The 144,179-nt window shown below is 37.9% G+C and overlaps 2 protein-coding genes and 1 pseudogene across 5 annotated transcripts in view; all 3 read right to left on the bottom strand.

Annotated features, from left to right (window-relative positions):
• Positions 1-51,625: 51,625 nt before the first annotated feature.
• On the bottom strand, positions 51,626-135,551 carry LOC149570813 (rhodanese-like domain-containing protein 15, chloroplastic). Of its 4 annotated transcripts, none has more exons than XM_089812388.1 (7): positions 135,281-135,551; positions 135,109-135,182; positions 110,019-110,123; positions 108,070-108,143; positions 107,821-107,891; positions 107,653-107,706; positions 51,626-52,006 (listed from the first exon to the last, which is right to left on the bottom strand). In XM_089812388.1, exons 3-7 carry the CDS (start codon positions 110,099-110,101, stop codon positions 51,923-51,925), a joined length of 366 nt encoding a protein of 121 aa, XP_089668514.1. In that variant the 5' UTR covers positions 110,102-110,123; positions 135,109-135,182; positions 135,281-135,551; the 3' UTR covers positions 51,626-51,922. The 4 variants fall into 4 exon arrangements, with proteins under 4 accessions (XP_089668514.1, XP_089668512.1, XP_089668513.1 ...); XM_089812387.1 differs by lacking the exon at positions 51,626-52,006 and adding an exon at positions 106,229-106,504; XM_089812386.1 differs by lacking the exon at positions 135,109-135,182.
• Positions 135,552-141,889: 6,338 nt separating this feature from the next.
• On the bottom strand, positions 141,890-143,196 carry LOC149570812 (putative pentatricopeptide repeat-containing protein At3g23330 pseudogene; annotated as a pseudogene).
• Positions 143,197-143,208: 12 nt separating this feature from the next.
• Positions 143,209-144,179, bottom strand: part of LOC149570811 (pentatricopeptide repeat-containing protein At2g39620-like) — a 1,491-nt gene continuing 520 nt past the window's right edge. The window contains exon 1 of the mRNA XM_089815633.1: positions 143,209-144,179. This exon is cut by the window's right edge and continues 520 nt beyond it. Coding sequence (XP_089671759.1) covers positions 143,209-144,179 — 971 coding nt within the window.

The raw sequence follows: 144,179 nt of genomic DNA, 5'->3' as shown, positions 1-144,179 counted from the left end.
CTATTTGAAAAGACTCTTGAGTAATATATAAGTAGGAGCAAGATTGTGGATAGAAGACATACAATACAATCTTAAGTGTTCTTTTCTAGCAATCTACTCCTTGTCTATTTAGTGCAGAAATAAAATATAATCTTCATAAATTATTGTAGACTTCCAGAACAATAGCATTTAGCCTAGAATTATAGTAGATTGATTTATAGTGAGGTAATAATACTACATCACTATTATATCTTCAGAATTTGTAGAAAACTTACAAGAAATCTCTTGGTCCTCTTGATTGAGACCTTTTTCCCTTTGATTTTCGTCTTAATATCTCATGATTTCTATAGTTATTTCCCATCTTAGTCGTTATGCCTCTGCTTTGTGCATTCAATGCACTTCCTGATGTAGACCCACTTGAGGTTTTCCTATGAGTTTCCTCACTCGTAATAATATCAATCACATCATCAAATTTGAGGGTATTAGATCCATAAATAGAATTACTCATAGTCATTACCAAGCCATTCTAGCTTTCAAAAAAAGAACACAAAATCAAGAGTCTTAATTTCTTCATCAAAGTTAACATTTATAGAGGAAAATTGATTGGTTACTGTATTAAACTTATTCAAACTTATTCGTAGCATAGTTGATACTTTATTATTTTGATACTCACGACTCAAGATCTCGAGACATTATCTGATGCTTTGAACATATTATATTATTTCATGTTGCATGATGTTTACTTTCATATATTTGAGTTTGTCATTTAATGCTTTATGAACATGTATGTTGATTAAGTAAGTAAATGCAGGATTAACACTTTGATTATGAAATTGTAATGATTAAAGAAGGTGAGTAGGATGAACGAAACATTGATTGATTGAAAGATGTATGTTTTAATTTATGTGATTCCCTGATATGTATATACATGTGTGCATGTGATTTTATGGGGCTATTGATGTGTGCAATGAGTATGCAAGATATTTTAGTTGAGAAACCTGAAAGAGGAACGAAACTGATCCCTATGTTCCACTCATGGAAACCTTGTTTTTTGTAACTTAATTGTACTATGAGATCTATGAATGTACCTTTTCGTGATCAGTAAATGTTAATGTTTGTAACTGTGTTCTTATAGTGTCACTTGACACTCATGAATTGCATATACATTCCAGCATGCTAGTTAGGGTTATCTGTGTAACCTTTGGACCTAAGTCAGACTAAGTAACCTTTTTCACTAATTTTTTTCTTAATCAAGTTTAGTCACCCCTAATCTAGATTAGTGCTTAATATGCATTTTGGAGTTGTTAGATGGTCATAATTATTCCTAGCATTTGTTTGGTTCCAAATCAATTCCTAATGCCTTAAATCATGAAATATTTATACCCAAGGGGTATGGGTATGGGTTGGGGGCATTTTCCACCCCCTAAGCCCCTTTTGTTGACTTCTGAGGTCACTCAAAAAGCCTATTTTTTTCTTTGTGCGAAAAGTGAAAGTTGTTACCATAAGTTGAATAATCTCAACTCCACTCAGTGGTTAACCTTAGGTTTGGTTGAGTTAGAAACTTCTATATTTTTAGGTGAGTGGAGAAAGTTATTGCTCTTTTTTGGTGGTTGAGTTTGGATCTTATTTAGAGGCTCTTTTTGGAGTAGTTTTGGTTGTTACCCAATCTCTACTTTTAGAGAGAAGTCTTGAAAGATTGAAGATAAGGAAGGAAAAGCTCTTCTCAATTTGTTCATTTTACCATAACCTCTTGTGAAGGTAGGAGTTCTTCATCTCCTTGTTCATGTTGTTCATGTTTTTCATGATGTTTCATGCTTGTTTCATGCTTATGCTATTGTGTTGTTTATTTGTATGCTTTTATGTATGTTGGGTATGCTTGGGAAGGATTGAAACCATGTTTTCTTGAATGCTTTTCTTCCATGTTTTTGTTTGAATTTTGAAGTTTTTTTGTATGGGTGTTTTGGCATTACTCATCCTTGGATACAGCAGAAGTGGTCAATTTTGGGAAAGGTCCTTTTAGTTGGACTCCAACAGTGTAGAGTCTCTTCTTAGGACAAGAAGAGGGAGAGAGGGTAGGGTGTTATGGGCTCCTACCTATCAGCACAAACCATGTATGAGTTTTGGTATGTAAGAATGGAAGAACGAAAGTTCTTGAGTTATAGCCCTGATTAGGCACCTGCTTTGGTGTTGTGTCTGACATCTCCCGTTGGAAAAATCCATCTTCCCCTAGGTTTTGATTTATTGTTGAGTCCTGTTGTGAAAACCTAATATGAATACAAATGTTTATTTTGTCTCTTTGTTATGCTTGTTTGTCACCTAGTCAAATTTTGTTCCCTCCACGATCTTAGCAATGTATTGCAGAAAATGATATGGATCCCTTGATAAGGGTCATGAAAGAAATTTATTTGATTGTTGTAATTTCAGAATTGGAATTCTATGTAAATTGTATTTAAAAACTTTGTTGTAATGGCAATGACACTGAGTTTTCTTCCTGGTTCTTTCCCGACGGAGCCTTTGAATCAGGTTGCCAATAAAATAGTGATTTGAGTATTATTGCTTCTCATGAATTTTTTTGTACTTTTTGGTTATAAGGATGCATATCAAAAATAAGATGAAATGATGATGTTCAATTAGGAAAAATTCAAGTTCATATATGTTGAAACGAAAATTAAGTTATGAATGTAGGTTCAGTTTCGTGATTATTGAAAACAAAAACAATTTTTGCATTGTTGTTAAAATGGATCATTCAAATTCTTGGTATATTTAGTTTGTAACAAGTCCTATTAAATTTATTTTGAAAAAAAAATATAACCCCTCTTGGCTAATAAATCAATTTCAAAATGTATACTTTAAAAAAATAAAGACTAAAAAAAATTGCTCGAAGAGAGAAAATACTCTCTAGTTTTTGTATGGGAAACAAATTAATTCCCCTTTTGGTAACAAAGAATCTTTAAAGATTCCCCTAAATATTCTTGTTGAATAATATAAATAAATTGACAAATGGATGAATAAATATAAAATAAATGCAATCAATCAAAACAAAATATTTAATATGTTAAAATAACAAATATCTTTTACCAACTTTGCTTTATGATTTAATCCATCTACTTGTTATAGGTGTCAGCTCATGAGATGGACTTGAGAGAGATCTTTTTTTTTTAAAGTCATTATAATATGACTCAGGGTGACATCACCCTGGCACCCCCTCCATGGGAATTCACAGCTTTATGTAAACCATTGATTGATTTCATTGTGAATGATGGTGATTAAAACTTCCTTTTTAAAGGCCTCCTTCCACCTTTTCATATTGGTCGCCACATCATACTTGAGGGTGGTCAGTGCTAGGTGGGGCTGGGCAGAGTGCCACACCTCCTTGGTAAGCACTTGAAGGCGCCCAATCTTGGAAATTGTGCATGGAGAAAATGGAGGGAGATGTGTAGGGAGTAGGATTAGTAGTTTTAGTGGTAGGTTTAGTTTATGTGTTAGTTGTTAGTGTGCATATTGGTTAGTTTCGAAATTACTTTTTATAATTAAATTTTTATGTTTTTTTTTAGATATTTGTATATGTTAGTTATTAGTGTTTTTGTTTATTTATTATCTTGTTTAGTTTGTTAATATATGTTTTAAGTTTTAGTTGTAGTTTCAATTATGGATTAGTTTTAATTTATTGGTAACTTAATTAATATGTTTAGGTTTTGGTATATTTAAATGTTAGTAATTTATTGCTTTTAATTGAAGTTAGCATATCAAGGTTATAGTTAGTTTCTCATTTTATATTTTAGTTTTAGTTAGTGTTAGTTTTACGAAATTTAATTATTATGTTTTTGTATATTAGTTATTACAGTAGATGTTTGTTAGAATAATTAATGTTGGACTATTGCTAGAAAAATTAGTTTCCATTATTAGTATAATATGTTTTTTTTAAAGTAATGTTGGTTGATTCGATTCGTAAAAATAAGTAATTTAGTATCATTGTGCTAGTAATTAGTAATTGTTAAGTTGAATCTCAGTTTGTATTAAAGTTAATTGTAGAGATTAATTACTTAGTTTTAAAGTTGTTAGAATTTTAATATGTATAATTTAATCATGAATTATTATTAGTTAGTTTTGGTTATTAATTTAGTTGAAGTTTAAATTTAATTAAGTTTTATTTTGATAGTAATTTTAATGTTATTTTAAAATAAAAAAATTATATTCTAAATTTAAATGTTTTATAAACATTGATTAACTAATTGTTTCAAATTATTTTTATAAGTCAGAAATGAAATAGTGAAACAAATGTCAATATCAAACTTATAACGAGAGTTCAAATTTAACGATTTATTTCTCCTCAAGATTATAAACTTAAGATGTAATGTAGAGAACCTATACTTTAACTATGAACTCAAACATATCAAACTTAAGAGTATTTTAATTTTTATCTTTCAAAAAAAAATTACGTGTGTTTTGTGCCCACGTATTTCGGGCATGACATTTTGGTATCAGAGCTCGTGTTTCAACACTAGGAACCTAAAACCATTATGCTTCTGAAGCTTAAAACTAAATATTAAATTATGTAGGATGCCTCCTATTACTCGAAGCAACCAATGAGGCAGAGGTCGCAGGGTGAGAGGTGGTAGAGTAAGACAGGAGGATGAACCACCTCCACCACCACCACCGAACCTGAACCAGGACATTTTGGATGCTCTTCAGACATTGATCAGTGTAGTCCAGTAGAGGGTAGTACCTGTAGTTCAACCAAGTCAACAAATTCTAGTAGTGGAAGCAGAGGGACCCGAAGGCAGTGAGAGGACTAGGAGTCCCCCATCGAGACAGTTAGAGGGGCAGGGTGAGCATGAGGGTGAGTCAATACACCAGAGAGGACTCCCACTTGACAAACCTCCTAGGCATATAGGAGATGATGTCAGGGAATTGATTCGACTCGAGCCACCATTATTTATCGGTTCCACTGAGGAGACAGTAGCAGAGGCCTGGTTGCAAAGCCTACAGTGGTGCTTTGGATTACATCCTTATGGGAGTAATCTAAAGGCTCATCTAGCAGTCCATCAGCTAAGAGGAGATGCCTCCAATTGGTGGCATGAGGAGGAGACTATAGGAGGATTGAGGATGGATACCCTCACATGGGAGTCATTCTTGGAGAGATTTTGAGAGAGGTACCTATCAGAGCATTTTAGACAGAAGCAGATAGAGGAGTTTCATTCTCTATATCAAAGGGGTCTTACAGTAGCTCAGTACGAGAGAAAGTTTCTCGAGCTCCTTCCTTATGTGGAATACATGAAGGACAAGAAACTGTGAGTGCATCACTTTATCATGGGTTTTAATTTCTCACTTCAGGGTCCCGTTCGGATGGCCTTCCCTACCACCTTCAAGAAGGTAGTGGAGATAGCACTAGTTGCTGAGGATACTCGAGGAAGATAGGAGTCACGGGATCTGTCTCAGAATCGAAACTCTACCTGGCAGAACTATACACCAAGATCCTCTAAGGGCCAATAGTCACAGCAACAGCAGCAGCAAGATCCCTCACAGGGTTATCAGGGCTCCAAGCCCAAATAGTGGTAGTCACAGTAGGATCAGAAAGTACATGCCCCATAGCCACAGTCAGAGAAGACTCAGCAGTATTCCAGGGGTGGATACAATGGGTCTAGTAGGTCAGGAGGCCCACAACAGTCTGGATCATAGGATGCAAGATCTTATACCCGAGGACCATGCTACACTTGTGGTGGCATGGGTCATATAGCAAGAGAGTGTCCACAAGGATAGTCATCTAGTGGTCAGAGAGGGGCTTTTTCAGAGCATATACATTCCAACATGCTAGTTAGGGTTATCTGTGTAACCTTTGGACCTAAGTCGAACTAAGTTAGTAACCTTTTTCACTAATTTGTTTCTTAATCGAGTTTAGTCACCCCTAATCCAGATTAGTGCTTAATCTGCATTTTGGAGTTGTTAGATGGTCCTAATTATTTCTAGCATTTGTTTGGTCCCAAATCAATTCCTAATGCCTTAAATCATGAAATCTTTATAACCAAGGGGTATCCGTATGGGTTGGGGGCATTTTCCACCCCCTAAGCCCCTTTTTTTGACTTCTGAGGTCACTGAAAAAGTTTGATTTTGCCTTTGTGCGAAAATTGAAAGTTGTTACCATGTGTTGAATAACCTCAACTCCACTTAGTGGTTAACCTTAGGTTTGGTTGAGTTAGAAACTTCTAGATTTTTAGGTGAGTGGGGAAAGTTATTGCCCTTTTTTGGTGGTTGAGTTTGGATCTTATTTAGAGGCTCTTTTTGGAGTAGTTTTGGTTGTTACGCAATCTCTACTTTTAGAGAGCAGTCTTGGAAGATTGAAGACAAGGAAGGAAAAGCTCTTCTCAATTTGTTCATTTTACCATAACCTCTTGTGAAGGTAGGAGTTCTTCATCTCCTTTTTCATGTTGTTAATGTTTTTCATGATGTTTCATGCTTGTTTCATGCTTATGCTATTGTGTTGTTTATTGGTATGCTTGTATGTATGTTGGGTATGTTTGGGAAGGATTGGAACCATGTTTTCTTGAATGCTTTTCTTCCATATTTTTGTTTGAATTTCAAAGTTTTCTTGTATGAGTGTTTTGGGATTACTCACCCTTGGATAGGGTAGAAGTGGCCAATTTTGGGAAAGGTCTTTTTAGTTGGACTCCAACATTGTAGAGTCTCTTCTCAGGATGAGAAGAGGGAGAGAGGGTGGGGTGTTATGGGCCCCTACCTATCAGCACAAATCACGTATGAGTTTTGGCATGTAAAAATAGAAGAACGGAAGTTCTTGAGTTATAGCCACGATTGGGCACCTGGTGTTGTGTCTGACATCTCTTGTTGGAAAAATCCACCTTTCCCTAGTTTTTGATTCAATTTTGAATCCTATTGTGAAAACCTAGTATGAATACAAATGTTTGATTTTGTCTCCTTGTTACGCTTGTTTGTCACCTGGTCAAATTTTGTTCCCTCCACGTCTTAGCAATGTATTGCAAAAAATGATATGGATCCCTTGATAAGGGTCATGAAAGAAATTTATTTGATTTTTGTAATTTCGAGATTGAAATCCTATGTAAATTGTATTTAAAAACTTTGTTGTAATGGCAACGACATTGGGTTTTCTTCCTGGTTCTTTCCCTGCAGAGCCTTTGAATCAGGTTGCCAATAAAATAGTGATTTGAGTATTATTGCTTCTCATGAATTTTTTTGTTCTTTTCAGTTATAAGGATGCATATCAAAAATAAGATGAAATGATGATGTTCAATAAGGCAAAATTCAAGTTCATATATGTTGAAACAAAAATTAAGTTATGAACATAGGTTTAGTTTCGTGATTATTGAAAACAAAAATAATTTTTGCATTGTTGTAAAAATGGATCATTCAAATTCTTGGTATATTTAGTTTGTAACAAGTCCTATTAGATTTATTTGGAAAAAAAAATATAACTCCTCTTGGCTAATAAATCAACTTCAAAATCTATACTTAAAAAAATAAAGACTAAAAACAATTGCCTCAAGAGAGCAAATACTTTCTAGTTTTTGTATGGGAAACAAATTAATTCCCCTTTTGGTAACAGAGAATCTTTAAAGATTCCCCTAAATATTCTTGTTGAATAATATAAATAAATTGACAAATGGATGAATAAATATAAAATAAATGCAATCAATCAAAACAAAATATTTAATATGTTAAACTAACAAATATCTTTTTACCAACTTTGCTTTATGATTTAATCCATCTACTTATTATAGGCGCCAGCTCATGAGATGGGCTTGAGAGAGTTTAAAAAAAAAAAAAAAAACAAAGTCATTATAATTTGACATGTTATCCTTTGATTGATTTCATTGTGAATGATGGTGATTAAAACTTCTTTGTTAAAGGCCTCCTTCCACCTTTTCATATTGGTTGCCACATCATACTTGAGGGTGGTCAGCGCTAGGTGGGGTTGGGTAGAGTGCCACACCTCCTTGGTAATTGCTTGAAAGTGCCCAGTCTTGGAAATCGTGCATGGGGAAAATGGAGGGAGATGTGTAGGGTATAGGATTAGTAGTTTTAGTGGTCGATTTAGTTTATGTGTTAGTTGTTAGTGTGCATATTGGATTGTTTTACATTTAGTTTAGGTTTAGTTAAACTAGTTTGGTATTAGTATATATAATTTAAAATTAAGTTTGAATTTTTTTAGTAGATTTAATTTAGATTAGTATTAGTGCTAGGTTAGTATTAATGTTAGGAAGGATAGTAATGTTGTTAGGAAAGCTTAATAAATGTTTTTTTTAAATTAAAGTTTTTAGTATAGATTAATTTAATTACTAGTTAGTTTCGAAATTAATTTTTATAATTAAATTGTTATGTTTTTTTTTAGATATTCTTATATGTTAGTTATTAGTGTTTTTGTTTATTTATTATCTTGTTTAGTTTGTTAATATATGTTTTAAGTTTTAGTTTTAGTTTTAATTATGGATTAGTTTTAATTTATTGGTAACTTAATTAATATGTTTAGGTTTTGATATATTTAAATGTTAGTAATTTATTGCTTTTAATTGAAGTTAGCATATCAAGGTTATAGTTAGTTTCTCATTTTATATTTTAGTTTTAGTTAGTGTTAGTTTTACGAAATTTAATTATTATGTTTTTGTATATTAGTTATTATAGTAGATGTTTGTTAGAATAATTAATGTTGGACTATTGCTAGAAAAATTAGTTTCCATTATTAGTATAATATGTTTTTTCTAAAGTAATGTTGGTTGATTCGATTCGTAAAAATAAGTAATTTAGTATCATTGTGCTAGTAATTAGTTATTGTTAAGTTGAATCTCAGTTTGTATTAAAGTTAATTGTAGAGATTAATTACTTAGTTTTAAAGTTGTTAGAATTTTAATATGTATAATTTAATCATGAATTATTATTAGTTAGTTTTGGTTATTAATTTAGTTGAAGTTTAAATTTAATTAAGTTTTATTTTGATAGTAATTTTAATGTTATTTAAAAATAAAAAAATTATATTCTAAATTTAAATGTTTTATAAACATTGATTAAATTATTGTTGCAAATTTTTTTATAAGTCAGAAATGAAATAGTGAGACAAATGTCAATATCAAACTTATAACGAGAGTTCAAATTTAACGATTTATTTCTCCTCAAGATTATAAACTTAAGATGTAATGTAGAGAACCTATACTTTAACTATGAACACAAACATATCAAACTTAGAGCATTTTAATTTTTATCTTTCAAAAAAAAATTAGGTGTGTTTTGTGCCCATGTATTTTGGGTATGACAAGTACATTCATTTTTTACTTTGGGGGCACTACCCCTAGAAAACCATTTGGGGGTGTTGCTCCTCGACCCTAGCTCGAGGGCAATGCCCCCAAACTACCATAATAAAATATGGGGAGAAATTATGTCTAATAAAGTGGGAAAAATTTAACATCTGAGTCTGATTAGGCTCCACATCACAACAAAGACAAGGTGCTTTCTACCACATCCATCATGGCAGTGTGTATCTCCTTCTCCTTCAACTAGGTTATGTTGCATTGACCAGCTAGTTCAACATATTTGACGTCAACATGGGTCCAATAAGAAACTCCAAAAATTTTTAGATGCAAACACATCTTTGTACACTATGACATGTAGTTTTCCCTACAAACATTTGGTGCATCTCTTTTAAAAATCTTGATCCTTTCCTCGGGCTTTTAAACTCTTACCTTCTGAGGACCTAGGCTTTGATATGAATTTTTGGTCCTACAACAAGTCAGTATACTAATAGGGGGGTGAATTAGTATACTCACTAGTTTCAAGTTTTTATTCTAAATCATGCTTCACACTTATCTATGGGTTTGTGTTGATTATAACTCAATCAATTGAAATTAAGAAAAAGTAAAGTACATGAAAATAGCAACACATAACATAGTGTTTATCTCATGAAAACCCAACTATGGTTAAAACCATAGTGTGTGAGTCAATCCTCACAAAACTTGTACTCTTCTAAAGTATTTCTAGTCAAGAGCTTATCTCTGTTAAAAGATTATAAAAACATTGTTAGGTGCCACCCGATTAAGGGATTTTGATAAGATCTATAAAAGTCTTTCCCTATTGAGAACAAGTCCGGTTAAAGGACTTTAGAACACAAGTTAATGTGTCACCCTATTAGGAAACTTATACAAAGAACCTATTGGGTCCACACTAAATAGAATTTACTATTGTAAAGGTAAGTAGATAGTAGGGAATGATCTAATAGATAGCTAACACACTTAGCTTGAAATAGATCCTTCTTTAGTTCTCTTGACCCATCTAGAACTATGCTCTGCCTTCTCTTAGCTCTATAACTTTATGTTGAGATAATGGGTGTTGCACACATTGCATAATATTGTTATATTTTATTATTTTATTTTATTATGTAATGTTGTGCCTAGATGGGCATGCAACATGTAAATATTCTCATAGAATATTCTTGATGGGTTGTATTGTAACATTGTGAAAATATTTTATGTAATTATTTAATATTGAGGAAAAGAATTAAATGCCCAATATTAAATGTGGGGTCAGTGGGTTAGGTAGCACATGGTTTTAGGACATAGTTTATGTAATACCACTTAGTGGTTTTGTGGGACTTGCTACTATATAAACAGCCACAAAGGTAGTTGTTGTAGAGTAAGAGTGAGAAAGGCAAGAGTCGAGCGAGACAAGGCTTGACAGGTTAGCCAACAGAGCATTTGTGAAGGTTGGAAGCATGGCATAGGATGTGTGGATTCATGCTTATTCACATAGTTTGCTCGGTTGTGGCTATGGCCATGAAGGCTTCTTTGATTGTATGACAATGATATTTTTGCTGAATAATACATGATGATGGATGCTTTTGGAGGCTAAGTTTTTTTCCTCAATGAGGGTTTCCCATGGTATATCTTGTGTCACAATTTTGTGGATATGTTGTCTATTCTCTTGCATGTGGATTTTAATTTCATGTTTAGTTCAAATCTATTATGGGTTATGTGAAAACAGTTATATTCTTTGTTGCCAAGTTTCCTTACAAGTGGTATCAGAGCTATGGTTTTATTATTGTAACCCTAGATTGAATCCATGGAAATGCATGAGAGGATTAAAAAAAAAGGGCAAGATATATGAGTTTGTATTGCAAATCTAAAGGTTTTGGGTTTGTTGTTATGATGGGATGTTAAAAGATTCGGGCATGTGAAAATTTTTTGGACAAAAGGATTTTTTGGATGTTTAATTTAAATGAGGGTTTTGGGAAGAGCTTGCGGAAATGACCTTCTGGGTAAAAACAGACCTCACCATTGGATTCGAGTCGACATTTTCATAAATTTTGATATATAATATGCCCTAGTTTGGCCATGTTCAGAGGAAATGAAAGAGTTTTTTTGTTTCAGCCCATCATGGCCGTCAAATTTAATTCTGTCAGAATTTTTGTCACAAAATAAAATAAAATAAAAAATCACAGTGAAAATGGTAAAAAGACCATCTTAGTAAAACGGCCATAACTTTCTCTTAGAATACGAATTTTAGAGTTTTTATAGGCATTGGAAAGCTAATTCAGAGCACTACAACATGGGTAGGTTTGGTCCTATGATTTTGATATTTTGTCAAGTTTTAAGAGCCCTAAAGACAGATGTTATTTATTTTGAGCACGGATTAAAGCATAACTTGGGCATACGGAGTCGGATTTTGGACTTCAAGTAGTCAACGAAAAGCTTTTAGAAAGCTCTACACATTGGTTCAGATTTGGTGCAAGTTTGGCATGACTTATTTGTTGATATATTTATCTGAATAGTTTATAGATATATTTTGACTATGGTAACATTGTGAGTTTATGGCATTAGAGATTTAAGATTTGATGTCATTGTATACTCAGTTCATATTTCATATTGGTCTCATGATGATATGGTTATTAGTGTTTGGGTTTTGATATGTATGATGACTTGTTAGATCTACAAGTTGGGCAGTGTTGTAAGCAGTCTATACTTACAGGTTGCATTTATGGTTTGGTTATGGGTTGTCTTTGCCCATTGATCTTTCATTATTAATGCATATTCAAATTGGTGGCTTGGATTTGGGTTGTTTATACCCTAAGTCACATGATTTTATGATTTTATGATTTTATCTTCATTTAGAAGGGATGAGATGTTACCAGGTATAGTGATGGTGGAGAATTGTGATTGACTATTTTATGCTAACAAGTTGGACATATTGAGAGCCAGATGCTCGGTTCATGGATGTGATCATGTTGTCATAGATTTTGGCATGACATGATTGGATATATAGGTACATCCTTGATGTTCATTAACTTGAATTTTTGATTCAGTTATGGTGGTATATCTTCTTGGTTGAGGATCATGGTTATTTGGTTTCTTTTGAAGAGCTCATGATGTGCACTTTGAATTCTTTGATGGTTTGATGCATTGGTTGATTCTCATGGTTAGAGGATGGTATTTTTATCATGATGTCATGGATAGCTTGGATACATGATTTAGTGGGAGCTTGTGACAGTGATGAGGTGACAGTGTAAGATTAGTTCTTAGTTTGGTTTGAATCTTCATGTAGGAGATGGATTTTATGATGCCATAGGTGACTTGGTACCATAGTTGAGTGGGAGTTGTTGGCATTGATATATTTATTGAGTATTTGCAGATGTTGGAAGTTTGTCTTAGATCCTATTCTTGAAGAAGCATCTTTGACATTTGCATAGTGTACTTGTTATCTTCATGGTGTGTGGAGATGGTTCTTCCTTGTATGTGGAGATGGTTTTCTTCATGGTGTGTGGAGATGGTTGCATCTTTAGGACTCATAGGGTTCTTGGCAAAGGTGTGGTTTATGCTTTCATTTGGCATGTTATCCTTGGTGTGAGGATGGTTTCATTATTATGTCATAGTATACTCTTGATACACGTTTAGAGTTGTGACATGTTATAGTATGTTCATGTGGAGCATTTTATCTCTTTGGTTGAGATGGTTAGATCATGTTGTCATATTTATGTTCCTGAGGCCATGGTTGGAACTTTGACATTGATCTTGGTTTAGTTTCTTGGTATTGAGTACACTGATCATAAGCTAGATACTTCATGATATTGTTATGTTGCATTTGGAGTTGGCATGGACTAATTGGTTATAGGTGCTCATGGATACTTAGAGATAGTGGTGATGCTGATTTCTCTTGGATTAGAGAAGTATTTCTTGGGACAGTTGATGGTTTCAACAGGAAGTCCGAGGGGCAGTCACCTGATATGGACTTGAGAGGAGATTGTTCTTAGATGAGACTTGGTTGGAGACTTGGGTATCTTAATGAGCATTCTCATTCCCCACTCTTGGTCTACTCGGTGGTTTGCTACTTCAGAGGTATAACCATTGTTTCTCTCAGTTGCATTATATTTATGCTTGTCTTTCATGGATATGGATTTTGTGATATGGTACATGAGTTAGTTCTGGAGGGTTCATTTGAGAGATGGTTTAGCATTGGTTATCTCCATGTGCATATGTTGTTATGCTGGTTGAATTTGGGAGATGGTTTTATATTGGGCATATTCCTTGGTTTAGGAATGGTTTTATGAGTTTGGTCTTCTTGTGGGAGGCTTACATCCATGATTAGTTATGTGGTATGGTTTGGGTGTTGTTGAGGCTTCTTGTTAGAGTTTTATGGAGGAGGTCATACTTGCACAATTTACATCTAGAGTTGTGTGTAGAATGATATGATACAGGTTATGATTTGCATGGTTTATGTAGTCTTGGTTATCTTCTTGGATGTTCAATTTTTCCTACATTGGATTTGATATTGGTTAGAGATTGTGATCACTAGTTTGTGCTCATGTATGTCATGTGAGAAATGACATGGTTATTCTTTTATCTCTTTCCTTTGTTGGTTGTGGAGAATTTGGGAGACTATTGGAGACTTGTTACAAGAGTTGTTCTTGCAGAATATTAATTTATGTATTATGGATGTCCTTGATACTACATGGACTCACTTCTTTGAGATGTTGTGAATGGATTAGTTATAGATTTGACATTATCTTTTGCAGTGGGAGCTTCTTGGTATATATGTGTTAGGTATTACTCTTGAGGCTTGTGATTATAGGTTATAGATTGGATATGTCGGTGATATGAGATTCACTTGTTATACCTTTGAGGTATGGTTAGTTGGATGGGTTTGGCACTTGTTGTTGGTGCTATTTCAACTATGGATATTTTGACAACTACAGATACATGTGATTACCTTTGGATCAGGTGTTTTTTTTTGTGCTTGGAATTTTAGTTGGTACAGGATTTTATGATCTTCTAATGCGACAGGTTGGGTGGCTTTCTCTTTGGATGGCTTCTATGTATGTCCAGTGGTAGTGGCTTAATAAGAGGTGAGATCATTCATGTTCGAGATGCTGTATACTTTGATTTTGTTGTAGGTACCAGGATGGAGCACTTGGTTTATTTTGATCCATGATGGTGGATGTGTTGGGAGGGATTGTTCCCTTGTTCATTTATGTGGCTACGGTTGACCCTATGCAATGTATACAACAAGTGGGAGATTGTTGAGATAATGGGTGTTGCACACATTGCATAATATTGTTATATTTTTTATTTTTATTTTTTTATGTAATATTTTTCTTAGATGGGCATGCAACATGTAAAGATTCCCATGAAATATTCTTGATGAGTTGTATTGTAACATTGTGAAAATATTTTATGTAATTATTTAATATTGAGGAAAAGAATTAAATGCCCAATATTAAATGTGGGGTCAGTGGGTTAGGTAGCACATGGTTTTGGCTCATAGTTTATTTAATACCACTTGGTGGTTTTATGAGACTTGATACTATATAAGCAACCACAAGGGTAGTTGTTGTAGAGTAAGAGTGAGAAAGACAAGAGACGAGCGGGACAAGGTTTGACAGGTTAGCCAAGGGAGCATTTGTGAAGGTTGGAAGCATGGCATGGGATGTGTGGATTCATGTTTGTTCACATAGTTTTCTCGTTTGTGGCTATGGTCATGAAGGCTTCCATGGTTGTATGGCAATGGTATTTTTGTTGAATAATACATGGTGATGGATGCTTTTGGAGGCTAGGTTTTTTCCCTCAATGAGGGTTTCCCAGGGTATATCTTGTGTCACAATTTTGTGGGTATGTTGTCTATTTTCTTGCATGTGGATTTTAATTCCATGTTTATTTCAAATCTATTATGGGTTATGTGGAAATAGTTATATTCTCTGTTGTCAAGTTTCCTTACACTTTAGACCTTGATCACTTGTGCACTTGGCTCTCCTTATTCTTGCATGTGACAACCTTGTGTTGTTTAGGCTTGCTAGCTTCTCCTTGACACGTAAACTCTCCAAAGATGATTTTTCTCTTATCACTCTCCCTCACTCCTTGATATTCCAATTAGCTTGGTTCTTCTAGCTCTTTGACTAATTACTTGGCAATTTAACATTTTCTCTTTCAACTCTACCTCCTTTTATACTTTCCTTCAGTTTCATTTGGAAGCCTTAATTCTATGAATCTAAATTTGGATTCTAACCTCTACAAGAAGCTAAGCTTCCCATTGTAGTAATGTGTTGCTCTTGTTAGATGTAGCATGTTCGTACAAGAGTTGTCATGAGTGGCACATGTCCTTGATGTATTGCTCTTGTAAGAAAGATTTCAAATTTGAATTTTTTTCAACTTTTCCTCAATCAATTCCCCCATCACCATTAAATGTGACGATGAGTGCACTCTAACCCTCTGCATGATTAGGAAGTCACGGGTTTCTCGCTTCAAATTTTTTACTCAATATTTTTTAACACACTATGTGATCCATCATCAAGACAAAGAAGCATAGTTAGAGAGCTCAAGAAGAAAAGTTTGATTGCCTTCTAAATATTATTTTATTGCTAATTGTGGTAAATAGACTAAAGGTAGGAACAAGCGATTAAAGAACTATGTTGTGTGGAGATTGAGAAGAATGACACTTTTTTTATAAAGAGAGTGATAAAGCATACAACAATGACTCTTCTCTGATAAAGAGAGTCATAATGCATACAATCAGGTTGATTGATACATGCCTTAAATTAGGTTCTCCAAACTATAAGGTTTAATTAGAAACTATACGAATGACACTTCAATTAACATAGTCACAAATAAAAATATAATTTGAGTTTCAACTTCAACTCTCTTTTCCTCTTTTCTTAGCACCATTAAGATCAATCTTTCTAATATTCTATGTAATTGGATCACTAACTTCTAAATCTCAAGCTCATTACCTAACTCTATAAAACAAGGATAATAAAGCCCAACGTAAAATAAAATCACATTTCTTTTAATCTTATCTAGGAGATATCTTTAGTTGGTTAATGATTGAGTAGTAATTTATTCATTTCCATTTGAGAGAGAGAATTCCAATCCTATGAGAATTGTATTTCTCTTCCATGCCACAAAAGTGTAGTGTTAATGTCACATGTCTATATGATTAGACTATAAATAAATTTTTAATTCATGTTATTGAGATGCTAAATATATGAAGCTTAGGAAAATTTGATTGCAAACCAATATGGAAGCATTTTAGTACTCAGCAAGAGTGGGTTCTTTTTAAATTTGTTGCCAATATTACAATCAAAATAACATGTTTTTTCTCTTCTATATCATCATTTTAGGGTTATCATAGAAGTTTTTCTTATGAGATTTTAATGAATTCTAGCAATGCCTATTTTAAAATATATATCACATCCCTATCCCTTTAATGACATGTGATTCTAAAAGTTATATATATTTATGCATTGAATTTTATCCCTCTAGAATATTGTCCCAGATATATCTTTTTTTGTCCATGTAACCATTACACCTTGTCTAAATGCAATTGCTGGTTATAAATAATAATATTTTTTTATCAATTTATTAATGCATAATTAATTAGCCAATAGACTTTCACTTGGGTGAGATCCCACTAGATTTTCCTCACCCTGCTAATTGTGATGACCTGCCTAATTTTTCTCAAGATCGCCTCCACATCTGTGTGCCATAGACCTCTTTACAAGGGGGCTGAGTGATTGAGCAACCATGTCAAACAATAGACACCGTGTTGAATTAGGCTATTCATTGTTGGTGTGAACGTGGTTTTATGTGAATGTGGTTTTATTCCTAAAAACTTATTTATGGGAACCCATTCACATGGCTTAAGTTTATTAGGTCCTAGATGGCATTTTAGATAACATGTTTACATTTTGACAGTGACCAAGGGCAATATGTTTACATCATATGTTATTCATGAAGATATTCATATTGCAAAATTTGTTATTAAATGACTTTGCATTGTCTTGAGTACTATTTTAGATTCTAGATTGTGTAGTATCCAAAGTCGTGATTCAATGCACACAAAGACAACCAAAACATAACAAGTCAACCCTAAACCTATTAGTTGTACACGTGCACCTACCCCAATGCAAGCAGTAGTATATTTTCCTTAGGAGATTAGGGTTGGAAAACATCTCTATGCTTTATTATGTAGCAAAATTAACATTTTAAAAGTTATATGTGGAGCTTGAAGTTGTGCACTGAAATTTGGAAATTTTGGGGTTTCCAAAGTTTTTTTATGGTCTTTCTAGAGTTTTTATTTTCTTTGTTATTGAAAATTGATGTTCAAAACATTAAAGGAAATTACCAGTTTGTCTAAATTTGAGTCCAAAAAGAAGTGCAAAAAAAATATTGGGTTTGATAGAATTTGATTTCTGATTATAGGAGATGAGTAGGGTTTGAAAAATCAGTGAAAAGGTGTTTGTCAATTAAATAGGTTTCTCTCTCTGATCTCCTAAAAGATTAGGATTTGTAAAAACTAGGGTTCAAATATATATTGTTTGAAGAAAAAATGAGTTTGGGGAATTTTCCATAAGCAATGTGTATTGAGTAGGATTTCATCTTTGTTCATCAAGAATTAGAATTCAAAGAACTGAGAAGAGACAAAGGCTACACCAATGGGAATTTTGAAAGTTGTAGTTGAGAATGATGGTAGTGAAGGTAAAATTGTTGGAAGTTGTTTCTTTCAACCACTTCATATAAGCAAAGAAAATAGTTGTTTTTATTAACATGTTTAATCTTATATAAAAAGAACATAACTTCATTTTTGTTTTAAATATCTTTATTAAACTTAATATGCTCACAATTTACAATTGTGTTGTAAGCTTTTGTCTACAATTAGATAAATTCTTATTTAAAATAATTTAAATAGATTTATTTTGTAATTGGTTATAAAAAGACAATGTATTAACTAGATAAATATATTTTTCTTACACATATGAGGTTGTTATTTTGTTAAGGGTCCAATAATTATAACTTATTTGTCTTGTTTACATCCAATTGCTACTATAAAAAGAGCCCCAAAAGTGAAAACACGTGTACTAATGGCGATCACACATCTACTAATAGTCAATCATTATTTAGTTCTTTTGGTTGGTGATTGGCCCATGTGTGCACCACTATTGAAGCATTTCATTAAAACTACTAGAACATTTAACCACAAGTCCTAGCATTTTCAAGTGAACAACTATATGTGCAAGAACAAAGCGAGTATTAAGCGACACCATTGAAATACCTCTTTTTGGTCACTTTAAGTTGATGATCTGTACAAAGAGATTTGTGAACACCCAAAAGCTGAAATCTTAGCTTTAAGCTCCTACCTCACCTAGCAAGATACATCGAAAGAATTGACAAAACTTGACTTATGGTTTAAGACTTCTACATGCGGGAAGTTAGCCTAGGAAGCTACTAAGCCATCTATACTAATTGATACCAAACTTCTTACATATGTTTAACACCCTTCTTGTGAAGTTCCTTTGTGAGACAAGAAGTTTTTATATTTTCTTTGTGAATGTAGGAAAATTGGCCAAATAACCCTTAGGGGGTCCAATACTCATGACCTTTTTGTCATGTTTATCCTCCATTATTAATATTAAAGCATACCCAAAAATGGTAACACATACTAATAGTTGATCACACCTGTACTAATAGTCAATTATTTTATAGCTTTTTTGGTTGGTAACTGACCATTTTCTACTCCACAAGTACTAAAATTTTCAAGTCAATGACTATTCTTAAAGAGCGTAGACTTTGAAAGGGTCGTTTATTACCACTAAGTGTCAAAGGGTTTCTATAACGAGATTCATGAGTACTCATACGCTAAAACCTTAGTTTTAAAGAGTTAACTCACATACGAAATTGCATTAAAAAATTTGTTAAAATCAAATTTCCAATTTAGGAATTTTAAATAGTTCTCATAGGCAAACTTGTACCCAAAAAAATCATTAAAATTGAACTTACAATTCACAATTTGTAGGCGCATTAAGTTATCTTGGTTGTTGGTTCACTTTCACTAACATCTTATTTCTTTATACTTGTAAATGTTATATTTAATAATTTCAATTAAAAATGATTTATTTTCAAAAATAATAATAAATATTTTTAAAATATATTTTTTTAACAAACCATTATTAGAAATGTAAAAAAATTGTGTTTCTATAAATTAAATTAGAACCTTCAATCTAACAAAAAAAGAGAGATAAAACATATTAAAATTGAATAATACATGATGACTTAATTATATTTAAGATAAGAATAAAGATTGACTCAATCTGATTTAGGAGTTTGTTACTTATAATCTTCAATCTAACAAAAATATGAGATAAAAAATATTAAAATATAATACATGATAACTTTTAATTATATTTAGGATTAGAATAAAGATTGACTCAATCTAATTTAGGAGTTGGTTAAACATAATGTTGGCGTTATTTTAAATATAAAAACATTCTCTCTTTTTAACATAATTATTTTATGTGATCTTTAAAATATATAATATGTCATGGTATTTTTTATAAATTGACACAGACTCAGTTTAAACCAATTAATATTAATTATAATTGTGTTGGTAAATGTTTTGTCACTTTACATTTTAAGTGCTAGGATAACTCTATAGGCCCATAAGAATAACATCACAATTGCAAAATTAGTTAGAAACATAACAATTTGAAATGTCGCCTACGTCTGTTTTGTCACCCACATCCGTGTCTACGGCCTTGTCCATGTCTAGGCTTGCTCTTGCTTTGGCTCCCTCTTTGATGGCCTTTGCTGTACAGGTTGGGGACGTTGTTGCTATTGGATCTGGCTCGGTTTCTCCCTTGGCTGCCCCTGTCTTTGACTTTTGAGGCTCTGCCCTAGCAGGGGTCCATTCCACCCTCCCTCACTCATCCACTGGGGTTGGGTTTCAACCAGTTGGTGGCCTCTCTATGGTGTTTCTTGTTGGAGTGGCTTCTTCGCCTCCTAGTGTTGAAGGTAGATCCGCAATGTCTTATGCTAATGTTGCCACTTATGAGGTCGGCATTGGAAGGTAGCCTATGCATTCAGGGCTCCAAGATGCTATGCCAGTTACAGTTAGTTACCTGATAATGATTGATTTACTACCCGATATTGTTGATGAGGTCTCTATTTATGTGGATGACCTCTCCTCCAATGTTACTATCTTTCATTTTAAGGGTTTTTGGCCCTCTTTGTCAGAGCTGCATGCCTAGATAACCTGTGTTTAGAAGCCTTTCATTTCAAGTACACCTTAGATATACCCTGTGACAAGGGATTTTTTCATTGTGAAATTTGAAACTATTGAGACAAAAATGCCATCGTGTGTCGTGGTTTCTCATGGGGGGAGAAGTTTCTGTTGATGGCTAAACCTTGGTATAAGGAGTCTGACCTGTAGATGGAATCTTTTAATAAGATTTCTTTGTGGGTCAGGTTGTCGAATCTCCCCCTTCACCTTTGGGTGGATTCTGTCTTAGAGGCGGTGGGGAATGCCCTCAAGGACTTCTTAATGGTAGATACTGCATCTTCCAATGTATTTAGGATGATGTATGCTCATATCTTAGTTGAGATTGACATCTCCAAGGGACTCCCTGAAATGATTAAGTTGAAATCTCCACATGGCCCTTAGATTCAACTTCTTGATTATGGGGCCATCCACTTTCGATGCAATATATGCCACAAGCCCAGCCACCTTGCTGCCTACTGTTCTTATAAATCTAGACCAAAGAAGTCTCCTTCTTGGTGGAAGGGGGTTTTGGATGATCACGATATTGTTCAGAAAACTTCCTCTGTTGGGAATGGTGACTCTTCTCAAGACACTTTGGTGGTGGACTCGACTATTGTTTCTAATGGCACGACTATCCCTACGGTCATGACCTCTTCTGATCACCCTCTTTCGAATTCTGTCTCTACCGATCAATTGTTGCCCCACCTATGGCTTCATCTCTGGATATTGTTACCCCATCTCTGGATGTTGTTGTTCCTTCTTCTGTTGCGGTCCGTTCCCCGGCTTTGGGGGTTTTGGGGGATGGTTGTGGTGTTGCTGACTATGCATGGCAGAAGGTAGTTTGTTTGGTGGAGGATGGATGGACCACAGTAAAAGGTAAAAAAGTCAAGTCTTCCACTCTTTTTGATATGGCATTACGTTCTTAAAAGTTGAGACTAAAAGGGAAAGCTTGAGTTGCAGTTGTCCCTTCTTTGGTTTTCATGGCTCTTTTGGCATGTTTTTCTTTGTTGTCTAACATGGTAAGGGACTTATTGTCCATTCCTCTTTTTTACCATGGGGTTTCAAGTGCCCGTTCAAAGCCTATTTGTGTGGCTGATGAGTACATTGTTATCTGCAATGCCACCCTTGTCACTGTGTCATGTTGGGTGACCTAATTCACCTTTGGGTTGTAGTTTTGTTTAATTTGGGCTTCATTGAAAATTTTATGATTTGTAAAGGGTTTCAAGCTACCTTCAAAACTTGTTTTCCTTAATCAAAAACATCACACTTGCAACAGACATATTACAAGTAAGATTATAATCAACTCATCTATTAATTTTGGAGGCACAACTCACTTGTGTGAAATATGCAATGAATGAATATCAATGTGTTTTTAGCTAGAAAGAGGAAGAAAGGGAGATAACATATACATATAGCTACAAAAACAAGTCGAGCCTAAACAAGATGATAAGTGCAAATGAAACAAAGTTCATATACATAAAAACTTTCCATTATGCAACCAAAATAGATAAGCCTTAAAACAATCACGTATTGTTATTCAAATATAGCATAACTCACAACTTCGAAAATTGTCTAGAAATGGAAGCAATTCACAGAAAAGAACAAAACAAAGGCTTAGAGAATGACAACAGAGTTCAGCTACAAAGATAAGTCAAGCCTAAATGAGATGATAAGTTCAAATGAAACAAAGTTCATTTCCATAAAAACTTTCCATTATGCAACCAAGATGGATAAGCCTTAAAACAAGCACGTATTGTTATTCAAATGTAACATAACTCACAACTTCGACAGTAGTATGCAAATGGAAGCAATTCACACAAAATAATGAAACAAAATTCTGATATTGCATTCATATGAAAACCCCAAAAAGATCAAAGTCTTCATTATTGTATCCCTTTAGAACAAGAAATCTCATCTCAAAAGAAGAGAATTTGCAGCTAGCGTAACTTGTAAGATGATTGCCAAATAGCAAGATGGCCACAGAATGGATTTAAGCCTCATTTATAACTGCTCCAATTAGTTATTAAAGTTGGTGGTGCATGAGAAGTTTAAATCTTGTATTTTGCACCTCATAACAAGACATGCTTTACACCAAATTCAAAAATACGTCCCATTACAAGGTTATGCAAGGATTGCCTCATTAAATGTAAAGTAACATCATGATGGCCATGCTTTGAGAAACCCACCATCAAATAGTTGCTTTGCAAATTTTTGGAACTTTAGTCAGAAGTTTCCAACTTCAAGAAAAGGGCGACCAATCGACAATGTCATAGGGTCATGGGAATATGAAAGGATTGCAGTCGTTGTTGCCACTTGCAGGCTCTGTAAAACTCGTGATAATGTGACAATGCAGGTTGTGGCTTTAGCAAAAGCAGCAATGGGTTGACTTACAAGAGATTTGGGTTGTAAAGTGGAAATTTTTTTAATGAGGGAAGGGTGCAATCCATAGCTAACAAACTGTAATTTTGTAATAATGATACTTGCATTTATATGGTATTACTTAACATTTTAGAAAAAATTAATTTTGTGCAATCCATTATTAACAAATGGTAATTCATTATATGGTGTAATCCATCACTAACACATGGTAATTTTGTTATAAAAATTGTAAATGACAGTATATAGTATAGTGAAATTGCCCTAATTACACATGTTTTGGTCATAGCATTAAATATGTCGATAACCTTTGCAAAATAATGGATCCAGTTGTCAGAGACTATTAGAAATAGATAATACTGAGAGGGGGGGATGAATCAGTATTTTCAATCTTTTTGCCCATAGCTGGATATTATTAATTACTTTACCACATGCATAAGAAAGTAAACCAATAATGTTGAACAGTATAAACACCCATACATAAAGAGAGCTCATAACACCATATTTTGTTAACTATGGAAACCTTAGCCAAGGGAAAACCTCGATGGCAATGAAACCCACAAGATGATTCACTATATAAAGAATTCGGTTAAGGATATTGACCCTATTAGGAGTCTAATGCAGGGGACTCCCTTTAATACCATAAACTCATAACAAAAGCAAAGAAACAACAACAAATTCGAGAATAAAAAATATGGACTTCTTATTATCACCGCAAATGCAGAATTACAGAACTCTCAATTACAATATGCTAACCAAATGGTCGCCTTCATTACAGTAATCTACAAGACAGTGCTGTGAAATATCACCCAAAGCTCTCCTAGACAATGTTCGGGCCTTTCTTAAATAGGTAGTTTTATGCCGCCTGAGAAGGTTCTAGATGCTCAAACTTAATACCTAGGGTCGCAAACCCTAACAATACACATAGAGTCGACCAAATACATCTTTGACAAATTATTTTAAAAATTTCAGTGGCCCAACTTTCGAAGGTTGTAACTCAGGAACCGTTGCTTTGATTGGCTATTATAACCACTTTTCAAAAATGCCAACTCCTAATCCACAGGCTCACAACTGCGCTAGCGCCCTTCCGTCGAGTTTTCGGACCTCATTTGGGCATTCTAAGGCCTCCAACGATGAGCCTAAAGATTTTTCTGCAAATTTTTCTACTGAAAATTCGCAATAACTTCTCTGATACTTAAGCTAGAGCAATGAGATTTTTATGATAGGCTTACAACTCTAGAATGAACCTTCACCCAGGATGCTCTTGCATCACACACCCAGGGTAGTTTGAGAAGTCACCTTATCACATCTCAGGTGTTTAGAGGAAAACCAAGATGGTTGACCTCCTCCTTTGCTAGCCATGATGAATCATCAACCGATCTTCCTTTCCATTTGACCAGATATTCCTCATAAGTTCTGTTTTTGGTACTTTTTCCAATACGACTATCTAGTATCTCCTCAATCTCCTTGGTAGTCAAACTAATTGCTGGAATGCTCCACTGTGCTTCTGCAACTTCATCTCCATCACCTCTTTCATAATACTTTGTCAAATATGAAATATTCAATTCAGTAGAAAATTCCACTTCATACGCATTTCCAGAATCATGCCTCTTCACTATCTTGCACAATCCAAACTTCTTCATCTTCAGCTTATTACATGTACCTACAAAAAAATGCTCCTTTCTCAAATGAACCATGACTTCATCTCCAATCTGAAATTCCTTATATGTCCCTTTCATATCTACCCTAGTCTTATATTGTGTATTCATCTTTATGATGTGCTTCCTCACCTCCTCATGGATGTTCTTCAAATGTTCAGCAAAATCTTCTGCTTCAGCACTACTTACCTCTCTTTTATCCAACTTTCTTAATTCATAAACATTTTTGGGACTACTCCCATATACAATCTAGAATGGTGATTTACCAGTACTCCTATTGACAAAATTATTATATGCAAACTCTACGTATGGTAAAATCATATGCCATCCTTTTGGTTTATCTCCAACCAAGCATCTCAGCAAGTTTCCCAAACTGCAATTCACAGCTTCTGTCTATCCATCAGTCTGTGGATGATGTGATAAACTGAACTTCAAATCTGTCTTCAACTTCTTCCACAACGTACGGCAGAAATATCCAACAAATTTGTTATCTCGATCTAAAACTATACTCTTCCACAGACCATGTAATCTCACCACTTCTCTGAAAAACAACTCTGCTACATAAATAGCATCACTAGTCTTATTGCAAGGAATAAAATGTGCCATCTTTGAAAACCTGTAAACCACCACAAAAATAGAATCATGCCCACATTGTGTCCTTGGTAATCCAAGAACAAAATCCATGCTAACATCCTCCTATGGCTTCTCTAGTACAGGTAATCGTTGATACAACCCTGTATTCTACTTCACTCCTTTCGCTATCTGACACACTCAGCAACTTTGTACAAACTTCGTCACATCTTGCTATAACTGTGGCTAGTAATAATTTTCAACAACCAAAGCTATAGTTTTATCTCTGCCAAAATGTCTAGCTAATCCTCCACTATGCTTCTCCTTGATGAGGTTCTCTCTCATTGGACTTCTTGAAATGCACAGTTGGCTTCCTTTGAACAACATATTATCTTAGATCATAAAATCCATCCACTTTGTCATATCAAGTGTAATAGGTTCTATACAAGCCTTCCATGCTTCACCAAAATCAGGATCATTTGGATACAATGTACTGAGTTCCTTGAACCCAACCACCTCTATCTTCATTTCTGTCAACAAAAGTTGTCTTGTGCTAAGAGCATCTACAACTTTGTTAGACTTCCCACTTCTATGTTTCAAAACCAAATGTATAACTCTGCAAAAACTCAACCCACTTTAAATATCTTTGGTTCAATTTTCCTTGACTATTCAAATATTGCAAAATTTGATGATCAATATACAAAACAAACTCCTTAAGAAGAAGATAATGTCTCCACTTCTTCAGTGCTTGAACTATAGCATAAAATTCCTAATCATAAACAAAATATTTTCATTTTGCATCATTCAACTTCTAACTGAAATAAGCAACTAATCTACCTTCCTGGCTCAAAACAGCTCCTATTGTAGTACCATTAGCACTACAGTCTACTTGAAACACCTTGTTAAAATCAGGAAGTGCTAAAACAGGTTGCTCAGTAACTTTCTGTTTTAACAAATTGGAACTCGTATCTGCTCCTACAGTACACTTACACTCTTTCCTATTTCCTCTCATTGTTTTAGTTAAGGGTCCACAAATACTGCTAAAAATTCTTATGAACTTTCTGTAAAATGTAGCCAGTACATGAAAAGATCTTACCTCTATCGTACTCCTTGGAGTAGGCCATTCAAGGATAGCCTTCACTTTCTCTGGGTCCATTTTTAGGCCTTCTCCTGATACTACAAATCCCAAGTACACCAACTCTTTTTTTTATAAAACTGCACTTTTTCAGGTTTATCAACAACTTTTCTTCTCTCAACTTTTCAAACACCTTGCGAATATGGATCAACTGCTCCTCCAATGTCTTACTAAAGATTAATATATCATCTAGGTAAACAATGAAAAATTTACCTAGAAACTCCTTCAGTACCTCATTCATGAGCCTCATGAAAGTGCTTGGTGCATTGGTTAGCCCGAAAGGCATGACTAACCACTCATATAGTCCTTCCCTTGTCTTGAAAGCAATCTTCCACTCATCAGCTTCTCTGATACGAATCTGATGGTACCCACTATTCATATCTATCTTTGTGAAATACTAAGCTCCACTCAAACAATCCATAATATCATCCATCCTCGGCAAAGGAAATCTATACTTGATGGTGATCTTGTTAATAGCACGAGAATCTATGCACATCCTCCATTCTCCATTCTTCTTTGGTGCTAATAATGCTAGTACAACACATGGACTCAAACTCTCTCGAATCAACCCCTTCTATAGCACCTCATGAACTTGTCTGTTAAACTCTTCACTTTTTGTTGGTGTCATTTTGTGCACTGCCTTGTTTGGGAAACTAGCTCCTCGAACCAAATCCATATGGTGATTGATCTTCCTCATTGGGGGCAATCCGTTAGGTACATTATCCAATACAATATCAGAAAACTCTTCCAACATATATGTAACTTCTACAGGTACATCCTCTACTTTTTCTTTACTATCTTTAGGAATTATAGCAAAACACATATGCTCATGTTTCATACCTTTAAGAAAGTCTTTTCCATCAACAAAACATATTCTGGCAACACTACATACCTTTTCTTCTTTATCCTTCAACAGCTTCAGCTTATATTTCACTCCATCCTTGGTCAGAGTGTAGGTATTTGTTTGCCCATCATGTACAACATGCCTGTCAAACTGCCACGGCCTACCCAACAACATATGACATATGTCCATAGGTATGATATCACAAAGTACCTCATCCTAGTAGCTCCAAATCTTAAACTTCACTAAGCATTGCTCATTAACCATAACCTTGTGGTCATCTTGCACCCAAGCAATACAGTACAGATGCGGGTGTTTCTGTCTCTTCAACTTCAACTTGGTGACGATCGTTTCTAACATCAGATTGTTAGTACTTCCACTATCAATGATCACATCACAACACTTATCTTCACATTTGCACCTTGTGCAAAACAAACTCCTTCTCTAATCAGGTTCATTCTCACCACTCATCAGGACTCATCTGTTAACTAGGACTTCTCTTTCAGTATATTCAGAATATGAGGATCTGGCATCTTCACCAACATGTGCAACTCTGGCCTAGCCTTCTATTCTTCGATCTGTTCTTCCTTGGTGCTAGGTACATTCAAATGATCTATGTCCTTCTTCTCCATAGTGAAAACATTTCCCATGGAACCTTCCTCTTCTAGATCCTTGTCCTTTGCCTCTTCCTCTCTGATCTCTATTATTTTGATCATGGAGACGATTGGAATTGTTTCCCCTTTGGTTCTGGTTGCTACTTCGAGCCTCATCCTTGTTCTTCTGATCATCATTACGACCTCCATAAGATCTTCCACCACGACCTCTTCCACTATTCTTATTGTCAAACTTCTTGCTCAGTTTCTCCTCAACTCTTAGAGAAAACTGGTATGCCTCCTCAATACTGTCCATTCAAACCAGACTCAACTCGTCTTGAATGTTGGACCTTGACCCATTAAGATAACAGGCAACTTTCTCCTTATCAGCTTCTACATGGCCGATTTTAATGAGAACTCGGTAGAACTCCTCGATATACTCTTGAACAGATTTTCCCGCTTGCTTCATTCCTTGCATCTTCTTTAACAAATCAAGCTCATAATCCATAGGAATGAATTGTCGCTTCATTGTAGCTATCATCCAATCCCATCTGATAATTTTGTCATTTTCCTTCTATTTCGCTCCAACTGAACCTCTTGCCACCAAATCTTTGCATGTCCCTTCAATTTTGCCTTCGCAAACTTGACCGTATCTGAATCCTCAATGTCTTCATACTCAAAGTACTCCTCTAGTTCATTGATCCAATCGATCAGCTCTTCTGGGTCAAGATTTCATGAAAATGTGGGTTAGGTCTTTTTCCAATCTTGAAGATGGCCCTAAAAGGCCTCTCTTCCTCTAGGTTTAGAATTGCCTCTACTTCGACATTTTCTTCTACTTCATCCTAATCCTCGTTTTCATCTCTTATGGGAAGATTCATTCCTCTACACATTTGTTCTTCCAATGCTTGCATTTGTCTTTGGATGGCTCGAAAACCCTCAAGTGTAACACCTGCAGCTCTTCCACCACTCTTCTTGTGGAGGCATTTTCGCACTTCTATTGAAACCCTAGTGCAAATTGTCTCACAATCGGTGATATGTCTACATGCTCAGCCCAAACCACGATCTTGGTGCAAATTGCCTCACAGTCAGCAATCTATCCACATGCTCAAGAACTCTAACTTTGATACCACTTGATGTAGGGGACTCCTCTTAATACCATTAACTCATAACAAAAACAAAGAAACAACAGCAAATGTGAGAAACAAAAATATGGACTTCTTATTATCACTGCAAATGTGGAATTACAGAACTCTCAATTACAATATGCTAACCCAAATGGGCACCTTCATTACAGTAATCTGCAAGACAGTGCTGCGAACTATCACCTAGAGCTCTCCTAGACAATGTTCGGGCATTTATTAAATAGGTAGTTTTATGCTGCCCAGGAAGGTTCTAGATGCTCAAACTTAATAGCTAAGGCCGATAGACCCTAAAAATACACAAAGTCTGCCAAATACATCTTTGACAAATTATTATATAAATTTTGGTAGCCCAACTTTCAAAGACCATAACTCACGAACCATTGCTCTGATTGGCTATTATAACCACTTTTCAAAAATGCCAACTCCTAATCTACAAACTCGAAACCACACTAGCACCCTTCCATCAAGTTTTCAAACCTCATCCAAGCACACTAAGGCCTCCAACAGTGAGCCTTAAGGTTTTTTTGCAAATTTTTCCACCAAAAATCCATAATAACTTCTTTGATACTTAAGCTGGAACAATGAGATTTTTGTGGTAAGCTTACAACTCTAAAATGAACCTTCACTCAGGATGCTCCTGCATCAGAGTCTATGAAGAATGTATAGTGTCTCAAGTCCCTATTAAGAGACTAGGCATTGTTAAAAGTCTCAACCCTATTAAGAGTTGGTTGATCATATACAAATGTGGGCAAGAAGAGCCCACTACTGTAACATGCAACTATACAATTAAGTTCTTCAAAGAGAATAGATATACATACAATACTGGATCACTTGTTGTACTTTGCTATTCCTCTAATTTTCAGTTCTTCATACAAGCCTTTAGTAGACTATAAACAATCTTTCCTCTAGTTCGCTCAATGTCATTAACAAGGAGTAACTGTGCATATATCAATTTGCATCATGTCTCGTATTACATATCACATAACATAACTTCGCATCACACTCTAACTTCACAAAATGAAGTTCTTTACTTATATCAATCATATTAATAAATCCTTCCTTAGTTGTCTCACATATCATCCTTAAGGTCAACTCATCAAGACTTAATAATCAAAACAATTATTTAAGTCATATAACTCAATTTGCTGACATCGATATTTCCTTCATAATTTGAACTTGGTTGTTCATACGAACATGCACACTGGTATACATTATTAGAATGACGTCATGCATCCGTGGTCAACTACGAAAGAGAATATTCATAAGGAATATTCTGCTATCAATAAATCTCATTGTGTTGTTGTAACATTGTCTAATACTTAGACAATTTTCTGTCACAAACAATCATAACTAAATTGTAAAACATATGTTGTCATAAATGACAACCACATATCTCATCTTATTTGACGGATTGGTCATATTGCCAACAATCTCCCCCTTTGGTAATGATGGCAACATTTCAGAAAAATTGGCTAAGTTCTCAAGAAAAAAAGGTTGTCATACCAATCAAAGTAAATAAACATACACATCACAACACAGTATATCTTAGATTATATCAAAAGAATTACATTCCTTATAACTCTGATTACAAAGCTTACTTGAAGAAAGGCTTACTACTATACTTCAAAATACAACTATATAACTTACAATTACAATTTTCCTTATTTCTCCCCCTTTGACATCAATGACAAAGGTCTCAATAAAGGAAAAATCCTATCAAAATCTTAAGGCTGCATTAAAATCTAGAGAAACAATCACTGAAGTCAGTCTTCAACTATGCAAGGTGTTTCTTCCAACTGTCTTTCAGTGCATCAAACACACTTATTAGCGCACATAGAGCATATGTGGCTAACTCTGCTACATTCAAGTCTGTAGCCACACACTTGTCATATGAAGTTTTAGCTGCCAAGCATTCCTCTAACTGATTCTGTAATAATGCAATCTATGGGGATAAATGGTCTCTCAAAAAAGCAAATCTTTTTAGGGCTTTCTCCTTTTCTGCTTGTATATCCTGGATGCTATCATGAATTGCTTCCATTGTATGCTCAAAGTTTTCTAACTCTTGATCTTGTTTTAGAAAGTTATTAGTGAGTGTTTGAAGCTCAATTATCTTTTCTTTGATCTGTTCATCAAAACTATGAAAGTGAAGGTATGCCAAGTTGCACTTAACATATATATGTTTCCCTTCTTCCATACTCTGCCTCAATACCTTAATGCATATATGTAATGTTTCTATATCATTCCTTATATTTGTAGACATAGTATTAAGAATATCAGCATCATGCTCAATTTGTGCTTGCATTGTAGCAACATTGGTAAGCATTGTAAACTCATAGTCAAAATTTTTGCACACAATTGTTGCTCTCTGTTGAATGTTTGCAGATGTATCCACATAACTTAATATCTTCTCTAATCTGTCCAAAATTGAAGTTAAAGTCTTCTCAATTGACTTAATTAATTTCTTCTTTTCAAGGAATTTACTCAAAGAAGATATAAGGTTCTATACTTCATCTTCATCATCTGATTGTACTAATGCGGTGACCATTGTTGCTTGTGTAGGTGGTGTAGAAGGTTTATTGTTACTGTGGCTATGGGTGCACTTGTAGTAGTTGCCTCAGTGCTAGTTGACATAGTTTCAAATTTTTTCTCAGAAGATACATCTTCTTTCTTTTGCTCCTGCTCTTCCTCTTCGTTAGAAGAGTTGTTGTAGTCAACAATATTGCCAACAATGTCAGAGCCAAAATCTTTGAATGGATCTTCAATTCTATCCACTATTACATTAGTGTTATCTACTTGCACGGATTCACTATCAATGGTAATGTGTGATGAATTACTTGGAATTGAAGCTTCATCTAGTTGCTCAGAACTGTGAGAAGGATTGACTGTTGCCACAGTATGGCTTGTCTCCCCTAATTGTGCACTCTTCTCAGTCTCCTTAGGCATAGCAGACATGTATGTGACTATTGCCTTTTGAGTTTCCCTATTAACTTCTTCATAATATCCTTCCATAAGAAGAATGGATCTCTTCTTATTCCTCAACAAGGGTGTTATACCTTTCAAATTTTCCTTTAACTCTTCCTCATTGTTTCCTATGCATAGATTTTTCACCATTTCATCCTTGTTTGTTTATCTTCCTCAATTACTCAAATCTTTTTGTTTCTTAGTCTATTACACAAATCTTCAGGGATTTGACCTTTTATGCTATCAAACCTTTTATCTTTTAGAATCATGTTTCTAACTACAACATTCTCTAATTGTCTCCTATCCATATTATTGTACAAGTTATTTAATTGCACAAAATTGTTGTCATTAATAATTTGCATATTAAGATTTTCTACCTTTGGCTTACATGCTTTCCTTCCAGCTGAAGTCTTTACTTCCTGGTTTGCAGGCTCTATTGGTCTGTCACCAACCTCTTTAGATTTTGAGGACCTGATCTGCAAGGTTGTCCTCCTCTTACTTGGTCCACTTCTTGTTTGCTTAACTCTCTTCTCAGGAGAGGGAATCTGCACAGGTTTTGTTTCCTCAAACCTTGTAGACTTTCTTGGTATTGATGCTTCCTCTGTTTTCTTTTGGTTCCTCAAGGGTTGTTGCTGCATATAGCACTACAGGTGCTTGTGCACTTGTCTGTGCAACTGTGACCTCTACAGTAGGTCCAGCGATTGCAATAGGTGTAGGAGTTAGTAGTTCAGTTTGACTACTAGCCTTCATCTCCAAGGCTATCCCTTTCACCTCTTCAAATTATTTTGTTTACATCCCTGATTCTTTTAAGATAGAATCAATTACTTTTTCTACTTTCTTCTTGATGTCCTTGTCCATTAGATTTGTTTGAACCTCTTTCATCTTTTCAATATATGTACCCCATCTATGGCATCCAGAATCTACTTCAAAGTGTAGAATTATCTGCACATAGCCTTCAATTAGTTCAGCGCTCATTTCATAACCCATAGGTTCAATGAACTTTACTCGAGGAACTACTGCCTCCATGCATGTGAAATCTATTTCTACCATGAAACACAGTTCATCCTTATATTTCTCTATCAACGCATGTGATATCCTATACCTTTGTTTCATTTCAGCTTGGAATGATTTCATCACTCTATCAATATCGTTGTCCCTGACTATTTCCGATTTTAGATCTATAAACTCGAGTGATAGTTTGCATTGCACACTCGCTTCCATCCCAATTTGAAATACCTGGAAACTTCTTTACTACGTCAAAGAATATATGAGTCAATAGGGATTCAAACCTAAAGACTACACTCTTAGACTTCTTGATCTTTGATATGTTATCCAACAACTGAGTTCAGATAATATCACATAGATTGACTTTTTCACCCTTTACTGCCATCACATAAACTGCGTGAAGAAATTCGACTGGGACTGAATCCATCCTAGATCCATGGTTGAACTTATAACCCAAAATTTTATTGAGTCTTAATCCATTATCTTGAATGGTGTTCATCTTCATGTTTCTACCATCAAATCTTGTGTTGAGATTTGTTTCAACTATTCTGCGCACATTCTTTATGTTCGCGGGATTGCATCCTTCATTGCTCAAACTAGTGACCTTATGAATTAGGTCATTATCAATGCATATAAGTGAATCTCCTAACCATAGAAGGTCATCATGAACTCTACTCAAAATGATTCTTGTCCATTTGTAGTTTTCAAAGTCTGTATAGAACATGTGCTTAACTAGGTTAAGTTGTTCTAGGTATGCATATTCTGGTTTCAATGATAAATCATTGTTGCACATTCTCTCCAATTCTTTATGGATCTTAGTATCTCCTATGCTTTCTATTTTACAGTGAATATAACTTCTTATGTCCTCGACATGAAGAACATTTTCTGGTACTTGCGAAAATGCTCCAATGGGGTCATGAAGCAGAGAAATAAATGGGTGTTTCTTGAAGTTGTATCTAGGTCTATCACTGATATCAAACACTTCTTGTGTTGCCATTACTAAAAATATGCTCAACAAATTCAAAAAATACCTCAATTTCTTGTTTTAGGGCTTTTAGCGATTGCGTGTACCTACGAGTTTCTTCAGCACTTCAAATAGCTATCAGATCATTCTTCAATATTGCACTTCAGATTTCACACAAGCGAATGATGCTCGTAAATCAATTTGCATCCTTTAAATCTTTTACAATCTGTACTGTGCATTAAATGTGTATCTACGACCAATTTAAAATATTGTCTCTATGTAACAAAGAGATTATTTTTTCTACATAACCTTATACTAATCATATCAAGAAATGTGCAATTTACTGTAGACTTCTCTCAGTGTCTAGTATATACTGCTAACTGCGCAACTTGTGGTATTCTCTCTAACATCAATTTTCATTAACTGACGCGTTGTTTTACTGAGAATGCTTAATTTAGGTAGGATGAGTCACAGACAAAATGTGACTTTATTGTCTTATTAGGTACATTAGGATGTACTTCTTCCATAACTGTATGAGAACTTCTAGGTTCTTTTTCCTTTACAAATGTTGCCTTGAATTCTTTTGTCTGCTCCCTCATTTCTTCCTTCAGACTCTCATCATTTCTTCTGTTGTTCCTTCTATAGTTATAATTCCTATTTAAGTTTCTTCTATCCATTCTGCAAAACTTTGCTGTGTGTCCAAAGTTATTACATAACTGGCATACAATTACATTCCTTCTTTGTTCATTATACTGGTTGTCAGGTGCTCTGCAATTCCTTGCAATGTGTTCAAGATTGTTACATCTTAACAAACAATTTGTCTTCTTTCTCCACTTTCATTGCTGTGAGATCTTCTTCTGTTACCTGCACAGTTAGTGTTCCTAAACATTCTATTATTTGCATTATCATTATCAAATTTATGTTTCTTACAATCCACTGCAAAATGTCCATATCCACGACAATTATGACAATAAAAATTTGAAATAGGTTTAAAAGACTTACCTTTGCAATCATCTCCAATATGTTCAAGTTCATCACATGTAGAGCTTTTAACATGGGATTCCTTTGTTTCTCTACTTTTCCCAACTTGATCAAATACCTTAGATTTCTCAGAGCAAAAGACATTCTCTTTTGAATTTGGATGTATCATCATATTTGCTCATGTTTAAATCTTTCTTGACATCAAGAGGATCAAGTTCTTTTCTCAATAGATTTCTTGGTGGATTGTCTAAGAAAGAATCCAAGTCCAATCTTATCATAACTAGATCTTTGTACTAACATTTGTTTTTCAATCTTTTCGCTGTTGGTATACAACTTCTCAAGTTGTTGTTTAGTTTGCACTAGTTCACCTTTCACAATAGTATTGTATTTTTCTAATTCCACATGTTCCAACTTCATAGATTCTAATTCAGATGTTACCTTGTTTAACTCGAACCTTAGATCTACATTTTTAGCTTTTATTTCAGAATCATTCTTTCCTCCATTTTTCTTAAGACTTAGCTTAAGTTCTACTATTTTTAATTCATGTTTCAAGATCTCATTTTCTTTCTTTAGATCTTCAATATCATCATCACTAGTCTACTCACTAGGTCCTTTTTGCTTTAGGTTATCTATCTTGTCCTTTAGTTTACTAATATAAGCTTTTGCATCTTCATATCTATCCCTTAGTCCATTTCTTTCATCAGTAGGGCGATCAATTTGCTCAAGATTCTTCTTCAATTGTTCCATATCCATATAGATTGTATTCAGGCTGTTAAACCTCTTTTGAATAACTAAGCTCTGATACCAATTATTAGAAATAGATAATACTGAGGGGGGTGAATCAGTATTTTCAATCTTTTTGCCCACAAATGGATATTATTAATTACTTTGCCACATGCATAAGAAAGTAAATCAATAATGTTGAACAGTATAAACAACCATACATAAAGAGAGCTCATAACACCATATCTTATTAACAAAGGAAACCCTGGCTAAGGGAAAACCCCGATTGGGATGAAACCAACAAGATGATTCAATATATAAAGAATCTGGTCAAGGATATTGACCTTGTTAGGAGTCTATGAAGAATGTATAGTCTCTTGAGTCCCTGTTAGGAGACTAGGCCTTGTTAGAAGCCTAAACCCTATTAGGAGTTGGTGGATCATATACAAATGTGTGCAAAAAGAGCCCACTGCCCTAACATGCAACTATACAATTAAGTTCTTCAAAGAGAATAGATATACATACAATATTGGATCATTTGTTGTACTTTGCAATTCCTTTGATTTTCAATTCTTCATAGAATCTTTAGTAGACTATAAAAAATCTTTCCTCTAGTTTGTTCAATGTCATTAAGGAGTAACTGTGCATACGTCAATTTGCATCATTTCTTGCATTATCATATCACATGACATAACTTCGCATCACACTCTAACTTCACAAAATGAAGTTATTTACTTATATCAATCATATTAATAAATCGTCCCTTAGTGGGCTCACATATCATCCTTAGAGTTAGCTCATCAAGACTTAATAATCAAAATAATTCTTCAAGTCATACAACTCAATTTGATAACTTGTTTTGTTCTGCACTGTGAAGTATCTATGTCAATATTTCCTTCATAACTTGAACTTGGTTATTCGTACGAATATGCGCACTGGTATACATCATTAGAATGATGTCATGCATCTGTAGTCAACTGCACAAGAGAATATTCATAAGGAATATTCCGTTATGAATAAATCTCATCGTGTTGCTGTAACATTGTCCAACACTTGACAATTTTCCATCACAAACAATCATAACTAATTTGTAAAATATATGTTGCCATAAATGACAACCACATATCTCATCTTATTTGATTGATTGGTCATATTGCCAACAAAGACATCATCGCAGCTGACTATACAATCATAACTGCATTTTTCTTTAATAACAGGAACATGGAATGGACTACTGGGATAAGAAATGGCAGTGGCAATCTCTCACCAACCATGGCTGACTACCTACTACAAATTTCACTCTAAGCCCTAACCATTAAAAAAAATGAGATACCCTAAAATTCTATACATAACATACCGACAATTGTAAGAATTTGCCTAAGGGAAAAATTCACCCAGGAACTAAGAACTCAAACACAAGCACACAGTAGACCAAAGTAGACAAAGTATGATCAGAATAACAATGTATTCAATAATTGGTTCATTAGAGTACACTAGGAGTGCCTAAATATAAAGGCCTTAGGAGAGCTTCTAGAATGCATAGAAGTTAGCATCATGGTGTGTCATACAACCAAGCACATGTCCACCAGATATGGGTTATCCTCCATTAAGCATGGAAGTAAGTGTGGTGATGAGAGGATAAGCCTACAAGGGTGTGACATGCAAATCAATTTTGTAGACACCATGTGCTAAAATAGAGTTGCGTACTTCTATGTTGTCAACATGACAACTCATAAAGGTGTGCAAATCCCTAAGTGTCTCACAAAATAAAATAGTAAAATAATTAAATAATGCATTAACCTAAGTAAACTTAAGTAAGTGTAATAAGTAAATACTTATTTACACCAACACCCCCCCTTAAGTGCAACTTAGGGGAATTCCCTTAAGCTTACAAACTAGGATGAAGATGCATAATGGGTCCTGGCTACAAGGCCATATTAGATACCCATGTACATAATGAAAATGCAATCTCTCATAAAGCGAGAAAAGAGGGAAAACCTCATGGGAAAAACCCTCCCCCAAAAAAAGAGATAAATAAGGATGCATCGATGGATGGAGTAATCAGGACCCCCCTATTACGACATACATAAAGTATATACATAAAAGAATGAAAGAAGGAAGAGAGACAAAATAGGCTCTCCCACCAAAAGAAGAATGCCAACAAGTGAAAGTTGCTTCGATGAAGAAGCTGGGCCATGAATGCAGAATGTTGTTCCTCCCCTTAGGAAGAAACAATGGCAAAGGTACACTCCTGAAGATGTATGGTGGCCCTGAAACATGCTTAAGTATCCTTGTATTGATATTGAAGTTCACCCCTTCCAACTGTTCTAAAAAGAATGAATGCAGATTTGGCAAGGATGTTTGTTGAACCTGTTCCACTGAACCATCTGTCTCCTCAACTGACAAAGAAACCTCCACTAATTGTTGTTCATAAAGATCCACAATCACGCCAACCTGTGAAGATTGATCATGTAGAGAATGGACATGAGGGTCAGAGTGAGCCCTCGCAATAACTGTAGAAGAATCATCATCAATGAGAAGATGTAAGTCCTCAAGTCTGTCTCCCAAGTCAACTAAAGTTGGAGCTGGAAGATGAGATGTACCATGTTGTGATGGACCTTTCACTGTGGTAATATAAGCATGTAGACTGGACTGAGGTGACCTCTCACTGCAACTGTCGAGAGAACCCCACATGTTTGAATATGTTGAACCACTATTGTTGGTGTCACTATCAATTTCCACTGTGTATGATGTGCGGATAAGAGTAAAGGACAAGCTGGGAGGACTTTCCTCAAAGTGAACATCCCTCTCCACAAAGATCTCATGTGTCTCTAGATCTGTTAGTCTGTAAGCCTTCACATTGTCTTCATAACCGATGAAAGTACAAGGCCTAGGTGTCGGTGCCTTGCAACTCTTGGAAAAAAGGTTTGCCCATGCTGGACAACCGAAGACTCTAAGGTGACTCACAACTGGTTTTCTGCCGCACCATGCCCCAAAAGGAATCTTGCCATCTAAGGCTGGATGAGAAGACCTGCTAAGTATGTGAGTAGCACTGCTAATGGCTTCAACTTCAAGTGTAAGATCAAGAGACTTGGCCTTTATCATGCAACTTGCCATGGTCTTGAGAGTCTTAATCCTCATAGCTGCAACATCTGTCTTGTGCGAACTGAATGCTAGTGAGTTTTGAAGATCAATCCACTCAATTCTGCAAAAGTTCTGAAGTCTTTTGTCTACATATCTGTTCTCATTGTCCACCCTAAGTACCTTGATGGCTTTCCTTGACTTGTGTTCAACATGAGTCTTGAAATCTTGAAGCTTATGAACCAATTCATTCTTATGATGAAGGAAGAAGACCCAAGTGAATCTCGAAAAGTCATCAACAAATGTGAGTATGTAGCAGCCTTGGCTGACAAAGGGTCCTGCTAATATCACGTGAACTAGCTGAAGAACGACTAGAGCTCAAGAAGACTTCCCTTTATCATACTTCTCCTTGAGATGCATATCCACTGAACAAGGTGAACATTCTCCGTTAGAAATGTTGATATTAGGTAGACCTTTGACCATGTGTTTTGAGCAAAGTTGCTGAAGAGAGCGGAAGTCAAGGTGACCAAACTGCTCATGCCATAGGTTGATGTTTGAAGTAGAGTGAGTTAACAAGGCTTGGGAAGGACTCTTAGGCACAAAGTGGGAGAAGTAGTATAACCTCTTGTCATCATTGACTTTCCCCACTGCTACCAATGAATCATCTTTGAGACTTCGCACCATCACTGAATCTGAAAGGAACTCAACCTTATGACCATCTCCTAGGTGAGTGATTTGGTAAACTGATAGTAGATTGGAGCTTAGACTTGGAACATAGAGAACATCTTTGAATTCTCCATCTTCCATTTATACATATTTTTTCCCTTCAACTTCCATCTTAGTATCATCTCCCACTATAATAACCCTCCTCAAATCTGCCCTCAAAAATGCTGATGAAAGTTCAAGGAATTTCATCAAACAATTCACATGCAAGGGACGTATGACTGATATAGTATTTCAGCTAGCTTCAAATGACCTTTTTACAATTTGCATCAATGCAAATCTTGTGCTAGAAGACTACAATGGACTACACAAATGACCTAACATGAGTGTGCTGCTAAATTTGACAATATTGAGTGCATATATATGATCTAAGCATGAGAAATGAACACCTACAGCCAACTGGCATTTTTACAAACAGTTGGTATGCAAAGTAACTAGCTGATAAATAATGATATTAAATTGCTTAAATGACACCAGCAACTATTATCTTCTTAATTGCAATGAAAATTACAATACTCATGAAATATGGCCAAGACTTTGGCATTTACATGGATTACAAAATGATAATGCTGGTATAATGCACACTTACAGCTGAAAGCTTATAACACCCTAAAAACAATACTAACAAAAGAACTTAATTGTAGATGGCTGAAATAATTTCCTTCTATGCTGCCCCTTCTACTTTGCTTTTTTTTCGAACTGCTTTTTCGGCCTGCTTTGTCGTACCCGCTTTTTCAGCCTGCTTTTTCGGTTCTGCTTTTTTGAACTGCTTTTAGGATTGCTTTTTTCGTCTGCTTTTTCGGTTTCGATTTTTCCGGACTGCTTTTTCGTATCTGTTTTTTTCAGACTGCTACCATGTTGAATCTCAAGACCATATCTGTCAATGGCATCAAGATTTCCATCTTGAAGGGATTTCGTCCTTCAAACTATTGAGACATAATCTCTAGGAAATTCCCCAATTTCTTTGATATTCCCAAGCATGAATAAATGAGAGCTATCCTCTTCCTTTTAATCCCTTTCTCACTTGCTCCACGCTTCCGTCTTGCCAATGTGGGATAATATATGACTTTTAATATTACTTTTTTTTTCTTTTTACAAAGTCCATGTATGTACTCAAAAGGGGCACTCTTGATTTTTATAAAGTGACTTTATGAAACATTATAATATTTAATTTAAATAGTCATTTTACCGTTGTAACTTCAAACATTAAAATAATATACAAAATAAACTCGAAATCCCACATATAATAGCTCATTAGAAAGAGCCCAACAAAATGCATCTCATCCTGTCACTAAAAATTGAAGGCGCTGCATCCCCTTTTGGCTTACTAAAAATAGTAAGTCTTCCTAACAACCCAACAAACGAACTCCGTTTGGCCTATAATTAAATTTGACTAGGCCAAATAACCTCAGGATCCCTTTTGAAGTCTTGGTTAGCCCTCGGGACCATACAAGAATGCTCTAACGACAACATACCTCCAAACTGGCTAAGTGGGGGACATTACAGTCCACCCCTCTTGAAAGTGCTTGTCCCCGAGCAATCTCAACTCAGGATGTTGAATAATCTCCTCTGCCTCCCATGTCGCATCCTCAACTGGTAGGTTCCTCCACTTTACTAGGTACTCCCTGATAGTCCGCTTACGAAGCACCCTCTCCCTGGAGTCAAGTATAGCCTCAGGAATCAAGATAAGTTTTCCCTCATCATCGAGAGGTGGCAATACTACTGAAGGCACCACATTATGCCCCAATGCCTTCTCAAGGCGTGACACATGGAACACGTTATGTACTTTACTGTCTGCAGGCAGCTCCAACTCATAAGCTACCTCACCCACTCTCTTGATTACTTTGAATGGTCCATAGTAGCGTGGTTTCAATTTCTCTACTCCACTCCTCTTGAGAGAGGACTGTCTATATGGCTGTAACATGAGGTACACCATGTCTCCTACCTCGAAAGATCTCTCAACCCTGTGTTGATCAGCATATTGCTTCTGCTGATTTTGTGCCCTTTGCAAATTTTCCTTCAAGGATCGCAGAATGTCTTGACACTCCTACAATATATCCTTAGCCTTAGGCACCCTACTGTCCCCAAATAACAAATCCAGAAAATTAGGAACATCATACTCGTACAGTGCCATGAAAGGGGACATTTGAATAGACATATGGAAAGAGGTATTATAGCAGTACTCCCCTAGATGCAGCCACTTCACCCAAGCCTTCTGCTCTCCTTCAATGTAGTTTCGAAGGTACCCCTCAACCCATTTATTCACTATCTCTGTCTGCCCATCAATTTGGGGGTGGTAACTGGTACTCGAAGTTAGCTCTGTTCCACACAACCTGAACAACTCCTGCCAAAAGTGGCTCATAAACCTACTATCCCTGTCGCTGACTATGTTCCGTGGCATCCCATGTAATCTAAATACCTCTCGAAAGAATAGCTCTGCTGTCTGTACTGCTGAATATGTGGACGAAATCGCAAAGAAATGTGCAAATTTCGTCAATCTGTCTACCACAACAAAAATACAATCCTGACTCTGTACCTTGGGGAGGCCTATAATGAAATCCATGGAAATGCTATCCCACTTCTTCTCTGGTATGGGTAGGGGTTGTAGTAAACCACCTGGAAAGGAATGTTCCTGTTTGTTCTGCTGACATAGTGGGCACTCCCTAACAAACTGAAGCACCTCTGTTTTGAGTCCTTTCCAAGTGAAGCGCTCTCTCACCTGCCGATATGTCTTAAAGAATCTGGGATGTCCTGCCAATGGTGAATCATGAAATGCCCTCAGAATCTTCTGCTTCATAGCAGACCCAGGTATTAAATAAATCATTTCCTTGTAGATGATCAAATCATTTACAACAGTGTATCGACTATCCTGAATAGTTCCTTCAATAACACTAGATGCCCAACTATCCTTGGCATACTCTGCCAAGATCAACTCTCTCCAATCGTCCATGACTATCCCAACAGCAAGCAAATGAGGCCTTCTAGATAAAGCATCTGCGACGATATTTTTCTTCCCTTTGACATAGACTATGTCAAAATCATAAGCCTGTAACTTACTCACCCATTTCTGTTGCCTGTCATTGAGATCCTTCTGTCCAAGGAAATGTTTCAAGCTGTTATGATCTGTTTTTACTATGAATCAGCTCCCTGCTAAGTATTGCCTGAACTTAGCTAGCACGTGCATGATTCCTAGCGTTTCTTTGTCATAGATGTTGTAAGTTCTCTCAACACCTCGTAATTTCTTGCTCTCATATGCGATGGGATGTTTGTCCTGCATGAGGACAGCTCCTACGCCCTCTCCTGAGGCATCACATTGCAGCTCAAAAGGCCTGGTGAAATCTGGAATGGCTAAAACAGGGCATGCACTCATCAGCTCCTTGAACCTGTCAAAACAATCCTGAGCCTTCTCTGACCACTTGAAACTGTCTCTCCGTGTCAAATCTGTAAGTGGTGTTGCTATCTATAAAAATCCCTTCACAAATCTGCGGTAGAACCCGCAAAGACAAAGAAATCCCTTGAGTTGCGAAATGTTCCTCGACGGTGGCCAATCCAGAATGGCCCTGATCTTGTCTGGGTCAACCCGAACACTTCCTGCACTAATAATATGCCCAAGATAGAGCAACTCTGTCATCCCGAAGTCGCATTTACTCATCTTGGCATATAATGACTCCCTCTCTAGAATGTTGAGCACTGCATCAATATGCTTCAAATGTTCCTCCCAAGTACGGCTATATATCAGTATATCATCAAAAAAAATCAACACAAACTTCCTCAACTAATCTCCGAATACTCTTCATACAGGACTGAAAAGTGGCAGGGGCATTAGTCAACCCAAAGGGCATGACTAAGAACTCAAAATGTCCATAGTGGCATCTAAAAGCTGTCTTCTCCACATCCACCTCTCTAACCCGTATTTGGTGGTAGCCGGATCTCAAATCAATCTTAGAGAATTAGTAGGCACCGTGCAATTCATCAATAAGTTCATCAATGCTCGGAATAGGGTATCGGTTCTTGATTGTCTTCTTGTTTAGTTCCCTATAATCAATGCACATCTTCATTGTACCATCCTTCTTCACCAATACTACTGAAGAAGCGAAAGGACTCTTGCTTGGTCGTATGTGCCCATGTCAATCAACTCCTTGATTGCCTTTTCTATTTCATCTTTATATCTCTTTGGATGGCGGTAGGGTGTGATGATGACTGGCTTAGCCCCTTCCTCTAACTCAATAACATGCTCGATTCCCCTATCCGAGGGTCTCCCTGGAGGTATCTCACCAAACACCTTAGTATGTTTGGTTATTATTTTTTGTACATCAGGGGGATACTCCTGTTTATGTTGCTCTGCCACCTCAGGCATTACTCTGAACTCTGTTGTCCACTGCACATGGTCATGTCTAAAGAAACTCTGCATCCGCTTGAGTGACACCACTCGTAGTCTCCCATTTGACAAACCTCTGAGTACTATCTTCTTACCATTTGCCTCAAACCTCATTTCACATTTTCTGGAGGTTAAATGTAAACTCTTCCAGAGATTTCATCCAATTCATCCCAAGCACCATATCCTGATCACCAATGTTGACAACAAAGAAATCTCCCACCATGTCATAATCTCCCAAACGAAGCTGCAAGTTGGAGATTTTCTTGGTACAGTCGATTTTGAAGCCGTCGACAACCATCACCTTAAATCCCCTATGCTCTTCTGTATGTAGCCCTCTACCTGTCACAAACTTTTCATCAATGAAGTTATGTGTTGCCCCTGTATCAATGAGTGCCACAAATATTTGTCCATCCAAAGTTCCCCTAACTCTAAAAGTGACAGCCTCATGTATACTGGACAACCGAGCTATCGTGCTATCATTGTGTGCTTCCTCATGTGAAGAATTATCATCTCCATCTGATTCTGATGACTGCTCTGAATCTCCATCCACTGACTCTTCGGCTGAAAAGTACTCGATCTGCTTGGCTTTTGCTTTCAATGGACACTTATGTGACAAATCCCAAGGCTCCCTGCAATGAAAACAAAGCTTCTTCTTCCTGAGATCATTAAATGTCTCATTGTCCAACCTCTTACTTTCCTCCTTAGGTGGCTAACCCTCTCTACGAAAAGCTTTACTGTCCTTATCTTTCCTCGAAGGAAAACTCTTTGCCTGGAATTTATTTTTAGAAGCTGAAGAGGAATCCATGTCACGAGCTTTCTTAATGGCTTCCTGCAAAGTGGGAGGGTTGAGAGCTTTAATCCACCCTCTCAACGGATCAGCTAACCCATCCATAAATAGAACCAGTATCCTTCGTTCAGATACATCTGTTACTAACACTGCAAGTTTCTGAAATTCTGAAATGTATGTTTCCAATGATCCTCATTGTTTAAGCTGAGCTAACTCCTTGAAATGTAGTTCTGGATCCTTCTATAAAAATGTTCAATCAGTCTCTCCGTAAACTCCACATATTAAGTAATGTGTGCATGACCCATAGTGACCATACCATGATGCCACCACTCATGTGCTAACCCATCCAGATGAATTGTTGCATACTTAATAACTTCTTCCTCAGGCATAGGGTTCAATTGAAAGTATGTATCAAGCTTTTGAACCCAAGCTCTTGTTGTAGACTTTCCCGAGCCATCATAATATGGTAACTGAAGTTTCCCTACTTTCTTTCGTAGCTCATAGCTCTGGTTCCTGTCATGTCCACGTGGCATATGTTTCATCTGCACATCCATATACTCCCTCAAGGTAATTGCAGTAGTAAAACCTGGACCTCTATCTTCCCAATCTCTCCTCAACTGGTCCTGTATATCAGTGATCTGGGGCTCTGGTACGGGCTGCTCTGGAGCTCTAAGAGGAAATTTGGGAATCATGGGCCTCAAACTCACTGTCCGAGCTTGTTGGGGTGCATGACCGAAATTGTTCCCGACTTGTTCACCTCCATTATGTGTCTCATCCTAATTATTCCCATTCTGATTGTTACCATTCGGATTATTACCATTCTGATTATTTCCTCCACCTATGTTAGCGTTCAACCCCATTTGATGAGCCATCATTTGCATCATAACCTCCACTCTCTGATTTTCTTCTTGTGCCCTCTGTTCTGCTAATCGTTGTCCCTGTGCCAAGGTCTCTAATAACTGTAAGAATCTTTCCTCTCCAGGATCCCGAGCATTCCTGTCATCTCGGTCACCCATATTGATGTCTTGATGAAAGAATACCTCCTCTGTGTCTGTATGACTGGATTCTATGTCCACCTAAACGGATGAACTAGACTGTTTGCTCTGCAGGTCTGAAGTCCTATTTTGTCTTGCTCTGGTATTGCGGAAATTATAAGGCCCCTGTCGCATGCTCAAACAAAAAATGCTCTGATTTTAGTGTTTTGACATTTCGTCAAACACTTTCCCCTCTATCTGGCTGTTCCAAATTCCCTATAAGACCTCCACAGGATGGCAGGACTTATAGCTCTAATAGCACTGTAATAACCCTCCTCAAATTTGCCCTCAAAAATGCTGATGAAAGCTCAAAGAATTTCATCAAACAATTCACATGCAAGGGACGTATGACTGATATAGTATTTCAGCTAGCTTTAAATGACCTTTTTACAATTTGCATCAATGAAAATCTTGTGCTAGAAGACTACAATGGACTACACAAATGACCTAACATGAGTGTGCTACTAAATTTGACAATATTGAGGTCATATATGTGATCTAAGCATGAGAAATGAACACCTACAGCCAACTGGCATTTTTACAAACAGTTGGTATGCAAAGTAACTCGCTGATAAATAATGATATTAAATTGCTTAAATGACACCAGCAACTATTATCTTCGTAATTGCAATGAAAATTACAATGCTCATGAAATATGGCCAAGACTTTGGCATTTACATGGATTACAAAATGATAATGCTGGTATAATGCACACTTACAGCTAAAAGCTTATAACACCCTAAAAACAATACTAACAAAAGAACCTGGTTGTAGATGGCTGAAATAATTTCCTTCTATGTTGCCCCTTCTGCTTTGCTTTTTTTTTTAACTGCTTTTTCGTACCCGCTTTTTCAGCTTGCTTTTTCGATTTCACTTTTTTGAACTGCTTTTATGGATTATTTTTTCCGCCTGCTTTTTCGGTTCCATTTTTTTCAGGCTACTTTTTCGTATCTTCTTTTTTCAGACTGCTACCATGTTGAATCTCAAAACCATATCTTTCAATGGCGTCAAGATTTCCAGCTTGAAGGGATTTTGTCCTTCAAACTATTGAGACATAATCTCCAGGAAATTCCCCAATTTCTTTGATATTCCCAAGCATGAATAAATGAGAGCTATCATCTTTCTTTTAATCCCTTCCTCACTTGCTCCACGCTTCCATCTTGCCAATGTGGGATAATACATGACTTTTAATATTACTTCTTTTTTTCTTTTTACAAAGTCCATGTATGTACTAAAAAAGGGGACTCTTGATTTTTATAAAGTGACTTTATGAAACATTACAATATTTAATTTAAATAGTCACTTTATCGTTGTAACTTCAAACATTAAAATAATATACCAAATAAACTCGAAATCCCACATATAATAGCTCATTAGAAAGAGCCCAATAAAACGCATCTCATCCTATCACTGAAAATTGAAGGCACTGCATCCCCTTTTGGCTTACTAAAAATAGTAAATCTTCCTGACAACCCAACAAACGAACTCCGTTTGGCCTGTAATTAAATTTGACTAGGCCAAATAACCTCAGGATCCCTTTTGAAGTCTTGGTTAGCCCTCAGGACCATACAAGAATGGGCTAATGACAACATACCTCCAAACTGGCTAAGTGAGGGACATTACACCCATGAAGATGTGTGGTACCTTTGACTTCTTGCTTTGAAGAACCCATGTGGTAAGAGGCAACTGAGTCAAGTATCCATTCCGAAGAAGAACTAGTGTTGGCCATTAGTGCTTGACCTTTACTATTTGAAGAGGTAGGAGTAGAATCCTTGGAAGTACCTAGCACTTGAATCATGTTCTTCTTGAGTAAATTTTCTAACTCATTGATTCTTTTTGTCTTGCAATGATGCTCGTCATGATTTGGCTTTTTGCAATATGCACAAAAGAGTTTGTCCTTCTTTTCATTACTTCCCTTCTTGTTTGGAGAAGAATTGCCTTGTTGACAGGAGTCATGTTGTGTCTCAGATTGTGTTTTCTGCTTCCATTGCTTTTTGTTGTTGTTTTTTCCCCCTTGACTTGATTTGTGATCATTACTAGCCACCAAGGCTTTGGTCTTAGATGACTTGAGAAGTCCAAAATCCACCAAGTGAGATTGTTCAACAATCAACATGTCTGCAAATCCATCAAAGGAAGACTTCTGGTAAGCAGATCCCATGGTCAACCTATGAGTATTAAAACTCGAAACAAAGTTAGCGTACTCAGAAGGTAGCTTCTTCAGGATGTGATGAATCAACCTGTCATCCTTCATGGGATTTCCACAATCTTTAAGAAGTGCCCTATACTCATTGACTTTGATGATATAATCTTGAATTGTGTCATAATTCTTAGGACCCAAGAGAAGTAGATCATCCTCAATCTGAAATCTCTTTTCTTCATCCACTTTACCATACAAGTGTTCAAGTTTATCCCAAGCTTCCTTAGATTCTAAACAATTTTTAATGTGAAAGAGAAGATCCCCATGTACACAACTCCTGATAACACCTAAAGCTTGTCGATCTTGAATTGTCCAATCAATGAGTTCTTTAGCATTAGTAGGTTTGGTAATTGTACCATCAACATAAAAACTATATCCTTTTTTCATTAATCTACTCCATGCAATATATTTTCATGTAGAATAGTTGAGTGAAGTTAAAGGAGGACATTTAAAACCCATGATGCAGAAATGAAAAGAGCACAATAAAGAGACACAAGAAACATAGTACACACCCCCCCTTTTCACTCAATCAAAAGACCCCCCCAAAAAAAATGTTGTTGGCACTTTATAAGTAGTGTGTTTACAATGGGTCACTTGTCAAAATGAACAAAGTGGACTTTCCTGATTTTGCTTTTACAACTGCCTTATGAGGCTAAAATCTGTCACTTAAGCACTATAGCTTAGTTTTACAACAATTTTGAAAAAGAATCAAAGCCTTACAATGCCAAAAGAGGCCTAATTCTGAAAGTGAGAAATTGGTCCACACAACCCTAGAATCTGACTTCAGATCTAGAAAGTAGACGAAAAAATACACACTTAAAAAAAAAACGAAACTTGAAAAGTGACCAGATGTGCCCGTACGAAGCTTTTGAAGTTGTAAAATACAAGATTATGCAGGTACAGTTGCCAAAAAATGCAATTTCTGCAAAATCTGTGCACCAAAACTAGAAAACAACACCAATAGAAAATTCAAGAAATTCTACTTGATTTCAAAAAAAATTGCACCTGAATTGGAGTCCGGATGTCCAAGATATGGGCTTGCAAAGTCAGGCTACCAAACTGAAAAGCAATCTGGAGAGGGGTCAAGAAAGAAAACTGCAAGTTTAAATTTGACGGTCAAACGACCGTCACTGCAATTCAAAAATGCCTGGAAATGATGGTCAAACGGCCGTCAATTTTAACATGGGCAAAAGATGATGTCAGCAAAAATGAACGCCATGGGGTGACGTGGAAGATGACTCAACTGTCTGTACTATACGAACAGACACGTGTCAACTTCTATATGAGATGACGTGGCAAAGGTCGGGTTCCACAAGTGACATAGCAGTCCTGGCTATTGTGTCAAAGTGTACACATGTCAAAATATTATTTGATCCGCAGGAACTGCAATTGGATGTCGCATGGCGAATGCGGATAGGTCCGCGTGTGCTCAGTTTGCGATGCGTTGCGGGCTGGATGAACTAAAAAAGGGCACGTGGCTTCTGTCGTGAAACGTCCACGTGTCCTGCACTTTTACCTTTGCAAGGGCGGGATAGTGAAATTCAAATTGCGTTGGAAAACCTTCTGTGCCGACCGGAATTTGAAGTCTACATGCTGAGCAATGACGAAAAAGCAGTTTTGTCTGCCGGAAAACCACGCAGTGAGCCGAAGTCTGTCTGAAGCAACGTCAACGGAATATGCACTACACAGGTGGGAAAGGGCGTACCTAGAATGTGGACTATGGTCGGCCGGAAGACTTGCAGGTCGGAAAACCTTAGTCGGTAGGCGGGAATGAACGCAGGGGTTCGAAGATCCACCAGTCGTGTCGGAGTTAACACGAGACGCCAAAAAAATGCGAGCAATGACGACTAGAGAAGGTGGGATTTGAGCCGAGAAACCCACGCTAGAGTTCAATGGGAAATATCCCACATGCGTGCACAGTTTGTATGCAACGCAATTTATATTGCAAAGGCCACGGAGAACATAACAAAGAGGTTGCGCCGGAGTTTGTGAAGGGCTTTGTCGCCAAAGGTTGGTATTGCCGAAATTTAGTGTGTCCAAAAATCGTTTTGTATCCGCTGCAAAATTTGCAAATTTGTACAGTCATTTGTAAATAAATTAAATAACCCTGCGACAACAATATACCCTCCAAATTGGCAAATCCGGGGTGTCACTGCCCGGGTCTGTCAAAATAATTTCTCTACAGGGTGCCCTAGGGGCAAAAAAATTCTGCGAAATATATTGACGAAAATTAAATACAGAGAAATGAGAAAATGCAGATATGAATAAAATCAATTAAATCTGTGAAAAATAATCATACCCATATCGCAAATCAAGGCCTCCGAGTTCCGATTTGCAAAAAAAAATTGTCTCACGATCGACTTTGGGCGAAGGTAGCTGAGTTTATAGTCGATTTTCACCAGTTCAGCGTTCCGGACGCAATGGCGAGGTCAGAACTAGTGCTAGATGCTCCTAATTTCTACAGCACTCCTAATTTGAACTGAAGTGATGAAGCAAGAGAGAGGTCTCGAATGGCTATGTGATGAGAAAATCTCCAAATTGCTCTGATACCATGTAAGAATTTGCTTAAGGGAAAAATTCACCTAGGAACTAAAAGCTCAAACACAAGCACACAGTAGACCAAAGTAGACAGAGTATGATTAGAATAACAATGTATTCAATAACTGGTTCATTAGAGTACACTAGGAGTGCCTGAATATAAAAGCCTCGGGAGAGCTTTTAGAATGCATAGAAGTTAGCATCATGATGTATACAATCAAGCACATGTCCACTAGATATGGGTTATCCTCCATTAAACACAGAAGTAAGTGCGGTGATGAGAGGATAAGCCTACAAGGGTGTGACACACAAAACAGTGTTGTAGACACCATGTGCTAAAATAGAGTTGCGTACTCTTGTGTTGTCTACATGACAACTCAAAAGGTGTGCAAACTCCTAAGTGTTTCACAAATAAAAATAATAAAACAACGCAAAATAATTAAATAATGCATTAACCTAAGTAAACTTAAGTGTAATAAGTAAATACTTATTTACACCAACAACAATGGAAGCCACTGATCACCAACCATGTCTGATCCGACATACTAAAGGTTAGGCAGTCTCGGCCTTGTCTATAGAAACTACCAAGGTTGCATGGGTATGTGGGTATGGGAACGGGAATGGGTACAGGTACACATTTTTCAAAATAGGGGACAGGGGTATGTGTGTATGCCTAATTTTTTCTATACAATTAATATTTTATAGAAAATATAAAAATCAAAATATCTATCATGAGTCATGACATTGAGCATTCAAAACAAGAAATTTGAAAATATGAGCCATAAGTCAAATTATATATATATATATATATATATATATATATATATATATATAAAGTATTTTTCATAATAAGGGACAAAGGTACTTGGGTATGTCAAACTTATTTAAAAATTATACTTTTATATTTATAAAAAATCTGAAATTATGAGTCATGACAATGGTTTTTCAAAACAAGAACAGTGATAAAGTTTGCAAATGTAATGTACTGTTTTCGGTTTCAGATTTGCTATATGTTTGAAATAATAATACATGATAAATGCTTAGATGCAGAACAAAGAAGGCAGACTTTAAACATGAACAAGAAGATCCTAAACCATATGACAATGACATATTGCAAATGATAAACTTATGACTTGAACAGTGATAAAGTTTATTGTTAATGAGTATCAAAGTTTCAAACTGATTTGGTATTGAATTAAGTTTGATAAACAACAAGCTAATACCAAAAAAAAAAAACCAAAAAAAAAAATAGAATCTTAATCAAGGTCCTTAGCTATGATGCTCTCCACTGAGTACCCAGTACGTGGGATACGTGTACCCGGTACTTGAGTACGTGGGTATGAGTACCAAGGGTGTGGGTATGAGTACCCATGCAACCTTGGAAACTACACATCAAATAGCCTACCCACTGTAAGAGGCATTAATTCTATTGAAAAAAGACTAATAATTATTAGGGTACTTCATAAGTTACATGATCTGGTTTTTGCAATCCACAACTCCAATTGCATTTTGCACACTTCAAATCACAAACAGAAACATGACGAAACACACCCCTAGTTTTTGCTTCAATGCCATCAATTTATGTGATACACTTGGCAACATTGAAGTTTCCATAAAAGAGGGTGCAGCTTTCCAGCAAGATTTATAAATTCTTACACTACATTGTTATTTACGGTGAAAATCGGAGAGGAAAAAATGGTAAACAAATGTAACATTGGTTTCTATAATGTACTCTTCTTCACAGGAAATCCACTCTGAACCCACGCAGAATAGCCACCCCCTACATCAGTAATACCCATAAATTCCTGAAAAAAGAACAAAGATAACAAAAGTCAACAGTGGTTAGCAGTGTAAATTTAGAAAAATTTCCAAATTAACATATATACCACATGTTCGCACAACAGAAATACAAATGCAATATCAGACTTGTAAATATACTAAATGTTAGGGAATGGCATCTATTATATTTTCTGATATTTTACACATCACCCATCACACAGGCATATGGGTCTCCCAAATTCACAATGAAATCTGAATTTCAATAAGTACATGAAGCATTCATCACAGAAAAATCAAAATTTATGATTATCAACTAGCACTGATTTTCTATCAATATCTGTTATAATAGTCAAAATAACAGAAAACTAGATTAGCTGAGACAAACAAATGTCATAATTCAATTCTAGATAGCTTGGACGGTAAGACACTTCAAAAAGTCAAAAAACCAAACATGCCATTGAAAATACAGAAGATAAAAGACTTATAAATGATGGTAAGAGTGATGCAGAAGGAAGAAGCCAGACAGGAATTCAAAATGTGTCAAGTGCCTAAGTGAGACAAACATAAAGGCTAACAATTCACAAGGAAGTCTATGGTGCTCCACATCCAGCTGGTCAAGATATTCTGCATCATTGGGACGATCTAGTGGATGCAAAAATATACTAAGTGGGCTATTGTAATGATGCATTGATCTAGAGTAGCGACTGGTATTCCTACAGCATGTAGATGTATAAATTCACCAAGCATTGCAGTGCATAGCAGTGAAGAAAGAGGAAGCTCTGTCCAACAATGTTCCAGATGCCTCCAAGTCCAAAGTCCGGATTGGCTTTCACTGCCGTTGATTCTAGTTGAAATAATGAAACAGGACCCCTAATTTCCCAGGTTTCACCCTAGTGGATCTCTGTAGAATATAGTGGATTGCTGCAGAATATATTTTGTCATTATACTAGTGTATTGTTTGTATGCTTGTTAACTTGTTTCTCTTATAACGTGTGTAATTTCAAGCATACATGATAACTAGATTTTAAGAATAGTTCTTATTTTTCACCTTAAAATATAAGTTAATTCACTATTTCAAAACCAAATTTTGTATGGGAAAATTACATGCATGCCATACAAATAGCGTAAAGGATGCAAACTTCAGCCCATGGTTTTAATAAATCAAATTTCAAGTTTATTTATGCTGGCTTTAGTGGCAATTTGCTTTGATCCACCAGATGTGTACCTTTTAAATTTGTCTTGATTGATTGGAAACTGAATATTACCCTAGTATAGTATGGATCGGGTGATAGAGCAGTTTCTCCTTCACACATAAGTGTTGTGTGCATTTTCTTCCATATGTTATGTTTAGCAAAAAATTGTAAATCACTTGTTTGAATAGTTTAACTAGAGGCAAAGATTGAGGAAAGAAAGACTTCAACAAATTTAAGAGGAATACAACGAGCTGAGGAAGGTGGCGGATTTATTTAAGAAGGAAAAAAACAGTTGGAAAAGTGTAAAGCTCAATTCTTGGACAATAAAAAATGTATCTTTGAAAGGATAAACCAAATAAAGGAGCTCCATGAAACTTAGCATTCAAGGGAGTATTGAAGCAATATCTTCAAACTCAGTTCTGAAGTGTTGCAAGATAAAGTGAAGTCATTTATTCATGGCTAGAAATTGTCTACAAAGAACCCAAACAATAAGCATTCCGAACACCCCAGCATATGTTTGTCCTTCCAGTAGCAAATTTTAGTCCCTTGTTTGTTATAAAAAACATTCTACTCTCAAAATATGATCAAGATGAATAACAGTGGTTGATGTCTTGGCAAGAAGACCTAAGTAATGAAGAATTTAATAGAGGTTGAGGCTAGGCTACAATATGAAGAGTTTGAGTCCTCTGAAATATACTAAACAGAAAGTCATTCCTACAGCATGTAGATGTATTCCTACAGCATGTAGATGTATAAATTCACCAAGCATTGCAGTGCATAGCAGTGAAGAAAGAGGAAGCTCTGTCCAACAATGTTCCAGATGCCTCCAAGTCCAAAGTCCATATTGGCTTCCACTGCCATTGATTCTAGTTGAAATAATGAAACAGGACCCCTAATTTCCCAGGTTTCACCCTAGTGGATCTTTGTAGAATATAGTGGATCGCTGCAGAATATATTTTGTCATTATACTAGTGTATTGTTTGTATGCTTGTTAATTTGTTTCTCTTATAACATGTGTAATTTCAAGCATACATGATAACTAGATTTTAAGAATAGTTCTTATTTTTCACCTAAAAATATAAGTTAATTCACTATTTCAAAACCAAATTTTGTATGGGAAAATTACATGCATGCCATACAAATAGCGTAAAGGATGCAAACTTCAGCCCATGATTTTAATACATCAAATTTCAAGTTTATTTATGCTGGCTTTAGTGGCAATTTGCTCTGATCCGCCAGATTTGTACCTTTTAAATTTGTCTTGATTGATTGGAAACTGAATATCACCCTAGTATAGTGTGGATTGGGTGATAGAGCAGTTTCTCCTTCACACATAAGTTTTGTGTGCATTTTCTTCCATATGTTATGTTTAGCAAAAAATTGTACATCACTTGTTTGAATAGTTAACTACAGGCAACGATTGAGGAAAGAAAGACTTCAACAAATTTAAGAGGAATACAATGAGCTGAGGAAGGTGGCGGATTTATTTAAGAAGGAAAAAAACAGTTGGAAAAGTATAAAGCTCAATTCTTGGACAATAAAAAATGTATCTTTGAAAGGATAAACCAAAGAAAGGAGCTCCATGAGACTTAGCATTCAAGGGAGCATTGAAGCAAAATCTTCAAATTCAGTTCTGAAGTGTTGCAAGATAAAAGTAAAGTCATTTATTCATGGCTAAAAATTGTCTACAAAGAACCCAAACAATAAGCATTCCGAACACCCCAGCACATTTTTGTCCTTCCAGAAGCAAATTTTAGTCCCTTGTTTGTTATAAAAAACATTCTACTCTCAAAATATGATCAAGATGAATAACAGTGGTTGATGTCTTGGCAAGAAGACCTAAGTAATGAAGAATCTAATAGAGGTTGAGGCTAGGCTACAATATGAAGAGTTTGAGTCCTCTGAAATATACTAAACAGAAAGTCATTCAGGTATCAATAAGAATAGCTAGAGATTGAAGATCTCTTACAAAGGTTGGGGTTAACAGTCAAAACTTGGGGAAAGTTGGTAAAGACAAACAACTGAATCTGAGAAGCTAATCAATGCATGAAGAAATTTGAAATAACATGTAGAGAACAACAAAGTTTGCAAGAGTGACAATCAGGATTTCAAGTCGAATCTTAGCAATGGAATGCAATCATATATGAAGAGGCCTTCAGGAGACTTAGTGCAGTACCACAAATTATGAATTCAGAGACCCTCCCTACAGCTGTCTTTGGAACATTTGTTTGTGTCTGGGAAGCAGTAGTGTTGACAAGATTGCACATACTTGTCAAATGTTGACTCAGAAAGTTAAATGTGATGGTACACAGCTTGGGCAACCATACAAATTTCTCCATACAAGTCGGAATTAGAAAAGTGTAGATCATAGTCCTTGTACAATGGAAAATGTATTCTTGAAAGAATGAACCAGTTCCAAAAGAGTAGATCATAGTCCTTGTATAATGGAAAATGTAATCATGAAAGAATGAACGAGTTAAGAGGGAACTGGGTATTCATGCAAAATTTTGAATTCAATTGTGAAGTGTTGCAAGAAAAAGAAAGGTCGTCTTTTCATGGCCAAAACCATTAGAGGCAAGCATTGCAAGTATCCCACCATATGCTTTTCTTCCAGTGACAAGTAATGTGAATCCCCAATTTGTCTTAGGAAATTGTACACTTGTCAAAAAATGACCAAGATGGGTTATAGACTATATTGTTCAAGGTTTTTTATTTTTAGACAAAAGGTCTAAGACCTATAAGGGCATATTGTTAAAACTATACATTGCCATTTTTATATTAAGCCCAATCCTAAATATAACTAATTTTTAATTTGTTCAAGGGTTTAAGATTTATCTTCTATTTTTTACTGTTTAGTAATAATATTATTTTTCACAGAAAAGCGAACATTGTGTTTACCGCATAAGTTAATTAAGAAATGCACACAAATAATGAACACGAACACGAACAGCAAAACTCTTCTTATTATTATTCGCATATGCCAGAACATTACATTATGTTTGCATGATAAGATCTAATGATTACAATGCTTCCCGAAGGGGTTATAAATACTTTCCGAAGAACTTTCTCGAAGGAGTCTGTCGGCCACATACAACATGTCCTTACATAACAAAAACCTTCCCGAAAGGACCTGTCGGCTACATAACAAGAACCTTTCCAAAGGGACCTGTCGGTTGATACACAATTTCCTTTCCGAAGGGACCTGTCAGCTGATACACAATTTCCTTTCCGAAGGGACCCATCGGCTGATACACAATTTCTTTTCCAAAGGGACCCGTCAGCTGATACACAATTTCTACCGATGACATCATCCCCCCCAAAAAGAAAAGTCGTCTCCTGACGACTACAGAACAAAACCCAAACAACTAATACAACAATATTGATCTGCCACATCACTTTCACATTCATCCTGTTGCATCTATAGCCTTTGCTAACACAATACTAACTCCTCAAGCTGACCTTGATAGCCACTAGTGCTGCTTTCTCTCCTTCCAACTCCTCGGTACCCTGAGCCAAGTGTCGCTGCACTGCCTCCAACTGGATGATCAGCTCCTCTCGAGCTCTCTACGCATCCACCAAGACAGCCTCACGGCCAACACCTACTCTCAGTGCCTCTGGTACACACACTCCATGCCTTCAGCAGCTCCAAATCTTCTCAACTAGCAGACTCCTACGATTGATATCCGCAACGACTAGGGGTCCAAGGGGCAACGCCCCTGGCGGGGTCGAGGGGCAGCGCCCCCGCGGGGTCCTAGGGCAACGCCCCACCGCCAAGACCAAATTAGCACTCCGAAACCCACACAAAACTGCACGGAACACACCATTTCTGTCATTTTCTGCCGATTCTACACTCTTTCTAGCAATCGTTGGTTCTTCCTCTACCCTGTGGCATCATCTGATACTCATTCTAAGCATTCTTGATTTGTTGACTTTTTTTTTTAGAAAACCTCCCGTCACCCTTCAGTGCTACCAATGTACAGCTACACCATACATCTTGCCACTGTATCGACTCCTTCCTTATGCAATATCCTATAACGTCCTCCAAAGTCTGAATGCAATAGCAAGTAGAAGCCGTACGACAAAACCCCACTCTTCAGAATCTGTAATCTTGCAATCCAAATCCGTACACATGATATGCTTGAAAAATCCGTACAATTACCTCGCATTCCAAATTGTAATTTCCATATGCTATCTTTACTTCCAAATTCCGTACGCCGTACGGCCAAAATCCGCAGTGTTAATGGATTTCCTCAAAAATCCGTAGAGATATCATAAAGTCTATACGGTGCATGGTTAAAACAGCTAAAAATCCGTACACTTCCAATCCCTCCAAAAATTCCGTACTAAGACTCCTAGTCTATAAGATTTTTTTTAAATCCGTACGCTCCAAGTTTTCATAAAATCCGTACGGTGGTCTAAAATTGATGTTACAATGTGCAGCTCCTGAAAACCGTACACTGTCTTCAAATATTGAAACCCATACACCAAAAAAATCATACACTTGCTGGAAATCCGTACAGGAGAAAGTCGTACAACAATCTACAAAACTGTACTCTTCCTCCAAACTCCGTACGATGAGCAGGTTAAATCCGTACGGTGCTTCAGAGTTTAATTTCAAACCGTACAGCAGCTCCCGACTTAAAAACCGTACAACTCAAAAACCAAGTGAAAATCGTACGACAAGCAGACAAAATCTGTACGGTACTTTTTTCTTCTTTTTTTTAAAAATAATTTTTATAAAAAATTTTGAACTATGTACAGTACTTACAGTCTTCTCTCAATTGTTCGTCCATGGAGGTGCGTTACTTCTTTCATGGCAGACATTCAACTTCGACCTATTCACTGTGTCGGCAACTTCCTTTCCGTCTAGCATCCATTGTTTTACTGCTCCATTATCACCCCCTTCCCAAATTTGATAAGGCCTGACCCATTTCATTTGAAACTTGCCTGGGTTGATCTTGTTCTGTCCGTCATACCTCAACGCCCACTGTCCCAGTTGGAACTTGTTCAATTTCAGGTGTCTATCGTGTCATGGTTTGCGCCTGTTCTGTGTCACCTCCGTGACCCTTGGTACCTGCAATTGTAGCTCCTCAATTTTATTTAAGGTAGACGATCCCTCCACCCGGTTTTCTATGTCGCCCAATTTGTTCCTGAAGCTCGGTACCATGTACTCCGTCAACTGCCCCTTCAGGTCATCAATAACACCTACAACTTTTACTGAACCCTTCCGCTTTGTTTCCTGTACGGACCATATGATATGTCTTCCTTGTTGCTGGCACCTTTTTGCTATATCTGTAGTTCGACGTAATACTTTCTTCCTTCGCAGTCGTACAGTGTAATCTTTCCTCCTTTCAGGTTCGTACTATATGTTCTTTCCTTCAACTTCAGTCATACCCGCCTTTCCTTCTTTGGCTTGTCTAGATTGCTTCGGACATTCATTTCCTCCTTCAGCTTCTCCATGTTCCTTCAAACATTCATTTCCTTCGTCAGCTTCTCCGTGTTCCTTCGGACATTCATTTTCTCCTTCGGCTTCTCTGTGTTCATTCGGACATTCATTTCCTCCTTCGACTTCTCTATCTTCCTTCGGACATTCATTTCCTTCTTCTTTCTTACCTTCGTCGATCCTTAGCATATTACAACTTGGAAAGAGCTCGTAATCCTCTATCTGCCAGTGGTAAAGACCATTTACTAAATTCAGATCGTCATCTCCTTCCAATTGTAGGACTCCCTCCTGATCGGGTTTCGTACTCTGCCTCCTCTCATCCTCTTCTCCTTCGAAATCTAACGTAGGGTCTTTTCCCCGACCATCTGAGTGTGCAGATCGATGACATACTTCCGGCCTTTGCTTTCGAGTGATAAAGTGTTTTTCTTCCAATTGTGTTTTGCCTTGGCTTGTATCAACCACCCCCGGCCCAGAATGGCATCATATCCTCTCCGCTTCAGTGGGATCACGACAAAGTCCAACAAGAACGGTTGTGTTTTAATCGTCACTGGTTGCGCTGTGAGTACTCCCAAAGGCTTGATTCCATGTTGATTGGTTGTTAACAACTGGAAGGTAGGTGGCCACAATGTTGGCTGTCCCAACTTTTTCCAGGTATCCTCTAGCAGCACATTGACACCAGACCCTCCGTCCACGATCATGTCCGTTAGCACAGTCCCGAGAATGCCCATTTCAACAACCGTCGGATAGCGTCCAGATGAAAGAGCTAACAGCATTGGATCTTCTGCACTTGCGCCACTTTCCTTCTTTTTGTCCACTGTATTTGCTCCACTTTCCTGCTTCCTTCCATGTTCTCCTGGTAGTTGAGCAGCGGGAAGGATGTTTGTGACTGTCGATCGGAGCTGAGGCCTAGTGAGCAACAGATCACTTACCCTAACGGGTATCTCAGCTTGCAATATTTGCCGTACAATGTTCTGTTCTGCGCAGTTCCATACGGAGGTACTTGTCGTGTCCTTCAGGTGTGCCATTTCTATCTGCGTTACTTTCTGGATTTCTGCCCGTGCTTCCTCCAGTTGCTTCTTTTCCTCCGTCAGATCGGGGTATAGTCTTGCCTACTTCTGAGTGATTGCTAGAACTTCTTCCTCGTTCGTGCCGACGATAATCAAGTTTACTCCTGACTTCGGACACTTAACATCGTCATGATCGCCGGGTCCACACCATCGGCATAGCAACTTCGGTGTGTTCACCGTTGTGCACTCTCGGGCAAAGTGACCCCACAGATTGCATGCGCGGCATTGAACAATTGGCCGACCATTCGCATCGTACTGAATTCGACTCCCGCCATTATTGTTGTTGCCGCTATTGTTATTGCTGTTGTTGTTTTGACCGCGCCGGTTGTTTCTGTATCCGCCCGATGTGGCTCCTTTCGTACTGGTGTTCTCGTTCCCTCCTGACGGGGATGCCTCCTGTGTTAGGAACACTTGCTGCGATGTTCTTGTTTTCAAATTGAAAGGGCATTCCTTTACGGAGTGACCCATAATCTGGCAAATCTCACAAAATTGATCTTTTGGGCATGATCCCTTCGTATGGCCTTCTTTCTTGTACTTTGTGCACCATAGGTCGTTGCTCTTAGTCTCCTTGTTCATGTTTTTGAACTCCCTCATCATCCGAAGCATGTCCTTCTGAAGAGCACGGACTTTCTTGCTGCTGCCTTCATCGTCGTTGCTATCTTCTCCTGAAGGCTCATCGGCATCTGAATCGGATGAGTTGGTCTTCTTCATTTTTGTCTTCTGGTCACTTTCGAGGTTCATTGCCCGATTGTACACTTCAGTATATGTCGATGATGGCATGATCTTCATTTTTTTCCGCAACTTCGGGTGAAGGCCTTCAATGAACCATCTTTTCTGGAGCCCATCTGTCAGTTTATTCTCCATTTTACTGATTAAGTCCTTCAACCTCCTGGCGAAGACCCGTACTGTTTCATTCTTCTTTTGTTTGGTATTGAATATCTCCGCTACAATTTCATTATCATCACGCAGAAGTTGAAATTCTGCGATGAACTCCTTAATGTTATCTCAACTGTTTAACTTTTGTGGATCAGTATCAGCAAACCAATCAATCGCAACACCCCATAGGGTAGCGGGAAATTGTCGAATCCATTCGTTTGTATCTGTTATGCCATTTGCCCTCCAGATTGTTTCACATGTTTTACAATGTCGAATGGGATTAGCTGCTTCATCACCATCAAATTTAGGCAACTTTTCCTTCGGACCTGCCATTATCACTGTATGTTGAGGGTTTTGTTGTGTACCTGCGTTGTTTTGCACTCCCTCGCTGTTTTGAGCACCCGCGCTATTCTGAGCTCCCGCACTGTTTTGAACACTCGCGCTGTTTTGAGCTCCCGCGCTGTTTTGAGCTCCCGCGCTATTTTGAACACCCACGCTGTTCCGCACACCCGCACTATTCTGCACACCCGCGCTATTCCACACCCGCATTGTTTTCGGCTTCCGCGTTGTTTTCGGATTCCGCGCTATTTGGTGAAGAAGAGGGTTCGTCAACCGAAGCTGTTTGTTCCGGAAGTATATCTTGGACGAAGAGGTCACTCCACACTTGTGCTCCTTCGGCACTTCGAGCCGTGCGAGTCGATCTCCTTCCGTTAGGATTCTCTTCCCGTGGCGTATGCAGGTTCAGAAACTCCTCCCTTGCTTCTTCCACCAAATCGAGCCGCTGTCAAGTCTCTTCTAACAATTTTTCAGTGGTTTTGTGTCCGTCGGTAACTTGCTGAAATCTTCATCTACGTTCAGCCTGTTGTGCCAAAATTAAATTTTCCTGTGCTGCGCATAATTCATCTTTTTCCTTCAACTTATTCTTATTCTTGTTTAACTGATTCGGCATTTAATTCATATCCGCCTGCCTGCGTACCAGGTCCATCGGGCAATAGCGCCAAAATGTTTACCGCATAAGTTAATTAAGAAACGCACACAGATAATGAACACGAACACGAACAGCAAAACTCTTATTATTATTCGCATATGCCAGAACATTACATTATGCTTGCATGATAAGATCTGATGATTACAATGTTTCCCGAAGAGGTTATAAATACTTTCCGAAGAACTTTCCCGAAGGAGTCTGTCGGCCACATACAACATGTCGCTACATAACAAAAACCTTTCCAAAGGGACCCGTCGGCTACATAACAAGAACCTTTCCAAAGGAACCCGTCAGTTGATACATAATTTCCTTTCCGAAGGGACCCATCGGCTGATACACAATTTCCTTTCCGAAAGGACTCGTCGGCTGATACACAATTTCCTTTCCGAAGGGACCCGTCGGCTGATACAGAATTTCTACCGACGACACATTGCACTAATCTACATATAACCTTAATCATTCTAAACTATTTTTTAGTTAAGTTTTTTTTCAATTAACCTTAACAGTTATGCATGTGCCTTTTTAATTTCAGAGCTTGATGTTGTAGGAAAGAATTCGGATGGGCCTATTGCACACCCAATACAAATAAGCCAAAATTCAACTTAGCGTGAATGGAAGTAGCAAGGGGATCAATTATCTGTTAAGTTTTCAGCCCACAAATAAAGTAATAAACAGCAATAAGGAAGAACTTAAAGTTAAAACAGATACAATAAACACCTTGAATTTCCTTGGGAAAACCCAGCCACACAACAAAATGTTACTTTATCGATCATTAAAATGTGCAAGTGTACAGTGCCTTTTGATTGATACGACATAAATAAAGAGAAACTCTTCACATTCCAACCAAAGGTCTCTTCAATTTCCAAAACATAAATATAACTCTTCATATTTCCATGCCTTAACACATATTGCATGGCACGTGTCTTATATTTAATATGACAATTTATCATGAATGTCCTTTTCAGCTAAAGGTTACTATAACGGTATTAACACCCAGAGATAAAGATCTCTATAGCAGCTATAAACTCTAACACTCCCTCTTAGTGAGAGAGAGATCTTTAGCTGAACAGTCACAAGAGGATCCAACCAAAATGTCCATCTAATCACATAGATCCTATAAAAAATCATGTAATTGCTCAAAACCTGTAAAAAACACATTCAACTTTCATGATGGACTCACTCAACATGATGCTATCATGGAATCTCTCAACATGACAAACCTGCAAGAATTACAATCAATTTTCATCAGACTCTCTCAACATGATGTTGTCATGTAACCTATGTCATGTTTACAACCAACATTTTATCATGGGCTCTCTCAACGTGATACAGTCATGGACTCTCTCAACATGACTTCCAACTCCCTTCATGGAATCTCTCAACGTAATGACATCATCGACTCTCTCCACATGATGCTCACTATGAATCATAAGTGAAAGAGTTATCAAGTTGATCTTACAACTTCAATTTATTTCACATAAATAAGAATCCATAATTAACAAAAAGAAGAATCACAGCTGATACTCATTTCCATCAAGAGTCTCAATATCCTACAATATCAATAACTTATCACAAATAAGGAAACTCATTAATAGCATGCATACAATGACTAAAATGCCCTCTCAACAAAGACTCCCTCTTCACAGGGATGGCTATGATTGACACAAAAGATAGTGATGTAACCTCCCTCTGAAGCTGAACATCTTCCTCTGAATCAAAAGCTCCATTTGAAGGTAAATATGAATCATCAAGTTCATAATACTGGACCTCATCTCATAACTTCTTGTTAAACCCTAATCCTGCAACCAAGAGAGATAAACCTAATAATAACCCATTATATAAAAATGCATATACTAGATTATAATCAATATGAAAACTCATCTTTTGATTCCATATTATTCCTTGTTAACGGTGGTCTCTAGCAGATCTGGCAAAGATATCCTCAATATTTTGTCACCTCTCCCAACAAAATAAGAATCCGTCAATACACAAATCCACTGAATTCCCATGAACCCACACATTACTCTTTAAGTCGTTAAGAATATCAACACCTGATGACTTCAACATCCTCAATATTTTGACACTTGAATACAAAGCACTTCACATAATAACTGATGAGGCACTCAAATTTTAAATGGATGTTGTTACTAACAATATTCATATAGTCTTGATGAATTCTTATAAGCCATCAAATCCAACACATGCTTCAATTGACATGGAGTTGTAGTCATATATATAATGATGCCTGTAGACAGACAACCTGATAAGAGAGAAGCCATTAGACATCGTGTCAACTAGGAGACATTATAAAAGAAACATAAGACCTGTTCAGTAGAAACCAGAAACAATGACAACTTAAATAAATAAGCAGTTTAAAAAGAAAAATTTTGTGATGCTGCAAATCATAAGATGATGGGGCAAATCTCACAACGCTTCTGGATTATGTTTACCGTACAGGTAAAGAAGTCAACACATACGGACAATAATAGCAGAATAGCAGAATTATATTCGCAATAGTAGATGATTGATTCCTTTACAATGATCCTAGTCGGGATATAAATACTACTGCCGAACCTTCCCGAAGGAGTCCGTCGGCCACAATTATTCTATCCGTTACAAGCTCTTTACCGCCGGACCATCGGCTACAGAAACACCGCCAGACCATCCAGTCGGCTAACACCATCCCCCCCAAAAAAACAGTCGTCTCCTGACGACTCACAAAATTAGGAGACAACTTACAAACTACAGAAAATCTAGAGAGAAGGGGGCGTCCCAGAAGCGTGGTGTTGGCGACGTAACTCATACACCTGTTCTGTCCTGATGCGGAGATCTGTCTGGATCTGAGAGTTGACTTCGACGGCCTCCTTTAGAAGAAGTGTCGTGTCCATGGCCTACGTCCTGGCTAACTGCATCTCGTGCTCAGCCGCATCCTTATCTCGAACCGCTGCCTCTGTACTTTGCTTAGCCAAGTCCTTCTCCTGCACTGCGGCTGCCAAATCTGTCAGTAATGTTGCCCGCTCTGTGGCCCAAGCTGCCTGCTGGGCGGCCAAGTCGGCGGCTAGTTTCTGTCTAGCCTCAGTCTCAGCTGCCAATGATCGCTCTGCTGCAACCCTGTTCGCCTCCGCATGCTGACGACCGTAGTAAACATCTTTGTACAGTCCCACAACCTCACGTGCCAGCCTCATCATAGGAGTGTCAATGGGTCCCAATTCCGGCTCCGTGGCCCAATCGGCCAGCATCTCAGCTGTCTCCGTTGCCGGCCAGCCCCTGTCTATAAAGCAAGTCTCAAATCGCCGAGGACAAATCCCACGGATATATGCTCTGATCAAGTGCCACTCCCTTCGCCGGGTCAGGGCCTGAATTGCCACATCGTGGCCCTTCTTTAATGCAGATTTCATAGTCCTGAGGTAATCCCGGCACCTGTCCTCGTCTGACCCATAGTCTTCTTTGGCGAAGGCCTCCAATGACCATTCTGCATCACTATTTCCCTCCTCGTCAGCGGGAGCCATGCCCACATCCGGTGCCGCCCTCTGTGTTGTTGGCGCAACCACGGCATGTGACATACCCTCCTCCGAAATCTGAGGCTGGGGTTCCGCTGGCCATGTTTCTGAACGCCTAGGAGACTGAATGGAGGGACCCCACTTCGTCAGAGTGAGTCGGAACTGCTGCCTCAGAAACTCACTAGCTCTATCCATCACCTCCGGTTGGTCGACCCGCGCAAGCTCCATGTTCATCTCCGGTACGGGCTGGGTTGACTCGGCCTCTGCTAAAAAAGATGATGAAACGGTGACCACTGCATCACAATCAATGACCTCCAACCGAACCTGCGGCTCAGACTGTGGTAGTGGTGACTGTGCGGCAGTGACATCCGCTGGTGCAACTGGAATCACCTCCGCTACTGCCGTCGGCAATGGCTCGGGGATTATCCGTGGGACGGCATCCGTCACTGTCTGTGGAACCACCTCCGTCACTGTCCGTGGGACATCTGCCTCCGCTGGAGGAGTCATAAAAATCGGTGCATGGCGCTGACCAAAGGCCGGAATGACTGTCGAAGAGATAGTCAAGTGCGCTGAGGTTGACAGCTGAGGCGGGGCAAAGAATGTGGGCCCACCACCTGCTGTCTCACTGTCAACTTCAATCGATGTGCTCTCCTCTTCTACGGATTCAGCCCCGTCACTCATCGAAGTACCCTCTCGTCCGCTATCTGTCTCTCCGGGAGGGGCCAATTCGCAGAGTACTTTCTTGTGGCCAGCTGCTGACCCTCCTGTATCTAGGTGTCACCAGTAGAATATGGGAGGCTCCCCGTCTGCCAACTTGCCCCGTGGAGGAGCCTCAAAGCCATCCATTGGGATCTGGTGCACTGCTGCCTCTAGAAACAACCCGATGGCATGGTGCGGCATGAAAAATGTTCGGTGCTGAAGCGTCATGAATTCTTCCATCCTGTCGGCAAGCACTGAGGCCCAATCATATACCACTCCTTGCATGATCCCATTCATAAACACAATCTGCGGTAATGCGATATCTGAAGCTCGGGTGGCACCTGTCAACCTGCTCTTGATGACGTCCATGATACAACGCCAATGACCCTCTCGAATAAAGTCCCTGCAAAGCCCTCTGCACCTTGTCCCCTGGACTACTGCCTACCTCTCCATGGGTGTAAGGTCCCTGCATACTAGAGCTATCCAATGCTCCTTCCGTTCCTGTGACAGTTTGTGATTCTTTATTTCCACTTTCTTCCCGCCAGGGCCAGGAATGCCGAAGACCCTGGTGAAATCTCTTGGTTTAAAGGACACCGTCATCCGCTGCTTTTTGTACAAGAATGTACTTGTTGTGTTCTGGACACTATATGTCTCTATCATGGTGCGCAATACTGATTCGAACATCCGAATGGAAAAGATGGGAAGCTGAATAGCCCAATGTACCTGTGCTCGTGTCAAAATCTGTTTAATCTGGTCTGCCGCCAGAGTCTCCTGCCACCACTTCCGGCATTCGCTTCCACTAAGACTCTCAAACTGGATGGTGAGATAAGTGAGTTCTTCCTTGGTCTTCTGTTTCTTGCTACTGGAACCGGAGGGGCCTGCCACTCGAATTCCCGACGCCAAAACCCTTGAATGCTTTTCCATATTTGCTACCAACTGACTCTTCCATAGCTTCCGCTTGCCCGCTGACTCCATGCAAAAAAATGGTTTAAGAGGGGGAAAAAAATTGGCTGAACCAATGAAGTGCTAGCTAAATAACCATCCGCGCAGTAGCATCCGTGGAAGGAAAAAACGAGCCGCGAAAGAGCTTCACACCTCGCACCGGCTATTTAAATTTCCCACAGAGAAAGTCTAAGACGGAGGAGGTTGAAGTGTCTTAACCTGCAGCTATTCTCTTTTCTACTCGCGGCCCCTGTGGTGGAGACGTAATGGCTTGAGGGTCTGCGGGACCAGGAGCTTCAATTTCTTTGCACTGTTGTAACTGTCGTCAGGGAATTCAGACCCTCCTCATGGTTGAATGAAGACGCCTCTATCTGCTAAGTTGCACGTTAATGAATTTCCATACCCTGCTTCATAGCTCTGAATGTACCATTGGTGCGTTTCTTCAGCGGAAGCTGATACCCGTGGAAGCTCTTTAGTCTTCTCCGACGCCTGCGGGGCTTTATTTACTTCACGAGAGCTAATGCCCGCGGGGCCTCCGTTTGGTTTGTCCGGATTTGACTTGCCCGCGGGGCCTCCGGCAGGTGCTGCCCACGGGGCCTCCGGAAGGTATTGCCCACGGGGCCTTTCAATTTTTTTTTATTTTTTATTTTTTCTTTTTAAATTAACAGGGGTACCTGGGGCATCTTTGGACGCCGCCGCCGCCAGAGAGTGTTGTGCTGACGACAAGGCAGGATTCAAGGACGGCGAGAACTTCCTTACACGATATGGTTTCAACTTGGACCCGTTAATCGGCTGAGCTATCTCCTGTCCGTCCAAGGTTGCCAATTTCATTGCCCCAGTGTCGCCAATTTCTCGGATTTGATACGGTCCAACCCATCGCACTTTGAATTTGCCCGGCTTGATTTCATTACGGCCGTCATACTTCAGTACTAACTGTCCCGGCTGAAATCTGCTACGTTTCAAATGCTTATCATGCCAGAGTTTGCGTCTGTTTTGCGCCACTTCTGTTGCCCACTGTGCCAGCAACCGTTTCTCTTCCAGTTTATTCAAATTATTCAATCGCTCTTGGAGGCTTCCGTCATTATCCAGTTTGTTTTCCAATGCTATTCGGAGACTTGGAATCACGAATTCTGCGGGGACCACTGCTTCCTGTCCAAACATTAACTAGAATGGTGTGTGCCCGGTCGTTACTTTGTATGCCGTGCGGTACGCCCAGAGGGCAGCAGGTAAGTTCTCTTCCCAATTCGCACCTTCCACCGTGCAGGATTTGTAGATGATGGATACCAGAATTTTATTGGTGGCCTCTGCCTGCCCGTTCGCACTTGGATAGTATGGAGTCGATAGTGAATGCTAAATCTTGAACTGAGTGGTGAGCAGTCGAATAACATGATTAACAAAATGACCTCCCCTATCACTTGTTAATTGTAATGGGATTCCATACCTTGTGATGATCTGTTCATAAATAAATTTTGCGGTACTGACGGCCGAGTTATCTGGTAGCGCACGGGCCTCCACCCACTTGGTCAGGTACTCCGTTGCAACAATGATGTAGCGACACCGTCGAGTCTTGCTCACCCTCAGTGGTCCAATGAAATCTAGTCCCCATCGCTCAAAAAGTTCCTGCGCATGAGAGGGTTGAAGTGGCATGAAATCTCTCTTCAGCGGCTTCCCAGTCCGTTGGCAAGTGTCACATCCGACGACCCATTCGCGTGCATCATTGTACACCATCGGCCACCAGAGTCCTGCTAGCAATATCTTCCGTGCAGTGGTGTCAGGCCCCATGTGTCCTCCTGCGGGACCCTCATGTGCTTCTTTTAAAACTTGCGGTATCTCTTCTTCCAACACACACCGTCGAAGAATATGATCCGGCCCCATTTTATATAGCAACCCATTGATTAATTGAAATGTACAACTCCTGATTATCAACTTGCGCCTATCATTTGGTGACATCCCCGTGGGAAATTGTCCTGTTGAGAGGTATTCACCAATATTCCTTTACCACTCCGGCAACACCCCAATCTGAAACAGCTGTGCGTCAGGAAAGTCGTCATTTACACCATCCACTGGTTCCCCTGTTTTGATCCGTGACAGGTGGTCCGCACTGACGTGTTTCTTTCCTGGCCGGACAATGATTTTGAAAGTAAATTCCTGCAACAATAGCAACCATCGGCTGATCCTCCCTTGGATGACGGGCTTGTTAATCATGTACAACAGGGCCTGGTGATCAACATAAAACACAAATGGTGTAGCAAGCAAATAATGGCGGAATTTTTGCACAGCATAAACCATTCCCAAAGCTTCTCTTTCAGTCGTGCTGTAGTTCTGCTCGGCCTTTGATAGCAATCGACTGGCAAAGTATATTGGATGATCCAATCCGTGATTACCAGTTTGTGCCAGGGTTGCGCCGATTGCATAATTGGAGGCATCCACATGAACATGAAATTCTTTATTCCAATCCGGATATGCCAGGATGGGTGCCATAGCCGGTCGTACCTTTAGGCCTTCAAATGCCTCATCCTGCTCTTTCTCCCATCGAAATGCTTCTTCCTTGCACGTTAGCTTATCTACTGGCTGGGACACCTTGGCAAAATTTTTAATAAATCTCCGATAATACCCTATATGTCCGAGAAAAGATTTTACCTCTATGACATTAGTAGATGGCTGCATTTCTAGAATGACTCTCACCTTGTCGGGATCCGTCTTTAATCCTTCCTTACAGACGATGTGTCCGAGCAGTCTACCGTGTGGAACCATGAATCGGCACTTCTTGGGGTTCAATGCTAATCGGGCCCTGCGACATCTTTCCATACACTCACCAAGTGCTGACAAGTGTCCGTCCTCTGTGCTAAATATTGACCAATCATCCAAGAAGGCTTTGAAATTTCCCATAGACATCTTGTCGAAGATATGCAGTATAATCCGCTGGAATGTGGCCGGTGCATTACACAACCCAAAAGGCATCCGATTGTACGCGTAGACCCCATCTTCAACAACAAACATCGTCTTCAACTTATCTTCCTCTGCTATAGAGATCTGATTATATCCGGAGAACCCGTCCATAAAAGAGTAGATTTCATGTCCCGCAACCTCCTCCCGAATGGTATCTGTGAATGGAATCGGAAAAGGATCTTTGATTGTTACTGCATTCAGGCATCTGAAATCAACGCATATCCGGATCTGAATAGTATCCTTCTTCAAGGAAATGACTATTGGTGACACCCATTCGCTGGTCTGTACTTTGAAGATAATGCCAGCGTCCAGCATCCGGTTGATTTCCTCCGTAACGTGTGCGGCATAGTTCTTATTCATCCGGTAGGGTCGCTTCCGTACAGGTACAGCTCCGTCCACTAGCGGAATGCGGTGCACACACAATTCCGGCGGTACTCCTTTGAGGTCCTTGTATGTCCATGCAAACACATCCTTGTAGTCCATAAATATCTCGAATGCCGCAGTCTTCAGTACTGGATCCCAATTATCTCCGACTAGTATGTTCTTCGGCTCTGCCTCGTCCCCCAAATTCATTGTTTGCAGTGGAGCTTCGTTGTACTTAATTGTCTGTCCTTTACTGAATGCATGAGCGGGTGTAACATCCAACGGTGCCTCCCCCTCCTTTACTTCAGTAAACTCTTTTGGATATTCGTTCTCAATTGACAGAACATTACAGCTGTGAAATAATTCATAGTCCCCCATTTGCCAGTGATAGAGACCGTTGACAGAATCCAAGTTGTCATCCGTTGTTCCTCCGTCCAATCGGAGGACACCCTCCTGATCCGGTTCCATCCGTCGTCGACCTTCATCGTCCTCTCCATCAAAATCGGATGAAAAAGCCTCTTCCCCTACCATTTGGGTATGCAGATCAATGACAAATCGGCAGCCTTTACTTTCCAGGGATAAAGTGTTCTTCTTCCAGTCGTGTCAAGCTCTTGCTTCAATAAGCCATCTGCGGCCCAGGATGGCATCATATCCTTTCCTTTTCAATGGAATCACTACAAAATCCATGAGGAACAGCTGGGTGCCAATGGTTACCGGCTATGCCATGAGGATACCTAGTGGTTTAATTCCATGTTGATCGGCGGTTAGTAGCTGAAACCTTGGAGGCCACAATGTCGGCTGTCCAAGTTTTCCTCCAAGTGTCTTCTGGCAATACATTTACGCCGGACCCTCCGTCCACTATGGTGTCTGTGAGAACATGTCCAAGTATCCCCATCTCGACAACTACAGGGTGTTGTCCGGATGTCAGCGCCAACAACATCTGATCTTCTCCTCTGGCAACAATTTCCTTTTCTTTCCGTCGATTTGATTCTCCCGGTAACTTTCCCTTCTGTAGGCTCGATTCCCCTGCCATATTTGAGAGAGCAGAACGAAGTTGGGGCATGGTGAGAAGCAAATCACTTACCTTTCTTTGCACCTCCGTTTGCAAAATTTGTCGTACTATGTTCTGTTCTGCGGAATTTCTTGCTGAAGTGGCGGTGGTGTCCGGAGGAGTTACTGCTTGAGGTACTTTTCCAACCTCTGCCCGTGCTGCCGCAAATTTCTCCTTTTCTTTGGCGGGGTCCGGGTATTCTTTTGCTTGTTGCCGTGTTATTGCCAGAACTTCTTCCTCCTCGGCTCCAACAGTGATCAAGTTTACTCCGGATTTTGGACATTTTGAGTCATCGTGATCGCCGGGTCCGCACCATCGGCACAATAGTTGGGGTGTATTTGTTGTTGGACATTCCCGCGCAAAATGTCCCCACAAGTTACATGCTCTGCACTGAATAATTGGTCGTCCGTTTGCATCATACTGAATCCAGCTTCTGCTTGTATTGGTACTATTATTGTTGTTATTTTGTCCACGCCGATTATTCCTATAGCCTCCAGATGTAGCGCCGACGGCATTCGTGTTTCCGTTGCTACCTGACGGGGAGGCCTCCTGTGTAAGAAGCAGCTGCGGAGATCCTCTTGTTTTCATGTTAAAGGGGCAGTCCTTTGTCGAATGTCCCATGATCTGACAGATGTCACAGAATTGGTTCTTCGGACACGATCCTTTAGTATGACCGTCGGTCTTACATTCCGTGCACCACAATTCATTACCTTTTGGCTCTTTTTGCATATTTTTAAACTCCTTCATCATTCGAACCATATCCTTCTGTAAGGCACGAACCTTTTTGTTACTACCTTCGTCGTCGCTGTTATCATCCTCAGCGGATTCATCATTATCAGAGTCAGAGGAGCTAGTTTTCTTCTTCTTTGTCTTCTGCGCACTTTCAAGGTCGAGTGCTCTGTTGTAAGCATCGGCATATGATGACGGTGGCACAATTTTCATTTTCCTCCGCAATTTCGAGCGTAGGCCGTCCACAAACCACCTTTTCTGCAATCCGTCCGCTGGCTTGCTTTCCATTTTGTTTATTAAGTCTTTCAATCTTCTGGCGTAGACACGAACAGTTTCGTGCTTCCCTTGCTTGGTATTGAAAATTTTCGCTACAATTTCATTATCATCCCGCAAGAGTTTAAATTCCGCCAAGAACTCCTTTTTAATGTTATCCCATGTATCTAGCTTCTGCGGATCCATATCCGAAAACCAATCAATCGCAACACCACGTAGGGTTGCCGGAAATTGCCTGGCCCATTCGTCGGCATCTGTGATTCCATTTGCCCGCCAGATCGTCTCACATGTCTTACAATGTCGGAGGGGGTCGGCTGTACCATCGCCTTCAAATTTTGGTAATTTTTTCTTTGGGTCCTGCCATAACTCTGGAGGTTTGCACTCCTACAATGGTCGGCACTCCCACACCGGCAGTCTGAACTCCCGCACCGACAGTGTGTATTCCCACACCGGCGGACTAGTCTCCCACACTGGAGGTGTCGACAGCTGCAAACCTTGGTGAAGACGAAGGATCCTCCGAAATTGTTTCCCGCGAAAGTCTTTCCTGGACGAAGAGGTCACTCCACGCTCGTGCTCCGTCGGCACTGCAAGCCGTGCGAGTTGATGCTCTCCCGTCTGAATTTTCTTCCCTCGGCGAACACAAATTCAAGAACTCCTGCCGTGCTTCTTCCACCAATTCCACCCGCTGCCGAGTCTCCTCCGCACTTCGATTTCCGTCGACAATTCTCTGAAATCTTCGTCGGCGTTCGGCTTGCTGTGCTAGAATTAAATTCTCTTGCGCAATACGGATTCCATCTTTTCCCTTCGCCTTATTCCGATCCTTGTTAAGCTGATTTGGCATTAATCTTCATTCCTCCCACCTTCCAGATTCATAAGGCAACGGCGCCAAATGTTTACCGTACAGGTAAAGAAGTCAACACATACGAACAATAATAGCAGAATAGCAGAATTATATTCGCAATAGTAGATGATTGATTCCTTTACAATGATCCCAGTCGGGATATAAATACTACTGCCGAACGTTCCCGAAGGACTCCGTCAGCCACAATTATTCTATCCGTTACAAGCTATTTACCGCCGGACCGTCGGCTACAAAAACACCGCTGGACCATCCAATCGGCTAACAGATTATGTTCAAGAGGAGTGTGTATTCTTGTTCTAAATGCAATAATCAAAATAATGATGAACAAGGAGCTTCATACAAAATGTTGAGTATCAACCAAGCATGAGATTTCTACAAACTTCAATAGCTATTTCAATCCGACCACTCCCAGTTCGGATTCAACTTCTGAATGAAATCTGAACATAATTTGAAAGTGAATCCCCTTGATGTTGTGCCTCCAAAACTCTTTTCAATCACTTTCATTGTCTTAACCGAAACAATAAATTTCTTGACAACAATCTTGTCTGACTTGAAAAAATCCACAATCATGTGTGACAAATTTCCAATAGGACAAATCCACAGCCTTTCCAGTGCCCAAACGACAGGATTTGGTGGGTATATAGATGGAAACAAATACAATCTCAGCTTTAGCGACATGTATCTCGACCTGGGAGTTGAAGACATGATTGTGGTCATGATAGACCTTCACCACATCATCCAAGGGCTTGAATATCATAAGGTGATTTTGTTCCATGCTGTTGTCCACTTTACACCACAACTTCAATCTCTTGCATCTCAGTGCTATCATGATCATTATTGGGGCCCCCAACATAGCCTGCCCCAACCACCATTTCCTAGCTATTTTAAATACCCAGGCATATATCTACCTAAAACACATGCTACAGAATCTCCAAGATTGAATTCCTCTGTGTATGAATTTGGCCTCTACTACTCCAGAAAGAAAATCATTGAAGGAGAAATGACACAAATGAAAGTGTTAACTTCTGAAGAAACTGAGAAGTTATAGCGAAAAAACAGAATCTTGACAAAGGCAGCACATAAACTACAAATTAACTGATTAAAATGAAACCCAACCGATGATCATGACGGATGGCTCTAAATATTGATGCCATTGCAATCACAAAAGAGTTAATACACAAATATTTAAATGCCTCCAATGAACTCTTCACAATCTAGGGAAGCTAGAGCTAAAAATCACACACAAGTTCTAATAAAAATAATAATAAAACAAATATGAGATTCCCTGTCTCTCCAGCCCAAAAGACTATGCAAGGAAATATCACTCAAAACTTCCATCGTAGGCAGCCAAGAGACATGAGCATCTATAAGTTAAAGAGATAAGGAATCAAACAAAAGACAGCGGCCCGAATACATAGAATGCAATAAAAACAATTAACTGAGAGATCTCAATCACCGCTATAATATACAACAAGTACAAGCTTCCTTCATTGCTGAAATCAAACCTGGCTCTGATACCATGTTAAGTTTTCAGCCCAGAAATAAAGTGACAAACAACAATAAAGAAGAATTGAAAACAGATACAATAAGAACCATAAATTACCCTAGGAAAACCCTTCTAAACTGAAGAGAAAAACCTAGCCACAAAACAAAATGTTACTATATTGATCATAAAATGTTGAAGTGTACAATGCCTTTTGCCAATGCAATATATATATATATATATATATATATATATATATAAAGAGAGACTCTTAACATTCCAACCGAAGGCCTCTTCAATTTCGAAAACATAAATACAACTCTTTGTATTTGTATGCCTTAACACATGTTGTATGACCAAAGTAATGAGAATCAGAATCAGATCGAAATTGGCAAGGCCGAATCGAATCATGAATCAACCATGAATCGACCACGAATCGGAAAATTTAAAAAACCCTTGAAATTTAGAGATTTTAACAATTCAAAACTTATTTCATACACCCTTTATTGAATATAACTTAAACACATTATAACATCATCAAATAGAACTTAACATACATAAACATGGAACATCAATGATAAATCCATCACAAACGTAACTATGTTACACGTAAAATGCAAATTGTAGGTTGTAGCTGAAATAAAGAGAATTCATAGGATCATAATGACTCAAATCATAGAATGTATATAAGATGAAGATCCATAAGACATCAAATCATAAATGTATGTAAGAATCTAAGATGAAGATCCATAAAACATATGTTTATCAATATTTGTAAACAAAATGGAAAAACAACGCTCTAGCTCAAGCCTTGTCATTATCCTCAAGCTCAGTCATAGCCTCAGCCTCAGCCTCTGAGTATCTAGTCTTCCTTCTAGAAAGGCGTCTAAGATAGGTCCTAGAGGACTGTTGAGCCATAGCCTCCACATGTAAGATGGGCTCACGAACATCACTAGGGCCTGTGTCTGTATGTACACATGTGCATCTACTAGTGCTTGAAAGTGCTCTAGCTGCCTCCTCTAACTTGGCCACAACCTCAACCTCTCTATCCACTTGCTCAACCCACTCATGGTCTTCCTCAGTGAAGACTAGATCCATAGCCTTAGTGAGCCACTCTGATTCTGAATCAATCTCCTCCAAAATGATCGGAGAGGAATCAGTGCCCAAAACCTGTCTGATCCTAAGACAAAGGTCGTAATGAACAAAGACAAGATCATTCAACCTCTGTGCAGTCAAACTATTTCTCCTCTTCGAGTGGATGTGCTCGAACATGGACCAACTTATCTCTTTGATGCTCTTCCTTCTTGTTGGTTGCAAACCTATGGTTTTTCTTTTCTCTTCTTCTCTCTCACTTTTCCTCTCTTCTACTCATGTTAAACAATTAGAAGGCCCTTTAGGGTTAAAACAAAGAGGAATGGAAAAAAAAAAAAATTTAAAACATGGGTTTTTATTTTTAAAATCTCTTCACTTTTAGCTGCCCATGCAGCCAATGAATGCGATATTTTGAATGAATTGCATGAATCGAATTGCCAAACCGGTGATTCTAGCGATTCTCAAAACTGTGTATGACACGTGTCTTATATTAACATTATAATTTATCATAAATGTCCTTTTGATGCAGAAGCATCCTAGGGTAGTTGGCAATCCTGCATGGTGAAGTGGTTGGACCTTGGAGCTGGAGAACTCAGTCATAGAAGGACTAGTGCTCAGTCATTATTGGGCAATTCTTAGGTGTAGTGTTGGCCGAGGTGCTTGATCGCTGAAGGAGCTTAGCATATACTATTGCTCAATGTATACTATGTTTCTCAACAATGCTTGTAGGAGCTTGACAGTGTTTAGCTGGTGGTTGTTGACACTCGGCAGTTTGGGCTAACCAAACAAAGTTCTTACGGATTTAATCAATCATCTTTGAGCATTTAATGAATGTGGTGTGAGATAGTGATGTGGACGATCATGGGAGTTTGTGTGGAACTATTTGGGTTTTGGTTATTTGTCCTAAGTGTATTTAATGAGTGTTGTAAGACTTCTAAGACATTTGGTATTTAATATCTTTTGTAGGCCGACTTGTGGCTTAAATAGGTATTTAATATAAGGGTCTATTTAATTTGTAATTTGCTCCCGACTTGTGGCTTAGTTGGGTATAAGTAGAGGGTCTTGTGGAGTCTTCAGACATTGTCATTAAGCATGGAGGAGTAGCTGAGAGTGTTAAGAATGTTAGCAGTTAAGGTAATTGAAACATCTGCTCAGAAGTTAGTAATTATACGTACTTGTATGTATGTATATATACATATACATTTATATATTTATGTCACTATATTATTGCAGTATTTCTATCCTTAAATACATTGTCTTACATCCTTGTGCATCCAGATGTATTAAAGATATCGATTGCATTTTAGATGACCGCCGTCGATAATGCATTGTCAAGTGGTGAGAATGAACATAAGACAAATTACTATCAGTTACTACTAACCGTCATTAGTAATCGTTAATCTGATCGCACCCTTTGTGTTATCGGGTGGCATCCTTTGACATGGATTATATTATCAGGTTTAACTAATAGTCTTGAACAAGTGCTAATGTATATGCATATTGAGAGATGACCACGTAGGGTCATGCCCCTACTCGGTTGTGGTTCAATATGTATATATATTAGTTCATTTTGTATCTGCAAATCATATCAATCAAAGTGGCATATAGATCTCTTATTAGAATAGGATACTACTGCAATAAGAACATATAGAATAAAGAGTCTAGAATTATATAAGGAAGACAGCAGTCTGCTATATCATAGAAATCAGACTGAAACTTAATTGATAAGTCTCCACCAACTAAGATCTATTAAACTTTACAGAGAGGAGCAAAGTGCAGCAAAGCTAGTAGATAAGTATGGGCTTCGAAAACAAGAAGGTTGCTTGGTGGCTTGCGAGCACAAGTTTAGATTCTTCTTGAAGTTTCTACCAAGTGTGGATCTAGACTAGCTAGGAGATTGGATCTTGCAAGGTCTTGGAGAATTACTATTGTAAATTGCTTTGTATTTGGCTGTAACCCGGAAGGCCTTGCAACCGCACATGTTGAATGAAAATCTTATGATTCTATTATGAGAAATGGCATTGTTCTGAATCTTAATCTCTGTGGGCCTAGGACATCTCCTTTGAGGATTCTCCTGCCTTGTACTGCATCAGATGGTATTAGAGAAAGTTTTCCTAAGTGTGGACAGATCATCGAATGTGAGGCAATTTGCACTAGGACCTCGGTTGCATGAAGATTTGATCTGGGTGGTTGATCTTATCAGAGCGAAGATTTGATCTAGTTGAAAATTTGTTGTAGAGGGTTTGCGAAGATCTTGGAAAATGCCTCCAAAAAGATTGGACCCTAAGGCGATTGAAGATCTTTGTGATGCTATGGAAGCAAAGATCTCAAAGAAGGTTAAAACAAATTTGAGATCTGAGATGGAGTTGATGAAAAATGAGATCATGAGGGTCATAGCTGGTGTACCTTGGCATGTAGGTACTGAAGATGGTTATGAGGAAATTGTTGAGGACTTTGAGGTTGCTGGATCAAGTGGTAAGGACAAAACTGATTGTGTGGAGAGATCTATGGAAGATAAAGTTGGTCGGCCAGCTAGATCTGACACGCGGTTGAAGCTGAAGCATAAGATGGATGTTTCTAATTTCTCAGGTACTTTGAATCTTGAAGACTTGACTGATTGAACTGGTGAATTGGAAGACTGCTTTGAGTTAGAGGATATTTGAGATCCATGCAGAGTGAAATTGGCACAGACTAAGCTGAAAGGGCATGCTGCTTTATGGTGGAAAGAATTGCAAAGATATAGGGAAGAGGAAGGTGAAATGAAGATCCCTCATTAGAGACTGATGGTGACAAAATTGAAGGTTAAGTTCATACCTGTTGATTATGAACTTGAATTGCTTAAGGGGTTGTAGAATCTGAAATATAAGTTGTTGTTTGTGAAAGATTACACCAAGGAATTTTACAAGTTGACTATTCAGTCTGGACATAGAGAACTTTCTAAGGAGAAGGTGGCTTGGTACATTAATGGCTTGAGATTCAATATTCAAGATGAGATTGGTATGTTGAATATTACTTCTATTGAGGATGCTTATGAGTATGCCTCGAGGGCAAAAAATAAGTTGAAGAGAAGAAATTAAGGTAGTTCCAGTGGGAAAGAGAAGTAAGATCACTCGGCAAAGGATAAACCGAGTGCAAAAGATGAACTAAAACCTGTTGAGTCAAGGAAGAGGACGAGTAACATAGCCTTAAAAGGTAATTGTTTTCGTTGTGGTGAAGTACATCGAACTTATGAATGTTCCCAGAAGGCAAGTGATAGAAGAGCTATTGTTGTGAATGAAGCTGCTAAGTCAATGAACTCGAGTAAGGAAGAGCTTGTTGGGTCAGCAAGTATTGTTTGGTAAGAGGGCACCAGAACCTTGCCAAAGGAGTAATTTGTTCAAGACTCGTTGCAAGTCTGGTGGTAAAATCTGCAATGTGATTGTGAATGGCGATAGTATTACAATAATAGATAAGACGTCTATTATTAGTTAATGGTTATCTATTGTAAATATTTAGTTAGCTTTAGTTAGCTTTCGTTTTTTTTAGTTTTATTTGTTAGAATAGAATATTTCTATTTTTTCCGCTTTATTCTTTTGTATAAATTGACCTCTTGGTCTCTGTTAATAACAAGCAAGTATTTACCAATTACCTCGTAATATGGTATCAAAGCATATTTCTTAATTTTTTCGAAAATTATAATTTTTTTTCCGAAATTATCAGAGCCAATTTTCAAAATTATTCTGTGATTCTTGCTTTCTAAAAACCTCAGATTTTCGACTAGGGTTTTTTGTTGAGTTTTTCAAAAATCGCAACTGTAATAGTTTTCAGCCAGGTTTGAAGAAAAACAATTCTGCATCCCACGCGATTTGCATCTGTCTAGATCTTCACATAGTAATTTTCGCAAGGAAAAGTGCATTTTTTCTAGAAAATCGTTAGTGATTTTCCACCAAAAACGTCTCTGCGTTTTTTTCTTCAGACGACTCGGATTTTGGAAATCAATCATCTGCGTTTTTCATGGTCAGTTTTTTCCTGTGCCTGACCTCAAGGCGTCGGTTTTCTAACCTCCATACTGCCGTGACCAGCATTAGTCGACTGAAAACCACCATTTTTTTACAAAATTCAACCTCCATGACCGCCGATTGATATTTTGTTCAAAACCCTAATTTTTGGGGTCGAAAAAATATTTTGTTCGTAAATTCTTGGTGGGTTTTTCGAAAGCTCAACTGGGTTGTCGTCCATTTTTTCTGGGTGACTAAATTTTTGTGCCTCAATTTTCGAGCCAACGGATCCAAAAAACGACAGCAGATTCCTTCTGAATTTTTCGAGCTCTCTTCTGGGTCATTCTCTGATTCTTTTGGATCTTTCGTATTTTTTCTTCGAAGAACATGCCTTTACAGATTTTCACAGTTTTTCATTGAAAAACATGCCATGGTATCTCTGACAAATATTCTACTCGAACATAATTCCAAATTCAATGGTTGCAATTATGGAACCTGGAAGCAGCGCATCATCGCAATCTTCGAATATCGAAACACCGATCAACTTGTTTTGGGTGTTACGCAGCATCCGACTTCTCCAGATCCTAATCAAGATACATGGGATCTGAACAATCGAGAGGCAGTAATGCTTCTCAAACTATCCGTAGCTGATGACCAACTTTCTCAGATTCCATCCGGCAAGACAGCTGCCGAAATCTGGACACATCTAAAAGGTCTTCATGAGACTTCCGACAAGAGCAGAGCCTTCTTTCTGAAAAACACTCTGTTTTCTATTGTCATGGATGAGCGCACCTCGCTCCAAGCACACCTGAATCGGATTCAGGAAATCCGTGATCAGTTACTTGCCATCGGTCGCAAGATGGAGGAAAAGGATATTGTGGTAATCACTCTTCGGAGTTTACCAAAATCTTATGAGCATTTTATCAAGACTCTCAACATCACATCTACTGGTGTTGATCTAAAGTTCACTGATCTCTGCACCCTGCTGCTTCAGCAAGATCGGTGGAAACAACAGTTTGGTAGCAGCTCCAGTTCCACCTCCACTGAGCAAGCCTTTGCTGCGAAATCCTTTCAGAAGGATAAGGGCAAGTTTCAACAACCATCTCAACAAAAGTCTTCTGCTCCAGCATCCGATAGTACCAAAAAGAAAGACATTCAATGCAACTACTGTCACAAGTTTGGTCATATGAAGGTTGAATGTCGGAAACGCTTAGCTGCCCAGTCTAAGCAATCAGGTTCGCAACCCAAAGCGAACAGTGCAGAGCACACTGAGCAGGCGAAATCTGTCTTTTACGCCTTCATGGCTAAAAGACCCACAGATCATGTGAAGTCATCTGCCTGGTACATTGATTCAAGTGCCTCTCGACATTTCACGCACCACAGACACTAGTTTACTAACTACCAACCTTATTCAGAACTTGTTATTTTTGGTGGTGGAGAAGAGTACACGGTTGTTGGTAAAGGCAACATTCAAATTCAATCTGTTGGGAGGAATCTCATATTCCTTGATGTGTACTACGTTCCAGGGATGGAACTAAATCTACTCTTGGTCAGTCAGTTGCTGCGACATTCTCCACACTTGGCAGTCACCTTCACTTCACATCAGTGCACCATCACTGATCGGGCGACTAAGTCTACCGTTGCAATTGGTCTTGAGGATCATGGTCTTTTTAGACTTACTGATTCTGGTGATTCTCAGGACTTAACTATGGCTGCTCGGCGATCTTCCATTAGCACACTTTGGCATCAACGATATGGGCACTTAAATGTGCATTATCTCTCACAACTTGCTCGAGATGAGCTTGTTCTTGGTTTGCCAGAGATTCAAACTCAACACCTTGGAGTTTGTGACGCATATCAGGCTGGGAAGCAACATCGCACACCTTTCCCTAGTGGCGATTCTTGGCGAGCTTCTCAAGTACTTCAGCTTGTTCATGCTGATATCTGTGGCCCTATGGCCACTCCTTTTGTTCTTGGGTACAGGTATTTTCTATTGTTTGTAGATGATTTCAGTAGAAAAATGTGAGTATATTTCCTTAAAAAGAAATCTGATGCATTTACTGTATTTCAGAAGTTTAAACCCTTAGTTGAAAAAGAGTCTGGGAAATCTATTATTACTCTTAGATCAGACAATGGGGGGGAATTTTGTTCTAATGTTTTCTCCAGCTTCTTGGATACACATGGCATCCAACGCCAGTTCACCACCCCCCACACGCCACAACAGAACAGTGTAGTTGAACGTCGAAACAGGACAATCACCGAGATGGCTCGTTCCATGCTCGAACACAGACATGTTCCGAAGTAGTTTTGGGCAGAAGCAGTTAACACTGCAGTTTATCTATTGAACCGGTCACCCACAGTGGCGGTCAAAGGTAAAACTCCGGAAGAGGCCTGGTCAGGTCGCAAGCCCAGAATCAGTCACCTGAAGGTTTTTGGCTCTCTTGCTTTTGTTTGGATCCCTGATGCTTCACGCACCAAGTTGGATGCCAAGAGTCAGAAACTGATGCTTGCTGGATCTAGCAGTCTTCACAAAGCCTACCACCTTATTGATGTTGAGACATCTTGTCTCATATACAGCCGCAATGTAGTCTTTGATGAGCAGCGAGGACCATTCATGTTTGTTTCTCTTGTTCCTGATCCAGCAGACCAGCCTATGCAGGTTCATGATTTGGGAGTTCGGCTTCCATTAGGTCCACCTAATGGGAGGGCTCCAGTAGCTCCTGCAACTCCAGTCATGCCAGTGATACCTGTACAGACACCTTCGGCTTCTCCTGCAGGATGACCTTGTTTTGAAGATGCTTCAACTGAGTTTGATCCAGATTCTTCTGATGAGGATCCTGCTGCTTAAGCATCTCCTAGTACTATTGTTGGTCATTCTCCTCTCCGGCCTAAGTGGTGGGCTAAGACACTTGCTAATCTTCATGATGATGAGCTCATTGATGGGAGAACTGCTCGAAAAAAGAGCAAAATTACAGATTCTGTTAACTTTGCTCTTATGGCCAACATTCACAGTGTGTTTGAACCTCAAACATATTCCGAGGCTAAAGGAATTCCAGAGTGGGAACAAGGCAAATCTGAACACCAGAGCCTGCTAAAGAACAACACTTGGGTCCTTTCTGATCTTCCCCCAGGGAAGAAACCCATTGGCTGCAAATGGGTCTACAAAATCAAATACAAATCAGATGGTACTTTGGATAAGTACAAAGCTCGTTTAGTGGCAAAGGGCTTTTCTCAGCGTCAAGGCATTGATTATGAGGAGACCTTTGCTCCTACTGCAAAGATGAGCACCATCAGAATAGTCCTAGCCATGGCAGCACAGTTTGGCTGGAAGGTCCATCAGATGGATGTAAAGAGTGCTTTCCTGAATGGTGATCTCCATGAAGAGGTCTACATGACGTAGCCTCCTGGTTTCAAGGTTGCTGCTAAAGACCATCAGGTTCTCAGATTGGTAAAAGCTCTCTATGGTTTGAAGCAGGCCCCTCGGGCCTGGTACATCAAGATTGATACGTACCTCAGTGATCAAGGCTTCAAGAGGAGTTCTTCAGACTCAAATCTGTACATCAAGACTACTGACAGTGACATCATCCTTCTGGTTATCTATGTGGATGATCTGATCATCACTGGCAGTTCGGCATCTTTGATTCAAGGAATCAAACAACACTTATGCCAGTCTTTTGATATGACTGACTTGGGCTCATGCATTATTGCTTAGGTGTTGAAGTTTGGCAACAGTCTTCTGGTATATTCATCTCTCAGTCCAAATATGCCAAGGCCTTGTTAGACAAATTCCGAATGCAGGATTGCAAACCTGCATCTACACCTATGGAGAAAGGTCTCAAGTTATTAGCCAAGTCTGATTCTCCTTCCGTTGATGATACTACGTATAGGCAACTAGTAGGCAGCCTCATCTACCTATCTGCTACTAGGCCTGATATCAGCTTCGCAGTCAGCTATATTTCACGCTTTATGACAGCTCCTAAGGCTGATCATTGGATGGCAGCAAAGCATGTGCTTCGTTATGTGAAGGGCACTTCCGATTATGGACTTTTGTATTCTCAGAGTTCTAATCATAAACTCAGTGGGTTCACAGATTCAGATTGGGCAGGCTCTGTTGATGATAAAAAGTCAACATTTGGATATGTGTTCAGTTTGGGATCCGGTGCAGTCACATGGACCAGCAAGAAGCAGCAGGCAGTTTCTCTCTCTTCTACAGAGGCTGAGTACAGAGGGACTGTTAAGCCAGGATGTGAAGTTGTTTGGCTTTGTCGAATGCTTGGGGATATGCAGTTGTCACCAGCAGGACCGACTACTCTGTCTGTTGATAACGAAGGCGTTATCAAGTTAGCACGGAATCCAGTCTTCCATGAACGAACCAAGCATGTGGATGTTCATTGTCATTACATACAACAGCTGGTTGAAGACGGGACTATAGATCTGCAGTATGTTCCTACCACAGATCAGACTGCAGACATTCTCACCAAGCCTCTTGGTCCTGATAAGTTTGTCAAATTCAGAGGACAGCTTGGTGTGTTAGATAGATTAACCATTAAAGGAGGGTATTACAATAATAGATAAGACGTCTATTATTAGTTAATGGTTATCTATTGTAAATATTTAGTTAGCTTTAGTTAGCTTTCGGTTTTTTTAGTTTTATTTGTTAGAATAGAATATTTCTATTCTTTCCGCTTTATTCTTTTGTATAAATTGACCTCTTGGTCTCTATTAATAACAAGCAAGTATTTACCAATTACCTCGTAATAGATAGTACTGATAACCTTGTTGCTAATGAGATGATTCAAAAGCTTGGTTTGAGGAGAATAAGACATTCTTATCCTTATAGGATTGGTTGGTTACAAGATGAATATGCTTTGAAAGTGAGGGACCAGCGTTTTGTTGATTTTCAGATTGGGTAGTATAAGGATCAAGTGTTGTGTGATATTGTGCACATGAATAGTTGTTACATATTGCTTGGTAGACCTTGGCAATATGATTGTAGGGCTATGCATGATTATGTCAAGAATGTGATTACTATTGAGAAAGGAGGCAGGAAGCATTCCCTGATTCCTTTATAGAATGAAGAATTTAGTAAAAAATACCTAAGTATTGGCAATTGAGTTGAGTCGAAGGATTCTAAGAGGGTTAGAGATCAGCATGGAAACCAAACCTGTGGCACACTGAGAATGGATGTGAAAAAGTAGAGATGGAACAAGGGAAAGAGTGTGCAAATTGAAGACTTTGAGGAAATGTATGTGAAGAACCAGTTTGGGATTTATATGTTGAATCCCAAAAGTTGCTCTTCCAATGACGAAGAACATCTTTCTGCAAGTAGGGTGTCTAATGCAGGAGCATCCTAAGGTAGTTGGCAAACCTACATGGTGAAGTGGTTAGACCTTGAAGTTGGAGAACTCACTCATAGAAGGATTACTGCTCAATCATTATTGGGCAGTTCTTGGGTGTAGTGTTGGCTGAGGTGCTTGGTCGGTGAAGGAGTTCGGCATATACTATTGCTTGATATATATTGTTGCTTAGCGCATAAAATGTTGCTTAGCAATGCTAGGAGCTCAACAGTGCTTGACTAATGGTTACTAATGCTCGGCAGTTTGGGCTTGCCGAACGAAGTTCTTACGAATTTAATCAAACATCTTGGAGCATTTAATGCATGTGGGGTGAGATCATGACGTGGAGCGATCGTGGGAGTTTGTGTGGACCTATTTAGATCTTGGCTACTTGTTCTAGGTGTATTTAATGAGTGTTGTAAGCCTTCTAAGGCATTTGGTATTTAAGATCTGTTGTAGGCCAACTTGTGGCTTAAATAGGTATTTTATATAAGGGTTCATTTGATTTGTAATTTGCTAGGCCAACTTGTGGCTTAGTTGGGTATAAGCAGAGGATCTTGTGGAGTCTTGAGTCGCTGTCATTCAGCATGGAGAAGGAGAAGTAGTTGAGAGAAGCGAAGTGTAGCAGAGCTAGTAGCTAAGTGTGGGCTTGGGAAACAAGAAGGTTGTTTGGTGGATTGCAAGCACAAGTTTAAATTCTTCTTGGAGTTTCTACCAAAGTGTGGATCTAGACTAGCTAGGAGATTGGATCTTGTGAGGTCTTGCAGAATTACTATTGTAAATTGCTTTGTATTTGGCTGTAACCAGGAAGGCCTTGCAGCTGGGCATGTTGAATGAAAATATTATGATTCTATTATGCGAATCGACATTATTGTGGATCTTAATCTATGTGTTATTGTTTATATTCCATTGTGTGGTTAATTGTTGGGGGCTCTCCTTCGGGGATTCTCCTGCCTTGTACTACATCACCTTTTTAGCTCAAGGCGACTATAACAATATTAATGCCCAAAGATAAAGATCTATATAGCAGCTACAATCTCCAACATTGTCCAAATGTCACCTTGCAAAGCTGTGAAGACATGATTTTAAGACTTTCAAAAGTCCTCATCCACCAAGCATTATTTTTTTTGGGGCCTGTATAGAGAGCAAGTAGGCAAAAAGTACCATGGGTTTATTAACATGGTAGTCTAGTGAATACCTTTGTTAGTGAGAGACTTGTGGATGAGGAACTACTGTCATGGCACAATTCTACTGCTAATACATCAACTAACACATTTTACAAAACTCAATACTTTTGGAGGAAATGTGAATGCTTTTTATTATGCATTGTACCACACCTAGAGCCCTGGCATCATCAAAGAGAACAAGATGGGAGAACTTTTATCCACAAGAAAATAAAACAATGGCTTATTCTTATTATTGTTCACACAGCTCGTTAAAAGTTGCTTGATCTTCTTCTTGGGAAAAGGTCATGATTGATGTCATCACTCATCAGTATTGTGGGTCACTATTCGCTAAAGCAACGATAAGATCAAGAATAAGAAGAGCCATATACTACTATCTTAGAAGATCCACAAGACAACATAATCCAATCAACAAGTATATCCTACCAAATTCTTCTTGTAAATTTTCTTAATAAATACTAGTGAGGAACCTAGATCCTATAGGAAAGTTATCTTTTAGATGATACTAATTCTTGGCAACAACCCATGTTTGGTTTTAGAATAATGTGACTCGTACGATCTTATTCACTTGCCCAAAGGAAGGAAACCCATTGGTTGTAAATGGGTCTCAAAAAGTAAATTTGGAGCAAAAGGTTCATAATACAATCCTAAATCCGTAGCTAAGGGCTACTCCAAGAGTTTATTTTGGTGAAGAATTCTCTAACATTGTTAAATTGTTCTCTTTTAGTATTAAATTTCTTTTATCCATTATTGTTGGTAATGCTTTTGAGATTGAACAAATGGATGGTACAATTGAATATTTGCATGGAGACTTAGAAGAGAAAATTTACATGCAACCTTGAGGTATTTGAGATAAAAGGAAAGGAACACTTGGTTTGCAAGTTGAACAATATCTTTTTTGTTTAAAACAATCCCCACTAGATGTGGTATCGAAAATTTGATCTGTTTGTTGTTAAATTAGGTTTTCTTAGAAATGAAGATCAATTTGTATACATTACATGTATTGATGATCATATTGTCATTGTTGTCTTGTATGTAAATGATATGTTATTTTTCTTGAGGCTGTATCTAATATGCCTTATGTTAGTACCATGGGAAATTTAATGTATGCAGTGGCTTGCACTAGACCATATATTGCACAAGCAATAGAAGTTTTGAACATTTTATGTCAAAACCTAATAGAGAGCATTGGACTTATGTTAAAGGGTGTTTCGATCTTTGTAAGGTAATGCTTATTTCTGTTTCATATTTTCTAGGACTAAGAATGTCATTAAGATATTGGACGTATAGTGATTTGTTGATGCAAAATGGGCAAGTGACTTGGGTAGCCGAAGCTCCACCAGCAGGCATGTGTTTACTTTGTTTGGAGGAGCAATGAGTAGGATGAGTACAATGCAGGTTGCAATTGATTTATTAACCACCAAAGCAAAATATATGGCTATGGTTATTACCCATGTCTCTAAGGAAACAGTTTGGTTATAGAGGTTGTGTACAAGTATTGATTTTGATTGTATGGTTATTCAAATTACTTGAGATAGTCAAGGTGCAATTTACATAGACTACACTTCTGGATGTTCAATACCACTCAGTTCATGAGTTGATTGCAAATGAAAAGATTGAGTTGAAGAAGACTGGCACTAAACAGAAAGTTGTGATTGCACATACTGAACATGTGAGCACAAAAAAGTTTACTTGGTGTAGTGCATTGTATTGAGTTGAATTATGATTAGGTTTTTCTTGGGTGTATTTACAATGTATATCACAAAGTGGGAGAATTTTAGGATTTGGGTGCCATCAACCTTGTAAATCCAAAATGTATTCATTACTCCTAATATCATTTGTAGGTCGCCCATAAGGGATGGAGGGTTTCGGTGACAATGGAAATTATTTTTACTGGTACTTTAAATATGTTTTTACAAGCCTCAGTAGTTGTCTATTTTCCAACAGGATGTTAATGGAATACTGTTGCATCATGGTAACTATGAATGGATAAAAGGATTGCAAATCTTGGCCTCCACCTTGGGAACCAACCGATTTCACATGTGTGGGCACCTGCAATAAGTTGTAAAAGGGTCTGAAATAGTTACAATAGCTGTCATAAGATAATTTGATAGAATGTTCGGTTCAGAGGCAGCAAAACATGGGAGATACCTTATGATAGTTGTAAGAGCTTCTGTAAGAGACAATAATGAGCTGTAAATTTGTAATGTCCCCTTTTTCTGGGACATTATAATTGAGTTTTGCCAGCTCACTTCGCCAAGGTTTTAGGGGCGAGACGGTTCTTTAAGGGGTTCAGTTCGAGATTTGGGCTAGACATTTCTAGTTTCAAACCCATCAGAGCAGTTTTGGTAGGTTGTCTGAATGCTTACTATTTTTAGTAAGTAAACAGAGCTCAATATTCTTGATATTTCAGTGTTGGTTTGGAAGCATCTTGCTCAGAGCTTTCCAATGAGCTATTGCATGTGTTTATCCAAGTTCATTTGGTCAGCTATTTTAATGCTTGACGATTATATGGTTTACTGGCTAAGTGACTTTTAAAGTTCATTTAACTTGTCACTTTAATTTTTTTTTAAATACTATGTTCACTTAAGTGACTAAAGGACAAAAAAAATGCTTTATCCCACATTGCTTAAAAGAGCATGCATCACATTGAGAAAAGTGATAAAGGTACAAGCAGCTCCACATGGGAAGGTATGAAGATTATTATATTAAAACAGAGACTAAGCTGGAAGCTGGAAACAGTTACTGGTTATTTCTTCGAGGACGCAAACTCTTGAAGAAGCTTTGGAGGTTGGACACAAACCTAGCCTTCTTACAGGTTTATCTATATTGTCAATCTGACTATTATTTATGTTTATAAGATTGGATTTTCTGGATGGTTGCGTGTTATTGTATTGCTGATGTATAATACAGTAATGTTATTTGGCAACTATTTGTATTCATTGTTGCTTTAAATATGTACTTCTGAATGTTGGAGGAAATAAACACACTTTTCTGAGTTTTCTCATATGCATATCTGTTGATTATAAAATAGATTTAAGTTCTGGAATTTATATCAAATATGGGTTTACTATTCAGTCTAATATTTGTAAGTTTTTAGCAAAGGTTTTAATAAATATTCAAAAAGGGATATTACAATGGTATCAAAGCCACGAATCCTACCATCTTGTGCAATCATGCAACACAAGAAGATTTATGAACTGAATATACTGAAATTCTCGTTGCTTTAATGTGATTGGTTCAAAAACTCTGAGGACGAAACCCCTCGAGTTTATTTTATGAGAGATTTGGACGACACCCCAAGTTTTCTCTCTGAAATTTGCAGCATTGGCAAAAAAAAATGCAGCTAGAGGTAAGAAATCGAAATTCCTAGCAACAACTGCAAAGTTTATTATCTGATTTAAATCTAAGTGATAGACGTCCAGGCAAAAGGCAAAGATAGAAAATTCAATAAGGTTGGGACCATGAATTCCATATTTGCGGCTTGAAGACGTTGGAAAAAGGGAAGGCTTTCCACTGTAATGTTTCCATTATAAAATAAATAATAAATTAAACTTTTGTAACGGGCCGATTGATTTAATGTGCCTTGAACCCATTTTTATTTTTTTCTTCAAAGTTTGTGTCACCGTCGGCTATTTTTGTACACCCTCAGAAGAGTTTCCCGACGAGTATTTAAGCACGGCTTGTAGGAAGTATGTAGGTATGCTTTGGAATATATTTCTCTGTACTACGAACTCCTGTTTAGGGTTCTCTATTGTTCACCATTTAAGAAGTGAAAGATCTTCCCTATTTGGCTTATTGCGGTTTCAATGGGATTCAACCCTCACTCTTTCCGTCGTGCATGTATTACTTTACTTGGATTTGGCAAATCGGGGCACCATCTTTCGGCATATATTGAAGGAATTATTCATATTCTAGTTTTTATTCTCATCTAATATTCTTGTATTGTGTATGAACAAATTGTGCATTCGTACTTCACATTCTCCCCACCATACACCAATTCCAGCTATCACCTCTGTACAACCTTGTCTCCATCCTCATCGTATGGACATTGCTTCCCACCGTACAGTTACTCTCAGGCCTCCCAATTGCTCCCCTACCGTGCACATTGCCAATTAAATTAAAAATTTGAGAGATGGGTATCCAAGCTTCTGGGAACAGGAACTGGACCATTACAGTGGTATCAGAGCACTTCGATTCTACCAGCCTGTGGATAATGAATGAGAGTTTATAGCCGAAAGAGGACACATTCCATTGATTGAATGGCTGACGAACAGGAACCGACCGTTGTCGAACTTGTGGCTCTACTGAGGGAACTTGCTAGGAATCAAGCACAGATCACTGATATGCAGCAACTCATGGAAGAAACTCTCAAGAACTTGGCAGAGAACAAATGGTCACAGTGTGGACTCAGTGTCAGGTAAATCAAACCCTCAGCCAGCATGCTCTCGACCTTCCATGTCGACTTTTCCACCACGGACGGAGGCACAACACGGAGGGAGACAACTGACCTTCGAAGAGATGAGAGAAGACTGGAAAAATGCAAACCTTGAAGAAGATATACCCTACAAAGATTACGCAAATCTGAGAATGAGATATTCGGGAGGCAGAAATAGAGGATACTTTATCAATGATCTTAGAAGAAAGTTGAGTAAGGTAAATCTGTCACCATTTGACGGATCCGGACTGCGCAAGCGTGGGTAATGAAAGTCGATACCTACTTCCAGCTGAATCCCATGCCAGAAGAAGAAGCAATCAAATTTGCCACGCTGCACTTTGAGGGAGTTGCGCATGAATGGTGGCACCACGGCACCATCACATTAAGGGATGATCAAATAAATACTTATGCAAAATTCATGAAGAGATTGATAGAACGATTTGATGGTAAAGATCCGGAGTTCAATTTCAAAGATTTGGCACAACTGAGACAAACTAGATCGGTTGGTCAGTTCATTGCAGAATTTCAAAGACTCCGTTTTGGTCACAGACATTTCTGAAAGAAGACGGGTAGTGATCTTCATGGACGAACTGATAAAACCTTTGAAGGGTTGGGTAAAGGGGTTCAATCCCGACACCCTATCGGAAGCAATCAATAAAGCACTGAGTATGGCATTGTCATCGGCATCATCCTCTCGAGGTTACTCACATCCTAAACCGCCGAAATTTTCGAGGGACAAACCTCTGCCCAAGAAGTCGTTGTTGGATGAAGCTACCAGACAAGAACTCCAAAGGAAGAAATTGTGTTCCAATTGCAAGGGACCTTGGGAGCCTGGTAACCGATGCCTCGGAAAGGGGAAGATCCATTACATTGAGGTCATGTCCGATGATGAAAACAAACAGGAAGAAATGTCGGCCGAAGATAACCAACCCCACAAAGACACCAACATTAGTTTGAACCATACAGAGAGAATTGCCGCTTTGGTACAACACAAAGGAACCATTGCATTGGCTAGCAGCCCGAGGTGCACAGTTTTCCGTGTACGGGGTACCCTTCAAGGACAAAAGGTTGCGGTGATGTTGGATAGCGGAGCTACTCTAAACTTCATAAACTCATCTTTGGTAAAACGAAGAAGTCTACCCACAGAGGCGCACGCAGGCTTTCAGGTCATGGTCGCCAGAGGGATTTTTCTGCCCTGCACGCACCTTGTTCCTCAATTGAGTATCACAATGGCGAATCACACGATGACTGAGGACTTCTTCATGGTGGACTTGGCCGACATGGAAGTTATTCTTGGCATAGAGTGGATGGAGACCCTTAATGAATACACTCAGAGTTTCAAACAAATGGATTTCACTTTTGTGGTAGGTGCCAAATTTGTTGTCCATACGAATCACAACAGTCTGAGATATTTTCTGGAGCAACGAGACTTGAACGAACGGCAACAAAAATGAGTAAACAAAGTTCAAGCTTTTGATTTTGACATTGAGTATGTGAAAGGGAAGAACAATGTAGTTGCAGATGCCTTATCTAGGAAACAAACCATTTGCTCACTAGATTGGATTTCAACTGACTAGAAGGCACATCTGTTAGTGGAATATTCCAAGAATACATTTGCCAGTGAAATAATGGATAGCCACACTCACGATGATCAGTATAGAGTGGTGAATGACCATCTACTATAAAGACCAGATATACTTGGTGCCAAAATCCAAATTGAAGCAGAAAATCTTTAAGTATACGACTCACCTCTGGCTAGACACTCGAGTTTCTTCAAAACTTACAGAAGTCTTCAGAAGAGGTCTTCATGGAAAGGACTTAAAGGGGACATGTTGCAGTATGTAAGAGAGTGTATAGTCTGTCAACAAAACAAGTCCAAACATACTCCTCCTACTGAGTTGCTACAACCTTTGCCAATGCCCGAACATAAGTGGGAAAGTATATCAATGGATTTCATAACAGGTCTTCCCAAGGTGAACAAAAAGAATTGTATCTTCATAGTGGTTGATAGATTGACAAAGTATGCACATTTCTTAGCCATCCCTTCAAACCTTCAGGCTGCACAAGTTGCTGATCTATTTTTTAGAGGTCTTTCGTCTGCACGGGTTACCCCAAAACATCATTAATGATCGGGATGGACGATTCATCAGTATCTTTTGGACAAAACTGTTTCGGATGGCAGAGACAAAATTATCCCCAAGTATGAGTTACCACCTACAGACAAACGAAGAAACCAAGATTGTGAACAAATGGCTCAAAGGCTACCTTCAGAACTACGTTTCAGCACAACAGCAAACGTGGGTAAAATGGATCTATCTGGGGGAATATTGCTACAATAACACGTACCACATATCCATCAGAATGACACCATTCAAAGCTCTATACAGGTACAAACCCATCTCCTTCATTGACACAGTTCTAGGTGACAGTTGTGCACCACGGGCAAGGGACTGGCTTCAAGAGGGACAGGATGTACTGAGGTACCTAAAAGAAAACCTACAGCGCACACAAAATCAATAGAAGATGTAAGCCGATAGACGCACGATAGAGCGGAGTTTCTAAGCAGGGGATCTAGTATATCTCCGGCTCTAGCCATACCGACAGTCATCATTAAAGGGAACTGGAAAGGAAAAATTGAAGCCTCAATTTTATGGTCCCTATGTCGCATCGGTGAAGTAGCGCACGAATTGGAACTTCCGAAGGAGAGTCACATTCATAATGTCTTCCATGTTTCTTGCCTAAAGAAAGCCATAGGGCAAAACGTCACCGCTACTACCGACCTTCCGCCACTCAATGAAGAAGGAAAGCTCATTTTGGAACCTGCCAAGATCCTCGAAGTACATGAAAAGACCCTATGGAACCACACTGTGAAGGAATACTTGGTACGCTAGCGACACCTACCATTGGATGACGCAACGTGGGAAGGCAAGCACATTCTCCAGCACCCTGCATTGCATTTTCTTGAGGACAAGCAAACTTTGGGATAGGAGGACTGTAATGTTCCCATTATAAAATAAATAATAAATTGAACATTTGTAATAGGCCGATTGATTTAACATATCTTAGACCCATTTTTATTTCTTTTGTCTTCCTAATTTGTGTCACCATCGGCTATCTTTGTACACCCTCAGAAGGGTTTCCCGACGGGTATTTAAGCAAGGCTTGTTCGAAGTTTGTAGGTATCCTTTGGAACATATTTCTCTGTACTACGAACTCTTGTTTAGGGTTCTCTATTGTTCACTATTTCGAAAGTGAAAGATCTTCCCTATTTGGCTGATTGCAGTTTCAGTGGGATTCAACCCTCACCCTATTCCGTCGTGCATCTATTACTTTGCTCGGATCTGGCAAATTGGAGCACCATCTTTCGGCATATATTAAAAGAATTATTCATATTCAAGTTTCTATTCTCATATGATCTTCTTGTATTGTGTATGAATGAATTGTGCATTCATATTTGTAACGTGTGGTATCCAAGCATTTGGTACGGCTCTCTCTTTGCTAGTACAGCTTTTACACTTTCCCCCACATCTTCTACCTCACCCCGTACCTTCATTGTTTCCTCCACCTATTCCCCTTATGGCCTACTATATGGCTTTCCTGGCCATCATTACATGCGACTTCCCTCCAACTAGCCTTGCTCTCTGTATGGCTTGGAGTTTTCCCTATGTACGGCATTACTAAACATAGTGTACGGCCAAATAAGGATTCCTATTGTACGACTCTCAATTCTAACTGTACAACCATCTCTCCCAATGTACGACCCTTTGTTCGAAGATACTGCCTCATTGCTCCAGCCACCGTATGGGCATCATTGATTTGGGTCACTGTACTTCACATTCTCCCCACCGTACGCCAATTCCAGTTATCACCTCTATACGGCCTTGTCTCCATTGTAATGTCCCCTCTTTAGTTCGACATGGCATTGATCATGGATTTGCCTATTCCAGACTCTCGTAGGCAAATGGTGTGAAAAGAGAGTCAATTTTGCGGATCAGATAGTCATATCTTGCTCTTGAAGAAGTGTTAAGAGGTTATATTTTATCATTATGGGATATTGGGGCCCACATGTTATAATTTTAATTTGAGTTGCACTTTTTATTTTATAAAATTACTTTATTATAAAAAAGTGCATTATAATGAGAAATTATAAAGGATGTTTCTAGAAGTTCTAGCAACTTCTTAGAAAAGTGAATAAATTGAGGGCTGGGCCTCTCATTTGGACATGCTTGGATTGGAGAACTCTTCTACTTCTTCATTGTGAAGACATTTGTGGACTTTGGATCTGCAAATTATTCGATCTTTGGGAACGAATCACTCCCTTGGATTGGCGACTTTGAGGGTGTGAAATATCACCTGAATTGTTGCATAATTGGAGTTGGTATTCAGCCATCTCATTGGAGCTTATTGAGAATTCGTTGTTAGGGTTTGTTTTTGGTTGGAATAAGGATTTCAGATTTGCCCTATCATTGGAGAAGCATTTGACAAGAGTTTGAAGACAGAATAAGTGTATTTTCAGAATTGGCAAAGCAGGGTTCGGAACCACATAATTGCTCATATCTCCTCAACCCCTTGGAGTTATTTTTTTATGGTTTTACAGGGTTACTACCTAACCCTAGGCACCCATTTTCCTTGCATTTGGGGGTCCCAAAACCCTAATATTATTTTATTTCAGCAGCCGTACAGGTACGGCCTGGTACGGCCCTGCTAGTTTGGGCAGCAGCAGCAAATTAAGGACAGTTTGGGGGTGCGGTTGGAGGTCTTCATCAACGATCTGCAGCAAAACGTGGTGTTCTCCCATAGTTCTTCAAACCAGGTTCTTGCATTCTGAAATATATGTCAATTTTTGGGTAAATTTGCTGTCATACAGACATTGTAATAATCAGTTCAGAATTGGTAATAAAATAATTTCAGAATTCATTGCATTGTAATTGAAATATAGTTCAATGGCTTTATATATATTGTAATTCTGTGATTATATTCTGAAAGTATCAAATCTGAAATTACCATATTCTGAATATTGTTACTGTTACACGCCAAGTGTTTGACAAAATTCCTAAGTTCAGTTTGAGGGTTTCTGTGGCCTTTATAGAGAGGGTCATTACAGTGGTATCAGAGCTATAAGTCCTACCATCCTGTGGAGGTCTTATAGGGAATTTGGAACAGCTGGATAGGAGGGAAAGTGTTTGACGAAATGTCAAAACACTAAAATCAGAGCATGCGACAAAGGCCTTATAATTTCCGCAATACCAAAGCAAGACAAGATAGGATTTCTGACCTGCAGAGCGAACAGTCTAGCTCATCTATCCAGGTGGACATAGAATCCAGTCATACAGACACAGGGGAGGTATTTTTTGATCAAGACTACGACTACAATATGGATAGAAGCGGGAATGCCGGTCCAGATCCGCAAGAGGAAAGATTTTTACAGTTATTAGACACCCTGGCACAGGGACAGCGATTAGCCAAACAAAGAGCACAAGAACAGAATCAGAGAATGGAGCTTATGATGCAGATGATGGCTCGACAAATGGGGTTGAACGCTAACATAGGTGGAGGAAATAATCAGAATGGTCACAATCAGAATGGGAATAATCAGGATGAGAGACATAATGGAGGCGAACAAATTGGGAACAATTTCGGTCATGCCCCCCAGCAAGCTCGGACAGTAAGTTCGAGGCCTATGATTCCTACGTTCCTTCCTAGAGCTCCAGAGCAGCCGGTACCAGAACCCCAGATCACTGACATACAGGATCAGCTGAGGAGAGATTGGGAAGCAGGAGGACCAGATTTTACAGCTGCAATCACCTTTAGAGTGTATATGGATGTGCAAATGAAGCATATGCCCCGTGGACAAGACAGGACTCAGAACTATGAGCTACGAAAGAAAGTAGGAAAACTACAGTTACCATATTATGATGGCTCGGGGAAGTCTACAGCAAGAGCTTGGGTTCAAAAGCTTGACACATACTTTCAATTGAATCCTATGTCTGAGGAAGAAGCTATTAATTATGCAGCAATTCACCTGGATGGGTTAGCACACGAATGGTGGCATCATGGTATGATCACTATGGGTCATGCACACATTACCTCATATGTGGAGTTTACGGAGAGATTGATTGAACGTTTTGATAAGAAAGATCCAGAACTCCATTTCAAGGAATTAGCCCAGCTTAAACAGTGGGGCTCATTGGAAACATACATTTCAGAGTTTCAGAAACTTGCAGTGTTAGTAACAGATGTATCTGAACGAAGGCTATTGGTTTTATTTATGGATGGGTTAGTTGATCCGTTGAGAGGGTGGATTAAAGCTCTCAACCCTCCCACTTTGCAGGAAGCCATTAAGAAAGCTCGTGACATGGATTCCTCTTCAACTTCTAAAAATAAATTTCAGGCAAAGAGTTTCCCTTCAGGAAAAGATAAGGACAGGAAACCCTTTCATAGAGAGGCACAGCTACCTAAGGAAGAAAGTAAGAGGCTGGACAAAGAGACACTTAATGACTTGCGTAGGAAGAAGCTATGCTTCTATTGCAAAGGCCCGTATGAGTACGGCCATGACTGTCCTATGAGGCCAAAAGGGAAGGCCAATCGAGCAATGTGGGCTTATTACGAAGGCTCAAATTCAGATGGTTCAGAACATCATGATGAGGATTCTAATGAAGCAGAGGGAGAGCAGGAGATAGACAGTGCAGGGCAAAGGCAGGAAACAGAGCTACATTTACAGGAAGCACGACTGTCTAGTATCCAGAGAGAGGGATCTTTCAGACTTCAGGGAGTCTTGGCTGGACAGAAGGTTATTACATTGTTGGACACAGGTGCCACGCATAATTTCATTGATGCACGATTTGTAGAGAAGCGTGGACTCATTACTGAGGAGTTCGAAGGACTAAGAGTCAAGGTAGCTGATGGATACACTCTTCGTTGTGATAGGATGGTACGAGACTTGCCTTTGCGCTTGAACAACTATGAGTTTAAGGCGGATTATCATGTGGTCAACATGGGTGACATGGACATAGTACTTGGGATGCAGTGGCTACATTCATTGAAGGTGGTTACCCTAAGATTAGAGGATATGGAGATACAATTCGAAATAAATGGTAGGATTCATGTGCTAAAGGCTATCCGTAATGGAGACATCAGGACTATCTCATTTAGGCGGCTGGAGAGATTAACTAGGCATAATGATATAGAGTGGGCAGCAGTTTGTACTTTGATACCTACACAGGAGGAGCAACATAAGGTGGAATATCATCCTGATATTCAGAAGTTGAGGATTAAGTACGAAAAGGTATTCAGTGAGATTCCACCAGGCAGGCCACTGGACAGAGGTATTGAGCATATTATTGAACTGGAGGAAGGTGCTAAACCTATCATGATCACACCATATCGACATCCAAAGCGACTCAAGGATGAGATCGAAAGGACCATTGAGGAGTTGCTAGCTATGGGGCACATCCGACCTAGTAAGTCACCTTTTGCATCTTCTGTTGTTTTGGTAAAAAAGAAGGATGGAACGCTTCGGATGTGTATTGATTACAGGGCATTAAATAAGAGAACCATTAAGAACAGGTATCCTATTCCTCGCATTGATGAGTTGATAGATGAATTGCATGGGGCCTGTTATTTCACGAAAATTGATTTGAGATCAGGATATCACCAGATCAGAGTCCGTGAACAGGATATTGAGAAAACTGCTTTCAGATGTCATTGTGGGCACTTTGAGTTTGTAGTCATGCCTTTCGGCCTGACCAATGCACCTGCCACTTTCCAGTCCACTATGAACAGAGTTTTCCACCATCAGTTGAGGAAATTCGTGCTGGTGTTTTTTGATGACATTTTGATTTATAGTCGATCATGGCAGGAGCATCTAGAGCATTTGGAGACGGTGTTGAGCATTCTACAGAAGGAGTCCTTGTATGCAAAGGAGTCCAAATGTGACTTAGGGATGACCGAGTTGTTATATTTAGGACACATCATTAGTGCAGAGGGAGTGCGGATGGATCCTGAAAAGATTCGCGCTATTGTTGATTGGCCTCCACCAGAGAACCTTACACAGTTAAGGGGGTTCCTTGGTTTATGTGGTTTTTATCGCAGGTTTGTCAGTGGCTACTCACGACATGCAGCTCCCATGACAGATTTACTGAAAAAAGGGGAATTTGTGTGGACTCAGAAGGCACAGGACTGTTTTATGAGATTTAAGGAGATAATGACTACGTGCCCAGTTCTAGCATTACCTGATTTCACGAAGCCATTTGAGCTTCAATGTGATGCATCTGGAGAGGGAGTAGGTGCTGTACTTATGCAGAATAAGCACCCCATAGCTTATGAGAGCAGGAAGCTCAGAGGCCCTGAGCGTTCATTCAGTATATATGATAAGGAGATGTTGGCCATCATGCATGCTTTGGCCAAATTCAGACAATATCTTGTGGGTAACAAGTTTTGTATTAAAACTGATCATAACAGTCTGAGGCATTTCTTGGGACAGCAGGACCTGAATGATCGCCAACAAATGTGGGTAAGTAAGTTGCAGGCATATGATTTTGACATCTCATATGTCAAGGGAACTCAGAATGTTGTTGCAGATGCTCTATCTCGAAAGCCACACCTCACTCTTATGGTTCAGATATCAGAGGATTGGCGACACTTGATTATAGCAGAGTATGCCAGGGATACATGGGCCTCCGATATAGTAGAGGGAACAGTGATTGATACCAGATACACACTTGTGGATGATTTGATCATTTACAAGAACAGGATTTACCTAGTCTCAGGATCGAAGGTTAAGCAACTGATTATGAGAGCACTTCACGACTCACCGACAGCAGGCCATCCCGGGTACTTCAAGACTTACAAGTCAGTTCGAGAGCGGTTCACTTGGAAAAGGGCTGAAAGCTGATGTTTTGCAGTATGTTCGAGAGTGTCTTGTTTGCCAGCAAAACAAACAAGAACACAGCTATCCGGCAGGACTCCTACAGCCACTTCCGATTTCCGACAGGAAGTGGGAATGCATCTCCATGGACTTTATCACAGGTTTGCCCAAGGTACAAGGACGAGATTGTATTTATGTGGTGGTAGATAGATTAACGAAATATGCTCATTTCTTTCCTATCACCACTACACATTCAGTAGCTCAGGTGGCAGAGGTTTTCTTTCGGGAGGTTTTCAGATTGCACGGCTTGCCTCAGAACATTGTGAGTGATAGGGATAGCCGTTTCATGAGTCACTTTTGGCAGGAGGTATTCCGGTTATGTGGCACGGAGCTTACACCCAGCACTAGCTAGCACCCACAAACCGATGGCCAAACAGAAATTGTGAACAAATGGGTGGAAGGGTATTTAAGGAATTATGTGGCAGCTCAGCAGCGAGCTTGGGTCAGATGGATATATCTCTGCGAGTATTGTTACAATACTACATATCATATGACTATACAGATGACACCCTTCATGGCACTTTACGGTTATGAAGCACCTAGTTTCTTGGATTTGTTGTTGAGCGACAGCCGGGTACCCAGTGCAGGTGAATTATTACAGGAGAGTAAGGATATAGTTGCTACCCTCAAAGACAATATTGCAAGAGCTCAGAACCAGCAGAAGCAGTATGCAAACCAGAAGAGAACTGAGCGTAGTTTTGAGGTAGATGATATGGTTTACCTCATGTTGCAGCCACACAGGCAATCTACTCTTAAGAAGAGTGGGGCAGAGAAACTTAAGCCACGCTATTATGGACCATTCAGGATTATTAGGCGAGTTGGTGAAGTGGCTTATGAGCTGGAGCTTCCCGCAGACAGCAGAGTGCACAATGTGTTTCATGTGTCACGCCTCAAGAAGGCGTTGGGTCAGAATGTGGTGCCTTCTGCAGTATTACCTCCTTTAGACGATGAGGGAAAATTGATTTTAGTACCAGAATCCATCCTGGAGAGCAGAGAAAAGCAGCTTCGTAGAAGGGTGATCAGAAAATACTTGGTTAAGTGGAAAGATTTACCTGTTGAGGATGCTACTTGGGAGGGGGAGGCTATTTTGCAGCACCCGGCGTTGAGATTGCTTGAGGCCAAGCAATTTCAGGAGGGGCGGACTGTAATGTCCCCTCTTTAGTTCGACATGACATTGATCATGGATTTGCCTATTCCAGACTCTCGTAGGCAAATGGTGTGGAAAGAGAGTCAATTCTGCGGATCAGATAGTCATATCTTGCTCTTGAAGAAGTGTTAAGAGGTTATATTTTATCATTATGTGATATTGGAGCCCACATGTTATAATTTTAATTTGAGTTGCACTTTTTATTTTATAAAATTACTTTATTATAAAAAAGTGCATTATAATGAGAAATTATAAAGGATGTTTCTAGAAGTTCTAGCAACTTCTTAGAAAAGTGAATAAATTGAGGGCTGGGCCTCTCATTTGGACATGCTTGGATTGGAGAACTCTTCTACTTCTTCATTGTGAAGACATTTGTGGACTTTGGATCTGCAAATTATTCGATCTTTGGGAACGAATCACTCCCTTGGATTGGCGACTTTGAGGGTGTGAAATATCACCTGAATTGTTGCATAATTGGAGTTGGTATTCAGCCATCTCATTGGAGCTTATTGAGAATTTGTTGTTAGGGTTTTTTTTTTGGTTGGAATAAGGATTTCAGATTTGCCCTATCATTGGAGAAGCATTTGACAAGAGTTTGAAGACAGAATAAGTGTATTTTCAGAATTGGCAAAGCAAGGTTCGGAACCACATAATTGCTCATATCTCCTCAACCCCTTGGAGTTATTTTTTTATGGTTTTACAGGGTTACTACCTAACCCTAGGCACCCATTTTCCTTGCATTTGGGGGTCCCAAAACCCTAATATTATTTTATTTCAGCAGCCGTACAGGTACGGCCTGGTACGGCCCTGCTAGTTTGGGCAGCAGCAGCAAATTAAGGACAGTTTGGGGGTGCGGTTGGAGGTCTTCATCAACGATCTGCAGCAAAACGTGGTGTTCTCCCATAGTTCTTCAAACCAGGTTCTTGCATTCTGAAATATATGTCAATTTTTGGGTAAATTTGCTGTCATACAGACATTGTAATAATCAGTTCAGAATTGGTAATAAAATAATTTCAGAATTCATTGCATTGTAATTGAAATATAGTTCAATGGCTTTATATATATTGTAATTCTGTGATTATATTCTGAAAGTATCAAATCTGAAATTACCATATTCTGAATATTGTTACTGTTACACGCCAAGTGTTTGACAAAATTCCTAAGTTCAGTTTGAGGGTTTCTGTGGCCTTTATAGAGAGGGTCATTACATCCATCCTCACCGTACGAACATTGTTTCCCATCGTACAATTACTCCCAAGCCTCCCATTTGCTCCCCTACCATGCACATTGCCAATTAAATTAAAAATCCAAGAGATTGGTATCCAAGCTTCTGGGAATGGGGAACTAGACCATTACATCCACACATTAGTATTCGTATGGTATTCACCTCAGCAATTGGTGTTTGAACAACATTGCTAAGAGTCCTGTGGAAGCCATACTCACATGCTAGGGGTAGGTTATAAGCTTAAACATCACAGGTTACAAAGATTCGAGGAAGGAAAATACCACAGTCAGATGTCTGATATATTCTCCAGCAGGAAGTCACGCAAGTAGTAATCCACCAGTATTAAGGGTATTCAGCATTGTAGATTAGCCACGGTTTGGGAACTATCCTCACCATTCACGAGAACTGGCAGACTCTACAGGCAGGTGGCAGGCAGACTATCTTAGAGAGGAGCTGTGGAAAGCTCCAACATTGGCATCGAGTCAACTCTTCCAAGTTCCAATCAACATCTTTCATTGCTCACCAGTAAACGCGGGATTTCATTGAAGTTTATTTAATTCATCAACTGTTGTTGAAGTTCGAGCAAGTGAATGGAAACCATCAAGGGCTTTTGGCACTTGTTGCAGCCGGATGCACTGTGAGAAATATGGGGGTCTGCATGATCTAGTCTCAATATCCATTGTTGGCAGTAATGGGCTTAGGACTAGGAACAGGAGATTCGAGAGCCACGTATTACTCACGAGAAACTAGATGTCGAGCTATATATATTGAAATTGGGCGATACATGGACAGAATTATAACAACTAAGCATTGGTATTTTATATTATTTAGTCTATGCCTGGGTGGAGGCATGGTGTGTAGGCGATAAGTTAAAAGATCGGGGGGTATCACTAAGATCTATGGCTGTGTTAATCCTACCCTCGCAAGTGTAAGAATAGTTATCATGAAGGGCTAACTAAGTGTCTGAACATGGCAACGGCACATGCGAGGTATTTTGGAAAATAACGCACCATCAAACATTTGCAAGACTCACTGTTTTTGAGTTGGCGCTAGCTATTGAAAAGCATGTTTTGGAGTCTGACTTTGTGGACAGTGTAGGGATGATAGGTGTCTTGGAGATTCACCTAGGAGTAGTTAATAGCATCCCGAGTAAAGCACATTTAGAGATTGACACTAGAAATATTGATGAACCACAAAAACACTATAGTCCAAAAGATTTATCAATCTTTAGAAATAGCCAAAAAAAAAAACGTCGGTTTACCCTATCAGAGTTCCATATTGTAAATCAGAACCCACCAGCTCATTGTTATGAATCTATAATTGAAGCATTGAAGGACACATCCAAGCATCTAAATTTAAACTACAAGCTCAAGCAATTCTTAGAACAGTATGAAATTTGTAAAGAGCAATGAAGTTTTTGACTCTTCCAAAAAGGGAGATGATCGTCTATTCTGAAAAATAGGTCTACAATCTTGATATATCTAGAGGCAAATATTTTCATGATCATTTTTTTTCTTCAAATAGAGACAACAGAATTTTATTGCTCTCAGGCAAAAAACATATTGGTATCTTCTATCATATGTTTGAGAGATTAAACTCAAGACAGTTCTAATATGTTGAAAATTCATTTTCTACATATGTATTGAGTCATTAGTTCAGTTTGTAAGAAGTTTATCAAAGTCCCCTATGTTCAAGAAACTCTAATTTGATCATCTAAGACTACGTACAACTTTATATCATAATAAAAGAACATTTCAGTGGGCATCCTAAAGAAAACGACCAATTTGGAAGTTTAAATTCTTAATATAGTGATTAATTCCTGGATTCAATTGTTTAATCAGAGTTATCTTATGTGTCGGGCAAGTGATTATATCAAACTTTCCCTGAGTTTGATATGCAAACCATAAGAATACTCAGATATCAGAAAACTTGAAAACTACTAAGGCTAGGTAGGATAGGGGTTACTACAGTGTTTGGTCCACAACTACAGAAACGTAGTATTTAGCCATAGGGAAGATACAGGACCTAGATAAAACCAGCAAAGATATTCTGAAGCTACAACAACAATTAGCCCAAGATTCACAACTTGATGTAAGAACAAAGGTACTTGATATGTATGATGAGTATAACAAACTTCCTTCACAAATTCAAAAAGAATTACCCTTTAGGGAATACGTGGACTTTCAGCTAGAGCTACAAAACGAGATGGATATGATAAGAAACAAATACTATGATATGGCTCGAGTTCTCCTTGCAGAGGGCAATTACAGAATTTTGCATAAGGAAGACATTAATCAACTTGATAGTAGTACTAAAAAGGAAGAGCAACCTTCGCATGATAATATGCAAAACACTAATGATGGCACAAGTATACTAGCAGGAAATTGGGAGACAGAAGTATCTTATGGAACTGTTTACACTGGTCCTTCTGATAAGCATATTGATGGCCCATGTAGAAGAGTTGACCAAACCACCAACATTGGCAACTCCCTATCTTATTTAGACATGGAAAACTCCAGCATCTTATTTGGTGACATGGAAATTAACTTGGATAAATTTTATGGTGATACTGGGCTGGAAATTATATCAAATTTTGAGGAGCAAATGGACCGCAATGTTGGCAGGATAGATGATATAGCACGCGTTGAGTTAGAGGACATATCTGAAATTGGTGTTCCCCTAGGTGATGAAAAATCAGAAAATTCTATGGAGAGCAGCCCACTTGTGTTCGAAGGAAATGGTCAAAAACCATTATCACTCCTTGACTTATTAGATATGTTTTTGGTCAAAGAGGACAAGATTGTCCAAGTGTTGACAAGGATGGATGATTCTTCCAAATTGGTTGAGGATCTCATGCGGAAGATTGTGATAGAAGAGAGACATGGTAGTGCATGTGGTGTCACAAGTCCTCTTTTACATACTATTTTTGAAACTTTGAAAATGATAAAATTTGAGTACTTGTAACTATTAATAGATAGAGATCTAGAAAAAAAATTTGGGAGGGACAAGGAGAGTGAGGTAGATGAGCTATGCCTTCAATTGAGTTTAACACATTACTCTATCCACAAAGTTGAAAATCAAACGAGTGGGGCAGTCACTTTTGAAGAAGATAATCGTGGTTCATGGGCACAAGAAATCACGCAAATCGTTGAAAAAATTCATAACATGGGTAGATGTGAAGGTAAACAATGTAATTCAATCACGTGTTTTCCGTTTGAGACTTTCCATGATGAGAAAAATTCTATGGACCAACAAGTTGATGAGTTTGAAAATTCTAAATTTTATGACAGCAGCTGTACATTTTCACATGAGCATATGGTTAGTGATAGCACAAGTGAGGATAATTCAAAAATTTCAAGCAATGGTGAACCATCCTTATAATGCATGTCTGGATGCTTACTATTTTTAGTAAATAAACAGAGCTCAGTATTCTTGATATCTCAGTATTGGTTTGGAAGCGTCTCGCCGAGAGCTTTCCAACGAGCTATTGCACATGCTTATCCAAGTTCGTTTGATCAGTTATACTTATTTTAATGCCTGACAATTATATGGTTTACTGGCTAAGTGAATTTTAAAGTTCATTTAACTTGTCACTTTATTTTTTAAAAAGTACTATGTTCATTTAAGTGACTAAAGGACAAAAAAGGTGTTTTATCCCACATTGCTTAAAAAAGCATGCATCACATTGGGAAAAGTGATAAAGGTACAACAAGCTCCACATGGGAAAGTATGAAGATTATAATATTAAAATAGATATTAAGCTGGAAGCTGGAAACAGTTACTGGTTATTTCTTCGAAGACGCAAGCCCCTGAAGAAGCTTTGGAGGTTGGATGCAAACCTAGCCTTCTTATAGGTTTATCTATATTGCCAATCTGACTGTTATTTTTGTTTATAAGATTGGATTTTCTGGATGGTTGCGTGTTATTGTATTGCTGATGTATAGTACAATAACGTTATTTGGCAACTATTTGTATTCATTGCTAGTTTAAATATGTACTTCTGAAAGTTGGAGGAAATAAACACACTTTTCTGGGTTTTCTCGTATGCATCTCTGCTGGTTATAAAATCGATTTAAGTTCTGCAATTTATATCAAATACAAGTTTATTGTTCAGTTTAAAATTTGTAAGTTTTTATCAAGAGTTTTAGTACATATCGGGAAAGGGATATTACAAAATTGATTATTCCAAGCTAAGAGTCATTGGGTTTTCAAACTTGTATGTCATTTTTGTATCATATTTCTATTTAGCAGGTGCTTGGAAGTGAAATTGCATCAAGTTTGGCATTTTTTTCCTTTGCAAGTTGGATTGAAGACTCAGAGAGTAGAGCACATGTGTTGTATTACATTTTGTTGATTATACAAGTTATTGATCTCTTCTTTTGTGGATTTTTTTTCGAAAATGGTTTCCCTACATTAAACATTGTGCTACATGTTTGCTTCACATTTTGGTGCATTTATTGCTATTGCTGATATAAACCACATTTGATTAAAACTTTTAGATCAGATTTAGAGTAGATTTAAGCTTCTATTATTGCCATTCACCTACTGTCTTCTAACACTACAATAGAAAAAACAGTAATCTTCAATAAGCTTAGCTACCTAGATAAGTTACATGCAAATACACAACTAGGCCTTTCTCAAGACCAACTAGAAGTGTGGACATTCAAAAAATTGTCCACATTTATTATATCTTATTTGTATAATTGGAAAATACCTAACACAGGGAAAACAATTGAGCCTAGGTCTGATGTGCATGATCTGTATGCATCAACGCCTTCCTCCTGTGAAAGAAAAGCAGAAAAAATAGATAATATGGCACCAAAAATGGATGATGTGGAAAATGGACTCTAGATAGTCTCTGATAGCACACCAAGTCATGGAAAAGATACAGATTTAAAAGCATGTCTAAATGGTATAATGCAAAAAAGGAGGAAGTGCCCATGTAAAATTTTGATTCCATTAATTTGATTCATGTTTTTTTATTGTTTGTCAGAAGGTGCAACAAAGGCTGGACAAGTGACAGGAGCAAAAATGACTTTTGGTGAAGGACAGGTAAAGGTGATACAAAACTTGCAAGAAGCTAGGAATACAGAAAGAGAACAAACTAGCAGAGGAGAAGGCTTTAAGATCCAACAAAAGGTTGGAAGCCAAGTAAGAAATTATGTGAAGAATCGTAGAGCTAACATGATAGAAGGGCACATCATGGCAGTCAGTTTCTTAAGTTTTTTGAACCAGAAGTTTCAGAATTTTAAAAGATGATGACATTGAACTAATCTTTAAATGCCATGTCTCATGCTGTGCATCAGTTTCTTTTATGCTCAGATATATTATGAAATTTTGTAGAAAATGTCGGTGGGCTTTCAACTGCCACAGTAGATTATTTAGGAGATTTTTAGTTTTTAAAATAGCAGTTATGATCATTGGGGGATAGATGGCTGGAATAGCTCAGAAATGGATTTTTGAGGACAGTGTTCAGATAGCCATTTTGGATATGAATTTTTGTTTTATTCAAGTTCAGGAATAGAAGGATTTTTTTCCTGCTGCTATCTTTTCTGTATGCATAATTTTTTTCTTTCTCCATTGTGAGTCAACAGAGTATGGGGCAGATAATACTTGAGTATTTGCATTATCTGCTATGCTGGGTTTTGGTTTTCTGTTCTGTTATATGCATTACCAGTTAGAGCAGAGTATTGAACTTGCAGCAACTGAAGACTTTTGCATTGAGATCCTAACATAGCAATGATCCAGCTTTAAAGAATACACATGAACATGACGCTCATTAGTCAGTGAAATTAATATATGGGACCTAAAACTGATCATAAAAAACAAGCCTTTGTCAAGAATAATAATAGGGGCTTTGAAGATATATATCAGTGTACACAGAGAGAAGAAAGTATTAACTATGCTTTGAAGATAATAATGCACTTACAGAAGCAATAAGATCTTTTGCTGCCATAAGAGACCTTCGACCACTTTGGCAACCCTGCAAGACAAACCAGAAAACAAATCAGCAGCACATACTAAAGTTATAGAAGCATACACTTGAGAACCATAGATGAGAAACATTGCATCCAACATACAGCAGGCATTGGCATACCACAAGTATTTCAGCATCCTTGCTGAAAAGTGATGATACCTCCTGGATGAAATTAGGGTTCTTTACCATCCCTGCATATGCATCAAGTGCAATCTAAACTTATCAAATTTTGTAAATTATATATGCTCCAATACTTCTCTGGAGGTGTTATATGCCAATTATTATATAAGACTCAGATACCCTGCATAGACTCTAAAATGGAAATTCAGAAATATTTATAGTACTCAACATTTTGTAATTTAAACTGACCTCCCCCCTCTTTGAACATGTATGGAACATTTATAGAACCTTCAACATGTCCTGCATTGAACTCCTCAGCTGTCCTGCATACATCACGAGAATTAATTTACAGGTTAAAAGTAGCATCTTTGTACTACTAAAACAATAAAAAATCTGTATCATTGTCAGGAACCCGAGTTGCTCATTCCCCTCTTAAGACTAACACAAATTTTCCATTCACAAATATAAATTCTTTGGTTATTATTCATTGATCATTCTATGAATAAAAATCAAAATAAACAAGCAGACACAATTGGAGCAATAGAAGCACAAACACAGGCAGCAGCAACAATCAAGAATCAAAAGGACAGCATATTGGCTACAATGACAGTGCAGTTTGAAGGCTTGTTTATTTATTATTCTGTTATCACTTGGGATTTTCTTTCTTTAGAGGCTCTGTTTCTAAAGGTGTTTACTCATTTATAATTCTGTGTTGTTCAATGCCCAGGAAAAGAACTCAAGCCTTGTCATTATTTGCATCTCTCATTCAGGACTTAATGAAAACATCCGTTGATGTTCCCGACAAGAATGTGATATCTACACAACTTCCACGCAGAAGCGAAAGAATTTACATGGATGTCCAGCTTCCCATTATGAAACAGATGCCACCCAATTTAGATGTCTAATTTGCCAACTTCAATATCATGTGCATTTCCACATCCTATGAAAAAATTAAGAGTCAAAACCAACAGAAAGGATAACAGTGGATGTCAAAGTAAGTGTCGTATAACTTCCATATCATTTGAATATCCTTAGAGACACTTATAAGTTTCAAGCCGAAACTACCTGCTTATCGAGTAGACATTGGTGGCTTTTAGTGTGTCCCGATCTCACTGGTCCTAAAAACTTCCCCACACCGCAAAGAGTGAGCTTTTTAACCAAAATAGAGCACTTATCTACCATGTCCTAGAGGCATATAAATTGTCATTTGGGAGCATAACCACCCATGTATGCAACTATTAATTCTCTTTCTCCAAAAAAAGTCAAATTGTGATTGACCTGATTGACCATATTCAACTACAAATTTAATTAATTGATGATGTGAAAAGCAAAATCCTTTGGTTGCAAGTCTAAAGCCCAACTACTCCCCAAGAAAAAATCCTGGGGAAAAATCTTATCTCGAAATTTGTTGACTGAATCCTATGTTGACCAAAAATAGAGAGATAAAATGGTTGCAGATAGCAGTACATTGGTTTGAAAAAGTTTACAACTTAGTAATGAATAATGAGTATACAAGACATATCCTGTAGCTAGTGAACCTTTACAAACTGCAGTTGCCATATATTTCATTGCATAGCAGAGATTGAAGATGGAGAATTCAAGATTGCAGTGCTAAAAAACTACTCTAAATGTCAAAGAAATCCTTGCAAGATCATGAGGAACTTCATGTATATAATTCCCACCTGCCCTCAAAGGGCTTACAGGTAGTAGAATACATACTAAAGTGGAACCAGTAAATCTTCCAGGGAACCATTTAGAGTTTGAACCTTGACTCGGGCAAATAGACAAATGAAGGCATATTAGTGGGCACTACCAGTAACCAGGATCACTGGGGAAGCTCCCCAGACTCCCCTCACTGGAGTGGTCAAACTTAACAGGGAGAATGAAGGAGTTACTTGGCTAAACACCTTTCCATTGTGTTAACTAGGCAAAAGGGATTTGCCTTACCTGAAAGGAAGTTGGTATAAGAATAATGCCTCACTGGGTAAGAATAAAACCAAGGCATACACTTAACCTACACCTTGTCAAGACATTAAAGGATGTAATCTCAATATGTCCAAGCACTTAAACAGCTTAATCCTGTAAATTGTTATCCCTATTGAAGCTATCAGATGCAAATTGTATGCATATATATTGGGAACCCACAATGAACAAAGCTGAAAGTCGAAGGACAAAACCAGAAAGGAAATACCATTCACCTTACATCCAAATAACGCTGCCCAGCTTGGAGAAGCTCGTGAGCAACCTGTACAGGCACACTCCTTGGTGGTGTCATCTCCATAGATATCCTAGATGCTTGTATTCTAAAAATGCAACAAAAAATCATCAAAATTTGATGGACTGTAATCAAATATTAAAAGGTTAAAAAACAGCAACCATTTTACAACAATCACTTTAATCAAATATTAGAAGTAGGTTGTAAGGAAATGGGAGCCATCTACTCGCCAATAAGAAAATGTTTGAAATTTCAAACCTACCAGTGAATAATTTCTGGATTGACATAATTGTATACCATAAATTGGTAAATTGTTACATAGAGTCAATTAAAATAGCTTCTTAAAAGTGCTAGTTATATGACTCCTATTGGATGCAGAGCTGCATAACACAAGTAGCCCAGATGTATCGATATAAACAGAAAGCATCAGAGAGAATTGGTGTAAATAACACACACACTCTTCATCAAACAGATTTTAAAACAGAAAACTAAGAGGAGAAATGCTTGCATAATGTGGAAATAACACATAGATTTGATATGTAAATCAGAAATTACAAATTCATTGCAAAGGTCAACCCTATTGGCTTCACAAAATACATAGAAAATCTGATATCTCAACTGAATTCTACAAGAAGACATTACAACAGAAAGCTAATTCCAAATTTGAAATATTCTTCAACACAACTCTCCAAATTCACCTTCAGATCTGCAACAAAATCTGGAGGTCTTTTTTTTATTTCAGAAAACCATTCTTCAGCAACTCCACACTCAAAATTGCTGTCCTCCCCATTGCTATACACAACCACTGCCAAAATAGAACCACCCAAATCTGGCCAAGAAATTACAAGACTCGGACTCAGCTCAGGCTCAGCAAGCTGATTCTTAACTTGGACTCAGAGACAGTGCCTGGACCCAGCAAAGACTCAACAAATTGAAAACACCAAGAAATTCAAAAAAAATTAATGATTTCGAACTTGTTCCATGCATCCTTTAATAAATGAACCTTAAAGACAGAATAGACTCATCAAATAAAAGCTACTTTGAGCACGCAAGCAAGTTTACATTGATCTCGTAAGTATAAACGCATATTGTAGGCTTTAGTTGAAAGAAATAAGTTAAACTAAATAACATTAGAAATATAAAGATTGCCAAGGTATCCCTTCAGTCCTCGTATAAATTGAGATCAAAATGTAGAAGATACTGAAGATTTTACAAAATGTAAAAGTAGTATAATTTAAATTTAGAGATTGATGCTTTCATTAGGATAACTTACAAGAGGGATCCATTCCTATGAAAAGTACCAGCAAACTCAATGGCAGCGTTCCTAAGTTGGTGATGGGTAATTCTCAAGTTGAACACTTGAGAAGAAAGCTTTAAAATGTAAGTTCCGAATTTAAATCAAGCAGCGACAGGGCTGGCTATAAAGTGCAAGTCGCACCCCTTAATGAAGAAAGAGAGATTTAAAAATTTAAAGGACAAAATTCAAAATTCAATGCATTCCAAGAAGCTTGACCTTCCTTGATAAAATAGGTCGCACCCCTTCATGTTAATCACCATGTATGGAAGGTCAAGGATGTCATTTCAACACCATTCGAGTGAAATTCAATATGAATTTGGGGCAGATTAAAAGTGAACTTCAGAACCGAACATGAGTCTGCAAGCAATCGAACGCGATTTACAACCTGATTTAAGGCAATTTATAATCAAATGCAGGGCAAAATTCAGATTTTAGAGCAATTTTGATTGTCAATTCAGAAATCAAGAGGCAAATCTTAGATTGAGGTGTGACAAAATCAGAGAGAAGAAAATTTATGTAGTGCCTGCCCCTAGTTCGCATTTTGCTAACATTGTTGAACTCTTTTAGAGCTGGTTTTATGTTGATGGTTAGCAACATTCTTTTGAAATTATCAGATATTGTGCTATGGATTCAGTTTATTATGTGATGAGATCACTTAGACTTTATATTTCATGTATGCATGATGATTACTACATTGCTTTCAGTTATTAATGATGATTAGTAAGATAGTTTATTATCATATGTGTTTTATTATGGATACTTACCCCATACTTGCATGTGTATGGTGTGCGTGTTTGTTTTGCGTGTTTGCTTTTGTATGGCGTGTCTGATGTGGTTAAGGAAGGGAGTCGTAGTCACCTGCTAGTCGGGATCTACACGATGCACCACTTCCTGCCATTGCCTGTTTAGTTTAGTATATATTGTGCTTGTACATGCGTGGTTTTTATGCAGGTTGCAGGTACCGGGTATCGACTTCCCTGAATTGTCAGGATGAGCGTACCCTATCACACTATCTCAATGATAAGAGAGGGGAGATAAATTCTCAAGTCCAAATCCCAACCCTTTTTAAGCCATTTGTTCTAATTGGAAAATTAGGACAAGTATCTCAGTTGAGTACCCTCCGAATACGTTGGATGACGTAATTCGTGATTTAAACCCTTGGTTTGATTTTGTATGTATTTTGGCTATGATGGGTTTTCATATTTTTACCTTGTGAGTCTTTGATGTATTTTCTATTAATTAAGCCTAATTAAAAGATTTAATTAATGGTTTAATTTAATGGAAAATTAATATAGTATTTTAATATTTATTTTATTTAATTAATTGGGAAATTAATTAAATAAAATAATTAAATTTGAAGATAAAAGTTAAAAGTTTAAAAGTTGCAATGTGACAATATTTATTTTAATAATAATATATTTGGAGTTCATTTTTAAATAAATGACTAAATAATAATATTATTAAAGCTAATAAATATTTTAGCAATTAAGTCTTGGAAAATGAAATTTATAAAAGTGGCAAATATATTTTTAATTATTAAAAGATTCTAAATCTCATGTGATTAAAATATAAATATATTAAGATTGAAAAGTGGAAATTATTAAAGTTAGTGCATGAGATTTAATAAATTAATTAATTAAATTGGGAAGAGTAAATTAAATATTATATTAATTAATGTGTATTATTTTTAATATTGGCTCACATAGGAGTTTGCAAATTCTCGGGAGTTGTCATGTAGACAACACGGAAGTTTGCACTCTAAGAATGCACTAGTTGTCTACACTTAGAAGTTAGCATTTTATTTGAGCACATGGTGTCTACAACCTTAGGACTTATCTAGAAGGTTGGAGAAGACTCATGCTTGGTTGTCATGCTTATCTTCTAGTTGTTTCTAGAGATACTCTAGATGCATCTTAGAGGCCTTTAAATTGAAGCTCTCCTAGTGTATTTGGACAAGCCACAAGCTACAAGCTACAAGCTGAAGTAGAAGCTGAATGGAAGCTGCAAGTTACAAGCTCATATTCTTCTTCAGATGCTCATATATTTTCTACATGCTTCTATGCTTCTTCTAGCATTTTTAGTCACTTGGAGATTCTCGGTTGGCTTGGATCTTGGAAGGATTGCGAATGATGGAGAAGGAAAGGATTTTCTATGGACTTCTGAGGCATGGTGGATTAGCATCAGTGTCCAGGTGCACTCATGATAATCTCACACTCTATTTGCACTATTTCCCATCTTGTCTTCATCATGTCTATTTTATGTGTCTGAATACTCTTGTGTTAGAATCTACAATTAAATTGGAATCTAGATATTTTATTTGGCTAAGAGGAAAACATTAGAAAACCCTAGATCCAAATTAAGAGACATTAGATCTAAACGGGTTGGGTTCGAATTAGAATCAAATTGAAATAGATTTGAAAATGGTTTCAAGATTTATGGCCAAATCCATTAGAGAAATTATTGGATAAATTTAGAGAACAATTATTTTAAGAGGAAATTCTTAATATCACAAACTGTCATGTCGCTGCCTTTTGGATAGACCCGAACTCAGTCATTCATAACTTTTTATCGGAATCAAATTTCTTCGATCGCTCCGGTCAAAATCGGCGCAACTTGGCCCTTTCCAACATATTTAAATTTCAGCCCGATCCAACGGTTCATTACGGAGTTATGGCCGTCGTATTGGAACTGTTTTATTCAAAGACAGATATTTCTTCATTTCTCATAACCAAGAGTTCTTTATGCTTAAATTTCACAAAAATAATATATCAAAGCATGGAATGAATTAAAGATATTATTGTAATCTTTCTCTTATTAGAATCTTACTAATATGCATTAGTTTTATATAGTTTATTATCTAATCTAATTAAATCAAATTTAATTAAGATTAGTAAATAGTAGAAGAAGCGTAATTAATTATTAGTCAATCTAAGTAAATGGATTTTTAAATGAGAGAAAATTAAAAGAAAAAAAAAATTTAATATAGTTTATATATTTTATAGTATATATTAAATACTATTTAATATATATTAAATAATTTAGAGATGGTAATTTTATATTATGTTTTTAAATGAAGAGACTTTAATGATAATGGATTAAGATTTAATTTTCATGGAGTCACTTGTCATAGAGTCACTGTTATAACATTGTTATAATTTGAATAACTATGGTGTTATTAATACATTACATATTATTAACTAATTATTGATATACCTTAATGGTATTAAGAGTTAGCTAATGAAGCTTATGTAAAGTTCTCTAGATCGATTAATAATAGTTTTGATGAGATTATTATTTATTAATGTTTGTTGGGTCTAACAAACTATTAATAAATAATAGTATAAATAGTTTAAATAGTTATCAATTAATATGATCAGAGTTAATCTAGAAAAGATTATTTAATGATTGAAGTATTGTAAAAGATATTAATCAAATTGAATTGGTTAATAATTTGGAGGAGTATCAATTAATTGAATCAACATACATAGGGGAAACTTATTTGAAACAATAATACTTGGTATTAGGGATTTATTATAACTTGTTATTATTAAAATATAAATGTGAACATTGTTGTAGAGTGACGAATGTGGTCATTATAGATTTATTAATAAGATTTTCAATATAGCTTGTTATTAGATATTAACAAATTATTACTATTGAATTATTAATATGATCATTTGAGTATTGAATTATAGTTGACTTTTATCTTACAGAATTCTAGTTAGTTATTAGTCAACTGATATTAATTGGAACGTTGCCTTGGATATGTAATTATTAATTAAATTAATTAGAGTTAATTTGATTTAATTAATAATTAAGTTACGTAGTAGAGATTTAATTGATATAATTCTTTTAATGAGATTGTAGAAATATTGATATCAAAATTGATAAGTTTTATGACTTGAATTATGACCTTAGATATTATATGGTTGTCAACAATGATAACGATTAAATTAAAAGACTCAAACTTTAGTAAGACTCAATTAAGTTTCTAATTGAAGACTATTAAAATGTTGATAGGTCATGGATGGTATATCTATGGTTGTCAACAATGATAACGATTAAATTAAAAGACTCAAACTTTAGTAACACTCAATTAAGTTTCTAATTGAAGACTATTAGAATGTTGATAGGTCATGGATGGTATATCTATGTTAATTGATTGGTTAGATTGACCATTTTAATTAAGTTATAATTCTTCTTATTCGAGGATTGATAACTGATTCTTTTATAAATGAATAATGATCATTTGGTTATCTCGAAAGTTGTAGTAACATTAAAGGAGAGTTAATTAATTAGAATATGGATCATGGTTAAAATAGAGAACAATTTAATTAAGGTCAATGACGATCAGTTTAATAAGTAAATAGTTATTCTTAAGTTATTCTTAAAATGTAATTCTTAATAATGGAAGGATAATGCTATCGGGGAATCAAATGGGTTGACTTGTAGGTCAAATGATGAACTTTATACACTTGAAGTATACTTGAAAATGGAAACTGGAAACTCTACACATTATTCAACTATGTGAATTTAGAAAACCAAAACATGTGTCTGCATCGTGTATTCTATATGCTTCTTGTTTTGGGTTTTGGGTTGACTAGTGTTGACCAGTCCTAGGTTGTTACCAGAGGCTCGGGGGTTATGAGATGTGTTGGCATGTTGATCTTTTTTGGTCTCGATCTTTATAAGCCCAACCATGGTAATGTGATTGTATGCTCTATGAAATGTTTGTATTTGTTCATCAGTCTTCATGTGTGAAGCTGAGATGTATGTGTATGAGACACTTGAGCTAATCATTTTTGAGTCATCGATCAGTTATCCTTGGATTGTTTTCTAGTCGCCATGATGGGACTGAAATGTGGATTTATTTCTTGATGATGTCATGATGTGACATGTTTTGACTCAACCATTTTGGAGTCTTCGATCAGTATGATTTTGAGATATTCTTGGTTGCTTGTTGAAGAACCAATGGATATGGTGATCTATTTTGAGATATATTTTGGTTATTGAGAACCAATGGATACTTATGATTATCGGTGATGCTTTCAGTTGCCAATAGAGAACTGTTGTGGTCATGATTTTCTATGGATATTGCTCATGGAGATTTGATGCTTTAATGCATATTTGATGATTTTATCATGGAGATTTTGATGATTCTTATCTTGGAGATTTGATGATTCTTAATATGGATATTTGATGCTTATTTTGTGGATATTTGATGCTTATTTTGTGGATATTTGATGATTCTTTTTATGGATTATCTTTTGGATTTTCTTTACAATCGCTTGTACAGGACTGTGGTGATTTATGATTCCATGAGCATTAGGGTAGGTAATCTACTTGTAGTGTCGGGAAGTGGCTTGCAATGGGGGTCGGGGCCCTAAGTGGCTGCCAGGGTAACTTATTGTAAGTTTGGTTAATAAGTGATAACATTTACACACTAATTGGGGATTAAATGAACCTAAAAAGATAATTGTTTTGGATGTTCTCGCCCATGCCTTGAGCGCTTGTACAAGCTAGGATGGGAGTAGTGAGACGCATGGTTGCAACCTTGCATTCCATAGTATGCCTCGTCAGTATGAGAGAATACTAGTGGCCGCATGAGATCTGTATGGACCCGTGGAGTTTAGCTAACTACCAGGGTAACTTGTACGAGATAAATGCGATGACACTTTCCCGCTTGCAGAGTAGGTTTCCTACATGTCATTGTGTGCCTCTGGGAATTAGATGTCAGTTTTGTGTGTGTTGGAACCTTTGAGTTAGTATACTTTTAGGATTCCTAGAGTTAAAGAGATTTATGCTTTGTGGTTTTGATATCCTTTTTGGGACTTGAGATTATCTCCTCAGCACGGTGGGAGTGGACCACTTAGGTTCCACGCGGTCGGGTGGTAGTGTATTTTCCACTCTTATCATTTGAGATCCGTTCGAGACACCGTGGTTGGAGTATTATTGGTTGGTATTTATCTTCATTCTGTTCTTGGATCATTATGATAGATGATATACCTTATGATGGATGTATATATTGGTATGTTTCTCGTATTGATGAATTGCTTATGTTAGATGATGTTATCTTATGCTTTACTTTGCATGTTAGTAGGATGTTTTTAGGAGTGACATTCCTACTATGTTTATAGCCGATGATCTCTTCGGTGCTTTGGAATGTTATGCACGGAGGGATGGCTAGGATCCACGATGGTCTAATGATGCTATTTACGGTTGGGAGGAACCGTGCATTTAGTTAGTTATGTTTGTGATATATGGTTATCTTTTATGATGGATGTTTATATCTTTTGTGATAATGTAACATGTATGGTTTATGATTTCATTATGTTATCATCATGGATTAATATTGGATGTTGATGTACTTTATTTACATGGATGTTTATTCTTTCAAGCTTTTTCATACCTTGTAACATGTATAGTGGATGATTGAGTAATCTAAAATGTACACTTGTATATGGCTTAAGAATATTGGATGTATCATTGTTATTTCATAAGGATGTGATGTTAGATGAATAAGTTATGAATAGAAGTAATTCAACGTTAAGGGATCTTTAAAGACTGTAATCTGTTATGTTATGTTATTTTTAGTTAGATGTTACTATTGCTTCCGCAAGTGTTGTGTATGGTTTTACTTTCATGTTTTAAAAAAAAATTGTTTGGCAAACTTAGTGAAATTCTTTGGATCTCTTGGCGGGGCATTACAATTTACAACAATTATCAGTGCAAGAATCAGGTCTGAAAGTGAAGTTTTAAAACAGATAAAAGGTGTGAATTAATATTTATTTTTGCTTTCCTTTTCTTTCTTGTAGGATGTGACTGAGTGTAGAGATCGTAACTCTACGTATCTGCAAAGTTTAACAAACTTGGCGAGTCTGTCCCATGCTTGGTCAGACTTAGCCAAGTTCAAGTGCCGGGCTACCCAAACCTGGCAGAGCCAACTTGGCTCTGGACCCGCAAAGTATAGAGAAGACATCTTGTAACTATGATACTAACCCACTACTGTCAACCGATATTGTCCAACCAATACAAATTTGCTAATTTTAGTACCTTACCGAGACTCCACTACTCCTATGATGTCAGATTATTTTTAAAATGCCAACTTCCTACAAATTGAAGGGCTGGTCAAAGCAAGTAACACCTGCTGAAGGGAAAAAAAATGAAATTCCAAATTTAAGTTTACCCCTCCATACGGGTGCCCTGCATTAAACATGCAAGGTAGATCCCATGCATTAAACATCCAAGGTAGATTGAAATGTTTCATGAGTGAAACTCATAAACATTTATAAGTTGTGCTTGTTTAGAATCACTTCTCTGCCTTATCTATATATTCTTTGTTAATTTTCTCTGTGATTTCATGTCTCTTCCATCCTTCATTTTTCGTCTCTTTCTCTCTCTTTTCACACAATCCAACTCCTACCAATATGCACTAGAAAACTATCAAAATCATAAGGTTCACTGTCATCCTCTTTAGTAAAATATCAAAATAAAGTGTTTACCTCTTTCTTTGATACCCCTGCAACAATTTGTCCATCATCTTCCTCTTCTGCAACATTGTATTCCTCTTTCTTAATGCCTTCCAAAAGTCACTGTTTTGCTGCAAGATTGTCCTCTCCCGTACCCATGTCAATGTTAGAAAACTAGCCAAGGCATTCTTCTTTACCATCCTGCAACAAACTATTAACTTCAAAGCCTTTAACTTCAGCAATCTCTTTTTCAAGTAGGAGATCATCTATCAATCCACCCTTCATCTTAATTTATAACTTCATCGTTCAATAGGTTACTTACTGCAGCATTCTATCCTAGGGCCTACACCAATACAATCATCCTTGCAAAAATCAGATTCAACAAAATTCCCACAAAACCAATTCTTACCTCTTTCCCTTCTCCACTAGAACTGTCATTCTGCCCTTTCGAAATGCAATCAACACTCCTGTAGCTTGTACGAGCAACTCATAATCTCCATCTTCATCCTCTATGACCAACTCTTTAATTCCATTAATCAAACATTCACCAGTGCTCTTACATACCTTCTTATCATTCGTATTCAATGGTTTCAATTTGTGTCTAATCCCATCTTTCACCAACATGTACGTGTCTGCATAAGCACTGTGCATTGCCTTCCTGCAAATAGTCTTCCCAGTAACATATGGCAGACAGCCACTATCATAATATCACATAAACATCATCATGGTAATCTCCTATCTTAAACTAGGTATTGTTTACTTACCAAAACTTTTTGATGACCCTGCAACCAAGCAATTAGATATGGATGCAAGTGCCTACTTCTCTCTTATTGTTTCTTCCAAAACAATATTGTTTGTACTTCACAATTCATAATATTGCATGACTTACCATTAATAAGTCTAGTCTAGTGGGACCATTTATTAAATTGCTTATAGATTCTTGTTGAACTCTAAATGGGAAAATTACAATTCTCTCCCATACCAATAAAATCATCCTCACAGAGAACAGATTGACCAATGTTCTCACAAAAACCAGATTTTACCTCCATTTCCTTCTCTACTCAAACTATCATTCTCCCTTCCAAAATGCAACCAGCACTACTGCAACTTGTATGAGCAATTTATAATCTTCATCTTCATCCTTTGTGACTAACTCTTTAAATCCATTAATCAAACATTTACCAGTGCTCTTAGATACCTTTACATCATTCTTATTCAAGGATTTCAATTTGTGTTGAAAACAGTCCTTCAACAATATGTATGTATTTGCATATCCATTGTGTGTTGCCTTCCTGTTAAACTGCCATGGTCTTCCCATCAACATATGACAAAAAATTCAGTGACATAATATCACATAAGACCTTATGATAATCTCCTATCTTAAATTTAACTAGACATTTCACTCACCAAAACTTACAATCATCCTGCAACCAAGTAATCTGATACAGATCCAGGTGCATCCTTTCTAACTACAACTTGTGTACCATTTCTTGTTAAATGAGATTTATTTGTACTTTCACCATCAATAGTGACATTGCAGAACTTACCCTTGCATGTACATCTTGTGTGAAATAAACTTTCCCTTTGAACTAATTCTCATCCTGCATTCATCAAGACTCTTCTTGCAACAAGTATTTCTTCATTTGCTACATCTTCTCATTGCAATAGCTTGGCATCTTCTTGGTGGAAACACTACCAATGTTCCCATTTGGGATTCATGACATGGCTTAACCACCTCCTGTGTTCTATAAGTCTAGTGGTTGTATCGAACATTGACAGGTTGATCTTTTGGTGCAACGACAATCATGGCTTGTAACAAGTGGTATTAGAGCTTGGTCATAAGTTCAAATCTCCTCGGGTAACACTGAGGGGCGAATTGTTGGACTAATTGCCAACGTTCTCCTTTGGAATTCATAATATGGCTTACCACCTCCTGTGTTCTACAAGTCTAGCAGTTGTATCTGGCATTGACAGGTCAATCTTTTGGTACAATGGCAACCCCTACCTTTTAACACTTCCTCATCTACAATTGTAACTCTTGCTTTGCCTTCAATTCTTTTTTTGGTGTTTACATATTCTAGATATTCATAAGCCTTGTGTCGTCCATCACATTCAAAACAAGTTATCTTGTAAATTTCTCTTTTAATACCTCTACCAGATTTTCCTCTACTTCTTGAACTTTGATCTCTATGGTCATGTGAAAACTCATATCTCTGACTTCCACTTCTATCTTGATCTTCATTTCTCTATTTTTTCTGATTTCAACCTATCATCGGTAGATATTGTGTAGCCGACAGGTCCCTTTGGGAAGGTTATTGTTATGTAGCTGACAGGTCCCTTCGGGAAGGTCCTTGTTATGTAGCTGACGGGCCCTTCAATAATTGTCATGCAGCCGACAGACCCCTTCAAGAAGGTTCTTAGGAAAGTATTTATATGCCCTCTTGGGTCATTGTAAATCATCTAATCGTCGGTATGTAATCTCTTGGCATATGCGAATAAAACAAGGAGTTCTGTTGTTCTCATCTATTGTCTATATGCATTGATTTCTTTACCCAGTACGGTAAACATTTGGCACCGTTGCCAGGGATAGAACCAAGGTCACCCGCGTGACATACCCTACACAAAATCTATTGACGACATCATCCCCCCCAAAAAGAAAAGTCATGTCCGGACGACAATACAAAATATCCGAAACAAATTAACAAAACAGAATACATTAACTGACTAACTAAAACAAGATAGATTTGTTTCCGTCACACCACTTTCACATTTGTCCCGTGCCTGCACCAACTAGTCTCCACACCACGTTGCATCTGTAGCCTCTAGTTGCATATGTAGCCTCTACTAACACAATACTGTTTCCTTAATCAAGATGACCTTGATAGCCGCCCGTGCTGCTTTCTCTGCTTCCAACTCTTGGATACCCTGAGCCAAGTGTCATTGTACTGCCTTCAACTAGATGATCAACTCCTCCCGAGCTCTCTATGCATCCACCAAGACAACCTCACGTCCAACACCTACTCCAAGTGCCTCTGGTACACAGATGCTCCATGCCTGCAACAGCTCCAGGTCTCATCAACTGGTCAAACTTCCAATGACTAATAACTGCAACGAATGGGGGTCTAGGGGGCATCGCCCCCAGCGAGGTTGAGGGGCAACGCCCTCGCGGGGTCCTAGGGCACGCAATACAGGGCAGGGTCCTGGGGCACGCAATACCATTTTTGTGATTTTCTTTTGTTCCCACACTCTTTCTGGCAATCACTGATGTTTTCCTTTCCCTTTGGCATGATGCGTTACTCATTCTGAACTGTTTCAATCTGTCATGCCATCAAGATTCAAATCTAATGGGGATGAGGTCCCCTGTTTGTGGCCTCATTTGTTCCTAGCTCCAGGTCAAAGCATAGCTTGGGCTTATAAAACCAACGTACGGCAATGTTGGGCAATGGGTTGTCGTACGGCCAATCAAGACCAAGAAACCTTGCACCGTACAGAGGGGTGGAGGGACGCATCAACTCCATTGGATTTTCAGCTACACAAAAACTATACGACATTTTCAGCAGATGGAAGAGTACTGTATGAAAATAGAAACAGTGCTTTCATTACACAGAGGTCGTATGGTAGCAAGAAGACGGTACGGCTATGGCAGAAGCAATCCATTGTGTAGCTATAAGGTTGTAACATAACAGAGAGAGACCACCGTGCAGATACAAAAGAAGGGTGACAAGAGGTTTTTTGGTTTTTTTTTTTTTTTTTTTAAAGACGACAGATTGAAACAGTTTGGAATGAGTAATGCATGATGCCAAAGGGAAGGGAAAAATCAGCGGTTTCCAGAAAGAGTGTGGGATCAAAAGAAAATCACAAAAATGGTGTGTTCCATGCAGTTTTGTGTGGGTTTCGGAGTGTTAATTTGGTCTTAGTGGCGAGGGGTGCTGCCCCTCAACCTCGCCCTGTATCGTGTGCCCCAAGACCCCACAAGGCGCTACCCCTTGACCCCGCCAAGGGCGATGCCCCCTAGACCACCAGTAGGTGCGGTTATCAGTCGTGAGAAGTGTGACCAGTTCAGGAGACCTCGAGCTGCTGCAAGCATGAAGTGTTTATGTACTAGAGACACTTGGAGTAGGTGTTAGACATGAGGCTGTCTTGGTGGATGCATAGAGAGCTCGAGAGGAGTTGATCATCCAGTTGAAGGCAGTACAGCAACACTTGGCTCAAGGTACCCAAGAGTTGGAAGCAGAGAAAGCAGCATGGGTGGCTATCAAGGTCAACTTGATTAAGGAAACACTATTGTGTTAGCAGAGGCTACAAATGCAACGTGGTTTGGAGACCAATTGGTGTAAGCACAAGACAAATGTGAAAGTGGTGTTACAGAAACAAATCTATCTTGTTGTAGTTAGTCCGTTAATGTATTATGTTTTGTTAATTTGTCTTGGATATTTTGTAATTGTTGTCCGGAGACAACTTTTCTTTTTGGGGGGGATGACGTCATCGGTAGATATTGTGTAGCCGATGGGTCCCTTTGGGAAGGTTATTATTATGTAGCCGACGGGTCCCTTCGGGAAGGTTCTTGTTATGTAGCCGACAGGCCCTTCAGTAATTGTCATGTAGCCGAGGGACCCCTTCGAGAAGGTTCTTAGGAAAGTATTTATACGCCCTCTTGGGTCATTGTATATCATCTAATCATTGGTATGTAATCTCTTGGCATATGCAAATAAAACAAGGAGTTATATTGTTCTCATCTATTGTTTGTATGCATTGATTCATTCATTTACCTTAGTACGGTAAACACAACCCTCATCCCTATCTTTGTATGATCGTCCATTTTTATTTTCATCTTGACCTCTCCTTTGCTTGTTCTCAGATTTCTTGTTCAATCTCTCTTCAATGTTCAAGTCAAATTGGTCAGCATCTTCCATGGCATAAATCCTTACTAGACCCAATTCTTCTTGAATGCTTGGTCTTAACCCATTGATCTAATAGACTGTCTTCTCCTTGTTTACTTCAGGAAGGCCTATTCTGATTAGAATTTTGTGAAATTCCTCCATATATTCTCTAATTTCTTAATTATTTCAGGCACTGTATTTTCCTCTACAAATCTTACTCATAATCAACAAGAAAAAACTCCCTTCATCATTTCCACCATTTTATCCCATTTGCAAATCTTTTTTTTTCCTCTTCTTCCTCTTGCAATTTGTACCACTTTCCCCAGATTTTGGCACATCCTTTTTCAATTTGGTTTTAGCAGAATCTTATTCTATCTAGATCTTCAACTTCTTCGAAGTCGAATTATTTTTCCATTGGCTCCTCTGGATCCAAGTTCATAGTGAAGGTAAGAACTCCAACCTTTGGTCTCTTTCCCATCCTTGTTAATGATTTAACAAGAGGATTATTTAAAGCAACTGCTGTTGCTTTATCTTCAACATTTTCTTATCATTCTCAACTCTTTTTAGTTTCACCCTCTTCACTTTCATGTTCTCTCCTGCAAGCAAAAACTCTTCTGATATATTGTTGTATCGGTATGGCTTCAACCTACCTGCTCAGGACTCTAAAATCATCAGTAAATTCAAGATCTGGAGGAATTCTTCCTCCACTCTGAGCTCCACCTCTTCCCAAACTATGCAGGGTTCTTCTAGTATACATTTTTTACAACACCTACAAACTCAATCTTAGTGCAAACTGCCTCCCTCCGGTGAATTTGCCTACACACTCAAAATCAACTGGCTCTAGTAGCACTTATAAATAACACGCATACTCTTCATCAAACAGAATTTTAAATAGCAAAGTTATAGGAGAAATGCTCATAAAATGTGGAAAAAAAACATAGATTTGATATGTCAATCAGAAATTACAAATTCAATGCAATAAGTTAACCCTAATGGCACAAAATACAGTAAAAAACTGAAATGTACATTAAATTCTGTAAGAGGACATTACAACATCAAAATGCCTTCAAATTTTGAAATATCCTTCAGACGCAACTCTCCAAAATCTCAAATCTGCAACAAAATCTGGAAGTGTTCTTTTATTTCAGAATCCTCTTCTTCAGAAACTACACACCCAAAGCTGCTGTCCACCCCCTTGCTACACAGCCACCACGAAAAATAAAACCACCCAAAACTGGCCAAGAAATACTAACCCACTACCCTCAAACAGGTATTGTCCAACCAATACAAATTTGCTAATTTTAGAATCTTACTGAGACTCCGCTACTGCTAGGATGTTAGGCTAATTTAAAAAATCCCACTCCTTACAAATTGAAGGGCTGGTCAGAGCAGGTAACAACTATAGAAGGCAAAAAAATGAAATTTCAAATTTAAGGCTACCCCTCCTCCACGTGAATGCCCTGCATCACAAATCAGTCTAGCGAATCTAGGTTAAATCTTAATTGGCTGATTAATATTTTTCCTTTCCTTTTTCTTTTTTCAAAATGATTTTGTTATTAATTATTCAAAGTACTTATGAGCTATTACAGTGGACTCTAAAAATATATGTAATATGCATAGTAATTTTAAAACATTAAAAATTCACTAACATAAATGAACTTATTTTAAATTATTTTATAAGATAATTATGCCAAATGCGTTTATATTAAAAAAATAATCTTAAAATAGAGCGTTTAAATTTAAAAAATTAACTTAAAATAGAATTAAGAAGCTCCTTTGAGGTATTCATAACCATCTATGCCTTTCATTTTGTATTGATATATTATAAACATATTTGTCTTCTATTTAACCTTTCTTATTGTACTCATAACGATTTGAATTCACTGAAATAGTGTTTATCATCTCCCCCACATTGTTAGCCTCAATGTCCTAATCCTTAAAAATGTATTTAAACATAGAATTATGAAGAGGCTCTAGCTTAAGGGTGTTGTCGGTAAATTTTATATTGTAGCCAACGGGTAGAATTGTATTTGAAAGGGCACGTGACGGTTGAATCCCCCTTCGGGAAAGTATATTTACACTATCCCGAAGGGACTTTGAGACATCATGAGACATCATCGTAATCATATTGTAAGCATTGGAGTGCATATTGCATATATGAATGAAGTATCTGTTCTATGTTATATCTTACTGTACTACATGCAATAAGTATCATTTTACCCTGTACGGTAAACATTTGGCACCATTGCCAATCAAACTTGGAACAAAGGAAGTGTTTGAAGATTAATGCCTAATCTACTTAATAAAGATAGGAATAAGATAAAAGATAAGGATGAAATATGCACAGCACAAAAAGTATTAATTTTAGCACAACATGCGGAGTGTAGACAGAAGCTTCAGCAAATTACCAACAGACACCGAGGGGGTGAAGGAGCACAGACAGAGGGAGTGCATTCAACTAGTAAACCGAGGAGTGTTGAGGAATTGCTAGAAGAGACTCGACAAAGACTAAATTTGGTAGAAGAGACAAGGGAGGAGTTCCTTAACTTGTATATGCCGAGGGTAGAGAATCCAAACGGAAGGAAAGTAACTCGCATGGCTCAAAGTGTCGAAGGAGCACAAGCATAGAGTGAACTCTTCGTTCCTGATACACCCGATGAACAGATACAAATAAAGAATCAAACAATTTCGCTTGAGGAAGATCTTTTCTCACCGGGTAACGCGATTGTTGGAAGTAGGGTGGTTGTCCGAAGCAGCGCAGTGGTGCAGAATAGCACGGGTACACAACAAGTACCATAGAATCAGAAGAAAGTAGCAATGGCAAGACCAAAGTAAAAATTGTTAAAGTCCAATGGTGATGGGATGGCAGATCTGATCAGACACTACAAAACATGCGAAACCATATGGACGGCGAATGGTGCAACGAACCAGGATGACTAGGTCCAACCGTTCCCGACCACCCTATAGGGTGTTGCGATTGATTGGTTTTCGGATGTCGATCCATAGAAATTAACTACATGGGAAAAAGTTAGAAAGGAGGTCATAGTAGAGTTCCGACTGCTAAGGGACAATAACGAAATTGTAGCAAAAATATATAGTACAAAGCAGGGAAAGAATGAAACGATTCATGTATATGTAAGAAGGTTGAGAGAGTAGGTGGGGAAGATGGAGAGCCCACTGGCTGACGGATTAAAGAAACGATGGTTTGTTGAAGGGCTACGGTTGGCACTAAAGAAGAAAACGAAGATTGTACCTCCAGCATCGTACGCAGATGCGTATAATCAAGCGATGGATCTAGAGAGTGAACAAAAGACAAGCAAAAAGAAGAAGCACAAGTCGTTGGACTTAGAGGATTCATCTTCTGAAAGTAGTAGCAACGACAAAGAATCAAGTAAGAAAGTTCGAGCATTGCAAAAAGATATGCTATGGATGATGAAGGAATTTAAAAATCTAAGAAAGAATCCTGACTCAATGAAAAGGGAATTGTGGTGTATGGACTGTAAGGAGGAGGGCCACACAAAAGATTCCTACCCAAATAAACAATTTTGCGATATCTGCCAGATTGCGGGACATTCCACAAAGGAATGCCCATTCAATATGAAGACGAAAGGACACCAGCAAGTGTTACTGACACAGGAAGAATCCACCTTAGGAGTAGGAATGAACACGAACAATAACGCAACCTCAGGGGGATACCATAATAAAAATTGGCATGAATGAAGCAGCAACAATAACAATAATACCAATAATGGAGGCTGAAGTCGAATACAGTACGACTTGAGTGGACGGCCGATGATATAATGTTGTGTGTGCAACCTCTAGCAGCACTTCGCCCGACACTGTACCACGAAGGAAATGCCACAGTTGTTATGCAGATAGTGAGGTCTAAAAGACCACGAGGATTCAAAATGCCCTAAGCAAGGGGTGAACTTGTTAAGCATCGAAGCATGTGATGAGAAGATGCTAACCATCACTCCCGAACAAGCAAAGAAGGCAATGTACCCAGATGCAGAGGAAGAAAAGAAGAGGTTACAACAAGCACACATGGAGTTGGAAAACCAAATGGAAATGGAGAAATTATAAACAAAAGACACTATTGGCACCTCGAAGTGAAACCTGGCAGAAAAAAACATGGTAAGGTAGATAATGTAAATGGAAGTTCCTATAAAATTAAATGACCTTCTTACAATGCCTTAGTTGCAGACGGCGATACTGAACATGACACCACTTTTGAATGCAACAAAAGAAACAAGAAATGATGGCAATGGAACGACTGCAGCAAACCCAATGCTACTGGCACTTATGACGAGAAGACATCTGGCAGTAGTAGAGATGGGTATCCTAGGAACAGTACTCACGGACATAATTGTCAATGGAGGGTCAAGAGTAAATGTTCTACCGGAGTATATATGGAAAAAGTTGGGACAACCTACATTATGGCCACCTACATTTCAATTACTCACTACAGATCAGCACAAAATCAAGTCATTGGGAACCTTGATGGCACAGTTGATAACCATCGGAATGCAACCATTCTTATTGGATTTCGTGGTCATTCCATTAAAAAGAAAAGGGTATGACGCCATCCTTGGACGAGGCTGGCTGGTACAGGCAAAGGTGAAACATGATTGGAAACGAAATACCCTGTCCATGGAATGTGGAGGCCGAAGATTTGTAATCGACTCACACATAAATGATAAGTGAGGCAACATCGTCGGATTCTGAAGGCGAAATTGGAGGGGACAACGAGGGGAAGAAGAGAATGGAACCTGATGAAGAGGGAGTATTGAGACTGGAAGGAGGGTCTAACGATGATGACTTGGACTCGATGAATGGCCTACTCCATTGGCAGATGGAAGACTACAAGCTCTTTCTGAGCTGTAATATGTTAAGGGTCAACGAAGGTAATAAAAGAGAGAAAAATGAATGTCCGAAGGAGTACAGAGAAGCGAAAGAACGCAAGGTGGTTATGACTGAAGCTGAAGGTAAGAACATACTGTATGGCCAGTACAAGAAGAAGAACATACCATATGAACTCAAAAAATGAAAAGGTTCCACTATATAGTACATGGTGAATAGACCACATAGAAAGAAAAGGTTACACTGCACCATGGATTTAGAAGAAAGGTACCGCCAGCAAGGAAAAACACATTGTACAATTTGCATAAGAAACAAAAAGGAAGAGCTTAATAAAAACTGTAGTAGTACAGAGTGAAGGTTCTAGAATCAAGAATACAGTTATTGACGGCAAAGAGTGGCAACCGACGGAATTCATGGTAACAAGTTTAAGCATCACAATGAAGAACAAATTGGGAGATATGGAAAGCCTGAGAGAGAGTGAACAATTTAAATAAACTTAATGAGCGATGATTGCAGGTACAATGGGCCACAGAGATTACACAAAATAGGCAAAAAGTATGGCATGATGAGCAGTTGAAATTGAATAAATTTCAATCAGGAGAGTTTTTTTTAAAGTATAACGGGTGTAACAAGATCAGACCAGGCAAATTTAAAGTTAAATGGGTCGGATCGTACAAGATCCGCGAAATTGGTGATAATGGGGTAATAAAGTTATGGACACTCGACGGGAAGGAAGTACCCGATGCAGTGAATGAGTCGAAGCTAAAAATCTATCATGAAAGAAATAATGTGCCTGTATAGACGAACAATTTAGAGACAATATAAGAAGGAATAAAAAGTAGTGATGTATATATGTAAATAAGTAAATAGGCATAATAAATAAATATGTATAGAATAAGAAGTTTAAAGAGGAAATTATAAAATGTATCAGAGCAACGATAAAATATAAATTGAAGGCTCTATAAGGTACCGTAAGGTCAAGAAGGACAGGAGATTGTAGCCACCATACGGTCTACAGGAGCAACCATACAAGAACACCATACAGGGCATATAGGATAGTCACAAAGGAGAAGTAAGTACCGTATGAACTATCTGGGAAAGGACACCACACATGTGAACATCGTATAGCTGTACGGACAAGAGGAGAAGCAATATCATATGGCTAGGAATATCGTACTACCGCACGGACACAAGCACATTGGAAACACATCGTACAGCTAACAAAACACTAGAAACATAAATCAAAAGGAGTGTCGTACTTGGGAAGTAAATGAGGGAAAGTTACTGTACGATCGGATTAAGGGGACTGTATGGCTTGGGAAATGTGTGGAAGTATGTAATGGACACCCAGGAATGCCCAAAAACTGAACCAACTACTGAAATTATATTAATTCTAAAAATGTTGCAATCAAGTACAAAGAGATGTATTCCAAAGGCCAAACACTAAGGGAATGACGTCTAGAATGTTACAACAGAGAATGAACGTTCCCTATTGCCAAAAAAGAGTGTGATTCACACATGCAAGCTCTTATCAAATGCAAGTTATAATCATCCGATACAATAATCTCATGCTAAACAATGAGACTCTCACCCCTATTTATCCTATTCCTTCACCCTTCTAGAAAGAACTAAAACATTAATTAATTGCAAGTGCTAGAAGCTTCCCCCTTCCAATAATTAATGCACTCTCTAGAAACTCCTCTCTTGCAATAATTAATTGTGCTTCTAGAGGCTTCCACCTTTCCAATAATTAATACACACTCTAGAAGCATCTCCTTTGTAATACAATAATTAATTAAATTAATTAAATATAAAGCCACCTTTTAATTTTAATTTATTTAATGGCTTTATAAGAAATTAATTTAATTGCTAAAGTGGGAACATTACAATCCGCCCTCCTTGAAATTGCTTGTCCTCAAGCAATCCAGCAATACAATGAACTCCAACCTCCACCCGGATCCCAATTGAAGTAGTATGCGACTCCCTTGTGGACATTAAACCAACTACAAATCAGCATCATCAGGACCAACCACATGTCGTGCAACCTAGCACCCAATACTTGTGATGATGGTGAAGAAGTTAGAATGTCACCAAAAGGTAACTCCGTATAAGATCTATGAAATCTCTTCTTCCCAACTGCTGCAACACAAAACTGAATATTTGTAGATGGTGAAAACAAAGCCCAACTCCACTCAGGAGAGTGATCAATATCAACCTCAAACATCAAATTGTCATAAGACAATGCGGCATCCATGTTGAACATAGTACTATCGCAGAAGTGAATATCTACACTTTGTTGATCAATAGTATAATATGACTCTGTCACTATATCACTCACCTCATTAGCAATAATAGGTGTACTATCATCAAAGCACACATCTACAACTGCATGCATACTGCTAAACTCCTTGTTGGATGGTTCAATGGACACAGAAGTGGCTGTTGATAAGACAGTATCCTCGCATTCTCCTAATCCCATTATTGTTGCATCGCCATCCTCTAACAAAGCTTCATATGTGGACTCCTGACTATCACCAATAGCATAGCCCGGTGGTGTCTCGATCCCATCTGAAGAATCAACTACCTTCTGCGCTGGAGCAACATACAAACCGTCAATGTTGATGCCCATCTTTCTAGCCATAAGCTGCAACATCATATCTATTCGCCTATTCTGCTCCTGTAGCATCCTATTCTGCAACTGTTGCATACGTTGCCCCTTCTCCAATGTACCCAATAACTGTCTGAACATCACATCTTGATCTGAACTAATATACATTTTTTCAAACACTTTTCCCTTTATCCGGCTATCTATATGATCTCCATAGGATGGCAGGACTTATAGCTCTGATACCACTGTAATGGACACCCAGGAATGCCCAAAAGCTTAACCAACTACTGAAATTATATTAATTCTAAAAACGCTACAATCAAGTACAAAGAGATGTATTCCAAAGGCCAAACCCTAAGGGAATGATGTCTAGAATGTTACAACAGAGAATGAACGTTCCCTATTGCCAAAAAAGAGTGTGATTCACACATCCAAGCACTTATCAAATGCAAGTTATAATCATCCGATACAATAATCCCATGCTCAACAATGAGACTCTCACCCCTATTTATCCTATTCCTTCACCCTTCTAGAAAGAACTAAAACATTAATTAATTGCAAGTGCTAGAAGCTTCCCCCTTCCAATAATTAATGCACTCTCTAGAAACTCCTCTCTTGCAATAATTAATTGTGCTTCTAGAGGCTTCCACTTTTCCAATAATTAATACACACTCTAGAAGCATCTCCTTTGTAATACAATAATTAATTAAATTAATTAAATATAAAGCCACCTTTTAATTTTAATTTATTTAATGGCTTTATAAGAAATTAATTTAATTGCTAAAGTGGGAACATTACAAAGTAAGTACGGAGAATCACTGTATGGACCATACAAGGGAGGCAAAGGAAACACATATGAAGAGACATCTCGTACAGCCAAGGACAAGGAGAAAGCCGTATGCCAAGAGAGGCAAGCATAGAGGACATAATAAGTGATACCGTACGACCTTTTTTGTTAAACAAGGAACTTACATTCTTGATCATACGGACAACACCAGGTAGGTCACAAAGAAAAGCACCGTACAGTAACATGAAAGCATAAAAGAAGAGAGATCACCATACGGCCTGGGAGTACAGATCAAGCGTTACAGACAGAGAATAGAGAGCACCATATGGTAAGAAAGGCAAGGAAGGAAAGCTCTAAAACACCCCCATACGCTCTGGGAGAAATTGAATGCAAGCAGGGAAAGTAGATAGAATAGACCACCATACGGACACAGAAGAAGGGTGATAGGAGGTTCTTAAAAAAAAAAGACGACAAATCAAAACAGTTCATAATGAATAACATATAGTGCCGAAAGGAAGGACATAAACAGGTAGTGAAAAAAACATAAGCGGTTGGCAAAAAGAGTATGGGATCGGAACAAAATCACAAAAAAAATGGTGTATTCCATGGACTTCTGTGTGAGTTTGAGGGTTTTAATTTGGTCTTGGAGGCGACCCCGCCCTGTATCGCGATAGGGAGCATGCTTGGGGCTTTGCCCCAAGACCTTGCAAGGGCACTACCCTTCGACCCCATTGGGGGCATTGCCCCCTAGACCCCCAGTCAGTTCAGTTATTAGTTGTGGGAAGTGTGACCAATTGATGAGACCTAGAGCTACTACAAGCATAGAGTAGAGGTGGAGAGAGCACTAGAGCAAGCCTTTCGAGAGGGATGCTATGCTTTGAGGCACTCGGAGTAGGTGTTGGTTGGACTTGAGGCTATCTTGGTGAATGCATAAAAAGCCCAAGAAGAGCTAACCGTCCAGTTGGAGGCAGCAGAGCGACACTTGGCTCAGTGTACCCAGGAGTTGGAAGCAAAGAAGGCGGAATGAGTAGCTATCAAGGTCAGCTTGGCTAGGGAGACATTATTGTGTTAACAGAGGCTACAGATGCAACATGTTTTTGGAGACCAGTTTGGTGCAGGCACAGGAGGAATGTGAATGTGAGGTGAAGGAAAAAAATCTATCCTACTATAGTTAGTTACAGTTAATGTATTCCATTTTGTTAATTTGAATGGGTAATTTTGTAATTGTCGTCATGAGATGACTTTACTTTTTGGGAAGGATAATGTTGTCGGTAAATTATATATTGTACCCAACGGGTAGAATTGTATCCGAAAGGGCGCGTGACGGTTGAGTCACCCCTTCAAGAAAGTATATGTACACTGTCCAGAAGGGACTTTGAGACATCATGAGACATCATCATAATCATATTGTAAGCATTGGAGTGCATATTGCATATATGAATAAAGTATCTGTTTTGTGTTATATCTTACTGTACTACATGCAATAAGTATCCTTTTACCCTGTACGGTAAACAAAGGGCTTATATATTCAGCCCAAATGCTTTATTAATCCCAGTTTATGATAAATAACATGATAAAAATTTGAGCTAGTAAATGAAAAGAATCAATCACTCTTCACACATTTTACAAGAAATCAAATATTGCTCTGTAAAATACTGCCGAATCTTCTGGAATGGGGCAAGAAGAGAACTAGAACGATCAGATCTACTGAATTATAATCAACACAGTACAAAATCCACCCCTGGAAATATTTTAAAAAGTACTTAAAAGCAGATTTCATTCAAAGACTGTTAATTACATTCTGATTATTTCAGAAATCTGTTAGCAAAATTAGATTTAGTTAATGGTGATGCAGGAGCATTCAACACCAATCAGGCAGCTCGCTATTTAGAACTGGCAGCTACAATTGGCACAATTTCTTTCAATAGACATGGCAGTTTCATCAAATTTCGAATTTACTGTAGTTTGAAGAGGCAGAATAGAGCAATTACTATTAGTGGTAGCAGTTATTGCTCGCAGCTATGGAAGATACTTAGGCATTTTATATAAGGAATTTGTGAAGGTGTTTTATTTATAAGTTGACAAAACTATCCACGGCAATTTGACCATGTTTGGGTGTTTAGAGGTAACCTCGTGATGAAAGGTTTTCTTTGGGCTTGGGAATAGGCGTTAAAACTTAAAAGAAAGCTATTACAGCATATTCAGTCATATGTTCTTTTTTTGAAATTCTAAAGCATTTTGTCTTTAGGTAATTTATTTTCGAGGATTCTTTCTGACTCTATGTTAAGTCTGCAATCGGATCTAATTAGTAAGGAACTTATGTTCTAGCGGTCATTGTTTCTACGAATGTATAAAGAGTTGTATACGTGAACGGCTGCAAGGAAGGCTGCCGCTAATTTAGTTCACTCTCCTTGGCCGCATCACATGGTGACTCTATATTCTAATTATTTATAACTCGGGACAAGCGTCTCACTTACGAATCACTAAGCTTGATATCTTCCTTCGGTGTAAATAGACTTCGATTATGGGGAAAAAAATATAACTTATCTCAAAACAAAAAAATTATCTTTCTGTTACTTAAATTCAGCGATCGAAGGAGGATGCATAATATCTGTTCTGTACTTCAACAATTTAAGGAAATATTGGGCGCGATTTCTGAACCAAAAAATACGCTCATTTCTCGGATATATTTGCTTTCAATTCTATCTTCTCCGAATTACTTTCATAACTCGGTAATAAATTAACAATACATTCTTAGAGTGTTCTAATTATCAGTCTCCTTTAAGCTCAGTCCCGAAACATCTCCTTGGCTTAATGCCCATTCATCTAAAAAACATATTACAATTGCACAACAGCCAAGTCAGCCACGTCATAACCAATTAAACGATACTTGTAGGCGGTTCGGGTTAACCTGATTCAATACTGTGCCCTATAATAATATACGGCACCGGATCATCAATAAAAGAAAATGATGCAGAATACCACATATCAGTAAAGCCACAACAGTACTCGGAATTAGTTAACCTTCCCGAATCCTGAATTCATTAGTAAAATCGAGGGAATCGAACGTATGCTCTCTATTTCTCTCACAATAGACAGTTAAACCGACCATCTGGACTATTTGCTATTTGTAAACGAATTGCTAAGAAGAATTTGGGGAAAAGGCATGCACCTGAGGTAGAACAGAATAGAACGAATAAATGAATGAATTTGATGACATTCATAAGTCTGAACAGTCTAAATAATCTGAAAACAACATATTTAAACAATCTTTATATCTTCTGCCATGAAAGTTAAAACATCCGATGCCTTGTGAAACTGAAAAAATGAGAGACAGAAAATACCTCGTACGGTGGGAAACTGGAGAGATAACTCTGTGTGAGAGTTCTAGCGAAGTGTTGGTAAGCAGAAAGTTAATTGATGGCTTTGCCTGGAGGATACGAGCATTACAGAGCAGGGCCTTTGGAGTTGAGGAAAGGGCAAATGATAATGGAGATTGTGGTTGAGAGATAAGGGTTTTTTCTACCCTCCATTTCCCGCTTATGTTGATTATATCCATTCTGCAACCTGCGCTTAAGAACTCCTTAGCGGGGCCGCTAAATTTATGACGCCGCCATCGTTTTCAGTAACGAGAAACGATTTAAGTATGAGATAAACAATTCATAAAAAAACACGTCTTATGACGTGATCCGAGAAAGTAATACGAGAAATGGGATCAAAGCTGTATTATCGTCTTGTTCAAAGTTTAATCCCACTGGTACCTATCATAAAAAATATTCAACGCCAGCATCTTTTGAAAGTTGATCAATTTCATTCGGAAAAGTCGTGTTAGACAAGACTGCAGCGTAGTTCTGTCATTGTTTTAAATTTATATTAACCTTGATAAGTAGGAGATGATTTCCACAGCTAGTCAAATTGTGATGTGAATATCAAGATTTAACTGTGTGATTTTTTGAGTCAAACTCGATGACCCATGTTTCATGAGTAGTGATTCAACATGAATCCATCTCTCCTGAGAATAAATGGAACACTTAGCACTCATTGGATCTAGGTGATGCTCACAGGGGTGAAGCACTGGGACTTCCCGGGAGGTCACCCATCCCAGTACTACTCCAGCTTGAGCGCGCTTAACTACGGAGTTTCCTCCACAGTTAAACCCAAAGCTTGCAACCCCATTTGCAAAACCTTCACCAAGTGTTGTGCCTTATGAACCATTCATTAGAAAGCCCCTTAAGCTCATCAATTGTGCCTTATGAACCTTGTTGATATATTAATTAGTGAAGTTTTATTCCAATTAGTAAGTTTTATGAAATGAATATTGATATTATATAATTTATCAAAATTTAATTAAATTATTTTTTTTTTAAATTATATTGTTAAGATTTAATTTCATTGTACTAATACTACTATAGATATCTTGCCAATAATATCCACTACAAAATAATTATAATTTAATTTACTACATTTAAATTTATTTATTTATTTTTTAATTGTTACTAACTTAAGTTCTTTTTTTTAATTTTTTTAATTATGTATCCATTGATCTAAAAGGAGAAGTACAAAAGGAGGAGTGGGGAAGCGGAGCCTCAACCCACCAAGTTTTAATTTCTGAAAAATGGATGATTTATATTTGCAAATATTTTAATTTAAATAAAATATTTTATGTGGTATTTATTAAATTATTTTTTGGTTGTCAAATTTAACTTAAAAGAATAGAAATTAACATTAACACTCTCACATCCACCCATTTCCCATTTCCCATTGTAGAATGCCTATGGACATTAATTACATTATTCATGTTTAATTATACTATTTAAATTTAATACAATTGTTTACATGATTGTGGATAAATGAATTTACACTAATCTTCGTGAAAAAATATGCTTAAATAGAATTAAAAGTATTATATTAATCTAATTCTAATACAATTTATTATTTTTATGTAAATTAAAAAATTAATTAGACAATATATTTAATGTCTAATGTTAAAAAATAATCTAAAATTATGCATAATAAGTAGTTAAATTTTTTTAAACTAAATTAGAAGAATGATAATTATATTTTGAAAATTAGAAAAGTGAAACATTTGATATATTATTATTAAACGAATGATACCCTTACCAATGATTCATGTGAGCTAATCACATTTTAGAAAATTGATTTTGTTATTATATTTTGTTAAAAATTGAGCAAGTTTACATTAATAAAACTTAATATTTTTTGAAACAAAAAAAATTCTTGAACTTAATTTGTTAAAAACAAATTGATAAAAATGCTTAAAAGAAGTTAATGAAGAAACAGTATGTATTTTCTTATCTTAATGTACAATAAAGAGACAATTCAACAAGGGAAACATTGATTAGGACACTCTCATCAAGTTATAGTGGTGTGTTAAATAAGCTTTTAAACTAGTGAATGTTAAAACTAATTTATTTCCTTCTTTGTTGTTGTATTGTTTATTGTTCTTTATTTTCTTTAAATACTTTGAATTATTGTCATCTTTATTTTTTTAAAGTTCTATCATTTAATTTTTTATTTTGGTAAATTGTTTTACAAATAAGATTATCTTAAATTTTTCTTTTATTAAAGTTAATATGTGATTTTTAAAGATATGTTCAAAAAAAAAAATGTATGGATTGGTTGAAAAGTTTCAATGGATTTATGTAAGAGATGTATCTCTTAAAATGTGTCATTTTAACGAACTCCAAATCTATTTATTTGAAAATATAAGAAACCATTTTATACTTTCAATTTTTATATTAGAATGAAGGAGACTACAAAAATAAAATATTGCAAAATTCTAGTTCTAATGTCACATTGCAAGCACATTAAGATTATAAGGGAATCCATCACTCTTTATTTATTTGGACAAATATTAAATGGACCAAAAAAATATTGCTCATCACAGTCTCCATCTTCAATTAGCAATTCTCTTTAGAAGAAATAAAATTTGATTATGGTGGTTTATAGATAATTGTTATGAAATTTTGAAACAACAAACCTATTTAGATATGTAGAAAATGGAATAACAAATGTCCAAACCAAAATTACCTAACAAGTCTAACCCATCTTAGAGTTTATTGTTTACATAACAAATGATCAAAATATCAAAAACTCTACATTTTATTTATGACTTGTCATATATCCATCGTTGAATTACAGAAGATTTGGTCAAGCATTTTTTTCAAGGTTGACGATAGAAATTATTACATTTTTGTTATACAATTTATAAGGAGCAATATTATAAGTTTTCAACAAAGAAAATTTTATAGCTTAAAATATTGAATAGGAAACTATGGACATCCAAAATTGATTACTAGGTTCAATGATTCATCTATATTTCATTAATCTCCCATCTTTTATGTTAATTAAATAATATCTAAAATTTTATTTAATAGTCCCTATTTACCTCACCCTTGACCTAATATAAATAACTAATTTCTTATCCCTGTCCCCTTTCTTACAAGAAATAAATAATCAAATTCATCTCTTGCATATTCCATCCTTTAGCTTTTCTTATTATCATCTAGTTCTCTAAAATGTGCATAATCCTTGATTAAATGAGGTCAACCCTTTTTGTCATATAAGCACAATATCTCATCCCACGCTCCAAAGTACCAATTTCCCTAAAATCACACCCATGATTGTATATGGCACAATCCCATGAGCTGAGATATTGAATCTCTACCATAAATCTCGATCTTGTAGTTTCAACACTCAATTGTTTTCAATCCAAATCATATGTCCATTACTTAACCATATCTAAAGCTCTCATGTGTATTGCAACCAAGCTTTATTATGCTACCAATATCATTAGAGAGCACATCAAAATTTATCATCTTGTCAAATAATTGGAAAAAGAGGTATTATATGGTTTCATTTTATTGAATTATATATTTGTTTAACTTTCATTTTCCCAATCTAAGTGTTTGTTTTGTGAAGAAGGGAATATTCACCAACCTGGATATTGGTTAAAATCTCAACAAATGAATTACCCTTGGACTACCTCACTTCAACTAACACTCTAGTGAGCTAGTGGATCAAGATGAATTGATAATAGAAGACTACAATTAACTATGTGTTATACTTTTAGGTGACTCTACAACACCACTAGGATCAAATGAAAGACTGGGATAACTTCCACAAGAGAATGGCAAGACAATTACATTAAGATGCAAGAATGATATTATTAATAATGGACATCAATGAATTGATCTCAAATGTACATAATAGGCCTCCTTATATAGGAAGGCAATAAGCGATAATGAGAAGGAGAAGATAAGTTATCACCTACACAAGGTGGATCATCCTCCATTGTGCAATAAAGTATGTGTCATGATGAAGATTATAATGTGATATCTACAATAAAGGTAGATCTCACATAAAGTAGAATGAAATAGAAACTATCACCACCTATAGTGGGATTCTCTAATCACCGTGGGCTTAATTGAGGTGCCAACTCCTAGGTGTCTCAATTACAAACTACTTTGCAATGCATTATCCAAAGTGAGCTTAAGTAAAGTTTAATTAGTGAATATTTAATTACGCTAGCACCCCCTCTCCCCTTAAGTGCAACTTAGTGAAATGCACTTAAATTCACAATGCAAGATAGGTCTTGGCTATTGGGTCATGTTAGGTACCCATGTACAATATGCAATACAATACATGCAATGTAATCTCCCACAAAGTGGAGAAGGGGGAAAACTTCATGGGAAAAACCCTCCCCAAAAAAGAGAGATGAGAACACACAATGCATAGATGGATGGAGTACTCAAGACCCGCCAAAAACTACATACATCATGTATATACAAGCAATGGTTCCCCCATAATAAATATAGTATGAGGCATAATATTTGTCCATTATGAAGAAGTTTCAATGTTGATGAAATGTCTCTGCAAATAAAAGAGAATCTAATGCCTACAAGCAACATGTCTCCCCTTAGGAAGAAATGAATACATCAAATGATAAAGAAGCAAATCATGTGTGGAAATGAAAGAATGAGGAAGGAAGTCTCCATGTATGTACCTCTAAAGATTGAATATGTCTCTCCAAGCACACAAATTCCATCACATAATCAAGATGACCTATGAAATGTGATAAACCAAGTGAAATTGAAGAGTCAAGAGTGTTAATCACCAAAGAAGGTGAAGAAGTATCTCTAACTATGATGTTTTCATCAAAGAGAAGTTAAACCCCCTCAAGTATGTCTCCCAAATATGCAATATGAGACTCAACAAAAAAATATGAAATGACATCCAAGTAGTCATCCTACACTGCAAGATATAAAGCAATACATGATCATCCTGTTAGAACAATACTATTATGTCTTCATCCCTAGTCCTAATCCACCATCCTACTTTTAACCCAAATTATTTTCTAATACATAATCCTAATCCTCCAATTCATTATCCTAATCACCCCATTATTGTTAATCTATCATTAATTTTCTCATCTATCAACTCATGATCTTATTCTTCCTATCTTAATTCACCATACATTTCATCCTATTCAATCCACCATCCAATTTATATTATCTTGGTCAACCATCCATTCCTTCTACCTGAGTCCACTATCTAATCACTCTTATCTAAATCCACGTTCATGCCTTAATTCTACCACTACTTTAAATCATCAATTTTATCCCAATACTTTATCTAATCCATAATTTAACCTTCCTACTACTCCCAATCATCCATTTACTCAAAGCCCTTCATTTATTCCTAAATCAAGCCTACAATATACAAGTATCTCATTCCAAACCTCTACCAAGGATTGATAGCAAAGAAACCGTCACAAAAGCCACATCCCAAAGTTGTGGAGTCATGTCAACCCATTTCATTGTGTAAAGGTCAGTAGTGAGAGGTCCTTCAACATCTAATATCTTTCATTCTATTCCAACTCCTCACATCATCAAACTATCCTTTTGGAACCCAAATCCCATGAACCTCATGAGTCAACCCTCCTTCCATCCACTCAATTTGAAGTCTTCCCTAAACTCCTCCCCCATTACACCGTCTATAATTGGATATTATTCCATGGCATGCTGAAATATCCCATCTAAATCAAGATCCTACCATCTCACCTCTATCATTGGATATTATTCCATAGCATGCTGAAATAACCCATCTAAATCAAGATCCTGTCATCTCACCTAATCCTTTTCTATGTTATCATCCCCTCATCGACATCAAGATCCTTTCATCCCATCTAATCCATGTCATGATCTGTCATTCCAGGGCACCTAAATATATATCCTACAACATCCTTTTCATCCTACCATTCAGATATAGGGGGTTCCAAGGAAACCTACAATGTATGTTTTAAAAAATTGTATATATTATAAATTTTAATATTCAATAATTTGCCAGAATCAATGTCGAGTTTTTCCTTGAATACTTGTTGTGTCACAGATTTTTGAAGTTGTTCAGCCAACTGAGCAATTGCGAAACCCAAGTTTTTCAACTATAGCTCATATAATTTGTACCCAAAGTTCAGGGACAAATAACATCCTTGACATAGGCACACGATGAAAGAATTAACCAATACAAATGACCATTCAAAGGGATAAATTTCAGGGTACAGAGAAATCAACAGATCCTTCTCCAATCCTATTCATGCATTGGATTGATTTTGGCCCTTCGCTCACATTTCCTGCTAGAATTCTTCTTCTTTTTATAGCTTTCATTCTTCTGCCTCACTATATTTTCATTCAAGAGTCATCGGGTCTTCCTCCAAAAAAGTTCAATGTCATGAACCCCCCATGGTATCATAGAACAGCTCAATGTTATTAAGTCAAAATCATTAACTAGCTGTCCAAACACTTTGAAACAGAACTTTATCTCAGAAACTGAAAGAAACCAAAACAGATCTTCTTAACCCTGTGAGCCAAATACCATTGACATTGATACAATGCAGGCCTGTGTTTAAGGTTTGTTTCAATTAGCAATTAGCATTACTGATAATCTCCACAAGAACAATGCCCTTGTTTCAAATGGTGGAGCCGATTCGCATCTCTCACAACAATTTCCCTTGCAACAATCTTTGAAATAAACTTTGTTGCAGCATGGCAATCACCACAAACTCGAGGGTTCTTGACAGCCCTAATAGTCATTACAGGGGGCATGTTAATAACCCTAGTGCCATTACCAACTTCTAACCATGATGACCAAGAAATTATTCCATTCTCCTCCTCAATATCATTTAACACAGGTCTTGTATCGGGAATATAATCCTCTGCCTTTATCTCACAGGACAATTTCTCCAACTTCACATTGATATCCTATGTTTGTAGGTGTGACCTGTCTACCACAAAAAGAACATGGACCATTCAATGAACCTCAATCCAACTACAGCCAGGCATCTTTTTAATCTCTTTATCTTTCATCATTTCTCTTACATTTTGAGGCTCAGCCCATCTGCCTGCTTCTGCGTAAGTGTTTGACAGAAGAACATGAGATGCAGCATTTTTTGAATCCAGCTCAAACAGAAGCATTGCCATAAATTCTCGTAACACTATATTCTGATGTGATTTACAAGCACCAAGCAAACACATCCAAACAAGCACGTCAGGTTTTATTGGCATCTTGATTATAAAGTTTAGGGTTTCCTCAAGATAGCCTGCACGACTGAGAAGATCAACAATGCATACATAATGATCCATTGTAGGCATAATCTGATGAGAACTACTCATGCAATTGAAGTATTTACAGCCCTCATCCACTAGACCTCCATGGCTGCATGCAAAAAAACACAAACAAAATTTACATGGTCAGGGTTGGTTCCAGAAAGCTTCATGAGTTCAAAAAGTTTGATGGCATCTTTGCCACAGCCATGCATTGCATATCCTGCAATCATGGTAGACCAAGAGACTAAGTTTGCATTACGCATTTTGTCAAACAACTTGCGTGCCTTCTGTGTGCTTCCACACTTTGCATACATGTCAATCAGAGCATTCACAACCACCACATCTGAGAAAAAACTACTTTCAATTACTTTTTGATGGATTTCTATGCTCTGATCCAAAGCTCCAAGTTTGGTACAAACTGGGAGGATGCTAGCTAAAGTTGACGAGTCTGGATTTACCCCTGCCAATTGCATTTGCTTAAAAATCTCCAGAGCTTGTCCAAGGAGAGCGTTTTGTGCATATCCAACAATGATTGCTGTCCATGAAACCACATTTTGTTGAGGCATTCTGTCAAACAATTCATATGCCTTCTTTATATTTCCACATTTTGCATAAGCATTTATCATCGCAGTCATGATTACAACATCTTACAGAATTCCAGATTCGATTATCTTTGTGTGGATCTCTCTACTTTCTTCTAGAGTTCCAATTTTAGCACAGGCTGAAAGAATGCTGACAAAGGTTAAAGAATTTGGCTTTACATCTTCCAGTTGCATTTGGTTAAATAGCTTCAATGATTTTCCAGCAAGCTTATTTTGTGCATATCCTGATATCATTGAATTCCATGAGACTACATTTCGTTCACACATTTTGTCAAACAATTTGTGCGCATTTTGAACCCTTCCACACTTTACATACATATCTATAAGCGCAGTCACAATGACCACATATGATAAAAATCCACCTTTGATTATTTTCTTGTGCAACTTCATACCCTGATTCAATGCTTGCATTTTGGCATATGCTGGGAGAATGCTGACAAAAATTGACGCGTTCATCTTCACACCTGCCAATTGCATTTGCTGAAACATTTCGATGCCTTTGTCAACAAACCCATTTTGTACATATCCACCAATGGTTGCAGTCCAAGAGATAGCATCTGGCTCTGGCATTTCGGCAAACAACTTGTACGCCTGCTCCATGCTTCCACATTTTGCATACATGGTTATCATGGTATTCGCAACAACAACATTGGAGTAAAATCCACTTTCTATTATTTTTCGATGGACCTCCATACCCTGTTCCAAAGCTCCCATTTTGAAACATGCTGGGAGAATACTAGCAAAGGTAGTTGAATTTGACTCAACACCTAAATATTGCATTTCCTTAAAAGTCTCCAAAGCTATTCCAAGCTGCCCATTTTGTGCATATCCAGAGATGATTGCATTCCATGAAACAACATCTCGTTGAAGTTGGGGTAATTTATGAAACAGTTGGCGTGCCTTCTGTAACACTCCACACTTCGCATACAGGGATATCAGGGTATTAGCAACCATAACATCTAACAAAAACTGACCTTCAATTATCCTTCGGTGGATCTCCAAACCCTGTTCCAAAG

Source organism: Cupressus sempervirens, chromosome 2, assembly GCF_028749045.1.
Source record: "Cupressus sempervirens isolate cs-2001-9-10 chromosome 2, ASM2874904v1, whole genome shotgun sequence".
Classification (NCBI taxonomy): domain Eukaryota; kingdom Viridiplantae; phylum Streptophyta; class Pinopsida; order Cupressales; family Cupressaceae; genus Cupressus; species Cupressus sempervirens.
This window is presented reverse-complemented; position numbering and strand designations above follow the sequence as displayed.

Excerpts from the sequence above, each read along its gene's own strand:
- LOC149570813 (XM_089812385.1), bottom strand. The coding sequence starts at position 135,495 with ATGGATATAATCAACATAAGCGGGAAATGGAGGGTAGAAAAAACCCTT. Across the intron at positions 107,707-107,820 it reads AGGATGCTGAAATACTTGTG|GGTTGCCAAAGTGGTCGAAG; the intron begins GTATGCCAATGC and ends TTTGTCTTGCAG. Across the intron at positions 106,505-107,652 it reads CAAAAGATCTTATTGCTTCT|GAGGAAGGCGTTGATGCATA; the intron begins GTAAGTGCATTA and ends TTTCTTTCACAG.